Source organism: Callospermophilus lateralis, chromosome 4 (assembly GCF_048772815.1).
Source record: "Callospermophilus lateralis isolate mCalLat2 chromosome 4, mCalLat2.hap1, whole genome shotgun sequence".
Lineage (NCBI taxonomy): Eukaryota > Metazoa > Chordata > Mammalia > Rodentia > Sciuridae > Callospermophilus > Callospermophilus lateralis.
The window spans coordinates 89,434,781-89,578,959 of NC_135308.1; the positions used below are offsets into that span (position 1 = coordinate 89,434,781).

The following is a 144,179-nucleotide window of genomic DNA, read 5'->3' on the forward strand; positions in this document are numbered from 1 at the left end:
TAACTAAGGGAACCTAAAAAAGAAAAGATAGTCACATTATTCATAATCAAATTCAAGTATGGATATGGTAAGGGTTACCATAAACTGTGTGGATGAACAACAAATAACAGAGCTACCGCTGAGCCACAGCCCCGATATACACAATTTTTAAGCTGTTTTTTACCTTCTTCCTGGCTAGCTTTCGAATCCCATCACATACCTCCCCATTGCTGTTAATAACCTAGTATGTAGCCTCCAATGTTTCAAAACATCGGAGATATAGCATATATTCAGTAAAACTCATCTATTTTAAATGTATAGTTTGAAGCTTGACATTTTAATAGATTAAGCCATAGATGATTTATGTAGCACTTTCATCAAGAAAGTGTATGCATTAAGTTATTATAAATACATAAACTTTTGCCAATAGTCCAATACTGCAATCCAACACTGGCCTCAGTATTTCCAAAAGACTAAGTATGAACACATTCATTTCAGATGATTGTTTTTTCTTGGGGGTTCCACACAAGCAGTTTGTGGAGCCTAGGTAATATTCAGTCTTTCTGGAAAGACCCAACGGTGGTACAGATCAATTATGCCTCAAAGATATCCAACAATAAATGCCTCGGTGCAAGTCCAAGTGGTCAGGCTACAAGTCTGAGTAAAGAAACTCCAGCTTTGACAGAAATAGTCTGGGTCTATGATGAATAGCAAATTGGTCACACTAAAAACGGAGATGTCACTGTTTCTTTTGTGGTTTCCTTTAAATATTAGCAATTATGTGCACAGGACATGACACAAAGAAGTACTCAATTAGAGATAGCTGCATTATTTTTCCTTTGCCTAAATAGGACTCTGGAATATACGAGGCTATCACAAAATAGTTACTGTATAACAAATGGATGGATGAATGAAATTATGACCAGAGTCAACTGTTTCCTATGCACTGTTTCCTGACTGAACTTCTCTCAACTCTTCATTCCAAGCTGCATTCACATTTCTCACTTAGTGTCGGATATAGAGCCAGACTGACTGTGCTTGATTCTTGGCTCCATTATTCATTGTTTTTGGGAAACTCACACAAACTACTCAACTTTCTCAACTACAACATGGAGCTAACAGTAGGGCTTCTATAAGGACTAAAAAGTTAATACAAAAAAAAAAAAAAAATAGACTGGCTTCCATATAATAAGCTTTCAATAAACATTAGTAATTGCTTAATATAATATATAACACATTTTACAAATTATTTGGTTTTGCAGCCAAATTTGCAGTTCTATGAAAGCAAGAACTTATTTTTGTTCACCACCTAAAACTATGTTCTTGAATGAATGCCAGCTACTTGGTTGGTGAAAGATCAGGGCTTTGCATATAATAAGCACACAATGGATGTTTGTTGACAGAGGAATAAATGGAGATGATAAGATGGTTAAGTGATTCAGAAAACTCACAGTACTAAATTCAAAAGGCAAAAAAGAGATTTAGGAACATTTCAGTTTATTTTTATAAATTTATTTAAAAAATAAAATTATAAACAAAATACAGAAAAATATTGACACCTTAGATAACAAGGAAATAACTAAGCCGATGTAGGGCAGCTTGTTGGAGAACAAAATCATGAGTTTCATAAAGAAATTTTTATTGTGCAAAGAAGAAATATAATATCTAAGATTCATTTACAGTGGGCATTTGGCATTGACAAAAAAAGTATTTCTATGTATACATTCAACATTTTGCAGCATATTTACTTCAATTTACATTTCCAAATTCTATGCCAAATACACTCCAACTCACTACCAAAAATTTCTAAGATACTACTAAAATTTTGTATATTTGGTAGGAGTGCAATATTATTTTACTGGAAAATAATTTTTATGTTCTTACTAAATCAATTATATTTTTACTACTTCAATAAAATTCACCAATGTTTTCTTCCCACCTGAAGCCAAGCCTCTTCAGACAAATTAAATACTAACTCAAATGTGGCCAGTTATGAAATTATACTATAAATTTTCCTCCCTCGTTGGAGATATTAAAACTTTTCAATGAAAAGATATCAGTTTTAATAAATTACTTTTTCTTTTACAGTAGTTAGAGGTATTTCAGAATCAAGTTGCAGAATTTTAACTTCTTTCTAAAAGATGGCTGAAAGCACTTACCCACTGAGAGTTATTACCAAATTCCACATCAAAATAAAACACATTAAGAAATCCACACAGTAGTTTTCTGAAAACTCTTCTCCATTTTCCCCACATTTCTCAAATCTATTATTTATTCATTAACAATATGTGACTTTCTTGCTTTGTTTTTCTAAATTATATAAGGTAGCTATTCTAGTTTCCTGATAATCCTCCCATTTCATTTTTAAATTATGATTTTATTAAAATCAACATAAATTACAAGTAACTTTCATTTTTGCTACAGTTCACTTAAAAATTTATTTTAACTTATTGAAGGCAGAAGATTTCATGGGGCCTGTCTATCTAGACTAGGCAAACAAAACATTAAGATTAGAAATTCTCATGCCTCCAACAGATTCCAGACAAAAATCTACACATAATTTATCAATTCTTTCTTAACTATTTCAAATTAATTTCATTTCTTTTTGTCTAAGACGATAATGACAAAACAATGGAGATAGATAAATCTCAATGAGGTGAGCTCTTTCTTTCCTATTTTCTTCAGGTTGTAACATCTCCTCCAGTACATAATGGCTGGCAGTTGGCAGTAGGTTGCTGAGTTGATACCACTTCTAAGTCTGATTCACGAACAAAAATCACTGCATCACCACTTACATTTATAAGACACTGTGCCTATAAGAACAACAAACAGGACCAGTTCAGTTACACTCCAACAATACTCTCATAGGCTTCTGTTATACAGGGATAGTGTTGTACAGCCAAAACAAAACAAAACAAAATGCAGACTTACAAATCACTAGGAAAAACAACTAACTCAATAAACAAATAAAAAAAGAATGTGAGAACAATTCACAAGAAAAGAAATTCAAAAAGCCTAGAAACATATGAAAAAATACTTAGATCCATATGTTCGTTAAAAAAAGTAGCGTTTCATTATTACCACGTGTTGGCAAAGACATGGGGCAATATAAACACATTTAACATTTCTGGTGGGTGGGGGTGGTAAAACCACTTTGGAAAGGAGTTTGATGATATGAAGCAAAAAAAGTAGACACTTTGTGATCTGCCAGTCTTACTCTCATTTGTGTAAGATACAATACTGTATAGACATTTTTTTTTCATGCACTAGAAAAAAATCTTGGACATGTTACTAAAAAATTACTATGATTTTCACTGTAGTGTGTTTGTAATTAAAAAAATAGAAAACAGCCTAAATAAATAATGGAATATAAATGAACTAAAAGTTCTAAGAACTTAGGATAGAACTCATAAATGTCATGATGAATTAATGAAAATAAACAGAATGTGGAAAATATCCTCAAAGGAGGGAAACTTCTGCAATATCTAAGAAAACTACAAACAAAGGCCTATGTTTTGACCCACCAATTTCATTTTAAGGAATTTTTCCTACAGATACACTCAGACCTCTGCTAATCACTTCTGCTTCATATTCGTTACAGTGCTGTATGTATTAGCATAATATTTATTAGAAACACCCTAAAAGTTCATCAGTGGGGAACTAGTTAAAGAAATTCTGGTTGATCCATACCATGAAGCATTATGTGGCTATTATAAACAGTGAGGATAATCTTTTTGCCCTTAAATGGAACAATTGCCTAGAAAAATTCAGTGAAAGAACAAGCTGTGGAAAAGGGCATATCTTTGCTTGAATGTATCTAAAATCTCTCATGTTACATGCTATGAAGTGTTATAGCTCTAGAAGTGATATATTAAAAAAACATGAATAACTTTGGTTGTACAGGGGAAGAAACTGAGTGGATATAAGACAGGGAGAAATTTTCTGTTTATATTCTTTTAATACCCGTTCTGAATTTTGAATTATGTATTACCTATTTTAAAAATACATTAAAACATTTTAATACAAAATGAGACTATAGTTACATACATATATAATTTTTAAAATATAAAAGCCTACATAGAAATGACAACAAAATAAGGATGGTCCACTAGGTAGCAAAAAGAAATAGGTCCATAGAGGCTCCCACCACATTTTTAATATTTATTTCTGAAGCTGACTGTCAGGTTAAAAGTGTTTATGTTAGACAATTCTCTATACTTTTTTAAGGGTATGCAAGATATCAAAATAAATTAAAAGTGAATAAAAGCTAAATGACATGAAGTATAGCACCCGACATTTGAGCACCTAAGTGGCAAGCAGTAATTAACAGTTATCATTCAGGAAGACTGGCAGTGGGAAGGCCCAAAGCATTTGGAATGAAAGAAGTGGGAGTATACTCTAGCTTTTCTTTTAGAGCCTCGTACTGAGCAATGAAATTCTGCAAGCCTCAGTTTTCTCACCTACAGAAGGGAGTTAATAATACCAATATGTTACAAAGTGCTAGAAATGCAAAAAAAGCACGGTTCATTTGGTGGAAAACTACATAAATCAATACATAGGTTAAGGGCATTGGGAAGACGTAAAAGGTAAAAACATAAGTCTAAAAAAGTTGGAAGAGTCCAAATTTTGGAAGACCTTGTATGACATACTAATAACCTTAAGTTTTATCATGTACTCTCATTAAAGACTTTGTAATATTTAAAAGATAATAGTAACAACTTTTATGGTATTTACTATCCACCAGGCACTTTAGCATATTACATATATTTCCCCAGTTTTTGTCCCAATGTTACAGATGAGGAAACTAAGGCACAGAGAAAGATTTTGTTTTGGACAAGTTGATTTTGAAGTACTTGTCAAAGTGATAATTTTGACAAATTGAATAAATCTAATACCAGGAAAAACCTAAAATTACAAATCTCAATCTCAAATACAAAATAATTAAGCAAGAAAGGATCTTTTCAATAGAACTAGGGAAATCCTATTACACTAAATAAAATTATTATAAAGAAATGTTCAGTTGAACAAGGTTATTTTTAAGATCTGATAGATGCTTTCTTCATGATCAGATTATATCAGATTGTTTACAACAAATTATTAATCCTAATCAGGATGCACCTTCTCTGGTTTCTTCTCCTTACAGATGATCTGTCTTGAGGTGGTTCTTAGTGTCTTCTGATTTTTCTACCTCTCTTTCTTTCTACCTTTTTCTGCTCCACTACATACCCTTTTTACCTATTCTATACAATCTACTTGGCTCCAAATCTGATCAATAAACTGGTCCTGAATATACAACTTCAGTTAAGAAATCTCATTGAGCCCTAAATGCACACTGGCTATCTACCAAAAAATTTCCTAGGATGTTTGATAGGTCCCCTTCCTTCTCTCCCTTCTAACTTTCCTTAGCTATTGCTGAAATTTATCAGAACGTTGTTGTCTTCCAGTCTCACGGCATTACTTTTTCTTCAATATCTATTAATGAAATATGATATACTCCAATAAGAAAAAGATATAAATTGTTGAGAAAGTTAAGTAAATGAAGCACCCTTGAGAAGAAACTGATTGTGAAGAAACTGAAAATAAAGGTGAAATCACTTTCAATGGTCCCCCCTGCTGGGCCAGAAATGAGGAGCAATCACCAACAGCCATAAGGAATTTCATCCATCTACCACTGCATGTCATTCAAATAATATGATTTTTGATGTATGCCAAGAGGAGCACGTTGAGAAGTACTGCCTTTATCACAGCTCATATAGCCATTTACTTAAAAAATAAATATTTTACAATTTTAAGTGAGTTATCTTAACTCAAAACTGATAAAAGAGGGGCTGGGATTGTGGCTCAGCGGTAGAGCGCTCTGCCTAGCACGGGCAGGACCCGGTTCGATCCTCAGCACCACATAAAAATAAAGGCATTGTGTTGTGTCCATCTACACTTAAAAAATAAATATTTAAAAAAATGCAAAAAAAAAAAACTGATAAAAGAACCTTATTTTATAAATTTAACCTAGAAAGACCCTTTTTATTCCCCATGAACAGAACATTATTTAACAGAAATAAACTAGTATAAACAGAAATAAACTATTATGATATACCCTGCACTGTATGGCAGTTAAAACTGTTCAGCACCACAGGATAAACTAACCTGTACTTTTAGCTCTCTGCAGTCAGACATCACTGTACTCCAAACATCCACCAAGATGATGGTAGAAATAGTAGCTCAGGAGCAGAAGTTCCAAAAATGGTTAAGAATAACTTGTTTCCTGAGATGTGAGAATAGCACCTAAGCTATATATGACCATACTTATTAATAACTTCACTAAACTATGTTTTTAGCATCTAGAATCAAAGAAATCTGAAGAGCATTTTTATTCTGGGAGGGTGATGGAGATCGTTGGCTGGCCATGAGGGAAATTCTCAGGTTTCCCCTAAATCAGAGATTTCTAACTGTATCTCACCTGGTTTTTATTTGGATTCTCCATGAAGACACACTGCTTCATTATATAGGAGACGACAGCATTTCCTCCTAATGCAGCAACATGAGCCCTCACCATTGCAAACACTTCAGCAATAAAGGCATGGAGGAAACCACTGACTCCTCCTTCCTAAACAACAATGTGCAAAATAATCATATTATTTATATGTATCTAGGAATGTACATAAAATGTCAAAGAATATGTATTAAATCATCCCAAGTTATCCTAATAACAGGCAAAAATTCATAGGATTTACTGTATGGATGAACAAACAAAACTTTATTACAAATATGGCTGGATGAGGATTCACTATCCTTACTTTAAACTTAACTGAAGCTCAGAGAATTTGTAATCTGTCCATGATAAACTATAATCACATAAGTAGTACTGACTCAATCTGTTTTGCACATTATATACTTACACCAAACAGGTACACAAAATAAGTATTCCATAAATATTTGTTAGGGAGTAAAATCCATTAGTTCAGGGAATTTTTTCCATGTTCAAAAAACAAACAAAACAGAAATTAAAGGTCAATCAAAGTTTACAATGGACCGTACTACAGAGATACTGCCACATCGATGTTCATAGCAGCACAATTCACAATTGCTAGACTGTGTAACCAATCCAGATGCCCTTCAATAGATGAATGGATAAAAAAATGTGGCATTTATACACCATGGAGTATTACGCAGCACTAAAAAATGACAAAATCACGGAATTTGCAGGGAAATGGATGGCACTAGAGCAGACTATGCTTAGTGAAGCTAGCCAATCCCTAAAAAACAAATACCAAATGTCTTCTTTGATATAATGAGAGCAACTAAGAACAGAGCAGGGAGAAAGAGCAGGAAGAAATGATTAACATTAAACAGAGACATGAGGTGGGAGGGAAAGGGAGAGAAAAGGGAAATTGCATGGAAATGGAGGGAGACCCTCAATGTTATACAAAATTACATATAAGAGGTTGTGAGGGGAAGGGGAAAATAAACAAGGAAGGAAATGAATTACAGTAGATGGGGTAGAGAGAGAAGATGGGAGGGGAGGGGAGGGGAGGGAGGATAGTAGAGGATAGGAAAGGTAGCAGAATACAACAGTTACTAATAGGGCATTATGTAAAAATGTGGATGTGTAACCGATGTGATTCTGCAATCTGTATTTGGGGTAAAAATGGGAGTTCATAATCCACTTGAATCTAATGTATGAAATATGATATGTCAAGAGCTTTGTAATATTTTGAACAACCAATAAAAAAATACAAAAAAAAAAAGTTTACAATGTTTTGTCCACCTGTTTTCTAGAAATTCTCCTAGAAATCTAGGAGAAATCTAGAAGGAAATTTCCAATTTTAAATTGGAAGTAAGGGAAAAGCTGAGTACACTGTTAGAAAATCATTTTAATAAATCACATCTTTCTAAAAAGCCAGGGCATTCTACATAGTCCTATAAAGGTCTTGCTTTTTGCAATTAAGGAATTAAGTGAGTTGTTTCAGATTGCCTCCAACTTAATCATAGATCAGTACATTTTTCTGTTGGTCTTATTGGTTTCCTTCTGTCTATTAAGAAATTTTGAAGGTAGAGTACCTATAGAACTTTAATTTTAAAAAGTTTAATTGATGTAAGAAAATAATTTATCAGGCTGTGAATAGAACTGTAATACTGTGCTGTAAAGTCTCCATTAAAGAGAAATCTACTATGAAGCAACATTTTTGGGTACAGAAGCTTATGCAGTAGAGAAGATGTAGAAAATAAAGTCTTACAGATTTGCCAGGGGTCATGGTACATAATTGTATGTAATCCCAGTGACTCAGGACGCTGAGGCAGGAGGATTACAAGTTCAAGGCCAGCCTGGACAACTTAGCAAGACCCTGTCTCAAAATAAAATATAAAAAAGTCATGGATGGAGTTGCAGAATATAATGTTAAGTTAGCCAAGCCAAAAAATCCAAATGCCAAATGTTTTCTCTGATTTAAGGATGTGATTCATAATGTGTTTGGGTGGGTGGGGAGGGCATAGGAGGATTAGATGAACTCTAAATAGGGCAAAGGGAGGAGGCATGGGGGACGAAAGACAGTGGAATGAGATGGTCATCATTACCCTAAGTACATGTATAAAGACACGCATGGTGTGACTCTACTTTGTGTACAACGATATAAAAAAAATTGTGCTCTATATGTATAATATGAATTGAAATCCATTCTGCTATCATATATAACAAATTAAAAGTCTAGTCGTATAGCTCAGTGCCAAAGTACCCCTGCATTCAATCCCCAGCAAAGAAAAAAAATTTTTTTTTAATATTTAAAAAATAATTTATCTGGGGCTGGGCTGTACCTCAGTGGCAAAGCACTTGCCTAGCATGTGTAAAGCACTGGGTTCAATCCTCAGCACCACATAAAAATAAATAAAATAAAGGCATTCTGTCCATTTACAACTATAAAAAAAAATATATATATATATAATATATAAAGATTTTGAAAAAAATAATAATTTATCTCAAAATCTCCATCTAATTAATGAAACAATCTGTCAGAAATCATCATTCATTTACATAAAATGCATCATGTTACCCATGCCAAACACTGTGCTAGATGCAGGACAGGGAGCATGATATTGAAAACAGTATGCAAGCTTGATTTCTTTTAATATTTTTCTTTTTTAATTGTAGGTGGGCACAATACCTTTTATTTTATTTTCATATGGTGCCAGGGATTGAACCCAGTGCCTTACACATGGTAGGTAAGCACTCTGCCACTGAGCTACAACCCTGGCCCCTGCAAGCTTGATTTCTAAGAAGTTTTCTAGTAAAACTAAGGCGGGGTGGGGGGTGGGGGGTGGGAAGCACAACTAAGTCATTTCCATAACAAGCATACTTTATTAAGTACAAACTGCTACTAAAGTAAAATATAAAGCAATTACCTGCTTTCAAGCCTCAGTAATTAAAAATTATCCCTATAACACAGTATTAATTTGCTTATAACTTAAGATTCAATATAATTTTTTTTTTACTGAGTGAAAACGAACAGCTCCATTCTCTTTTCAGAGGGATGAAACAATTAAGCTAAATTACATAAAATATCTACATAAACATGTCTATAATATGGTCCTCCACTATTTCTAAAGGTGATCCCTTAAAAATTGCTATTTAAATGTATCTCAGTCAAATAACTACTGAAAAAACTAAGCTGTTCTTTCAGGACTATTATAAGAATCTAATGAAACATAGATAAATTTGTTTGATTTAATAAAGCTCTTGATAAAAATCTAGAATTTCTAACAACAAATGTGTTTAAATCTAACACAAACTCCTGGTAATAATACTAGCTACTGTATGAAATGCATTAGTTTGATCCAGAATCAATATATTTAAGTTATTAAAATACAAATAAATAAGTAAAATATGTATTTGTACTTACGTATATTTATTATTTTAGGGAAAAATAATAATTTGAGACTTGGTTTTGTTACTCAATAGTCAATCAAAGAAAATCCAAACACCAACAAAATAACCTCAGTAAAATTACCTCACGAAGAGAAGTAGTTTCCCGAATAAAAAACATGTTAATTATCCCAAGATATTTAGTTATTTTTGCTCCAGGAATGAAAGAAAGAGGTGTCATCTTAACAACCCCAACTGTGGAATTTGTACAAGGTGGAGCAGAACGGTTCCGGAAATTTCCTTCACCCATTGGACTTGCTTTTTCAACTGTCACAGCTAAAATTGAAGAAAAGAAGAGGTAACATTAAGAACAGATACTGGTAATGCATATCAGTCACTTATTCCCTAAGGTTTCCAAGTAAGTGGTGACAACATTCAGCTGTCTGTGAGGCTAAGCCATGTCATGAAAGAAAAGAAATCATCATGCACTGCATGCAATTAAAAGAGAGAGAAAGAAAAACACATGAGGAAATGCTGGAATGAATTCTTTTGGAAGAAAAATGGCATTCCTGCAAAAGAAAATGTTGATGCGGAGTAGCTACACACACAATGATCAGTTATGAAGTGAAGAAAAAGAAAAAGCGGCAGAGCATTAAATTATCTGCTGTAGAAACAAATTATTACAAAGAGAGTGTGAAAGTTGTTATATTTCCCAGTACAGTTATTTCCATCTTTTTCAGACGACTTCATCATTGTCAACTTGTAGATAAACCTTATGTTAACTAGTGGTATATATTTCCTTTCCAAACCTTTTGATTAAACAAACTCATAATTTAAAAAACTTAGCAAATGACCTTGGTCATCAAAAGGTTATTGTTTATAAAGTAACACAAAATAATTACCACTTGCCAAATAACTGCTATCAGCCAGACATATTATGTGTATGTGTATTGCTTACAACCCAGCAACATAGGTTATTATCATCCCCATTTTACAGATGAGGAAGCTGAAGCTAAGAGAAATTGAATAGCTTGCCCAAGGTCACACAGCAATTAAATTGGCACTTCCAGAATTCAAAACCAGACCTGGCTGGTTACGTAGCCTCTGTTATTTACTCTAAAAGGTAGTTCCTTCCCTTTTAATGTAGTTTGTTTTTTTTTCTCAAATATAGTTACTTTAAAATCTACCAAAACACATGGGGTATAGATAAAGAACATAAACATACTGAGTCTAGCAGTAAGATGAGAGTTAATTACTTTCTCTCCAGAAATACTTATTCTTTTAGCCCTCTGGATATCACTTAGTAAGCTGACAGATGCAATATACAAAATACGCTGGGTCCTAGAAGAGTTACCTCTTTGATGAGAGAGCTGGTGATTACCTTCCATCTAGAAGGAGATCATATCTATTTATATATTTTTAGTTATGCCTTCACAAAAAGTAATATTTAAAAAAAATTGTTTTGTTAAAATTAACAAATCTAAAGGCCCTTCATTTACTCTTCCTACATGACCATTAGAGTCTGCAGCTTTCACACTCCAACACACGACTGATTGGCAATGTTAATACTAGGTAGTAAGGTCTAGCCTTTATCACTGCGAAATCAGGGATATGCTTCTCAGATCATCATAATGTGGTAGAAACATCCGCCTACTTGTCTTAATTGATCCGCGCCTTATGGTCTGAGCTTTCAGTTTAATGAGCTCTATCCAGCTGCTGCATCTGTCTGCAAAGGAACTGTAATCAACTGACGTTGCTGAAAACACAGACAGAAAACAAAAGAAAAAACAAAGAAAAAATATGGATGACGTCTCTTACTCGTCATAACACTCCTTCTGATGATGTAATTTAACTGCAACTTAAAAAAAGAATGGTCTTTTAATGTCAGATAAGAGAGGTGGTAAAGAGTCAAGCTTTCGACACTGATTTGTCCAAAACCAAGTTCTTGATCATCTGGCTGAGCATTTTTGGTGATGTCACAGCTGTATGGTCTCTTGGGGAGAATGTTAGTGGGGTCAACAGCAATGAGAGGACCACACATAAATAACTTTATTTTCCATTCTATTTAACTATTTTAGTTATTCCTATTAGAATTTAATTTACAATTTCAACATTATAACTAATCCCCTTCTCTATTTTTATCCTAAAATAAAAAATAAAAAGAATCAAAATGTTGAAAACACTTGGAAAAAAAAATCCTTACTAGTTGACTTATCTTGAATGAAAATATCTTCTTTCTACTATCAGTAATAAAAGTTAAAGGATCATTTTTGTCAATATTCTGTTTCTATGCCTGATTTTTGGTAACAAAGCCTCTGATAAAGGGGGTGGGAAGTGGGTATGAGTCTAATAACTTCCCCCTTTTAAAAAAAAAATTCACTACTGCTAATTAAAAAAAAAAAGTCAGAGCTAAAATTTTATTTTTAGAAATTGAGAAACCATTAAAATGCTAAAAAAATAAATATTTAATGAATAAAAAATACAAATGCTAACTACAATAAAGTCACATTGTGGTGTCTATTCCATTGTCCAGTGCATTTCTTCAGTGTCTGAAATTTTATGCACCACCTAACTAGAATTCCACACCTTTGGTGACTATTTGCTTAATTAAACAAACTCACCTCTCAGTGCGGCTGGTATACCTGAGTTAGAACTTGCACTCTCCAGGTGTTCTAATAAGACAATATGAACAACATTAGCTTGAATGCTAAGTACAAGCCAGCATCTCTTCTTTGTTGTTTGTTAATATCTTCTATAAGCCAGAAGAATAGGAATAAATCTTTATGGCTTCATTATAAAAGCAAACCAAATAGAAATATTTAGGTTTAAAATGTAGTTTCTATTGACATGAAAGCTAGCTCAGTTAATAAATAACATGGTAAGGAAGACTGCTTGTTACTATAACACAAAATGAGTTTCAGAAACTTCATAGTCATAAGAAAATATAAACAGTAACAAATGTTAGTAGAATGACAGCAGAATGTAAGAAAACTAGACAAAGGGTCACTGTGTTGGGAGGAATATCTGACGTGAAACGTGGAAGAGACATGTTTGTAGGGAGTAAGAGCCAGTAAGATTAAAAATTACAAAGTAATGTGCTATGACTCACAGATCAACACATGCTGCCTCCTACCCCTACCCTTCCTTACCATGAACCTCTTTATTTGTCGGAACTATCAACAGCTCCCTCTAGTGGTAGCAAGACTTTGTGGAACTAAAACTGACTCATCTTTAGAGAAATAACTAACAATTCCAAACTAGAATCACTCCCTTTCCAGCACCTCAGGAAGTTAGCATCCAAGGTTTTCCCTGATATTTTATGTTTAGTAAAGATAATTAAGGTATCATGCAAATGTAAGTAGTACTATAAAAAAGTCATAATCCAATTTTAAGGCCCATGTTCTATCCACACTAGCATATTTGAATTTTTGTTTCAAAGTATGGAACAAATGAAAGAATAGTGTTGTCAATTTAGAAATGACACATGAAATATACTGAGAATAATTTGGGCCAGTCAGTTTTTTAAAAAAAATATAAATTAAATATATTTTTTAATTTCTACTTAATGTGTTGATCTTTGGTAATATTCTTAAATTTATAAAAGTTTATTTAAAAATGCCATTTGTACATAGCATTTCTCCAAATTGTAAGAAGCTCCCTTTCAACCCCACCACCCTTTTTTAAGCAAGTGACCAGTATCGAATACTAGAGAGTATACAGTGGTAGACAATCCTCTGGATAGATAGATAACAAATAAAAGGGAACACTAGGTAAGGTCCACAAAAGGTCTGCGAGGGTACCATGCTGTGCACATTCCCTGACCGTTGTGTCTGTAGCCTAGAAGTCTAGTTGGGGACAGTCCTGATACAGGATCTTGAGGAGCTCTGGAAGTCTGGGAGAAGATGGAGCCCATAGGAAGGCCAGCAGGAAGACTTATCACATATCTACAGAGAGTTCAGGACAAGAATGGACTCAATGCAGAAACTGGGACAGCAATGAACCTACCCCAGGCTTATATATTCTAGGAGAATTCAAAGGTTCTCCAGGGTTACTACCTTGGGCAGTACAGACTTGGTCAGTATAGAATTACAGAGAGTACAGTAATTCATAGTAATTCAATGAAAAAAAATTAATGCATAGGCAGAGGAATGACTAAAATAATTTTTGAAAAATTACTAAAATTAAATTCTCTGTTATAACTCAATACTATCTGGGTAATATAGAAATCTGCAGAAGCAATTATATACAATTTAATGACAAATACATAGACAGAACTTACTTAAACATGTAGTTATTTATTCCCACCTTTAAGTCACAAGTAGAAAAATCAAGGTACCCAATAATCTGTAAAATATGTGTTCCAATAAAGAATAAAAAGAGAATCTTTGTGAAGACCGATGAAACTGTTACAAGTAGTTGCCTCTTGGGAAGAGAAATAAAGGGAGAAGGGAGTTTTATTTTGGATTACATGATTTTGATGTTACTTAAACTTTTTAGTATGTATAATTCATACTTTTCCAAAACTAAATTTATAAGAGTAGGGAAGAGAGGGGACTCTGAGGAGGGGCAGGTATTTATTACCTGACTTCAAATATAAATGCATTTGAATTAAAACTAAAAAAAAAATGATGCTTTAAAACTAGAGACATTCTTCGGAGAAAGGATGAGAATTTCTTTAATCTCACTTAAAAAGAGATGTGTTACATTTTAACATACTGCCTATGATCTTAATTTTTCTCCTAACAGAAAAGACTCCAGGTGAGCAGATCCTGGCAGGAAATAGACTCTGATTGGCACCTCAGGCTAGTTTGAATACTTTAAATACCCAATGATTGTTCCTTCTCATTAAAATCAGAATTCCCAGTTAATAGGCCTTTCAAAAGAAAAGGCACCACAGTTATAAGAAATCTCACTTACTGAGAAACTAGTAACTCTAGTTAAAAAGAAATAAACTGAAGAACATGCAATCACTATCAATTCTAAATAAAAGACAGCAGACTTCATATTCAAGGGTAGAAATCTCATTTAAAGTCATTCAGGCTTTGTTGAGCATTAGTTAATGCTCAGTTGAGTGCCATTTGTATATCTATGTGGAAGAGCACTTTGTATGTTGGATCCCCATTCCCCTGCAAAGAGAGCCTCAATCCAACCATACAGCAGTCCATTCTCTCAAAATTTCTATTCCCATTTCATAAAAGACAAAGATTAAACCCCATCATTCTCAAATAACCCTAGAAACTTAGTAAGTAGGACAACAATTTAATTATTCTTAGCACACTCTGGGAAGCCCTACGTCTAGTGGTGTGCGTAGATAAATTAACCCAGATTAAAAGCATTTTAGTGGTAATGAGCATATTGATGACAAAAGAAAAAAATGTGGCAAGGATTATTCCTCCTTCAATTTTATACTCTCCAATGTTTCTAAGGTTTGAGACTTCTTCATTCTTCTAAATAATTTATTATAACCAATTCAAAACTATTGGCTAGCTGTTAATATGGTCTGAATGTTTATCTCTTCCAAAACTGTGGTTAAAATTTAATTGCCATCAAAATAGTATTAAGCTGGGTGCAGTGGCACACACCTGTAATACCAGTGCCTTGGGACACTGAGACAGGAGGATCAAGAGTTCAAAGCCAGCCTCAGGAACAGTGAATGTGCTAAGCAACTCAGTGAGACCCTGTCTCTAAATAAAATACAAAATAGGGCTGGCGATGTGCCTTAGGGGTTGAGTGCCCTTGAGTTCGAACCATAGTACAAAAAAAAAAAAAAAACAGAGCTAGAAACTTTTAAGAGAGGATGAGGCCATGAGGGCTCCATTCTTGTGGGAAGGATTGGTACCATTATAAAAGGGTGGTTCAGCCCCTCCTTGCTCTCTTTCTGTTCTTCCTTCCTGTGATGATGTAGCAAGAAGGTCCTTGCCAGATGCCAATACCTTGATATTGAACTTCTCAGCCTCCAGAACTACAAGTCAATAAATGTCTTTTTTTAAATAAAATACTCAGTCTTGGGTATTCTGTTACAGCAACACAAAGTAGACCAAGGCAGCTGTAATAAAGTTTCTACACAGATCACCCAATCTTTTGACGATTCATTTTATATCATTAAATATAAAGATCATCTTTGCTCTGAATAATTTTAAAAAGTATTTGAGACAATCTTACATACACATCTTTAAAAATTCCTAAAACTGAGAAAAATTCTAAAAACAAGAATCTCTGGCAGATTAAAATACACATAATCTGGAGTCTTTAAATTTTATACTTTATTTTCCCATTTTAACATTCTCAATTTTAAGCTATTATGATCAAAATTGGATTTTATGTTCCTTTAGGCAGTCCCATCAATCCATAAGACACTGATTGGCTATGCCTTATAACTATAAAATCTGGTTTAATGACTAAGTTAAAGCAAATGGTGTATCTGAACATTCAATATAAATTTACCCATAAGGGTACTTAAATATTGATGAATTGATAATGAAATTGCCATTCTGTAGTTATAAATTATTAAGGTATAAAGAAAGATGGAAATAGCTTCAATTTGGGTAGTTCAAAAGAGAAAAATTCAACATCAATATACATAGGCAATACATACATACATTAGATGACCAAAAAAAATTAACTTCTCTATTTGGGTAATTTATGTTTCCGATTAAAGGTGTACAAAGGTGTAAAACATCCTAAGCCACTTGTCTTTTTCAATCCCCTTCTTATGTGCTCCTGTTTCCATTTCTATACATCTACTTTTCATCTTACTACTACCCTTTATGGCTTCTCTTCCAAGTTATTTGGGTTTTCTGGCAGTTGCCCAATTCATTTTTTTCTTTGCTTTTTAATCCCTCTGCCTCTGAATTTCACTGTCCTCAAGGTACCTTACAGAAGCTAGAGAGGTAAAGACCCTGTATTCTATTTCTTCATCAACTCCCTTCCCAACCTATTTTTGGCTAAGTATTTGCATACATTTTCCTCATTTTGGCTTCTATTTTCCTTATTCTCTTCATCATCTCTCTCCTTTCAAAGCCTACCACTGATTGTTTTAGATATCCAATATAACATGGAGAACATCAGCTGTTATTTTTACTGTTGTTACCATTTGGTCATAATGACAAAATACACAGTACTTTAAAAACAAAAACAGAAACAGCAGACAAGCAATAGGTTATCAGTATATAAAGACATTTTTTAGTTAGTATAAAGAATTATATTTATTTGTTAACTATTAATTAGTAGGAAAAATGAAAGTTCTTATAGTTTTTAGAAATTTATATTTCTAATTGCTAGTTTAAAATAATCTTAGGCAGATCATTAAAATGAAACCATCTTTTTAAAATCAAATCTGGTTTAACAAAAACAAACTTGTCTATAATAAAAATAAGGATTAAAAAAACTATAGTGTGTAGACCTAATTATGGAAAGCAATGCATTGCAGGTACAAATCAATTTGGGTTTTTTTGTTTTTGTTTTTGTTTTTTACATCAAAAGCCAGACACTAATCAGTACTTGCTACACTCGTCAGGCTATAGTTACATCACTGTACACAAATAAATCATCCAGCATAAAACAAAATGAAAGCAAAAAACAAGATGAGTATTAAAAAAAATCCTCTTCTATATGGTTTCACTCATATATTTGTACATATAATACTAATTAAACCTTTTAAAATATTTAAACTATCAGTGTTTAATAAAAATTTATTTATGAGACATTATATTTATAAAGTACTTGAAATATATGGTACATGATTTATACATACTTGTGTAATCTAAGTTTATAAGCTCTGTAAAATGATAGTATAATTTAAGTCTTTAGACTTTTGAAGTGATATGCTAACCTTTTCTAAAAACTATATGCAGGGGATGAAGTTGTAGCTCAGTGGTAGAATGCATGTATGGCACGTGTAAAGCCCTGGGGTTCAATCCTCAGCAGTACATAAAAATAAATAAAAATAAAACAAAGGTATTATGCCCATCTACAACTTAAAAAAAAAAATTAAGACTATATGCATAAAATTCTTTAGCCAGACTGCAGTCTATGAGAAAAATCTACTAGTATTTTATGTATCTGTCAGACTGCATTTACTCAGACTCCCCATTCTTATTACATTTACTCTCTCATCTTTTTATATAATTTTTAAAGAATCTTGAAAATGACTTAGAGAAAAATTAAGGTATGAATAATAATGATGAGGGGAAAGTACTATAAAAATTTTGATAGTCATTTTTTTCTCATAATATAACCTCATATGAACATAAACAATTTATGTTGATACCACATCATGTATGTTCCTCATAGTATTCATATTCAGTAAGGAATTTTGATGACTTTATGGAATAATATCTTTTTGAAAATTACTGAAGCTCAGCACCATTTAATATTAAAAAAAAGATAACTAGGAAGGTAACACCAAATCAACATAAAATTTGAGACATACATAAAACTATTTTTTTACCTTGAGAAATAAAACCAAATATAATAAATGATGGAGGGAAAAAATTGAACATGGATGGACAATTCAGGCCCAGGCTTACTCAACACAATGAACCAAGATACATGTATCTACAGCATCATTTCTTCACAAAACATTTACTCATTTTCAATAATATAAAAAGATAATGGAAGGTTTATCTACAAGTGAAAAGACAGAAGTGCTAAAAAACATACTAAGCTTGGCTCTTGAAACTACTCTGTCAACACACCAGAAAATAAGAATTTTTTTCAATCCCCTACTTGTGTTAAGACATGAGATGTAAACTAGAATCCATTGTTATTAGAATTAAAAAAACAAAAAAAAACTTATCAGCTTAACTAACCAACTTAGTAAATTTATCTGTACAAGTAGCTGACTTTTAAGCTTTCTGGCTACATACAAGAAAGCAGACACATTGTTTATTGTTCACTCCTAAACACTCTTAACTTTCTCTTTCCTGCTTAATTCCTCTAAATTGCTAAGCTTAAATTTTCAACACTTTCTACCATGTCAAAGCACATAATTACTCCATTCATATTATGAGGCTCTATTACCACATTTTTCAGACCTTTTCAAAACCCATCTTACCCTTAATTCTTCCAAATTACTTTCAAATAACTTTTAAAGAACAAATTTAACTCATGTCATCCTGAAAAAACTCGAGGAAGCAAAGACAATAAATAAGCATGCATCACAAATCACAATTTAGAAACTACAAAACTATGAAGAGATACAGATACATTTTTAGGTGTTTACTAATAATTTTAAAATGTAATATTCAACAAAAGGTACATACGTTTTATAGTGAAGCACTCAGAGTAAAAAGTTTTACATGTATATTAGTATTAGATATTATGAAACTGATAATTACGATGATGATGATCATGATAAAGGTAGCATGATCTGACTCAGTGGTTTTCAAATCTTTGAAACCCTTTCTTCAAATAAAATATAGAAAACTAATGTGTAAAATTCACTGAATCAAAGCTGCTCTGGTTCAGGGGCAGGTCATCCAGAGATCTATCCTCTCAATCCTCACCCTTCTTTACAGACTGAGGCATCTCTGGAAAACCCTATGGTTTGGAGGAGCAGACTTTAAAACTTATTGGATTAACTGATTAGAAGTTTCTTGAAAACATTTAAAATAACAAGTATAGAAGATCAGTATGACTTTGGGCACTAATTCAGCTTTTGACTTTTCTTTATGTTTTTAACATGTTTATAGTAGAAGAACTATAAAACACAAACCCAAGTAATTGCAGAATTTTAAAGGCTGGAGAGAATCTTAACCCTCTCACACTTTACACAAGAGAAACTGAGGCTTAGAGAGGTTAAGTAATTAACCCAAATTCTTACACCTTGTCACAGATCGGCAAAGAGGGCCACATCTGTTGCTTTTTTACCTCATTCATGATCCTTCTCCATGCTCACTAAAATGATTTGCAAATGTTTTACCTTGTTCTTTAGTTCACAAAGTATCATCTTACACTAATGACTACATAAGCATTAGTTACAACTACCTTGGATAGCATTTTGAAAGCTATCAATACAAATAAGGCAAACTTACAATTTAATCTTCTGTAGGTATTAATAATATGGTAACATTGAGCTAATATGGCCTGACTCCCCAAATATCTGTTTCTAGAGATGAGCAATCAAATCTTTTTGTGTTGATTAGGCCTTGGAGGGTTTTTGCCACATTGTAGGGTAAGGATTAATGAAATGACACCTAAAAGTCATTTGGAATTAACCCTATGTAAAATACAAGTTCCTCTATAATGTATGTGTTTTAAAACAAACAAAACTTGCTATCTAATGACTCAAGGAAGAATCTTGACAATAATGTTTTGTTTGGGAAATTATTTTTAATTCAGAGATATGAACCTAGCATATTCATTAAATATGATTTTTCCTTTCTATTCTTTCAAGGAAATTGAGATATGCTAAAATTGTCATGGAGTTCTAAATTAGTATTTTAGGTGAGGACAAAAAGAAAATACGACCAAAGTTACTAGGTTAGAAAGCTCAGAATCTAATAATAATTTATATTTTCATCTTCAAAATGTAAGTCACAATCCATTTATCTACAGATAAACCTTGAATTGGTTTGTAAAGATTCTATTGATACATATGCAAAGTGAACATAAAACTATTTTACACATAATTTGATATCAGATAAAATAATTAACAAGTAGGAATCACAAAACAACTTCACTTGCATTACAGAATATAAAAATAGAATATATTTGACTTTAAATAAAGAATGCATCATTTCTCAGAATAAAGCATTTATAAAAAATGCAAACTACATTTATTAAGATTATATAGTGTAGAATTAGGTATGATAGTTTTGAAAAGTTTTAAAAATTACATTGAAATCAGAAAAACTCCCATTTTTCTCCAAAGATTATACAGATCAAAATAGATATACTGCTATTAAATTTACAGGTAATTGTTTTGCACTTAAAACAACTGCAGTATCTTAAAAATACATAATAATGTTCTTCAATTATAGCAAAAGTTTACATATGACAGGAAGTTCATCCCTGTCTCCCTTGTACTACCCTAAAACGTTTCCATTTATCCTCTGACGCATTCTGATGTCTGAAACTTTTGGTTATTTATGGACAAAAAACTTACCAAATATAATACAAATATCAAATACACTACATGTGAAAAGTTATACTATGAAATACAAATCTTTAAAAATAAAATGTTGTTATATTTGAGGTCTGAGAATGGAATTTCATATAAAAAATTACCTTAATAACTTATGGTGAAATTACTTGAGAAATTAAATGAGTATTACTTTCTCCTGTTAATGACCATGGAGAAACACATAATGAAGAAATGAAGGATAAATCTCAAGATTAAGAAAGATTGACTACAATAAGGAAAGTGAAAGCACTATAACTGGGATTCGAATTTGAATTTCTTACTTAACCAACCTTTAGATGGTGGGAAAGGATGTGAAGGAAGCGAATCTGAACAGAGTTCCAGTGGAAACTGCAGAAGTTCTTCATTATCTGTAGAAACTGGAGAGGAAAGAAAAACAACAGTTATTTAGCACTGATCTATTATGATTTTTTAAGAAATTAAGAACTTGCGATCGCAAATCTTCTCTGTGGGAGTGGGGGAGTGTGCATGCACACACATGCACGTGTGCGTGCATGTTATATTTCTCACCCCCACAAAATCTATACTGGCTATTTCATCCCTGGTTTCTTCCCTGGGTATCTTTCACCTGCATGATGTTGAAAGAGGTGCTGCTTTTCCTGATGGGAAGGTTGTCAAATTTTAAAAGATTAATTAATACCTATAAATCATTTAGCACACTGGCTTGTAAATACTAAGCATTCAATAATAATTATTGTTCTCTTGTATAGTGTAACTTACTAGTTTATATGATGCTTAAAACAGCCATTATTTAATTTATCCAATAAATATCTGAACACATAATCATTTAATACATCTATTTGAAATTAACTCAATGATCAAATCTTATCAATTTCATCTATGTGGGATTTAAATCTACTTTAATACATTCAGGTTAATCATGAATATTTTAGTTAGTCAATAAGTCATTTAAACTTTAGAAAGCATTATATTCTTCCCCAGATATTTCTTTTTTTATAATATCAATTTCTAATAATTCAGCTTCTTTGGAATATTTTAAGAATGGCACTTCTTAAATTTTACTGGATTAAGGACATGTCTGAGAATCTGTTTATAATTAAAAATTTCCTGAGAAAAACAGGGTCACAATTTTGCTTACTATATCAATTCTCAGGTGCCTTGAGGACCTCACCAGAGATCTTGGCATGGAACCCCTAAATTACTAGAATTCACATCCTATCATTCAAGTCTAAAAACAGCAGCATTCCCTATGTGAATACCAGTTAATCACTCAGTCATGTGTAAAAAAACGAATCAAGTCAGCCATGTTTATCCAGTTACCTCAGTAAAATGAGGTAAATATCTCTTCAATTAAAAAAGTCATTTAACCTACCTGCCCTTTATATTTATCACTGAATTGTAATGCAGACAATCATGAACTATACTTCCCATCCATTAAAGGTTTACCTCTTTGTAGTGACTTTTCAACATGTGGTTTTGTGGTCTGTAAAGCCTGATTTTTATCAAAAGTTATTGCAACTGCTGTGACTGTGACCTAAAATTGCAGAAACAATTATGATTAGCAAAATAATTGTTGCCAAAACTAAACTTCATAAAAATCGTTTTCCATATCATGAAAACAACCTATGTCAATTGGTTAATTTGCCTTTCCTGGTTAAGATCCAAAATGAGAATTATATATAAACTCAGATATTCTAACTACTATACTAAGCCCAATTTGTATAGCTAGATGTTCCAGAAAGAGCTCAGAAACTTCTCTAACAGATGGGGATTGGTGAAATCCCACAAAATAAGAACTCATGTATTATTCACATGCTGAAGCACATATATGAAGTCCACCTTCAGATAATTAGAGTTCAGAAAAACAAAACTGACATATTTTTTAAAAATATTTTGAGGTAAAACAGTATTGTTTACATTATTTAATTATGGCAAAATTATAATATTAAAATAAGGGGTAGGGAGGGGGAGCATGGGATCAATAGATGAACTCTAGATAGGGCAGAGGGATGGGAATGGAAGGGAGGGGACATGGGGTTAGAAATGATGGTGGAATGTAATGGACATAATTATCCAAAGTACATGTATGCAGACACAAATTGGTGTGAATATACTTTGTACACAACCAGAGATATGTGTACAAAAAATTGTACTCTTTATGTGTAATAAGAATTGTAATGCATTCCGTTTGTTGCCATATATAAATTAAAAAAAATAATTTAAAAAATATTAAAACAAATCTGATAAAAGCTAGAAATCTCCAATCTCTAGATTGAATGTTAATTACCTGAATTAATTCATCTTCAGGCAGAGATACTGTGAAATTTACATGGCAAAGGCAGCAGGGGATCATGGATCGTAGTTTAAAATACAGGCTCTACACAACAGAAAATATTAGTTATGTCACTTTGTTTTCATTTTTAAAAATTATAAAAGCTGATTTTGTCAATGTACACTACATTGTGGCAAATAAAAATATTTAAAAAGAGTAAAATAAAACTGTCTTACTTCTGCTTTGTGTAATATTAAGAATACTTTTTTTTCTTTTTTGATACTGGAACTTGAACCCAGGGGTGCTTTAAGCTGGCCACATTCCAAGGTCTTCTTACATTTTATTTTGAGACAGGTTCTCACTAAATTGCTGAGGGTCTTACTAAGTTGTGTAGGCTGGCCTCAAACTTGTAACCCTCCTGTCACAGCCTCTAGAATAGCTGGGATTATAGGCATGTGCTACTGTGCTGAGCAAAAATAAATTTTTAATGTTTAAATAAACAATAAAATTTAATAATAAAAAATAATGTGCTTTTCAAAATTTACAAATATATACCAGATTTTTTTTATGAGATTTAAGCCATTAATTAATTTAAACTGCTTTTAAGAAAAAGAAGACAACTTTAGCATCTCACCTGCTGACAGAGATATGATCTTTAGGTATATAAAAACAATGCAGCCTACAACTGTGTAACGTCAAGATTCTGAAGGCCTTTAAATAAAATTTTGTCAGAAGGTTCCTACCTTGAGTAAATTTTCACAGAGATCATTAAAGTTCTTATTGAGAGCTTGATTAGTCAGGTTAAGACTGCTTAATCTGATTACTCTTACTGATGTGAACATCTAAATGTGGAAAGACAGAACAGCATGTCATTTAATGATTTTTAACTACATACTATAACAATTGATAAAAGTGCCAAATAGCAAACAATAATAATTAATATGCTATGAAAAAGAATAGTCCTTTTAATGGCAAAGAAGGTCAAAAGCAATGTCAAAACCAAAATAGATATTTAGATGAACTTATTAAATAACTTACGTGCTATCTGCTTAAAATTAATAAAAGGTTTACCTGTATTTCTGATGTCCAATTATTTATACCAGGCATAATTTCTGTATTGCAACTGTAAAAGCCTGCCAAAATAAATTATAATTAAAACATAATATTACTGATTTTATGTTAAAGAATAACATTTTTTTAATTATATGAAATTCCAACTGTAAAACCTTTCATTCTTTTTTCTAAACTCTCTACCTACAACAAACCTTTTAACCATCCTAATAATTACACGGATTTTTTTCATATATAAACATAAAAGGATTTAAAATCAGTTGTACCTAAGTTCTAACACAAGTATTTTTAAGTTATGTGTTTTAAGCCTTGAAGAAGCAAAGTATATGACAGAATGTCACACTATGATAACACCTTTACAATAAAGTTAATACGCTTAACAATCATGAACTAAAACGCTGATACATAAAATTAGTTTTATCTCAAAGTCAATTTCTTCTGTTCACCTGAAGGAGGAGGAACATCAGTAAGGAGAGAATGCACATCTTCCATTGCATCAGTGTCATCAATCTGAAAACAGAAAGATTAAAACTGTTGGCATATTAGCAGTGAATGCATAATTATTCCAAAATTTTTAAATTAATGTTTTCTTTTTCTTTTATTTATTTGTTCTATAGAATGCAAGTTGGGGAGGGGAAGAATAGAAGATGTTCAGTGGAGTGACAAAGGGAAATAAAGGGAAGGGAAGGGAGTGGAAAAAGGAAAGACAGTAGAATGAATCTGACATAACTTTCCTATGTTCATATATGAATATATCACCAGTGAAACACCATGTACAACCACAACAATGGGATCCTAATTAGAATAAGTTTTTTTAACTCAGACTTTTCTCAAGCTTCTATAAGAATATGTTTCAAAAGACTTTCAAAAAAAAGTAATCAATCATTATCTCTCTGTAATTAAGAAGAATATTTTCATCAAATATAGAATTGCTTTTTAATGGAATTAAATAGGGATAAAATTTCAATGCATATCTAAAATAAGTATATCTAAATTAAATCAAAAGTGTTCTTCTTTCACAACCTTTGCATTGTGAATAATAGTGAAAATAACTACCTGGACACACTGACATTAACCTATATAATCCTGTCCCAAAGACCTTCCCCTCACATCAAACTTGGAATGCATCACTTTCAGTCCCACTGCCATACCTCAACCCACTGTTCCCTAAATGCTCCATTTGCAAGATCTCAGGCATTCTCCAACCATAATCTCTTTGTACTTCAGTCTCTTACTGAATCTTCCCCTTTTCTTTCAGTCCTCTGCCCACATCTGAAGCACTGTTCCCAACACAGACTCTCAATCTCCATTTCTACCCCAACATAATTCTACCACCAGCTTCCAGCTTCACTGAGATCAAAACATCTGACTTTTTCTCTCTCAGCTTGCACCCTCATTCAGTTTCCTTTCCTTTGGATTTCAGGGCACTTCAGATTTTTGGATTAGAAACATTCAATCTATATTTTCATATTATTTCAACCCATACACTAATTGTTTCAGGAGTAAATGCATTATTCCATCAGTCATTAAATTCTGTTATTTTCAGGTTTGTCCAATTTCTATAATAAAACTTTACTGATATTTATCATTTGTAATAACACAAAAGTATCACATCAATTTAGTATCTAATTGTAAAGTGTACAATCTCTGAAAGCTTTAAGAATTAAGCTAGAAGCAATATTACCTCCAAAACAAAAGCATCTTTTTTCCCATGTGAAAGATCTAATTCCATAACTTCATCAGAACTTTCTGACTGAGATCTTAAAAGTCGTGAGCGTTGTCTAGGTTCTGGGATGGGTGATCCTATAATCTCTTCAGATATCTCCTAAAGGAAATATAATTGCTTTGTATCACATGAGGCTATATTTTTCAGTCTGATTTTAAACTTTCACACTAATACACAACTTCCAAGCAGAGGAAAAAAAAATATGCTAAATATATTTAATTAACTCTATATTTAAGTATACCCTTCTTAGCTATTTATAGGGGATATAGTTATTTCTTTTTATCCATAATTATAGCCTTATAGATGAACCAACCTAGAAATATATAACTGTCACAGAGACAAGCAAAACTGACAGAGAAGACTTTAAAATAAGCTCAGAAATCCATCACTCCTGACTATGTACATTTTCTACTTAGCATTTTAAAGTCTTAATTATCCATAAATATTCAAAGAAATATTTCCCAAAATAGTTACTCACCTTTTATATCCTTTTTTGCTCAGAGGTAATTTTCAAAGGTGTTAAGTATCAGAAACATCAATATGTGAACAGATACATATATACACATGTACTTATGCATATATTTGCTGTGCAACTTATTAAGCTAAATAAACTCTAATAGCTATAATAATGATAATAAATAAGTATATAGTGAAATCTCACATGGATTAGTAAGATTTTCCCTATTACTCAGTCAATGATCTTACAAAAGATTCTAAATCACTATTGGCTACAAAGATTTAACAGAAAAATGAGGACATGTGAGCACAGGCCTATCATTGGTATACCAGAGCTATCTTACAAAATCAAGGAAATTATAAGTAAAAGTTTTTCAAAAATAGAATTTTAAATGTTCATTTCTAGTACACATCTTAAACAAAAGATGACCACTGCAGTTTCATAACATAATAATCTATGGAGTACTTTCACATCCATTTATTTTATTTGCATTTCAAATTAACCTGTTCTATATAAATTTGATAAGATGCACAATATAATGACCTCAAAATGAGAAAGAGCCAGACCTGGTGGCATATGCCCTGGCAATTTAGTGAAGCCCTGTCTCGAAATAAAAAGTAAAAAGGCTGGAGGTATTGCTTAGAGGTAGAGTACCCCTAGGTTCAATCCCCAGAACCACACACAATAAAAGAAATCACTGCAATTCAGGGTAAAGATATTTGCCTGTCTGAAGACTAGGTAAAGACCCTGTTTAAAATAGTTCTTTTTTTTTCTTAGTGCAATGTTCTTCTCACTAGATGCATTTCTTTTTATGATTTCATAGTAGTTGAGAATTATACCTCTGATCACTACATCATTAATCTAATAAATACAACTGTCTAGTACTTAATATATTTAAGATTCATATTGAGGTTTCATCACTAATACTAGTATTCTAAAAGTTTGTATCTTATTCTAATACCTTATCTTAAAGTTTGATTACGTGGTACTACATCTCAACATTATAAACATTTTTCAGTGTATTAAGAAAAAAAATCAAATGATCATCACATCTGGGGTTATCATCCTAAAAAGGGGCACACTGATCCATATTTTCAGGATGGGCATATATTGACTGTTGTACACAATTAAAAAGACAAAACTATAATGTATACGGTGGCCTGGTAATTAATTTTGTTTATTAAGTTTGTCATACAACTGAGATGTTACTCTAAAGGATTATAATGCAATTAGTATCTGAAATAAGGACATATTAGCAGATTCATAAATTGATGAACACTTTATGCAAATATAGTCCATCCTCAATACACAAAATCCATATATGCTGATTTTTTTAAATTATGATAGACTCACTCCCTTCTCAAAATATCAGCTGTGTGACATGTAATAACAATTCAATAAGTACTTACTGAATAAAGTAACTTAATTCACACTCAATTAATTACATCTCTGTCTTCAAGGAGCTTATATTGTCATCCTCAGTATCTTTAGGGAGTTAGTTCTAGGACTCCTCAAAGATTAATTAAAATCTGTGGATGTTCAAGCCCCTATATAAAATGGCACAGTATTTACATATAACCTACAATATCCTTCTGTGTTCATTCTTTCACATTCTCTCTCTCTCTCTCTCTCTCTCTCCCTCTCTCTGTCTCTCCTTTGCAGCACTGGTGATCGAACCTAGGGCCTTGTGCATGGTAGGCAGATGCTCTATCTCTGAGCAACAACCCCAGTACCTTCTATATACTTTAAATTATTTCTAAATTATTTATAATAACTAATATAATGTAAATGATATGCAAATAGTTGTTATATTGTGTTGTTTAGGGAATAAGAAGAAGATAAAAGATATATATTTTCAGTACAGCTATAATTTTTTTAAAAAATATTTTTAATTCAAGGTTGGCTGATTCCACAGATGTTTGAACCATGGATATAGAAGGCTGACTCTATTATATTAAAAGAAGATAGACAATAACATGTAATAGGCAATTTACTAGCAGACATTATAGTATAACAGGAACACAATGGAGGAAGAGTTATTATTTTGTGGCAGGTCAGAATGGATTTAAAAAAATGATAAGCACTGTTTAGTAAAAGAATTCAACTTATTAGAACTAATAAATACAAAACAAATGGGGCTCTAAGATTTAACTTACAAGGCTTTCTCCCCCACTGGCATAAACACTACAAATAGATGTTCAAATATCAAAATGCTATTACAAAAGAAAAATGTATAGCTAACAATCATTCATTATGATGGAGTAAGAGGACTCGAGTCTGGGTAGAGTGGTAGCTCAGCGGGAGAGAGTGCTTTTCTGGCAATGTGTGAGGCACTGGATTCAATTCTCAGCACCACATATAAATAAATAAAAAATAAAGGTCCATTGAAAACTAAAATATATATGTGTGAAAACTTTGTTTGAGTTTTTACAAAGATTATTTTTCAAGTATTAGTATATTAACACATCAACATTTTGATTCAACTTAGAGAAGCTCTAAGTTGGTGTTGGCCAACAGAAATATAAAGCAAGTCACACAGTAAAGGGAACAAATTTTTACCCCTCACACATCAGATAGAGCTCTAATCTCTGGGGTATATAAAGAGCTCAACAAGAATCAAACAAACAAATAATCCAATCAATAAATGGGCCAAAGACCTGAACAGATACTTCTCAAACATACGGAAAAAATGCTCATCATCTCTAACAATCAGAGAAATGCAAATCAAAACTACTCTAAGATACCATCTCACCCCAGTAAGAATGGCAGCCATTATGAAGACATACAACAACAAGTGTTGGCGAGGATGTGGGGAAAAAGATACATTCATACACTGCTGGTGGGACTGCAAATTAGTGCAGCCAATATGGAAAGCAGTCTGGAGATTCTTTGGAAAGCTGGGAATGGAACCACCATTTGACCCAGCTATTCCTCTTCTCAGACTATACCCAAAGGACCTAAAAATAGCATACTACAGGGACACTGCCACATCAATGTTTACAGCAGTATAATTCACAATAGGTAAACTGTGGAGCCAAACTAGATGTCCTTCAGTGAATGAATGGATAAAAAAATGTGGCATTTATATACAATGGAATATTACTCAGCACTAAAAAATAATAAGATCATGGCATTTGCAGAGAAATGGATGGCATTAGAGAAGATTATGCTAAGTGAAGTTAGCCAGTCCCCCCAAAAAAAACAAATGCCGAATATCTTCTCTAATATAAGGGTGGTGACTCAAAGTGGGGTAGGGAGGGAGAGCATGGGTGGAAAATTACCTCTAGATAGGGAATAGAGGTGGGAGGGAAAGGGAGGAAGAATGGGAATAGCAAAGATAGTGGAAGGAGTCGGTTATCATTATACAAAATTAATGTACGAAGATGTGAATTTGGTGTCAACACACCTTATATATAGAGATTTGATAAATTGTGGTATTAAGGTGTATTAAGAATTGTAATGCAAAAAAAATTATGAATGTAATGCACTCCTCTATTGTGATGTATAATAAAAAAAGATGAAATCAATTTAATAAAAGATTTTAACTTAATATATCCAAAATATTAAATTTTCAACATGTAATGAATACAAAAATATTCATGAGATGTTTTATGTTCATATTTAAATTAAGTCTACAAAATTCATTGGAACAGATCTCAGTCAGACTCATCACACAACAAGTGCCCCAGTGGCTACTACACTGAACAGCACAGCTCAAGGCATTAGCCTTAGAATTCCTCTCAACTTCACAATTTTGCTAATCTGACAAAAGCTATCCGTCTGAAGTTAGAATTCAGATGTACTATTGTAGAAGACCACAAAAAATATGTGGTCCATTTTTCTATCCAAAATATTCCCTTTGTGGAAGTATTTCATATCAGAGACTCATAAAAACAGTTGCATTCTAACTCCAAAACAGCTTTCTTTCAATTCACACTAATGAAAAGACACCTGTAGAGGAGGAAGCACTGTGATACTTACTGCAAACTTAGCAAGAAAACTGACTATGGAAATGACTGACAAGCAAATTGTAAAAAAGCAGCTGTAATGAAATATCTCCTTTTCCACTTTTACCATAAACACTTTTTTTTTATTAAAATAAAGACCATTTAGAATCTTAAGCAAAAAAATATATTTATTAAGAAGCTACTACAAGGAACTTAGAAATTCTAAGTATCAGAAATACAGCCCTGATGGAGCTTCATTCCACTGGTTTTCACAGGCAACAGACAAAATTAAAAACTTGCCTGCATGTGAGTGTGTGTCAAAAACTCACATACCCACACAGAAAAGAGTTACAGAAAACAACAAAACATAGAAGGATGAGAGAAAGCACCAAAAATGGTTTGCAGAATTGCATTTTAAATACAGTGATCAGTGTAGGACTTCTCAAAAAGGAAACATTTGTGTAAAGATGTTAAGGGAAGTGAAAGAAAAAGTAAAAAAGAGAGCAAATCTAAATCAAGCACAGTAGCACACACCTATAGTCCCAGCTGCACAGGAATTTGAGGTAGGAAGATCACTTGAGCTCAGGAGTTGAAAACCAGCCAGGGCAATGTAGTGAGACCTCAAACTCCCCTCCACCAAAAAAAAATCCAAAATAAGAAGACCTACTCATAAGCAGTGTATTTACAATGTAGAATTGTTTTACTTACTGGAGGATTGATTTCATATAATTCCTTGTTCTTAGCAATTGTATCATTTATCTTCTTTTGCATATGAGAGATATGCTGTTCATATGAACCATCATTAGGAGTCTTCCCAGCAATCTGAATACCACCAGGCATTGGTAAAGCCGCTAAATATACACCTGTGGCAGACTTGAAAAAAAGAGAAATAATCAGATAAAATATGTAAAGAATTATGGTCTTTAAGTTTTCATATTTAGGGCTGGAGTTGTGGCTCAGTGGTACAGCACTCGCCTAGCACGAGTGAGGCACTGGGTTCAATCCTTAGCACCACATAAAAAAATAAAATAAAGATATTGTGTCCATCTACCACTAAAATATATATATATATATATATATATATATATATATATATATTTGAAAAAGGTTTCATATTTAGGAATGTGATCTGTGTTCTGTAAGAAAACACAATAAAGCATCAGTATACACACAGGCCATCTCTAGAAGGGCATGCTAAAGCCTAACTCGTAACAGGAGGTGCTTTCCTCTGAGAAGGATCCTGGGTAGATGAGACACATACAGTGTGAAAGAGGAAATTTACTTTTCAGTGCATACACCACAGTATTTTTTTAAGTTTTTACTCTGTAAGTATAAAAAATAAGCTGCATTAAAAAGGACAATAGTAATAAATAACTAAAAAGTTGCTACAAATTTTTTTTGATGAATGAGTACAATATCAACTTTTAAAAAAAAAATTTTTGTAGTTGCAGATGGACAGAATGCCTTTACTTTATTTATTTTTATTCAGTGCTGAAGATTAAACCCAGTGCCTCACACATGCTAGGCAAGCACACTGCCTCTGAGCTACAGCCCCAAGCCAGACAATTAACTTTTTTTTTTTTTTAGTTATTGACAAACCTTTATCTTATTTATTTATTTATATGCAGTGCTGAGAATGGAACCCAGTGCCTCACACATGCTAGGCAAGTGCTTTACCTCTGAGCCACAATCCCAGACCTGACAATCAACTTTTAACAGTGGCAAAGTAAAAGGAAAAGTTTTGCAAGTTAAAAAATTTAAAAAACCCTGAAGTCCAGGACATTGCACTTAGTCAAGATCACATTCAATAAATATGAAGAAATTTAATCCAAGTATTTCTCACTGAGAAACTCCAGAAAATTTCACTATATAACCATAATTGCCACAATTTTTTTATTTAATGTAGATTTATTTAAAATATTTAATTAAGTAACTATTAATTTCAGACTCTTAAAATAGTTACCACAAACTATCAGTACTGGAAAACTACTATGGAAAATAATAACAAGATGAAATTTACATATATGTTTATGTTTATGCTACTATATACAGAGCAACAAAATAAGAAGTATAAACAGCAAATTGTTAAAATCGAAGAGGCAGAATGGAAAAGAGAAGATAATTCTTTTGACTTTGAATATTTATATATTTTGAATTTTTAATTAATTTTTAACTAATCAATTGACAATTCTGTCAAAATCCACCCTAAAAGGGGCATGGCAGCCTACAATGAAGTCTGAGCAGACCAAACTGATCTCAGGAGTGCTCTTTATTGATTTGTTCACTGGCATCCATCACCACACCCATAACCCAGTGTCTGATGCTCAACTGCAGAACCTCTGCTATGCTACATGAAGCTGTAGCACAGCAACTTTCTTAGCTCTATTCATTAATGAGGCAATGGCCTTGAATGGTTGAGTACTGGGCTGTTTGCAGTCCAGTTCCAGCACACATAATCATAACACTTTGTAGTCTCAACCTATAATAACATTTGTACTTTTCTCTCATAAAATGAAGACAGTATTACATTCCTTCTAGTCTAGCACAGGCAGGACCAGACACCTAGCAGACACTCATGACAGTATTAGCTATTATAGAAGCTACTCTTGAGATCTTGAGATTTAAGTAGAGAAAATATAAAATGGCACAAATAACAAAATATCAAATAGCTGTAATGTCACTTAGTGATCAAGAAGGAAAACTTGAGTATGAAACCAGAAAATCAGTATTTGAGTCAAACTTAAAATTATACCAGGGACATAAACTGGTTCCGTAGGACTCAACCATCAGAAATGTTTGGTTTAGTTAGTAAATTAGTCTTTAAACCTTCAAATTTGATTCCAGTTCTTAGTTCCCATAGGTATTCATCAATTGCTAGTCTTGTATTCAGCCCAAATTACTTATTTATGTTACAGTCTTGCCAAGCATGCAAATTTTTAGACCTCTGAATTAAACATTTTTCTCTAGTTACTCTAAACATCAAGTATCTTAATGTAAACCAGATTAGCTTCATTATTACAAATTTCTATTGCTAAAAAAATTATGATACCTAATAAGTACATTTATTATAAAACAATTATATATTATAAAACAATTCTCCCCTACATACAAAAATTTATATATTTGCTCTTATAGAAAAGACACATGAAATAGTAAGCAATTTGGCATTTTATCTACAAAATAAAAAAAGATATACTAAAAAAAATTCCAAGTTCCATAAATTTCTTAAAATTAAACATCTACACATGTCTTAGAAAGATGCCAAGAGAATTCAAATTTGAAAATTGCCAGTGACACAGACAAAAATCCTGACTAGCAAAGTATCTAGAAAACAAAAGAATTTCCAAAAATACTGATTAGATTCCTATGATCATTATGTTTTGCAAACACCTACTTCTCTGGGTCCTTTGCTATTTACGAAAGTAGCACTAACTTTCTCCATTGATATCTTTCCAGACAGAACTCATTTTCTCACAAAACAAGGGGAACATGAAGTGGAAACAGAGTTTTAACCAGTCTCACATTTTACTGGCACTTAAGAACACACATTTTGCCAGGCATGATGGTGCACGCCTGTAGCCTTAGCTACTTGGAAAGTGAGGCAGGAAGATCACAAGTTTGAGACCAGCCTGGGCAACTTATCAAAACTCTATCCCAAAATAAAAAGTTAAAAGGCTGGAGCATAGTTCAGTGGTACAGAGTTTGCCTAGAATATGCAAGGCCCTGAGTTCAATCCCCTGCATGGAGAAAAAAAGATACACATACAAATATTTTATTACACATTCCACTGTTAGCCATAGGTACAAGTTTATGATAAAGCTTACTTCTCTAACAGTAGGCAGGAAAACATTTAGCAATGTCTGCAAACATGTTTGGTTATCAGAACTAGAAGGGTGCATTAGTATACAGTGGGTATGGTGCTTAACATCTACAATAAAGAAGACAGCACCCAGAAACAAGGAGTCACCCTGCACAAATGTCAACAGTGCCAAGAGGTAAAAACCCTGTTTCAGTAATTTGTAAACAATAATAAAATCTGGATCCATAGTGGTCAACTTACTAATAAGTTAAAAATGATAAATTTTAGATATTTAACTACTATGGTTATGGTTACAGTCCCTTTAAAATATGTGAAAACCTACAACCAGAGTCTTCCCTACCTAAAAACACCCCAACCATTGCAGGTCTTGATGTTAGTTTCTTCAACTAAGTCTTTTTAAAAGACTGACTCCCATAAAACAGAATCTACTACAACAATAGAAATCATAAAACCAAAAGTTTCTAAACTTACTGCTAAGCCCATCAACATATTTTCACCCACTGTGATCTGGATTCTTAGTCCAAACAAAGCATTCATTCCTTTGAGTTTTAGTTTATTCATTAGCTGAGTATGTACTTCATATTCCATAAATGGCAAGAGATTACTGATAGCTGTAGCATTTGCTTCTGCTTGTGCTTTCTTTTTTAAGCGACATAACCTGTAAAGAAGAATAATTCAGTCGGTGGACAGTATTCTTGATATTATCTTAAGAAATGTCAAAAAGTTGAAAAACTTTCTAAAAGTGTACTTAATAAAACATTTATTTGTTACAAATTGGCTTATTAAGTTACATCAATAATATTTTCTGCCATTTTTATTACTATGTAAACTCACTGTAAGTCTTATTTCAGGATGGGTTTTAGCTCAGTGGTAGAGCACCTGCCTAGCATGTGTGAAGCAGTGGGTTCGCTCCTCATCACACTTAAAAATAAACAAACAAAATAAAGGCATTTTGTCCATCTACAACTGTAAAATTTACCTTAAGTCTTATTTCAATAAACAGAAATAAAAATATTCAGTCTGAGGACATAGCTCAGTTGGTAGAGTGCTTGCCTCACATGCACAGGTCTTGGGTTCAATCCCCAGCATCACCAAGAAAACAAAAATAAAAAATTTCAAAATGTTTAAATGAAATAATATTGATCAAATCACTAGACACTATAATTTAAAATCTAACATTCCAAACTGCCAATGATCATACGACAAATGACAAGCAAAGGGAAAAAAATTATTTTACTCATTAAAAGAACACAAAAGTAGATAAAGAAAATGTGGTAGGTATATACACAATGGGATATTACTCAGCATTAAAAATAAATAAAATCATGGCAACTTCAGATAAATCGATGGAGTTGGAGAATATAATGCTAAGTGAAGTAAGCGAATCCAAAAAAACAAATGCCGAATGTCTTCTCTGATATAAGGATGCTGATTCATAATGGGGATGGAGCGGGGGAGCATGGGAAGAACAAACGACCTTTAGATAGGGCAGAGGGGAAGGCAGGGCATGGGGGTAGAAAAGACAGTGGAATGAGACTGATATCATTACCCTAAGTACATGTATGAAAACACGAATGGTGTGACTCTACTTTGTGTTCAACCAGAGACATGAAAAATTATGCTCTATTTGTGTAACATGGATTTAACTGCATTCTGCTGTCATATATAATTCAAAAACATTTTAAAATTTTTTTTAAAATATAAAAGCATCTATTTTAGACCAGAAAGTCTACCTTCAAAAGGACAACAGACTAATATATTATTTCTCAACAGTAGCAATAAAAGCTAAAAGGCAGTAATAAAAAGCTATCTTCAGGGCTGGGATTATGGCTCAGTGGTAAAGCACTTGTCTCACATGTGTGAGGCACTGGGTTCAATTCTCAGCACCACATATAAATAAATTAATTAAAGGCCCATCAACAACTAAAAATTATATTTTTTTAAAAAACTAACTTTAATGAACTGAAAGGAAATAACTGTCAACCCCAAATATGTTTTAAATATAAAAGTAAACACATTTTTCAGACAAATAAAAGAGATGGTTCATCACCAATAGATGCATTAAAAGAATTACTTAGAAATATATTTCAGAAGAAAATTCAACATGACTTTGTAATGAATTTGATAGAGAGAGGTTGAGAAAGAGGACAATATCAAAGACCAAATTTGGCATGAAGAATTGGGTAGAGAAAGGTAGTCATTTTTGTTTTGTTTTGTTTTGTTTTTATTCAAAAAGAAAAGACCAATCTGGGCTGGGGTTGTGGCTCAGCAATAGAGCTCTCGCCTAGCACTAGGTTAAATCCTCAGTACCACATAAAAATAAATAAATAAAATAAAGGTATTTTGTCCAACTACAACTAAAAAATAAACATTTTTTTTAAAAAAAGAAAAGAAACAATGTGAAAGATGATAAGAAAATCAGCAGTTCTACTTGAAACAAGCACGAGATGTCTGTGATATATCAAAACAGGATGTGAAGTAGACAGGTATATGAATCTGAAGAACAGAAGTATGTTATTTAGAGTTATAAATTTAGGAGTCATGGACATATAGATAGCATATAGATTTACAAATTGACAGAGGGTCCAAACCCATCGCTTCCAAAAATCACAAAATGAGGAGTAATCAAAGACACTAAAGGCCACATAGAGAGGTAGGAAAAAACAGAAGGTGTGACATTGTTAAGTAAGAGAAATTTCAAAAAGGAGAAAATGACCAACTGTGTCACTAACTGGTGAGATGTCAAACAAGATGAGGAAGAAATGTCCAAAGGACTTGGTAACCTTGCAGTTGGTGAGAACCTAGACAGTTACAGCTGTTTGCTGTGTGTCACAATTTAGAATGTCCTACTCTAGTGCATTTTTTGAAGAAACTCTCAACAGTTAAGTGAAGCAGTAAAAGAAACACCACATAGTACTGTTTTTTGAAAGAAAAGGTCAATTTTCACAATATACATTGTTATGGTTTAGATATAAGGTATCCCCCAAATGCTCAAGAATTAGACAATGCAAGAATTTTCAGAGGTGAAACCATTAGGTCATGAGAGCTAAACCTAATCAGTGAAATTAATTCACTGATTGGATTAATGGGGCGGTGGCTATAGGCAGGTAGGATGTTGCTGGAGGAGATTGGTCACTGGGGGCCTGTCTTTGGATTTTTGTTTTGTTTTGTTTTTTGTGGTGCTGGGGATTGAAGCCAGGGCCTTGTGCATGCAAGGAAAGCACTCTACCAACTAAGCCATATCCCCAGTCCCTGTCTTTGGGTTTATATTTTGTCCCAGTTCTCCATGCTTCCTGGTTGTCATGTCCTGAGTTGTTTTCCTCCTTCATGCACTTCCACCAGGATGTCCAACTTCATCTTGGTTCAAGAATAGTAAAGTCAGCCTTCTATGGACTAAAATCTCTGAAAATATGAGCCCCAAATACACTTTTCCTCCTCTAAAATTGTTTTTGACAGGTCTTTTGGTCACTATGGCAAAAAAGCTAACTAAAACATATATATATAATGTCATTTAAGCAATCTATGCTAGTAATATCCCTAGCCTATAAAGAGGTTAATAATAACCATGATGAACATTTGTACAGCATTTAAATATTTAAAAACTCTTTCTGCACATAAACTTATTTGAGTTTTATACAGATATATTTTTCCACCTAAAGTACATGGAATAAAATACAAGGTTCCAGTAGAACTTCACAGCCTATCCAGGATCAAATAGGTAGGAAACAATAAATATTTATAACTCCATGCCTGATAATTTTTTTAGGGAACACAAATACTGTATTTACAAACACACCTTGCTTGAATAAGACAACCTTTTCCAATAACTATTGCATCTATTGGGAGGTCTATAGTTGTAAAGAGAACATCAGGAACTTTTTGTTTCCTGCAACTATAGCAGTATGTGAGATGAGCTGGAAATGGCATATTCAGTTCATCATATGGTATATGGCAAAATCCACAGCCTGCAGGCAAATTTTCTTCAAGCCTATATAAATACATTAAGAAAAATGAAGAAAGAAAGAAAGAAAGAATTTTTCAGTTCTCAGCACACACACCAAAAATAAACAAGACATTCTTGAAAACCTATGATATTTTTTCAGAAACAAATATTACATACTTAGTACTTCTATACAAACTATATAACTTTTACCACAGGAGTAAGAGTACCACTTTGACTGGTAAGAATTACAAACAACCATAAAATCAGATCTGTACATTGTTTCTATGAGAGTAGCTTTAAAATAAAAAACCATCTTGTACCAACTTTGATGACTCATCAGCTTACCATTGTTCCAAAGATACTATATAAAAACAGATGGATGGACACTAAAGGTGACATTTTCCTACTAACTGACAAAAGTAAGCACAAAAAAATTTCTTAGGGAAAAAGAACATTTTACAATTAACTTACTTATTAATTAAGTTGTTTTAAAAAAATACCTGTTTTTATTTGTAAATGCATTTATTTTATATTAATGTTTTTATGTAGTAGTTAATTCGAAAACATTAACATAAAAACAAATACATTTACAAAATGCAGGTAAGTTAAAAATAGGTATACTCCCTAAGACTTCTAATTTCCAATGACCAAATTCTAACACTGACAAACCAAATGCCAATGTCATAAATGACATACATATTATAAAAAGCCACAAGCAAACCATCTACTCCTCCCCATTCACTGTAAAATGCCTATTTGTGAATTCATTTTAAAATAATGATACATGTTTTCAGTCACTAAATTTGAGAAAATCAAGACAAGAACTGAAACAGTGTGAAGCTCCTCAGAGAACCCCAAACTTTCCAACAGCCATATCTTCTAGAGCTCTGGAAAGATGTGTCTAGATCTCTCTAACCTAAGGCAGCCTACTAGATTAAATATGGCAAGCAGACAAATTTAAAAAGGGGAGAAGGAAAACTCACACTATATAAACTAGAAGACAGGCAATCTATAGATTTCTTATATACATTTTTTCATTGAATTTTCATAATAACCCTGTAAATCACATTACATTACTCCTAGTTGTTATTATTATTCTACTGTAGAAACAGCATTTCATATGTTAGAAATATGAGGGAAGTCAAGACAGATCTGAGTGAACTGTATGACCTTGAATAAGTTACTTAACGTCTCAGAGCCTCCTCTATGAAAATGTAATACCTACCTAGAAATGTTTGTGGGTGTTTTTGACAAATAAGAAAACTACAGCTAAACATATATCCCAAACTCAATGTAATACCTAGCAAACAGCAGCAAATACTAGTTCCTAACTATACTAATAATAGTATAAAAATAATACTAAAAATAATACTAATAATAACTAACTATGCTAATAATAACTAATACTAGTTCTTAATTTGAAATCAACCCAGAAAATTAACTTGCTAAGTCACACTTAACACAAAGTAGCAGACCTCATATTTGAATTTCAGCGTGAACCCAAAGTCCATGTTAGGAAGGGGTAAACCATAACAAGGTTTAACTAAACACTTCACACAAATTTGAACATAAGTGATATATCATTATAAGGGATAAGAATAAAAGCATGAAAATTTCCGAAAGCATTTGAAATTTGCCTTTTATTCTACATTCTTTGAAAAAAAAATTTTTAGAAAGCACTGATGATTTTTTTTTACTTGTTGATAGACCTTTATTTATTTATTTTATGTGGTGCTAAGAATCAAACTCAGCGAAAGCACTGATAATTTTATAGCAGGAAAAAAGATAAGTTTTTTTGTTCACAACTAGGGATGGCATCTGTTGTCCTGGACTAACATATTAGAAAATTTACTACACATACCTAAGCCACAAAACAGAAAAATCCAAAAATGGGAAAAATAATTTATTAAAATAGGCTTCTACCTACTTAAGAATTAAATCTAGCGGGGTGGGTATGTAACTCAGTGGTAGCTGAATGTAGTTTGCCTAGCATATTTTAGACCCCGAGTTCAATCCCCAGCATGAATCACATACAAATCTGGGCTGGGGCTTGGGCTCATTGTTAGCACACTTGCCTGGCATGAATGAGGCACTGGGTTCGATTCTCAGCACCACATGTTAATAAATAAAATAAAGGTCTATCAACAACTAAAAAGAATATTAAAAAAAAAAAGGAATTAAATCTACTGAAGCGTTAAGAACCATATTTCAGGAGTGAGAAAATTAACAGAATTATAATATTCAACAGAATATTATAATTGTTTAACACACTTTAAAATTGACCTATTTATAACTTTTGAGGTTCTGAAATACAGAATAGCCAACATCCATTTAAATATTGACAAAAGAAGAACTTACCAAGGTTCTCTTTTGACTAGAGCTAAAATATATTTGTAATATTCAGATTTGCCAATTTATACTAAATTTGACCAAATATAGAATTATTTTAATTTCCTTACTTAATTTATAACTAATATATTAATACTGGGGAAGAAAGCAAGCATGCAACATTGTATCATAAAGCATAATTAAAATAAATTTTATTCAGGTAGACTCTGATATCAAACCAATGGCTTATGTGCATGTATATGCTTAAAAAAAAGAATGTTTATATATACAATTGATGGTTTTGTCTGTTTATGAATAACATTTTCACATTTACAGTAACAAAAGTTCAAAGGGACTAAATAATTAAGTCAGTCACAAAGTTTATTTTACCTAATACTTTTACTTTCTGTTTTATAAATACTACAGTCACTTTCCATGAAGTTTTTATCTGTAATTTTATATAGTATAGTGATTTGATTATTTTTGTGAAATAAGAACTTTTTTTTTGAATCTTATTTCATGGCCTCTTTTTTGTTTTTGAAGGAGGCATAAGGGGGAACGAAAGGCAAAGTCAAATAAAATAATCTGTATATTATAACAAAGTCAAAAAATTCCTCAATTGGTAGTTGCTATGGTTTAGATATGTCCTATCCTCCAAAAGCTCATGTATGAGACAATGCAAGAATGCTCAGAGGTGAAACAATTAGATTTGAGAGTTATAAACTAATCGATTAGTGGATTATTCCACTGATATGGATTAACAAGGTGGTATCTGTAGACAGGCAGGGTATGAAAGTAAGTCACTGGAGACATGCCTTTGGGGTTTCGAATTTGTCCTTGATGAGTGCAGTTCTCTGTCTGCTTTCTGATATTAACATGTTCTATACCGCTTTCCTCTGCCACTCCCCTCCAACTCTGAGGTATGGACTCTGCCAACCATGGACTGAATCTCTGAAACCCTGAGTCAAAATAAACTTTTCCTCCTCTACACTGTTCTCATCAGGTGTACTGGTCACAGCAAAGCAAGAGTGGACTAAAACTATAGTCACACGTGTTACTTATTGTGACAGAAATAATGTGTGTAATATAGTGCTGAACCCCATACTTACCTGTTACCAAAGATTAGTTAAACATCAGTAAAGTGCCACGTCCCAATTTCTATACTGTACCACTGTAAACCACCCTAATAGACAACTATTCTGGTTCTGAGGGGAAAAAAAGGAGACAACTTCTCCCTTCTCTGCCATTACAGAAAATAAGGCAGGCTGCCATGACAACCTCTGTTCCAAACAGCCCTCCACGGTGCCATCCTGCAGAAATCGAGGGTTCAGAACAGCCGCTGTGCCAGATGCTGATAAAATACAGACCTCTTCACTGTAAAACAGGAAAAATACAAACAAGTGAATATTTTCAGGCAATATAACTTTGGAAAATGCTAAATAGCAAAATTATTACAAGAGTGATAAATTCAAGTTAGACTTTACTAAATATTGAATAATACCACAGGATTTACCTTCTAAATCTGGGATATAAAATGGAAGTAACTTTATTAAAATGGAGAGGGCAAGAATTCTCTACAAATTAAAAATTGAAAAAAAAGGTAAAGCATAATATTAATAACAATAGCTACCTGGAAGATTTAAATGTTTCAAACTGTAAGCAGTAACATACAACATTGTTGGATCCAATAATAATCCACTACATTATATTACTTTCTTAATGCATATAAAGTTTTATTAAAACTATTCTAAAAGTATAACTATGTAAATACCTATATTGCCATAGCTTACTCTGAATCTGAACGATTATAAAGGTGCCTAAGATATTATTCAAAATATACTAAATGGAGCTTAATATAGACCAAAATATATGATAGAAAATTGATTTTAAAATAATTTTTAAAATTCTTTATATATCATCTGTTTTGAAAGCTAAAATAATAAAACAAATCAACATAACTACTGAAGGCTATCACCCAAAACAAATAAGACAAGTAGCAGCCCAGGGACAAAATGTAGAAACAAGGAGTAAATGGAACAGAAGCATAGAAACATACAAAAGAAATAGTCATGTGAAACATGAGTGAGTACAAGAATGCAAGGCACAAAAGGTACAAGGGCACTGGCAATTTCAGAACGAATAACCTGAGCTTGCAAAGGTTCTGAGTCAAGAGGTTCCAAAGCAGAGTGCACCTCAAAGAGTTTAATATAGAACACTAAACAGGATGGGTTAGAACAGAAAAAAATAGTCAAGATAGTATATAAATACAAAGATTTTTTGTTTTTAAGGTCTAGGGGGGAAAAAAGGGAATTTCTGGCAGATGAATTTGAACTTCTAAGTAAATTCACTAGACTGATATATAAAAGACTCTTGCACCTGTGATACCTCCTTAATTCAATGGCCTAATACTTAGATTCAGGCACCTGTGACCTATCTTCAGCCATGCCATACCCTTTGGCATTCTTCATTTGCTATATCTTTAGCTTTGAACATGCCCTGTGACTTTTCTCTTTATTTACATAATGCATATTCATCTCTCAAGATTAAGTTCAAGCAATAGTTACATCATTAATACTTTATGTCTATCCTCCTTTTGATTTTCAGCCCTCTGGGATCTTGAAGTGTACTGGTAAATCTCAAATCATAAAATGGATTATACATGTCACAATTCTCCAGGAGGAAATGTAAATCTGATGGTAAGAACTATGTCTTTTAAAATCATATCACTTGATATCACTTGAACCTGAAAGCCCATGAATGAGGTAAGACCATCTGTCAGAGATTAAAGCAAAACAAGCATTACAAAGCTAGTAATTACCTAGAGTAGAATAGCTACAACAGGAATAGAATAGTTCAAATATATAATACATAGTCTGCTACAGAAAAGAAAAGGATCACCAAAGAGTGAATAGCATGGCCCCATAGTACTCACATTTACTACATTTATTTTTCTCTAAAATAATGATAGCCACAAGAGCAGAGAATCTGGCATTAAGAATTATCCAAGAGGGCCCGGGTTTGTAGCTCAGGAGTAAAGTGCTTGCCTAGCATGAGTGAGACCCTGGGTTTGATTCTCAGCACCACGTAAAAACAATAAAATAAAGGTTAAATTCTTAAAAAAAAAAAAGATGAAAGAAAAAAGAAAAAGAATTATCCAAGAATAGAAGATGGAAAATAGGAAAGTAAAACAGCTTCTAGCTGACATAATCATAAATTTTTCATAAATTTTAGGGAACATTGATAAACTCCTCTGAGAGCTTCAACTTATTCATTAAAATGGAGAAAACAAAACCTATCCAATAAAAGTCCTTCAGGGAGTAAATGAGAGTATTATACTGGCACATAGCAAGTATACAGTTCATGACTTTGCAGACTCCTTACACTGAAATATTTAGAACTCTTGATCTTTTATAAATGAATTACCAAGTGTCTTCAAAGTTTGTAAACTTATTCTACCTCCGTTTACTAACTGGAATGTAACTTTATTCTGCTAACAAATCATCCTTTGATGATTTAGCAGAATAAATTTTAATCATAAATTTTGAAGAGGCTAAAAATAAGGTTCAAGGATGGCAAAAACAGCAAATCAAGTTAGAACTGAGGAAAGAAAATGAGAAAATACTTAATACAGGTAAAAAGAAATGAGGTATAAATGAGCAAATGAGTTGGTGGGAAAATATTATTATCTGAGAGTAAAATTTTAGAATTTCAAATTTTTTTAATGAAATAGTTTTAAGAGGCAATAACCCAACCACTCAGAAGATTGAGGCAAGAGGATAGCAAGTTTGAGGCCAGCCTGGACAACTTATTTGAAATCCTATTTCAAAATAAAAAATTAAAAGGATTGGGGATGTAGCCCAATGGTAGTGCCCCTGCATTCTATCCCCAGCACTGGGGTAGGGGAGAGAGATAATGAGGTCTGAAGTACGGTTGAAAGTCAAATGGCAATAAAGGACTCTGGCATGAGAAGCTTCAATCCAGGCAACTAGAAAGAATATGTAACTGGAAGAAATAGAAGACAAGTAATGAAAAGCAGAAGAATGTTTGGAGGTAGGGCTGTGAACAGTAAAATGGCTCTGATTTTAAAAGAGGGCAAGCTGTTCAAATGAAAGAGAAAAAGGAGCTGAGAACTGAGGATATGGAAGCCCCTTCCTACCTTGGAAGAGTTAGAAAGGATGATTTGTTAGCAGAATAAAGTTATATTCCAGTTAGTTAATGGAGGTAGAATAAGTTTACAAACTTTTAAGACACTTGCTAATTCATTTATAAAAGATCAAGAGTTCCAAATATTTCAGTGTAAGGAAAAAGTCTACAAACTCATGAACTGTAGTAAAATAGTGTTTATACTTGCTATATGCCAGTATAATATTCTCATTTACTCCCTGAAGGACTTTAATTGGACAGGTTTTGTTTTCTCCATTTTAATGAATAAACTGAAGCTCTCAGAGGAGTTGAGCAATGTTCCCTAAGCTTCACAGTGATTAAGTGGGAAAGATAGCACATTAAATGTGGCCCAAAGCATCCCAAGGCCCAAGCTCTTGACCCTCCTATTCTTTGCTTTACATCTGCATAAAGCTTTTTCTCCATTCACATGACAAACTAGATTCCAGTGTCTAAAAAGCCAAGTTGTTGTCATCATTTACCAGATGCTGGTTGACTCACTGTAGCCCACTACAGCATGACAGCCTAAGGCTTTAGCATGTGATTTTATTTCTTGTCTGATTTCTGCCCACCATGCGTCTCGAGTTTCTGGTTCATCTGAAAAATAAATTTTAAATCAGTTCACTACTCAACAGCACATTGTCTTTATGAATAAGCAATGTTGAAAATAAACATACTATTTGAGATAAAGAAGTACTGCTCTACAACATTTTTAAACTTAACATCTTTAAAATGCTACTTCTCAAAAAGCATAAGATTTAATATTTTTAAATTGGTTGCTAGAAAGCAAACCACTCAGCTGTTTGCTTTATTACTTTAAGGGACACCTATAGGCATGTATTTTATTAGATACAACTTAAAATGTAGATCTAGAGTTTCCAGATTCTAACCTTCACCAAGATAATACCCTATGTCTCACCTGTGTGACTTATGTGTCACATCCATAAAGTTAATAAAAATTCTGATTTCATTTCTTTTTTTTTTTTTATAATCCACTATAGTCTGGGTTTTTTCAAATACAAAGACTTGTCAATGTTTAAAGAAAAAAAGTTGTGCTGGGTCTGTAGCTCAGTGGTAGAGCGCCCGACTCGCACATGTGAGGCACTAGTTTCGATCCTCAGCACCACATAAAAATAAAGTTATTGTGTCCATCTACAACTAAAATAATATTTTTAAAAAAAGGGGGAGAGAGAGAGAAAGCTATGTGCAGCCATCCTTCTACAGAGATGTGGGTGCTAGATCAAGTGACATGAAATAAGGGGATAGGTCAATAAAAAAAGAAAGCAAATACATCTAAAAGATTATATATATATTTGGCTAATGTATAGAAGGACAAATTTCAAATTGAACATAATAAACTTTTATATGGCTCTTTACGTCTGAGGCTGTATGCTCAGTGGTAAAGTGCTTGCCTAGCATGCGGAAGGCCTGGGTTCAATTCCTGGCACTGGAAAAAAAAAAAAAAAAAAGACAAGAAAAGCTTAGACTAGCAGAATTATATTTTATTGCCACAGGGAAGTCCAATATTGCTTGCAATGGAGCATTTTAAAAGTAATAGCTGTCACACATACTTCCTAATCACTTGCATTTAGCTGCAAACTACTGGTGAACAGCAGCTGCAAATTAGAGTTAAGTTTTTACCAGCAAAGATGTTAAAAACAGAACTCAACAGTCTATAATTAGCATATCCTGATTTGTTTCTTTTTGTAGCCTATTCCCATCTGGGAACAATTTGAAAACTTAATCAACTTTAAATAGGGTGCTAAGCTCTTATTGTAAAGTTTCCATAGAAAAAGAACTATTAAAACCGAAAACCAAACAATCCAACACCACTTTCTATTTTTAAATTGCAGTATATATCCATTTCAAAATAAGTAGAGTAAGTGGAATTATACTCACTATTAAAATAGTGAAGACAGCAAAGTAAAAAAGATTAGGAAGCTTGTTATAGGTCACATTCCTATGAAGTGATTGTTTCCTCCACAGGGAGGAGAGCAGCAAAAGGTAGAAATGAGGAGATAAAAGCCAGAACTAAAAATTATGCCAGCCAGTTCTTGAATTTAAGTTTTGGATCCAAGACAGAGCTACTCTAAAACTTTCTTTCAGAAGAAAAGAAAGAATACAGACTTCAGGAAACTGAGGAAAGATCAAAGTACAAGATAAAATAAAGAAGGAAGAGAAATAGAAAAGACTACAATCTGTTAGCACTCAATACTATGAAATTAAGAAATGTGTGAAACAATTAGGAGGCCCTATTTTGCACAAATACTACATGTCAAAGTTTTTCTTCACATTCGTAACTGAAATGTGTACATAAACAGCACAGATAAGACTTTCAAGCTCAAACTTGCTTTTTCTTCTAAGATATACGTGCTTGTGTACCACTCTGAACATCCATTTAACATCCTTTCCTAAAAGAGAATCTTTTATAAGACAAACAATTACTCAAGTTGTTGTACTCATCTATCAAATTATTTCTGATGCTGAGAAAACATCACAAATAACAATAGAGTATAATTCAGTTTAGAAAATAACTGTTTTCCTAAAAGACTACATGAAATAAAAAGCCCAACTTCCTTAAACTCACTATTAGAATCTGCTACTTACTTTTTAAAGCACTTGGAACGTTTAAAATATTATTTCCTAAAGCCAATAATTGTATACTGTATTTTTTAAAAGAATAGATTTTCTTACATTAGGTTTGCCTACATCTATACCATAAGTAACATGCAGTAGCTTCTCTGGTTTAAAAACAAATTTTACAGGAAATAATCCACATTACTTTAAAAATTAATTTTAAAAATGGAGAAAGCTACTTATTATTGTAAGTTAAAAAAATATTTATTTAGAAATGGCCAACAATTTAAATGGAAAAATATGTAATAATTCCTATGAAATACATGTAACCACATAGAATACAGAAGTTACCTTACATCAAACTTACCTTGGTATAACACATATAATAACCAGGTAATTAAACCAAACACCATGAAAGAGTAAGTGGTTGATTAAAAAAAAAAAAAAAAAAAACACAGAAAAGCTGAATGCAGCGCACGCAAGTGGAGCATTCATATTCTTCTGACAAATTCACAAGCAGCCTTTATTTTGACACATGAGCCACACAACTGCACATGGGAATGCCATTATTGTATTTAATAAAGTATTTACAAGTTTAATAAAAAGCTAGAGAGTTACACAGCATGGGAGCTAAGGAAGCAAATGGTATATGTCCATATCCAGATATTTTGTTAACTTTGGTTTTTGGCTAAAGCAAAAGCTCAAGGAACGAAGGGTTTGCAAAGCAGATTCAGCATACAGGAGCCAGGAACAGTGATATTTTGGCGCATGCTTGGATCAGGTGACAGTACAGACTGAAAACTATGGCAGCTCACTGAAATGGTTACAGAAAGTAATGGCCCTAGATTCTAGGTGAAAGCAAGGCAAGCATACAGTAGGGAGCACTTAATCACAAATTAGTAATTGTATTAACAATAATAATCTATAACAAGGAACCAAAGGATGAATTTTGTGTCTATTAAATTTAGGGGTTATTTAATTATAATAAAATTAAGATTAATCAATTTATTTAATATTAAAAAAAAGTGAAATTGATCTTAAAGCCTTTATTACACTCAGGCCAGAGAGAATCCAGAGAATCCTCAAGAGTAATTATGATTAAGACTAATTTATTAACAATAAGAATTGAGATACATCACAGTATTTAATTACTATAATAGAATTTTTAAATTTAAAAACTGCTAACTATATTTTTATAGGAAACACACTATTGAATCTGAATTGTTTTAATTTTCACCCTACAAAGTTAGAAAATTGAGAATCTACCATAGTAATATAAAGGCAAAACAGAGTTTGGCTCAAAAATTTATGGCAACTATACCTGCCACATATGAAACTGGATACAATTTGGTTATTTGAAGGATATACAGCTGAGATGTGAGCTCATCTTAAATAGACATTTCAAAGATATTTTAAAAAAATAATATATATACACATCTTCACTTTAAATACCATGCTCCTCCCAATAAACTATAGAATTGTTTATAAGATACCTTTTAAGAAAAATTAAAATTTAGTTATTATATAAATTATATTTCACACTATGTTAAGTTTTTTTCTATGGGTCTAAACTCTTCATAGATAATATCACAAATCTTTTAATATATCCTTTTAATTGCAGGATGAGCTGAGCTCTAAATCAGTATCTCCTTGATGTCTCTTTTAGGGATAATGTTAGCACATGCGGGCCAACATCAGAATTAATTCATTTATACTACTATTACTTTCTACAGCCCGATCACAGCTTAATATTTTGCCATCTTTTTATTATTTTATATTATTTTTGAAGTGTAGATGAAACAGGTAAAGATTCTTAACAGTTTGTATATCAGAAGGTAAAAAACTGGTAAACTCAACATAATGTGCCTTTATTAAACTCAATCCCTTTGAGATTTTAGGTTGGATCAAGTAAAGGTTTTTTAATACAACGATAATCTATCTCATTAAGGATAGCATGAAAAGCTATATTCCCAAATACCTGAAAGTAATATTCCAATCAATAACCTTAAGAAAGATACATTTCTTCTAATGAAAGAGAAATAAGAGAGTTTAGGTTAAAAGAGGGTATAACCTCAAACGAGGTGGGGATTAGTAATAGACTAAGAAAAGGAGTCTCATTATGGAAAATGTCATGTGCAAATACAGAGCAATCAAGACCTAGTTAGAAATTTGGGATGTTAGGATGGTAGCTGGCATATAACCCATGTTGGACTATACTGGAGTCTTTGTTACTTGTTTGAAAAAAAAAAATTCTGATATGTAATCTACTCAACTGTGGAATTTCACTGTTTCTATATATAGTGCAACTACATATTCGTTATTCCAAAATTACGGGTAATATAGAAAAGCTCATATATTATATCGGTACATTTATGCATTCTTGAACTCTACGTACTTCCTGAAAACTTTTTAAAATACTGACAATCAAAAGTTGCTCAACTACGTTAGGTTTAGTTTTTACACATCTGCTCATAAGTACCTCTAATATAAAATAAAAAGAATAATTGCTGAGATTATCAGATGAATTCAAGTTGCAAGAGAACCTACCACCCATCTCCATTTATCTAGCACATATGTGTGTACATACACACACACACACACACACACACATACACACACAAGCACACACCAGAAAATAGTATAAGAATTAGCCAAGACCAGGTGTGTGAAGAGGACATCTGCCTTGCAGTGTGCCTTCCCCAGCACCAAACACAGTGCTCCCTCACCTTGCAGGCACTCCACAAATATTCACTAAATAAAAAGATTTTACTAAAAATTAAAAAACAAGAAAAAAAATTTAGATAAGCAGACTGACATACATATTCTATAAATATTGTTAAAATTAAACGTTTTGTGAAAATATTCATACTTTTTTTAGTTTTTAACTAAATTTTTGCTTCCAAAATATGATGAATTTTCTAAACAAATATTTCAATAGCTAACAAAAAATTTTCTAATTTCAAACAACTATTATAAAGTTTTGCCTTATCACTAGTAAAAATTTATTGTATAGTAAAATAAACTTAGGTATAATATGTCCTAAAATCTATGATTCGTCAAATACATACTTTAAAATTATTTAAATATTCTCCAAAACAAAAGTTATTTAGTTTTTCATAAAATCCAACTTGTTTTTACCAATTCAGGACTTAAATGCTTAAAAGCATTTCAAATATATAATTTCATTTTCAAGCCAGATTATATAACTATTATGTATTTCTCTCTTGCCACTTCTCAGCTGACATACATCCCATACAGAAAAAGAATATAGCATATTTTCCACAACTACACTGAGACCATCACTCATTAAAAAATTTTATGTATGACTATCTGGAAATAGTCTTTATCAAGAGTTAAAGCAAAAAAGATCATGCCCATTTGAAAAAAAAATGGGCTGGGACTATTAATATTTACTCTACTTTTTATAGTTCAACTTTCCAATAAACTTGTGTTTCCAAGGACAGAGTCAATGGCTAACTGAAAGCTTATAATTAATTATAGGATAATCTCTCTCTCTCTCTCAGCTGAAAACTGACATTAGCTTGCTTCACTTGCCACATTCCATTCATTACCTGTCCTGTTGATTTTATATTCTCAATATTTCATTAATTTGTGAGTATAGGTTTTGAGGCCAGGATGCTCAGGTTCACATTACAGTTCAAGTCACTTTCTAGCTGTCCATACCTTGAGGAAACTGTTCTGCTTCATTTTGATCATCTTTAAAATGGGATTAGTGTCTCCCTTAGAGATTCATTTTGAAAATTAAACAACCTGCTATTATAAAGCACTTAGAAGTGTGTCTGGCACATAGTAAATTCTCAATAAAGTTAGCTCTCCTTTAAGTCTCCTTTTGTGAATCACCTGTCTCCTTATCTCTAGTCTTATTGACTATAGTCAATGATCTAATGCAAATATAACCATGGATACCTGTTTGTGTTTTGAGGATTTAACCCAGGGCTCTCTACCACTGACCTACATTCCCAGTCTTTTTTGTTTTTATTTTGAGACAGGGTATCACTAAGTTGTCCAGGCTGGCCTTGAACTTGTAATCCTTCTACCTCAGCCTCCCAATTCTCTGGCATGTCACAAACAACATCTGTAAATATGCCAAAAGTCAGGGCACCTGCCTATAATCCTAATTACCCCAAAGGTTAAGGTAGGGGGTTAGCAAGTTCAAGGCCAGCTTTGGCAACTCAGTGAGGCCATTTCAAAATAAAAACTTAAAAAGGCTGAGGATGTAGCTGTGTGGTAGAACACCTCTGGATTCAATCCTTAGTACTGAGGAAGGAAGGAAGGAAGGAAGGAAAGAAGGAAAGAAAGAAAGAAGGAAAGAAGGAAAGAAAGAAGGAAAGAAGGAAGGAAAGAAGGAAAAAAAGAAGGAAAGAAGGAAGGAAAGAAGGAAAAAAAGAAGGAAAGAAGGAAGGAAAGAAGGAAAAAAAGAAGGAAAGAAGGAAAGAAGGAAGGAAAGAAGAAAAGAAGGAAAGAAAGAAAGAAAGAAAAAAAGAAAGAAGGAAAGAATTGTAAATACAGTGTATTCCTTCCTAACAGCAAGATTTACCATTCCTTTCTCAAAAACATAAGAACCACCAGGTGTGGTTGGCATGCCGGCAATCCCAGTGACTTGGGAGGCTGAAACAGGAGGATTGCAAGTTCAAGGCCAGCCTCAGAGACTTAGCGAGACCCTCAGCAACTTAGTGAGACTCCATCTGAAAATAAAAAATAAAAAGAGCTGGGGATGTGGCTCAGTGGTTAAGCATCCTGGTTCAATCCCCAGTACCCAAATAAATAAATAAAAGAAGGGGTCAATTCTTCCTGCTCTATAAACATATTTTCTTTTACTGTAGTTAACACAAACTTAAGATAGCAAAGCAGGAAAAAAAGCAGACAGGGGAATAAGCTAAACTACAGAAGATATTTTTAACTCAGTGGCAAACAACTTAGTTAAGGATGATGTAACTACATAAACATCATCAAAGAAGTACTGGCTGAAATGCTGAATGCTGGAAGTTTTAGAACCACATACAACGTATATATTTTTTCCCTTCTGGTACTGGGGACTGAATCCAGGGGCACTTCAACACTGAACTACACCCAGCCCTTTTCATTTTTGATTTTGAGATGGATCTTGCTAAATTGCATAGGGCCTCACTAAATTGCTAAGGCTGGCCTCAAACTTAGAATCCTCCTGCCTCAGCCTCCTGAGCTGAGGCAAGCACCACCATGCCTTGCACAAAGTATGCATTAACTGAATATGCTGCCTTCGATATAAATCTATGAGAGTCTCCTATATATCTTTCCAATCTGAACTCATGAATTGCCACCTCTGTAAGCCCCCTGACACCCAGTTAATCATGTCTTCTTCATCTAGTATAACACCATACTACACAATATATCATTTAATGATTTTATACCTCCCAAGAATATGAGTTTTGTGAAAGTAGGGGGATTGGCATCCTTTGCCTTCTAGTATCTAGCAAATTATATGGCATAAAATAGTCATATGTCACTCAAAAATAAGGATACATATGTTCTGAGAAATGCCTTGATGGATTTTTATCATTGTACAAACATCACTACATGTACTTACACAACTAAGCTACATCATCAATTGGGCAATAATATATTTATGGACCACCATCATATACGGCCAAAAATTTATTATGCAGTGCATGACTGTATATGCTTATGTGACATATCTACCATATTTATGAAACAGTATTGTGTGGCATAACATGCTTTCCTATATCTTTCTACATTTTAATGTTTCTGAAATGAGAATGTCTAATAATTAATAAGTATACTTAATGTAGTATCATTTCTTTTTCCTTTCTCTTGGAAGGCTACAATGTATCGCATGATACTTGATGTCAGAGAATCCTGGAAATTCAGTATGAAGGAACAATTCTAGCAATAACAAAAACAATACTAACAATTACTTTTCTAACTAACAAGTTCAATTTTGATTTTCTATTGTAATATAAAACAGCAACAGCTAAACAGTCCCAAATTACATAGGATACATAAATGATTTGAATATATATTTACCAAAAACATCATATTTTCTTCAGAATTATCAAGTGCTTTTTCCTGAACTAATATCAAAACCAACCTTATTTATGAAGATGTACCAGCTATTACAGGCAAATCCTAATGCCTCATCAATGAGATGAGAACAACTAACTGAAAATATCATTGGTATGTTCTTTTAACATTCATTAATATATCTAGATTTTTTCTTCATATACTTCTCACCTGGCATTATTTTAAATGATGGCAAGATATATTCCTTCCTCAACCATGTTTCTCTTTGTCAAACTCTGTAATTCTGCTTACATGAAATAATGTCCCCATGTCTATAAGATTTAATTTTGCCTTTTCCACTTTTTAAGACTGTTCTATCATCTGACCAATATATATCTCACCCTGAACACCTTTGACCTTCCTTAAACTATTAAAGATCAATGCACTAAATGTATTTTTTAAACACAACCTTGTTCTCTACCCACTGTACTAAACTGACCATATTTTTAAAATGTATAGCTTCTATGAAATAAATCCAACAAGACATTTCTAAGTTTCTCATTAAAAGTTAATTATAGAATACTACACTAAAAATGGTAATTTTAATTAAAATCAATGACAGCATGATGATAAAAACATGAATAGAAAATACAGGCAATTTCCCTAAAGATTTACCAATTGACACCAGTCTACTTACTGTAAAGGTTGGATCTAATCAGATTGTTTAGCAGATTGAATTATGATAAATCTACATGATGAATATGACTTGCTTCAGAGTCAAACATGCATTACTTACATTAGAGTTTATCTCTTGGACTCCTACAAACTCAAAAGGTTTATAATATTGAAAAGATTATGGGATATTATCTAAAATACTGAGCCCTTTGGTGTTTCTGATTTTCTGTAAGATATACTTTTGGACCCAAAGAACTGAAATTTTTCTTTAGGCAAAATATCAGCTTTGATACAGAATTAAAATAGTTCTATAATTAAATTTAATTCTAAGATAGTAATATAAAGTTTAGATGTTTATATTAGTAAAAGAATATGCTTTTTTCAAAAAGAATTGACTGGTTCTGACTCTAAACCACATCATCAGCTGTAAAGTTCTCTTAGTTTGATTTCTTGAAAAGCTATAAACTATATCAATATTTAAATGGCTCAAAAAGAAAAATTATATTCTCATATGGAAGGAGAAGGAGGAAATGTTATAGAAGCTGTTAATCTCCAAAGAAATCTGCTCTTGAATTGCCAAATTTTGAAACAGTTCTAGAATTATAAATAAAAATGCTAACAATTACATTTTTTAGAACTTTAGAAAACACTAAGTATATTCCATTCATATCTAAATATGCAGTTTAAGTCTACCTTTTAAAAGATTTATCAAATTAGTCATATATAGTTATTACTTAACAAATATTTGCTTAATCGTAAAATTAATGCCTGTATCATCTCCCTGATATGAAAATTGTCCAAAATATATAATTTAATTCTCATTTGAAAGTTAGTCACAAAAGAAAAGTCATTCATAATTTATGGTATTTCTATGGTTTTAATTAATTCATTTTAGTTAACACATTTTTATATCTGCATTCCCATGGAAATTACAAGTTATTACATATGTATTGCAGAATGTATCTTTGTAACTGAATTGATATTAAACCTATTTAATCTAGAACACTTCTAAAAACTTCACTGAGCTGCCATAATTTTTGTCAGCATATGTAGTACTGAATGACCATTAAAATACCTGAATTGAAACTATTCCAGTCTAGTAGTTTGTAAGATCTTGTGTTACCCATAATTCCGACAAAGGCTGAGTTCAAAACAGCAAATTAGTAGATCAGTTTTAGGTGGAGAATAGTAGGATAAAACAAAAAAAACTATAAACAAAAACACAATTGACAATACCACTCGACAGGAACTGGAAAGACAGACAGCAGAGTTAATAAGAAGTAGAAATAGAAAGGAAAGAAGAAGCATGATATAGTAAACTAACATTAACTAGTCTAATTGTTTAAGTTAATTACCTTGATTTTTTTTAAACCACCCCATTCTTCACCTTTATGCTCCTGTTTACTTAATAGTTAGCAAAGAAGAAAGTTCAAAAACAGAAAATCGCCAAATAATCCAAAGAGTTTGGTAGGTGGTAGTGCTTCTAAAATATTATTTTTTTCCTTGTATACTGAGAATGAAATAAAAATTTCCAATATTCACTAGTCAAAAAATAGCTAAAAGATTAACTTGAGGGTGAAAACAGTATTTTCAACATTGACACATGTATATCACTACCCAAGTTTCTATTAGCAGAATGACTTAGTGTTACAAAATTACTACATCGTCATTATAGTAGATGCTAATCCAGAGTTTAATTTTCTCAACAAATTAACATTTTTTCATAAAAAAAAATTTAAGCAGTTTAGAGATTAACAAATGATCTTAAGTAAATGTTCCTTTTTAGTGTATAATACATACATAAAACAATCCAATGAATGATATTTTAAATCAAAGTAAGATACTATTGAAATCATTAGAATATATAACTGACATGTATTTAACTAAAAGGAAAAAAATGAAAATGTAACTCATACACCATTGAAAGCATTTATATGTATATGCCCATAGTCTTTTGGGAATAGTCCATTAATAACTGAAGAATTTCTATACCTGAACTGAAAAACTATTCTGAAAGTGGGGAGAAAGGAGGAAACTAGTGACTGCTAATTACGACAAAAAAAAAATTCTATAACAGGATTCTCATGTTCTTCACTGGACCTAGATTCTTACAGTTGTAACAAAGCTATAATAAATTGCCAGGTATGGTAACCCCCCCAAAAAAAACCGTCTTTTGTTTAAAAAAAATAAATAAATAAGTGGCATTTAAAACACACCTCTACATGTAGGTTTATTAAAGTAACCTTTGTTCTCCCAGACTCTACCATTTATTCAGAGTACATGGAAGCAACAAAATAAAATAAAAATGTTTTCATTTTAGAAGATATTGCCAATGATTGAAAATAACCTTGAAGCTGTTTTTGGAATCTCATTAGTAGACACCATCTATTAAAATATTGGAGTCAAAAGTCCATAGAAATATAAGTGACTAGTATTGTGTCACCCAATTAATGTCACGTACCTTAGCTAGTATTTCCTTAAACTTTCCAAAAAATTCAAAGTCCTAAACACAAAGATATAGAACTTGACAGTCCCCAATATCTTACTACCATAAAGTGGCATTAGTCTTAATTTTTCTTTAAGAAACAAAGAATACACAAATACTACAAAGAAGAAAAGTTCTTAAATTAACCAAAAAAAATAAGAAAAGGGGAAAAAATAAACCAAAGAAGAAAAAAAAAACACTGGTGCTTAAAGACGTATTTGCTAAGCTTCTGAATTAAGTAGACCCAGCTGCACTTCTTCTCTGAATTGTATTCAGGGTCCTGAATAATTGCATTCTCTCTGAAATTAACTCACACAAAATGAAAGCACACAACATGGATTAAATATTGAAAAAGCTGAAAGAATGGTAATGCTATAAATCCTCAAAATCATTATCTGCAATGTTTTCCACCCAATAATTTTAAAGGATTCTACTTTTTTTCATAGTTCTCAGTATAAGCATCACAAAGATATTACTTCCCAGAGTGACAAATTAAAACTTTCAAAAATATGTATGTACAGATGCCAAATAAGAATACTAATATAACTTCAGGTTTAAGATATGTCATCAAAATTAGTGACTTGAGCAAATGATTGAGCATCTAGATAATGAGAGATGCAAAAATACATTCCATATGTAAAGTTCCTACCATTTGTCATGCTTATTTTAGATTTAGAAAAATGACCAGAGTATTTCTAATCTAAGGGCCTGAAATTACTGGGGCTTTGATGACTATCTTCTTTTATAATTATGGTCCCATGTTTTAAAGTGAGCTACTATTCTCATTTGTTCATTTACATAGAACAAATAGCTACAAAAAAAGAAACCAAAAAACCAAATATTAGTTTGTTCTTGTTCTTTTTAATTTTTAGATACTGTACACAATATTCACTATTTAAAAGGATACCTCTTTTTAGAAACAAAGTAATTAATGATAAAAACGTATTGCTAGTAAAAAGAATTAACATCTTAAATTAATGACCATAATGGTCAAATTGTAAAAATTTTCTATCTTCCCCTGTCAAAGAAAATTGCTGATTCAAAAATCATCTAGGAATTTCCTTAGCCAAAAATAAATCAAGATGTGCTTGTTTTCCATAGAAAAGTAACTAACATATATTTTTACTGAGTTTGATCATTTTTTAATGAAGATTACTACAAATATTTTAAAGTAACATGTGCCAGTTTATACTTTCTTTTCATTTTTTCTTTTCAGATAGATTTGGTTCATAAAACATAAAAATCAGTTTTAATAAACAGAATTTAAATAAAGGAAAGCAGTAAAAGCAAGAACATACCAGGATTGTGGATACGATCCAAAAGCTTCACAGAACGTGCACTAACAACACCTCCAACGTGCACAAGGAATCCAGGAGGAAATGCAGTCAGGGTAAAAAATGGAAATTCCTAGTAGAAAGAAAGGGAAAAAATATAACTGTCCACGTGTGAAGTATAAAAAATTTGTTTATTAAATACATTCTATACATGAAAATAAAAAGCTATCCATTATACATTATAAAAATTTTGTAATTAAAATTTTCCACATATACAATATTAGACAGACTCCAAAGACCCTTTTTTATCAAATCTCATTGTGAAAAAATGTTTTTAAGAGTTCAAACATGAGACATCTGGAAAGCACATTTCCTACTCTAGTACAATTTTACAATGAGATGAGAGAATAAGCCAACCCCTCTATTCCATTATCTATTTCCTGCCCTCTCAAGCACATCCACAATATAAGATACTGGTAAGGATTCCAAAGGCTTGGGGAAAGAGACCTGAAAGAAAGTGGGATGAATGGAGGGGGAGTAAGAGGATGAGCAGTGTGGATTAAGAGGAATGAGAAAGGAAAAAAAACAAATTCCAAGTCAAGGTGTGCAAAGCATCACAGTGTGGAAATATTTACTATCCTCACTCTGTCAGCAGCAGTAACAACTGCGAGTACTTAAACATATATTAAGAAAAGAGGAGGACTGACATTGTGGCTCGGTGGTGGAACAAGTACTTGCCTGGACCGTGTGAGGTCCTGGGTCTGATCCCTAGCACCATAAGCAGGGGTAGGGGGAAGGGCAAAAAGCAGAGGTATGGAGAATATGTAGTAAAAATATGTAGTAAGAGTTAAGGAGGCAATACCATTCTACAAGGTCTTCCAAACTTTATTCTCCCCTTTTCTCTTAAGGACAGAAAACCTCTCAACTTGAGAGACAAGGAGAAAAAACTCAAAAGAGAAATGAAAAAGTAGGGAAAGAACATTTATAGGCAAGTACCCAGAGCAGGTGCAGTGTACATGCCTATAATCCCAGCAACTCTGGAGGCTGAGAAAGGGTTGCAAATTAGAGGCCAGTCTGGGCAACATAATGAGACTCTCAGCTATTTAGAGAAACCCTATCTCAAAACAAAAAATACAAAGGACTGGGGATGTAGCTCAGTGATAAGGTACCCCTGGGTTTAATCCCCAGTACCAAAGAAAGGAAAGGAAAGAAATTACACCCAGGAATTAGTTGGCTGCTCAAACATACAGGCCCCCTTCACATTATACAAAATGGAGGCAAGTAATGGGAATTTGTTATCTGACCTGTCTGGCTAGAAAATAGATGAATGTAGCTCCCTCAACCAAAAGTCACTTACCAGTAGCCTCAACTATTTTGAATGTAACAGATCTGGAAATATGCAAAACAAAGCTCTTAATAGTCAAAAGAACTATCAGAGCTGCAAGTATTAAAGTTCATGCGTTTTATTCATAGGCGATCTCTTCACAGATGGTATTCACTGTTATATATAGTAGTTACATAGTTATATATGTTAGGAATGTATAATTCTAAAATTTATATTATTTTCTAGACCATGGCAGATTAAATACAAAAAATAAAAGCAGGGACAGAAAAAGATACAAAATACTGCTACAAGCAGGCACGTAAAAAAGCAGCAAGATTTCTGACTGGCTGCTTAAAAGCATAGAGAATACAAACTCACAAAAGCATAATTCACAAAACATAGCAATCCGGAATCATTTAACATAAAGGCAAACAGTCCTGCACACATCAGTAATCCATGAAAGTAAAGTATAAAAAATGTATATGTGTATATATTTTTTTAAAAGTTGGTCAAAATTTAGAGGAAATTATTAATATAAGAACAACAAGTAATACATTCCACTATTGTCATGTATGTAAGAAATAAATTAAAAAAAAAAAAAAGAAGAAGAGGAGGAGCAAGAAAAGACAACCTTATGTAAGAGAAGAGTAAAAAACAAGGTTATGGAATTGCTTAGGTTTGGTCCAAATAACAGAGGGAAAGAAGGAAAGAGGATAGAGGGGGCATATATCACTTGAATATATCATAAACTATTTAATTGGAATACACATCATCATCATCAATTTTTTAAAGTTTATATATATATTAGTTGTCGGTGGACACCCAATATCTTTATTTTATTTTTATGTGGTGCTGAAGATCAAACCCAGTGCCTCATAAATGTTAGGCGAGCACTCAACCACTGAGCCACAACCCTAGCCCAATGAGCTATGATGCCAGCTCATTAATGTAAGTTTTAAATGACATGTATAGGTGAGCTTATGTTATTAAAAATGTTAGTATTTTCTATAATAAGTTGGGTCTTTAGGTTTGTCCCCTCTCTGTGCACCACCCCCTCCCCCAATTAGGAAAATTTAGATTCTAAAGGTACCTCAAAATACATGAGGTATGTGATGGTCCCAAAGAACAAAAAAAAAAATACTTTACACTTAATCTTTATACTTAAGTCTTTTACATATCTAAATGACAGACACTGAAAATAATTTTTTTGAAACTAAATAGAAAACTGCTTTCTTCTAAAGCTAAAAAGTAAATTAGGTAAATTTACACACATTGGAAAACATATGCATATAAGATTTTAGATAAGTACTAAAAGTATGAACTTAAATGATTTCTCTATTCAGGACTTTTTAGTCTTCTTCCCAAATTTTGGGAGATTAGATAAAGGAATGAGAGGGAAAGCAACACTCTAGAGCAGAAGGATAGTAGTAGTGGCTGCCCTCCAAAACATGAGGGCTCACTGCCAACTTAAGCTCTAACATGTGTCACTCAATCAGCAAACCAATTCACCTTAAAATATAGAACTTAACCTACTGGAAGCAAAAATGTCACTGTTGAGGCTGGAGTTGTGGCTAACAGGTAGAGCACTCGCCTAGCACGTATGAGGCACTGAGTTCAATCCTCGGCACCACACAAAAATAAACAAAATAAAGGTATTGTGTCCATCTACAACTAAAAAAAAAAAAAAAATTTAAGTCAGTTAATCAAAAGTCCATCTTCAGACTATTCTCTAATTAGAAAAGTTACTCTAAGTACCTATCATCTCCATTACATCAGCACAGACTGCTGTTGCACATTTACACTTCCTCATTGGGAAGGATGTCAAAACTATGCTTTATAATCTCTCCCATTCCCTGAGAGAAGGGTCTATTGTTTCCAGGTTTAGATGAAAAACTGAGGTCATGAGGACCTTTGATTGATATACTGTTTCTGAACAACAAACCTCATCATCTGGTTCCCCTGTTATTTCTGGTTAAAACATTGAGTGAAAGACTTGATTTGAATCTATAGTTTATTCATTCCACTCAACAAATTTATAGATTTTTTTCTTCCACTGAAAGGACAGTTTCCTTAAATGAGCCAAGCACACCCTGCTTTCAAAGCCTAAATGTGAATTTTAGCAATCACAGAAAATATTTTCTCTAGAAGTCTTTATATTTAAAGGATCTTTCCCTGTGGTCCCGACATGGATTTTACTTGATGATTTGGCATAAGCCATATGTATGAAGCATAAAAATATTTAACAGTGTATGATTAAAGATAGGCTGGTTGAAAAATCAATAAAACATGATTATTTTCAAAAGATTTAAATGGAATTTTTCAAAAAGATATCCAAATAGTTTTTAAAATCATATACTCTTTTTATTACCAAGAGAATTTTTCTAGATATAAAACTCCATGCCAGAATCCTACAATAATTTATTGTACAATTTTAACCTACTTTTAAAAGATTATAAATCAGGGGCTGGGGTTGTGACTCAGTAGTAGAGCACTTGCCTAAAATGGGCAAAACCCTGGGTTCGATCCTCAGCACCACAAAAAAATAAATAAGTAAAATAAAGGTATTGTATCCAACTACAACTAAAAAATAAATATTAAAAAAAAAAGATTACTAATCACCAGAAGACAGTGTTTTATATCAATGTTTCTCAAAGTATGTTCCCCATGAATAGGTATTTTAGAAGAAGATTCCATGATAAAATATATTTGGGAAATACTAAGTTAACTAGGTTTTTATACTATAGAAAAATACACACCCCAGAACCTAAAAAGTAACTTGGTTTTTTTTTCCCTCAACTTAAATATAAATAAAACTTTTACTTTAATTTTTCATCTCCCAATAACCTGGCATCTATTGCCAAGATCTCTTAATGTTTGTATAAGAAAACAATATTTTTATTTTTAAATAAATTAACCCATTAAATGAGGTTGGGCAATGAAGTACCTCTTTAAATAAAATTTAAAACAGAGATTTAGCGAAAAATAGAAATGAGTATTTTTAAAAAACAATATTCAAAATCATATAAGACACGTGGGAAGATTCTTCATACTTCTGTACAAATTTTTCCCAAAACAAAAGCCATTCTATACGAAGCTCTGGGTTTGATCCCCAAAACTGCAAAAGCCAAAAACTATACTGATGGCAGCACAGGTGAAAAGTAAAGTCAACAACCATGAAGTTTTGTTATTTATTATTCATAAAGGGCAGAGAAGTAGTCTCGTAAACTTAAGTACCACTGCATAACAAATGATATAGATGTACTACCACAGCAGTTACACACCCAGCTTTTACAAAGTCATAAATGAAAACTAGAGTTCTCAACACCTTTCCTTTTAATTACATGAAGATTGTTCAGTAATGTATGCCCAATGTGTTAATGTGCCAAGATTCTAAGAATGTTTAAAAGCACATTTAAAAAGAGATTCATGCTAATTAAATCCAAAATGATTTTCATTAATTTTTCCCCTTCAAGTGAAAATGGACAAGGAATATGATACAGACAAAATTCATTATATCCAAATTTAAGGCAACCTAAGTTTTTCTGTTGATGTGAATTCTAGAATGGTAATTTGATTACAAGAAATCATATACCAATATGAAGGACTCTGTAGAGAACACAAAAACAGGAAGAGGCAGACATAAGTATATTCTGGTCTAAAAAATGACCTGCTTCTCTTCCATGTTTTAGTGTTTTGCTTTTTTTGGTTTTAACATGTGATTTAAATGTATGGATGAACCTTTTGGTGGTAGCAGGTGGTTTGCTTCTGAGATGTGAGAGTGGCTGAAAGGTGCTGCTCAACGGGGTATAAAGCAAAGAACTGGATACAGCTCATTGTATGGGTCTGCTCAATTCAGCTCTGTCGTTCCTGTCCTTGTCTAAAAGGTAAACTGTGCACACATGGATACCTTCAGTATGAGGAAAAATAGCCTAGAAAAATATCTCTTATTATTGTAATAAGAGAATCTGAAAAACATTGTTCTCAACAGTCAAAGTGTAGGAAAAAAATAAAACTTTTGTTTTATAAAACGCATTCTTTCACAAGTTATTTACTATGCTTCACCTTTATTTCTCCCAAATGTTGGCATAAAATATAATAAAGAAAATTCTATAAATGTTTATAGCTTCCAAATCAAACATAATAAAAGCTATGAAATTGTGTCTTAAAATAATTGACATAACACATAAAATCATGCACTGTATTAGTACAAAAAAAGAACATGAGCCTAATGGAGCTATTAAATTAAAAAAAAAAAAAGTTGCATTATGGAAAAGAAAAAAGCTGGCAACATTTGTTAAAAGCTTAAACGAAACTTAAATGACTGAGATTAAAACTGGAAAAGCTTCTAATACAAGAAATAGGCTCTCACACGTTTGGAAACATACCCGCCTTCTACAGAACCTATGAGGCGATCCTCCCTTAGCAATGAAGTTTATAAAAAAGAGAGAGAGAAAAATCATCCAAAAACTATAACTACTCATTTTCCCACTCAACCAATGCAAGTAAACATTAAACATAACAATCAAAATAGATGTATTATATTAATGAAACACTATATTAATCTGTAAAATTATGTAGAAAATATACATTTCTTATCTCTCAGAGATTGACCAGTGATAAAAAATAATTTTGTTAAGTAAAAATATTACTAAAGAATTGTTTTTAATAAATGCTACTGATATATTGTTTCTTCAAAAATGTTATTTCTTTATAATTTTAATGACAAAATTAAAAATGACTTCAGTATTCAATGGATATTTCTTTAAAATATTTCTAATAAATAATTAGAGGAAAACATAAAATAGTTACAGAATTACTCCAAGTCAAAAGTAAATATTCATACACAAGTTGGATTTCAAAACTATAATATTTTCAGATATGACCAAAAACAGTTTGGTTTTGGAAAGTAAATATGTACACAGAAGCATAAGATCATAAATTCATATTAACAGTGTAAGAATAAGAATATCTGGTAAATCTTACCCTCTGCTCCAATGCTGACTGTGTCTGTTGTCTTAAAAGAGCTTTAAATGGCCCCCCTTCTTTTCCAGCACTACCACTGCCCATTCCTACAGAACATTAGCACATAAATAACAACCAAAAAATCCAACTATAGAAACAGAAAGTATAATTGCATTCAACTTCATAAATCTCATGAGTCAAAATATAAAATGATCCACACATTTAAAGTATTCAAGATGGCAACTAAAGCATATGTTTTACTCTAATAGACTAGCAAAATTTTCTTTGGAAGCAAGATGTCAAAGTTCTGATCATGGTTAGCTTTAGACTCAATGTGTTTTAAGAATTATGAAAAGAAATTATGTTAAAGATGATAAATACTTGTACAAATAAAATAAAAATCATCAAAATGATAATTATTATTATGCTAACAATTTAAGAACACTAAAAAAAAAACAGAGAAATATTAAGCGTTTGACTAAGAATAAATACAGAAAAGAAAAACGCTGAGATCACTAAAAATATCCCAAAATTCTCTAAAGAGCATGAAATCTAGGTAATTTTTAAATTTAGTATATTTATTTTCTGATAACTTCCCATTTCTAAACATAACATCATATAAAATGGTATTATTTTGATATATGTCAACATTCATTCAAAAAAACAAAAAGAAATTTTTTGGGGAAAAAAAACAAACTCAAAGTCACAGAAATGTAATAGACACATTACAAATGTACATAATTATGGATGTAAGAATTATATTTCCCAAGCTCGTATCTGTATTTTTTAAAACTTAATTTTAAATTTCTTTTCCTATCTTATTTTATTGTCTTGAAAGAACCACTGGATAAACTATGATCCATGAAAGCAGGAGATGGGTGAGAACCCAGGATTCTACAGATTGGAATTCATCCCACCCATTTCAAACTGAAAATGCATACCTTCAAATTTACTACAAAAACTTAAAAAGGAGCTAATTTAATTTTACATTTTTAGCTGTTCTTGGATAAGGAAACAAAGATTAGCATGTGTATAGTCCCATTCTGTTCTTTAAAGGTAAAAAGTAAATTCAATTTTCTTAGATTAACCTAAACATTTTTAAGAGACTATACAACGCTAAACAGAAATTAAACTAAGATCTTTATATGAAGCATATTAAAAGCCATAAAATAAAATGTAAATTGTAGTGACAAGGAAAACATCAAAAAATATAGAATAATTTGATTAATGCAATGATCAGAAAAAAATGGATAATTAAAGAATATCACCAAAATGAGACTTAAACTGATTCAAACAGAATAATTTACTAATGTAACCACATGGTTTAGCAATGAGATGATACAGGTCCAACGTGAACAGAATTGGTATGTAGGGAAGAAAGTAAAGCATCTAAAACAGAAATGCTAGTACTAAGAACTTAAATAATTATTGTGAACAGCCAGATCTATGTCATTAGACATAAACTTTTTTTAATGTATAAAATAATTTACCAAATATTCATAATTATCCATCAAGTAATGCTCAATTATATCCTATGATAAATCTAATTGTTCAACTCTTTATCAGTAAAAAAATAATAGAAATACATCCTGTAAAAATATGCAATAATTCTTTATAGTATGAAATAATTAAACTTTTTCAAAACTGATTTAAAGTAAAGGGATTAAAAAGCTGACATAATGTGATCCTACCAGAAGCAGCCAGGAACAGCTCTTCACTGAAAGAAACACTTTTCCTCAGAACTGGGCTGACAAGGCTAGAATGATGAGGGGTAAGGCTAGATTCCGAGAGGAGGAGACAGGACTTTTTAAGATGAAGGGAACCACAAGAGAGAGAGGGGGAGCTGGGACACAGGTAAATCCTAGGTCCCTGTGGGTAAGGTGCTGTGGAGGAAAGTAGCAGAGAAAAGATGCAGATTCAGAAGATGATCAGGAAACGCAGGATAAGGAAAGCAATGATGAAGCAGCAAACATAACAGTAAAAATGAATTTTAAAATGTATAGACAAGATATACTAAGCATATGAAAAGTCACTAGCAAAACTGTCTATCCAATATAATACAAATAAAAGGTATATTCTAAAACTTAATGAAAACCTTTCAAACTCTACATTCTTTAAAAAAAATTTTAATGACTGAGGATTTAATGCCATTTTAATCATTTTTGTCTTACTTTTAACTGACTTCTTCAAAATATTTAAATTACCTACCCTTTTCTTGTTTATGAATTCAAAGGGTTAAAATGTACCACATTTCAAAGTGTTAAAGCCTGAAACTTGTTGCTTCAACTATAAACACTTATTTAAAGTGGTAAAGTACAGTATTTTTAAATTTTACTAGCTAAAATAAAAGATAGCACTGTGGGTATTTGAATTGAATATCTACTTTAAAAAACAAATCAAATGGCACCACATTAGGTGTAGGCAATTGTCATTATTAATCTAAAATAAATACCAACTTTCTTCTGTCCAGCTTTGAGATATATTAATACTTTTTTCTTTTTTCTCTAAAATTGTTCACACTTTAATCTGATCACAGTACTGTGTGAAGTACAGATATTTGAGCCTCAACAGGGTCCGATAACCTCTGGATCACAGAAACTATACATAGCTAGCTACCTGATTAAAAAGGAAAAATTTAGTTCAAGTCAGGTGTCGAATTAGTATTCTAACACTAGCATTTGAAAATCCCACTCTTATTAGTTGACTACTTGGGGAAAAAAATAAAGCCTCATAAAATATCATAAGTTAAAATTTACAGAAATAGTTAATTTTTTTAAAAAAAGAGGAGACCTACCAGAAAAAAACAAACAAGAGCATTAATTATAAACAACAACAAAAAACAACTTTTTCTATCTAAGCTTTATTACTTTTGTTCTACTTTTGTCTGCCCAGTTAGTAATGATAAATCAATTATAATCAGATTATCTCATTCCAATATTTCTCAAGATACTTATTCTACATATGGATAAATTAGAAGGCAGAAAAGCATGACAAACATGCTGAATTATAGTTCTAGGAATTTTAAAACAATTTTAATTTTACCAAATTACTTCTCTATGAGAAACAGGAATGCTCCTCAGAACTATTCAGATATCTAAGGGCTCATGCTAAGGCCAAAAAACTAAAAATTGCTAATATTTTATAAATAAGTTATTGAGGTAGTAAATATTTATGGGCAAACAAACTGTATTTAGTAGAGCAAGCTTACACATGAAAATTAATACTTCATTTGTAAATAAATTTTTAAGTACTAATAATACAAAAAGGTTGTCATTGCTAATACTGTTAATTGCCTATCAGTTAAGAGAAGTGTGGTTCAACTGATTTATATATTAACAATCTACTTTAGTAGGCACAGACTTTAGAAACAAAAAGCCAAGGAAATACTCTCAAAACTTTATGTGGTATGGCAAAGGAAAATAATAGATAAGAGTATTGAAAAGTGGCCTGGAATACAAAGTTAGTGAAAAAAAGCTTCAAAAAAGTATCCTTTAAATACTATCCTAAGTCTGTCTAATTCTGATTGTCATGAATATGAAGGCCAAACTCTCCTATTCTTTATTTAAAAAACATTTTTTACTGTACTTTGAGTGATTCAAATTTCATAGCATAAATATGGTTAAAATGCCACATTCCAAAGCATCCATTACAATCAAATACTATCTTATTTTTAGATGTTTGTTCATAATTAAAGTCAGTCATCTCTTAGCTCTGCAACAGACTGATCCAGGATAAGCACCACCACCACACCCAATACCAAAATCCACAAATGCTCCAGTCCCTTACATAAAATGCAATCGTATTTGAATATAGCCTGTGTACATACTATGCATTTTAAATCATCTTTGATTACTTTATAATACCTAATGCAATGTAATGTAAATAGCTGTTAGAATATTGCTTAGAGAAAAATGACAATTTTTAAATCTGTACATGTTTAGCATAGATCCAATTATTTTTTCAAATATTTTCAATCTATGGTTGGTTGAATTCAGAGGTGGAACTCAGGAAAATGAAGAGCTTAATGTATATGTAAAAATAAAGTTATTATCAAAAGAAGTAAGTCTATAATTATCTTTATGTTTTAATGACATTTATAAAAAATAGAAATTAAAGCTATGAGCTTTAAAAAAAAAAAAAGTCCTTTCTCTATAAGTAGCACTGGTTTGGAATTAGCTTTCTTTTCATTGTTTTCACAAAATCTGGAATCATTTTATAAATTTCTTTTCTAACACAAAAGTAAGTCTATTAAAGATGGTAAGTTTAAAAGTAATAGAAATAAGAACTATACTTTAATCAATCTGATGGGAAAACTGCCAGACAAAAATACTATTTACAAAAATTATAAACTGTTAAATGTTTTAACTTATTTTTAATTTTCCTTAGAAATAACAATAATTTAATGCTTTATATAAGTTAATTCTATTTTAGGGAGTAAGATACTAACTTAATCTGTATGAACTTTTTATCATAAACATATGCATAAAAACCCACAAAGATTACTCGTAAAAATACAAATAGGAGAGGGAAAAAATTATAAGTTTAATAAATTGAGAAATATTCAAGTATAACTAAAAATAACATTTTCTAAGCTAGAGAATAAAACTAGCAAACCCAAACATTTTAAATAACAAATTAATAAATAGATGAATAGCTATGTACTCCAATGTAATCATTTCAGTTCTGAAAATTATTTTTATAATCAAATCTCAGAATTAAATTCAGAGAGGCACAAACAATGAATTTAAAAATGCTAATACTTCAAGAAGTTTGATTGCAAGCCACTAGTGTTACTTTCTATTCAAATGCTTTAAGATGTTATTCCTCCTGAGTATGAAATGAAAAAGTCTACACACAAAAATGAATTTCGGACTTTATGGCTACACTCTGATTAAATTAACAAAATGTTGATCTTTAAACAAGATAATTTCTGAACTAAAAAAAAAAAAACCTTAATATTTTAATTGTAATAACTGAAAATAATCAAGTCACATTATTTTTTAACTTAAATGCCAAAAACAGAGGAAATATTTGGATGGAAAGCTAGTAAGAAACAGAAACAAATTTTTTTAAAAAAAGAAAAAACAAAAGGTGGGTGGAAGCGCCTTACCAGTTTTGGGTGTCAAACTCAAATCTGTGTCAGAAGAAGAGGACTGTCGACTGTAGGACTTGGAAGGTGAAAAGGAATAAGTTTGGTTTTTCAGAGGGGTTGAGGGTCCTGATGAGTGAGTATTGGGATTGGGATCTTCATTGAAGGGAATCCTGCCAGAAGAAGGTGGAAAAAAATAAGTAATCATGTGCCAAAGGGCTTGACGGTTGGCAGCATGATCCAAACACCAGGAAAGTATTGGGGCAGGGCCAGCAGTCATTTCTTAAATGTGGAGCTGGGAATGAGGCCAAAGACAACCAATTGCTGTTTAACCATTCATCATTCTCCAGATAAATATTATCTGCATTGAAACAGTTAATAAGCCAAGTGATAAAGCAAAAAAAGCATGAAATGACAGACTTAGGGGCTAAAACATATTAAAAGGAGAAATTAAAAAAATGACAAAATATTTTAAAATGATTTTTTAAGTTACAAAAGAAAAAATGATGGCTACAAATGGTGTGTGGAAATATTCATAATTGTTTTCATATTTGCACACACACAGGTATCTTCAAAAGAAAAAAATGTTTCCTTATCCTATAGCATCAAGAGTGCCACAGCTAAAAACACATCAAAGAGGAAAATGAATATAGCTACACAGAAACATCACATTTAATGCAGAATACTTGCTTACCTGTTTTCCAATAGCTCTCTTCCACAGAATGAAACAGACCCTACCGTTAACAGGTTTAGTACATAAAGAAAACGAGCAAACTGGAAGGTTTGGTATCTATTTCATTTAGAATCTTATTAATAATTTCATTTCTAAAAAATTACAGAAATAATCACAAAACACATTTTGAGAGATTCTCCTCAAAACTCACAGTACACTTATATAAGATAAGGTTCTGAGAGGATCTGTGGAAGAGACTTTGGAAGCTGGAAGAACACTTTCACTTCCATAGAGTGTGAGCCTCTGCGGCAACTAAATTCAGAAGTTCTTCACTGCAGCTGGACTTCCAGTAAGAAAATGAAGAAGCAAAGACTTGTGGTACCTGCCTACGCTACCTGCCTGCCTGCCTCTGCAGCCACTCTGCCCGTGGCCTGCATCTCCCCAGCTCTGGAGTCTGAGCAGTCTCGTACCAGTATAGATGAGAGTGGGAACAGACACAGAGAAGTTCTGAGTAAGTCGTGAGCCAGTAGCAGTGTGAATTGGGCTGTTGTGAGTCGAGCGGCATCCAAGGCTTGGAGGATGGACCAGCGGAGACCTGAGGGAATTTGTGGTCAAAGTGGAAGAAAAGAAAACAATACATACAACAGATTGCAAAGTTATGTTAAATAATTTTGAAGGAGCTTTAGTTCAAGGAGAGAACTTATTTTTAAATCCCTCGCATGCAAAAAAATAAGATGAAATTCAAAAAGAACATCTAAATATTAATTTGTTAGGATATGGTTGTAGTTTGAAAGGTTCAGATTAATAAATTATGATTGTAAATAAGAAAAAATACTAAGATTTGGATTTCAAGTTGCTTTAATATATTAATTTCATCAAAATGGAACTTACTATGCAATATTTATGGGAAGAAACACCCATAAAAATGAGAAGTCAAATATAAAGTTCTCATATTACCTTTGAAACTGAGATATAAACCACAAATATATTTATATTTTTCTATGAAGAAAGCTTAACTAACAACTGTTTCTCTCTAGAATCTCATGACAAGAATATTTAAGAATGTGAAAAGTGACACATAAAGAGAAATGAGTGAACTGAATGAATATAAATATACACATTCTAGTACATAAATAGATATGTACATTCTAGTATTTCAACGTATCAAATATATAGCTTATAACCAGGCTACACTGAACACAAAACAAAACAAAGGGACATTGCTTTTACAAGCATACTAATAAAGCAATGTAAATAATGTTGTCTAGTTCTCATACTGAATATACTACATAAACAACATTCTGAATTGAAATTCGTAAGATACTAACTTATATCCTCTAATAGAATACATCTTTGTGTATATAGAAATAAACTTAGATTAAATATATAAATGTAAATTCATATAAAAAAAATTAAATTTCTCAAGAGGAATCTGGCTAAAAAAGTTATACTGAATGTAGTAAATAGGTATATTACATAAAAAAGAATCGTGGACTTCATGTTAACAACTATTTCACTGTACAATATCTTTGTTTTTGTACAACGGGGGGAAGAAACCTATATAAATAAACTATCATATCTCCTATTTTTTAGAAGTCAAATTAAAAACAGGCAAGAGTTCCACTTTTCCTGGCCTTTCCTTAATGAGTGTACTAACTGCTCAGGGAAAAATCCCACCAATCATAATCTGTCAAGGATCAAACATGAGCTGTCATTACTGGCCACAAAGGTTTTTACCAGCTTCCACAGGCTACCTTTTGAAAAGATTATTGATTTACAATGGGAAAAGTGTTTCTGCTTTTGTTGCTAATATAAATTTTAAAATGTGTTTTATATAACTGATGAAAATCAAACACCTGATTGGCAATCAATTTTTATAGAAACAACTAAGTGAGATTTTGTTTGTTTGTTTTGTTTTGTATTTTGTTGCGGAAGCATGAAAAAAATCCGAGAATTCTTACACTGAAAAAATCTAGTCAAAGAATCAGAGCTGTACATAGGAAAAGTTATGGCTGAAGTCTCTTAGAAAGCATTTTTAGAAAAGTGATACATTAGACTTAACACTTTTTACCACCAAGAGTTCAGCAAGAAAAAGGGTATTATATTTTGCATTATGTTAAACATCTAAAAGGAAAAAACTCATGAAGTAGAACATACCATTAAAATGTTCAAATTATGACATCAAATTATAATTCAAATACACTGAAGCATACCATAATGTATTCTTGGAGTTCTGACTCTATCAGTCTCTTTGCATGAAAGGCTGCCTCACAATAACAACCTATGGTATTTCTAATATTAAGTCCATTCTATACATTATAATATCTAATTCACTCAGGTAATTCATTTAATCCATTAAATCCAATCTACACTACCTTTTATCAAATTCCTACCTAGACTCAGCAATGTTATATGATAATTAAATACTAGAATAATTATAATCAGCCAAGACATAAAATAAGTTTGGAAATAGCACTCAAACTATCAAGAATACAATGAAGCTGGCTCAAATAAAGTTGCCTGAATACAGAGGGTTTTTCTAAATAACATGAACTAGGTAGTAAGATGCTGTTCAGAAAATCCTAATAAAACAACTTAAATTCTTCACTGTGTGAATGTTTGATAATTTAAAGAAAATGGCTACGACAAATTAGAAGAGGAGAATATCTATACAATCCCAGAAGGTTTACCTCAATGGATCTCTTCCTGAAAGCATGTGAAACATATTCCCCTGCTATTCATATCTCATCCTAAGACACCAACAGATAATACAGCTTTTTCTTTCCACTAAATATCAGAGTGGAAAAAGATCTTCAGATATCACACTGCAAAAGCCAAGTCCCTTAAATCAGTGTAGGTAAAACTAGAGAGTGTCAAGTGGAGAGAAGGAGGTCTTCACTTAAATTTGCTATGAAAAGAAGGGGGAAAATTCTAAATCCCTCAAAAAGTTACATCTGCAATCTGATTCTCCCTCTAGCAGCTGACAGTTCATGTTCTTCCATACCTATTTTAGCAACTTCACTCTTCAGTTTATTTTTTTTAACTACTTCACTTGTCAATGTGTTTTCAAATAAAATTATGCAATTCCATGCTTCCTCTTATGAATAAAATTTAATCCAAAAGACTAAAGGCCAGAAAAAAGGAAATGGCTAACCAAAAAGAATATGCTTAAGATAAAATGTCATTTTAAAAAGGGTCAGATTTTAGAACACTCTTTTTCAAGACTGTGATTGTTTTCCATTCAACCTCCCTTAAATATGGCTGAACTGGGAAATGGTTTAAGTTTTCTGACTACAGAATGCTGACTCCCTGACAATCAAGAACAGGAGTCAGTAAATTCCAGCCTGCAAGCCAAATCCACCTGCCATCTGTTTTGTAAATATAGTTTTACTGGAACTCAGCCATACCAATTAGTTTGCATATTGTCTATGACTGCTACGGTGCTGTAACAGTGGAGTCATATAGTTGCACTAGCAAAAACTAAAATTATTTACCTGTCCTATGGGGGCATTTATCAAAAAAGTTTACCAATCCTCAATCTAGACATATCTCTAAATCAGTGCTCCTCAATGAAAATACTATTGGCATTTAGGATGAAACAAGTTTTTGTAGTTACAAGTTGTTCCTTGCTGTGTTAGTATCTCTGGCCCACAAAAGAACCTACTAACCTAATCACTATGACAGGAAAGTCCTTTTTCAAATCACTTATTCAAAATGCTTGAGAACAAGAGTTCAGATTTCAGATTTTTTTTCAGATTTTGAATATTTACAGACTTTACTCAATGAGCATCCTATTCTGAAAATCCAAAATCCAAAATGTTCCAAAATCTGAAACATTTGAGTGCCAAAACTAAAAAACATTTGAATTTTGGAGCACTTTGGATTTCCAATTTTTTAATTATCGATGTTCAACATATAACATCACCAAACTAGAATCTCTACCTTTGACACAAATAAGGACACATAGACCAAATCCAACCAAAGGAACTATCACACATAGTTTCTAGAAATAAAAATTTATGATTCTAACCTCTTAGATAGGGGATGGACAAACTCATGGGTTTTTCTGTTTTGTTTCTGATAAATAAAGATAAAGACTCTATTGTCATTGCCTGAACTATTTAGCATCTCTCCTTTAAAAGAAAAGTTTGCCAAGCCAAGCACAGTGGAATGCACCTATAATCCCAGCTCCTCAGGAGGCTAAGGCAAGAGGATAGCTTTGAGTACAGGAGTTCAAGGTCAGCCTAGGCAACATAGTGAGACCCCCTCATCACAAAAACAAAAGTTGGGGGAGGACAAGGAAATGTAGAGGAAGACAAGGGGTGGAGGGAAGGGAGGAAGCAAAGAAGCAGAAAGAAAAGAAAGAGGGAGGATTTGCCAACTTCAGCCTTACACAGACCCCAGTACTCCTATTCAATTATTTTATTTTAATAAACTGCCTGGCCTCTGTAGACATTTGAGTTTGAGACTCCTGCACAAGCCAATCCTTGTTCCTCTCTATACTATGTTGCCAATAACAAACATAATTGCATTATAATTCAGGGTTTCAAATATTCCCTAAAAAATAAATAAAATTCCACACATTGCATGAATATTCATTTTATGTTTTAGATACATAATGTCTAAAGATGTAGAATAGGAGCTGGGGATGTGGCTCAAGCGGTAGCGCGCTCGCCTGGCATGCGTGCGGCCCGGGTTCGATCCTCAGCACCACATACAAACAAAGATGTTGTGTCCGCCAAAAACTAAAAAATAAATATTAAAAAATTCTCTCTCTCTCTCTAAAAAAATAAAATAAAATAAAATAAAGATGTAGAATAGTTTAAGTTTATACTACTTCACATTTTATATTATAAATAAAATACTAGGATTATGTAAATATTTTTAAGTTAAAGTTTGACAGTCATCTCTGATAAGAAAAATCACAGAAGAAAATGAAATACACATCAAACGATGCTACTAAAAAGTTGTAAAGCAAATGAAAATGTATAGGTAAGAGATAAAAATCTCCATAAGAACAATTTCATTAATTCATACTTACTCCTTCATTTCTTTAGATGGAGAATTGCATGCAGGAAGGAATGCTGCTGGGCTACTTAATTTATCCAGAGTACACGCTGTTCCTATGGCTCGTACCACTAACCCAGACTCGCCCTCCAGATCAAAACACTGTAAGTAGCCAACAACTGCATTTCCTCTCATTTCAAGTACTTTTAAGCCAATCTTCCTTTGTAGTTCACCTACCACAAAAGAAAGAAAAAAACTCATGCTTTGTTTCATTTCCCAACAATACATACTATAAAGCTAGATAAGGTAGTGACAAAAAAACAAGTTTAAAAACATCATAGAATTTTAGAACTTGATGGGAACTTAAAAGATTATCTGGTCTAACTTCCTACTTTCAGGGAAATGAGACTCATTCATGCACCTCATTTACCAAACCTTTTTTTGGTTCTGTGCTATGTGCTTGGCATTCTTCCCTTCCTCAAAGTGCTAGAGATGCTTGGGTGAACAGTAAAGGTAAAGTTCCAAATCTAGTGAAGTTTAACATTGGTGGGATAAAAAGATAATTAAATAAGTAAACAAAAATAGATATTATAGAGAATATATAAGTATAAACATAATACATAGAACATAATTTTATTATAATACAGTATGATTATGTCACAGCACAAATATACAGAATACAAATATAATACATTTATTAAATATAACATTTATTCTTGTTTGTGTCTTTTGTGAATATATATTGTATACACACACACACGCGCGCACACACAAAAATAAATACAAATTTCAGGTAGTAAATGAGTTCTCCAAAGAAGAATAAAGAAAGGTAATGAGATAAGAGTGGCAAAGGAAGTGCAAGGAGGGGTAGAGGAAGCTAAACAACAAATTCTCAGGAAAAGACTATGAAAAGTCTTGAACAGAGAGTATCATCTGAACAGAGAGTATCAGAGACAGGGATAAAAGATTTACTTAAGTTATGACTATAAACCAATGCTAGAGGAAAGAAAACTAAAATCCAGTTTCCTGCTCAGGACTCCTTTCTGAACCTCCTAACTCAGGGCTCTTTCCACCCACTACCCCACTTCAATAACACAATTTCCTTTCATTACCTAATTTACTACAAACTTCTGATTCAGATTTCCACTTGTTAAAAATGTTCAGTAGGATGGGGCCAAGAGTAGGGAATCAGTCACCTAAAATCTTAGCCTTCATTACAAAAGGAAAGCAAAAACTCAGTATTAATCAAAATAAAATTATTTTATTTATACCTGACATTAAAGAAATGAGTCTCTGTCTGGCCTCATTTGATGCCCTTGGTGTACGAATTCGATCGATCCATTGATATTCTGGGTCTTCATTGACTACAAGTTCTTCTACAAATCCATGAATTATCACAGCTCTATAGCACTTTGGAATAGACGTTGCTGTTAAAACAAACTATCTATTAGAGCTTCTGTTTATCACAAGGTAAAAATGAATTTTAAAAAATGCATGTCAAAGTTCTTACCTTTTGGATATACAAAAACATCTTTTATATTATGATGGTCTCAATGTAATTATGTAATTACCAGTGTAATTATAATACTCCCAATTAAAAAGTCTTCTAAGACACATTTTAATCTTACAAATAACTTTTCTCTCATGACACACCTCACTTTTTCATGTAAGCCTGATAAATATGAATTGTACTTTTACAATTAAGAAAATACCTACAGACTGAGGCCTGGTAGTGCATGCCTGTTGTCCCAGCCACTTGTGGAGCTGAGGTAAGAAGATTGCCAAGTTCAAGGCAACTTTGGGCAAATTAGTGAGACCCTGTCTCAAACTTCAAAAAAAAAAAAAAAGGAGGACTGAGGATGTAGCTCAGTGGTAGAGTGCCTCACTATGAATCTCTGGGTTTGATTCCCCAGTACTACTGAAAAATAAGAGAAGAAGAAGAAGAAGAAGAAAAACAAAAGAAAACAGCTAGAGACCTTAAGTAACACTCCATATCATATAAAGTTTTGAAAATCAAAATTAATCAAAATATCATGGTATTCCAAAAACCTGTACAATTTATACATTTTATGTATCAGTTAAAAATAAATTTAAGTTTTAAAATCAAAATTAAATAAATGGATGGAGTCAGAGAAGATAATGCTAAGTGAAGTTAGCCAATCCCAAAAACCCAAATGCCGAATGTTTTCTCTGATATAAAGAGGCTGATTCATAGTGGAGTAAGGAGGGGGAGCATGGGAGGAATAGACAAACTCTAAATAGGGTAAACGGGTGGGAGGGGAAGAGAAGGGGCATGGGCATAGAAATTATGGTGGAATGAGATGGACATCATTATCCAAAGTACATGTTAAAACAAACTATCTATTAGAGCTTCTGTTTATCACAAGGTAAAAGACATGAAGGATGTGAAGGTACTTTGTATACAACCAGAGATATGAAAATTGTGCTCTATGTGTAATATGAAATATAATGCATTCCGCTGTTGTATATAACAAATTTAGAATTTTAAAATTTTTTAAAAATTAAAATTATTTAAAAAATAAAAATAAAAAACATACACAGGAAGGGAATCACAAAATGTGATGAATCTAATATTGAATTAAAAGTACAGTGACATGGCAAAAAAAAAAAAAAAATCAAAATTAAAGTTAAATAGTTTATTATTAAGACAAATTATTCAGAGTCCCTGGCAGAAGTTCATCTGTATACCACATAATGCAGTTTCAAGAATTAGACCACTACATTTCTGATATAACCAAAGGAGTCAAATAGCCCTGCAGTTTCTAATAACCCATGGTCATATAGTCAACTGGTCCAACAGTCATTGCTCTATATAATAGACTTGTTTAATATGTGCTCACTTAAGACTCATTAAATAAAATGTCAGGGCTGGGATTGTGGCTCAGCGGTAGAGCACTCGCTTAGCACGGGCGGGACCCAGGTTCGATTCTCAGCACCACATAAAAAATAAATAAATAAAGGCATTGTGTTGGAAAAAAAAAAGATATATATATATTTTTAAATAAAATGTCATTGAATTTATCTTAAGGGATAGAATCTTAGAACATCTACGCCAAACTAGTATATTAAAACAGCATTCATGTATCAAAGATAATCAACTACCTAGTGGTTCTCAACCCTACTAATAAGGATTGGCTAGAAGATGCCCAAATTTGTACAGGCCAGACTCATATATTTCAAGGAGTTCTTGGGGCTTCATACTCGCAAAAGCCTATGTGATATGGGTTTGTACCACAGTGCTTGGCTAAAATGTTCTGCTCCTATCCTTCAGTGACCTATACTACAATAAAACATTACTGAATTTTTCAAAAAAAAATTTCAATAAACTTGTAAAAATTAGATAACATTTACTCTTAAATCAAATAAATAGCCAGAGAGCTACAGTAATTGTTTCTGGAAAATTAACAATTTTTTCTTTGGTATTAAAATCAAAGTATACCATTTTTATTAGCCTTCTAAAATATTAACTGAATTTTTCTACATTTAAAAATCATTAAATTTCCTGTTAAATAAGACAATATATTTACTTACTGCAAAAGAATTTGACTCCACACGATGACTGTCTAAATCGATTTAAATCATTGAAGAGGTCTACTTTGACAACTACATTGATTTCTCCACGGATACCTACATATTCAAAAGGAAAATCAATATACCTTAAGAAAATAGTGTACAATAAATAATGAAGCAAATAGATGCAAGTAATGGTTTCAAAATAATGTATAAATTATAATAATAATGTTAACTTTGTATCTTAATTACTTTCATTATCAGTGGTTTTCTTGAATTTTCTGAAGCAGAACACCTATGCACAAGAATGAATAATTTTCACTATTACCAAAAGTCTGCATTTATTTGAACTAAGACTGAATGGAGCAGAATCCCATTTAAACTGATGACAATGACAACGATGATGATAACTATGGTGGTGATAACATTTGCTGAGTACTGACAGATGACATATTAAATGTTTTTCATATAGTATCTCACTGTATTCACATCAACCCAAAAAGGTAATTTCTGTCATAGTACCATACCCATTTTACAGAGAAAGAAACATGTAATTAATAAAAATTAAATAATGTATTCAGTGTCATTAGCTAGTTAATGAAAGATTCCAGGATTTAAGTAAGATCTTTATGATTTCAGAGTATATACTCTTAACACTTAATGCAAGATTATGATTCAACAGAAGTTGTATTCACGTCAATGAATAAAATTTCAAATAAGCTAACTAAAATATTTTGAGAATATGATATTGATCAAATTATTCTATGTGCGTGTACAATATGGCATAATGAATCCCACTATTGTAAATAATTAAAATACACCAATTTTAAAATTCCAAAAATAAGGGTTTTCAGAACACAGACTAATAAAAAAGAATGATCCAGCTCTTAACTCTAAATATTTACTAAATATTTTCACTTGACTGTTTGACTTCAAATTCACTTATGGCAGAGGGCCTTCTAAGTCATTTATTAATTTATCTATTGAAATCATAAGATTGTATTTCTAACAAAGAGCCCATAAACATATTTAACTCCCTATAAACAATATTTAATATTAAATGGTAGGGAAATTTATTCATTTATATAGCTATTTACTGCCTTTAATCCAAGTCCAAATTAGTATTTCTGCCTCTTTTTTTAAAAATTTATTCATTTAATTTTGACCACAGGGTCTTCCTGTTTTGCCTAGGCTGGTCTCATACTCCTAGGTTCAAGGAGTATGAACTTCTGCCTCAAATTCCTGAGAAGCTGAAACTAAAGGCTCATAAGGCCATAACTGGCAGTATATCAGTATATTTTCTTAATTGGTAACATAAAAGATGACTAGATTTCTTTAAGGAAATATGTGTGTGTGTGTGTGTCTGTGTATTACATATGTATGTTATAGAAAATAGGGGAAAATTAAAAAAAAAAAAAAAAAGCGGGCGGGAGGCAAACAAGAAAAATAATCCAGAAAAGTAATTATCTAGGATAAACATTTGATAATGTATTCTGCAAATTTCTCCAATGATATCACATAAATATAATTCTTTGGGTTCTAAACAACATTGAGATCATCAAATAATGAATGCTTTATAACATGAATTCTGTAATCCATAATATATCATGCACATTTGTTGCACTGTATTCTGAAAACGTGTTCTTTTTTTTCTGACTGTATAACTCAGGTTCTATATTTGTCCTTACTTATTTACTCATTCATTCATTTATTTTGCAACGCTGGGGATCACTTAATACTAAAAAAATTTAGTATTAAGAGAAGCATTGTTACATTTTTCAAATACCTATAATTTACTTAATGATAACACAGATTCTCATTTCTGCTCCGCATTCAGTTGGTGGTAACATCAAATGTCAGAAAAACTTCCAGAAAATTCCACTGTATTCTTGGAATAGAGTGAGAATAAATGTAGTGAATACATATAAATATTATGCTAAAAATAGTTCTCAATTCACAGACCCTATGAAAGCATTTTTTGGAGAACCTTAATTATTCTTACAGTATACTTTGAAAACCCTGCTTTAACAATAAAAAAACTTTTAAGATTTTATAAGCAAATATTATCAGTTTGAAAACGTGTTTTAGAAACACAGAGTACCCGCAAAATTAGTTTTCTTTTTTGAGGTGTTAGGAATCAAACCCAGGCCCTCATGCATACTAGACATTCTACCACTGAGTTACATCCCAGTACTTCAAGATAATTTTAAATAATGCATTTACTTACTATGTTGCACAAATTTTGCAGGCATAATTTTAATTTCCGATAAGAGGAGTAAAAATTCTATGAACAATATTTTACTATTACTTTTCTACCTGTCTATTTTTAAAAAGGCATGTAAGAAATACATTTTAAAACCATGTAGCAGTAAAGTCTTTAAGAATAAATATAAAACCTTAATTTTATGATATTTCTTAAATTATTACTCCTTACCATGTATAGTGTCATAAATTGGAAACCATCCTGAGATGACTGTTGCAGCCTCACTGTACAGTAAAGGATCAATATCAATGTACACTTTACCAATGGCATCATTTGCACTGTAAGTATCATGGTCAAGAACTGTGATCTGTAAAGGTTCATCTTGTAAATCTTCATCATCCACCTAAAAGTATACCTTGAAATTAAATCTAATTTTAAAATCTTAACTATCACAAATGAATACATATACCAAATGAAAATAATGACTTTTTAAAATTTTTTTAGCACTGAGGAATGAACTCGGGGGCTCTCTAATCCTGGGTGAGTCATTTTTCAAAATGTTCTGAGACAAGGCTGGCTTTGAACTTGATATCCTCCTGCCTCAACCTCTTGAGTTGCTGAGATTACAAACGTGCGCCACTCTGCCTGGCTAAAAATGACTTATTTCTGTAAAAGAATAGATATCTAAGCACAAAGATAAAAAGAGATGAGTACACACATAAAAACAGTATGATGTCAAGGATTAGGAATTAGAGATTAGGGCTATAGCTCAGTGGTAGAGCACTTGCATATCATGTGCTAGGCCCTGGGTTCAATCCCTAGTACCAAAACAAAACAAACAAACAAAGGGTTTGCTCAGCTCAAAGTGCATGTTAATTCACTGGTCCCTCTAATACTCCCCATTTCTCTACCTCCTTCTGCCAGCCTAGAACACTAGGAAGATGCCTGGAACTCCAGCTGCTAACTTGGAACCTGAAGTGACTCTGAGTCACTTTGAAGACAAGCCAAAGTACGCATACACAATGGCGTTCTATTCACCCAAAGGAAGAATGAAATCATGTCATTTGCAGAAAAATGGATGGAACTTGAGAGAGCATTATGTGAGGTGAAATAAGCCAAACTCAGAAAGTCTATGGTCATATGTTTTCTCTCATATGTGGAAGCTAAAGAGGAAAAAGGTGGGGAAAAGCACAGCGAACTCTCATAAAAAGATAAGGGAGACCAGTAGAGGAAAGGGGGACAAGAGGGAGGGAAAGTAGAGGTACTAGGGAGTGAAACTGCCCAAATTATACTGTTATATTGTGTGCATAGACAAATATGTAACAACAAATCCCACTTTTATGTTCAATTATAATGTACCAATAAAAAATACAAAAAAATAATTAATGTCACGATTCTCATGAATGGATGATGAAGAAAAGACAGAAAGGATCTTGAATCTAAAATGTCTGCATGAAGCTATATACTGACTGTCTCAACATTTCTTTTATATGAGAGAAAACATCTACTTTAAGATATTTGAGTGTTCAAAACATACACAAATAAACAACAGTTAAAAAAAAGAACTTTATAACATCAACTATAAACACAAAGTTTATGCATATTCTTGATATCATATATGCTATTAACTAGAAGCACTAGTCAAAATAGTAATTTAAATTATAAAGAAAATGGCTGGTGACTATAGTTTCTGAAACCATTAATATTTTAAAAATCTCTTACTTCAGAAAAACTACAAATAAACACACACACACTTTTTTTTTTTTTTTTAAGACAGGGTCTTGCTATGTTACCCAGAATAGTAGCTTCATTCACACAATCCTCCCATCTCAGCTCATTAGTAGCTGAGATTATAGGAAATACCATAGAACCTATATTGTTTAAAATAAGCTGCTGAAGTATTCCTTAGCCTTAAAAATTAACAGTATTGAATCATCAACAAAATGAAATGGTATTTTCTAAAATGATAATTTCTTAGCATCATAAAAACTAACACATGAAGCCTTCCTCCTCCTAGCTTTCCAATAACAATGTAATTAATTAATATTTGTTTTTAACTTTTTCTAGGTTATAAGAAAAGAGGAAGTCTCAAAGAAGGAAGTCTCAAAATAAACCTATGTAAGTATTCAAATGTTTTTCTAGGACAAGAAAGATGCACTTCATAATTTTATAAATCTGAAATCATGTAAGCAAGTTTCTCTGCTCACTTTCTCTGACTTACATAGTCCACATTTTATCCTAATAATGTAGTTGAAAATGGTACAGATTGAATGTGTGCAATAATGCATTTTTCAAAATATAAAATGGCATTTTGTAAACAGCTAAAAAGAAAATCTGTACATATCCACAAGAGAAAATGCAGAGACAAAACAGTTCATGACAAAAAAAAAAAAAATCAACTAAACATGAAAAGAAAAGTTGGAGGCTCACTTCCTGATTTAAAAACTTAATTACAAAGCTCCAGTAATCAAAACAATATGGTAATGACATAGGGACAGACATTTAGATCAATGGAATAGCTCCCATACTTCTATGAACAACTAATTTGTTTTAATTTATCTCAAAGGTAAAGTTGAAAATAGTTTACAATATTTTACTGACTTCCAAACCAATGTTATCCAAACAATATGGAACTCCATTTTTAAAAGAGTTGGAGTTAATGGGAACTAGAAATTTTCCTCCTTAGAAAGATCCATCTGGCTGTAAACCTTTGGATAAAAGCCATTGGGAGATTAGGAATAATAGTTTCTACAACTGCATCCTTTTGGTATACAGTTGGGATAGCCAAGTTACCCCTCACCAACTCACAGCCACTCTACCAAAAAGTGTGGTCTGTACCTCACATGCGCCCTTTAAATTGATTTCTGAGAAGGATGGGAAAAGAACAGTTTCTTCAACAAATGATGTTGAAACAACTGGACTTCTTTGTATGAAAGAATAAAGTTGGCCTCTTACCTCAAGTTATTATAAAAATGAACTCAAAATGGATCAACAACCTATGTATAAGAGTTGAAACCATAAAACTCTCAGGAAAAAACATAGGGAATGGATCAGGGAAGCACCAGCAACAACAACAAAAAATACCTCAAATTTCAACAAAATAAAAAACTTTTATACAAATGGTAGTGTCCATAAAGTAAAAAGAAAACCTATTAAATGGGAGAAAAAATTCACAAGTTATTTACCTGATAAGGAGTTGATATTTAGTATAGTGAACTTCTACATATCAACAACAAAAATATAAATAACTCCATTAAAAAAATAAACTGGGAGAGGGGGCAGTGGTATCATGGCATACACCTGTAATTCCAGTGACCTGAGAGGCTAACGCAAGAGGATCCCAAGTTCAAGGCCAGCCTATACAACTTAATGAGATTCTGTCTCAAAATAAAAGGGCTGGGGATATAGCTCAAGGATACAGTAGCACTTGGTATACAGAAGGTCCTGGGTCCAATCCCCAGCACTGCAAAAAAATTAATAAACAAAATTCACAAATACAGTGAAATATTAGCTTAAAAAAAAAATAAGATTCTGCTACCTGCCACAATGTGAATGATCCTTGAAAACATAAGGAAATGAAAGAACCAAATAAAAAGGGACAAATATTATGATTCCACTTAAATGAAGAGTATAACATAAGCTAATTCAAAAATATAGAATATAGATAAGTTACTAAAGTCTGAGGAAAAGGAACTAGTGAGTTACTGCTTAGTAGGCACAGAATTCCTATTCAGGGTATAAAAGTATTTTGGAAATAGTGGTGGTGGTTGTACAATACTGGGCACGTAATTAATGCTACTGAATTGTATACTTTAAAATGGCTAAAATGGCACAAAAAATATATTGTGTATGTTGTTCTTAAGTACTTCTTTATATATGCTAAAATCCAAAAATAATAATAATAATAATAAAATAATACACTTTAAGGCTTTTTTTTTTTTCATCTGCATTACCATATACTATATTTTCTTAAGGTAAAAACTCAGTGTTCTTTTAAAAACTCAGTGTTCCTAGTGAGGCAGAAATAGAAATAATCTTACACTGTAAAAAATCTACTATGCCTGAAATGAAAGATACTCTTATCATTCCTAAAGGAAAAGAGTCACTTAAGAAAATATATACTCAAAAAACATGGGCATTTAAGAACTTACCTCAAACTTAAACCATTCTGAGTTCCACTGTGGATTGAGTGACTTGAGGTATACATCTGTTTTAAAGGTGGTATTACCAAATTTTACCTAAATACAAATAAGAAACCATTCAGAAATGTGAATAGACATCAGAAATGTGGAAAAAAGTAAATGTCAGCCAAGCAAGGGGAGAAAAATTAAGCATGGAGAGAAAAAAAGCCAACTATCCCCTAAGCCAAGAGGAAAAAGGTATGCTCTGACAAGGTGCTTGCAGATTCACCTAATTTCCATTGCTCTGCTTGACCAGCTAGCTGCACAGGAAAATTTAAAACATAGATCATAGATCATTTTATTGGCATGGAGGAAGGGGTCAGTGCAGTCACTAAATATGCTGAGATGAAAGAGGACAGTCCTGGGCTGGAGAATTAGCTCAGTTGTGATTGTGCATGCATGCACAAGACCCTGTGTTCAATTCCCAGCACCACAAAAAAAAAAAAAAAAAGAAAGAGGAAAGTCCTAGACTGACTGCTCAGTAGTAAAGCAGTTTCCTTGCATAAATAAGGTCCTCACCCACTAACAGGAGAAAAATCTTAAGGAGAGATGACATGCTAAAATAAAATCAAGAGGTAAAGACCAGCTCACTATCCTCTTTTCTCAGCAAGAGAATCCAGAAGCACAGCCCGTGATTAGAAAAATTTAGTAATATTTCTTTCTATTTTCTAACTTACCCATATTTGTTATTTTCTTAACCCCTTATCTGTACTCACACAATATGATAGGCAATAAACTATTATGTTTTATGTTCCTATCTTCAGGGAAAATGAAAGGGGTTGAGTAAGGAGACTTATCGTATTTCATAGACAATCTTGACAAGCACTGAATCCCAAAGACCCAAATATAAGTAAATAAGGAAATAAAGAAGGAATAAAAGTAAGCTAAAATCCCTGGGATTTGTTTCCATCAAAGAATGGTGATTGGGCTGGGGATGTGGCTCAAGCGGTAGCGCGCTCGCCTGGCATGCGTGCGGTCCAGGTTCGATCCTTAGCACCACATACAAAGATGTTGTGTCTGCCGAAAACTAAAAATAAATATTAAAATTCTCTCTCTCTCTCTTAAAAAAAAAAAAAAAAAAAAGAATGGTGACTGTGAAACCTCAGACCAGATTTGGAAGTGGTCAAGAAGCTGAAGAGCAAAACAGTTAGACAATTACTTCTTCAATTGCCTCCCTTTTCTACATTTGATCTCTTCAAACTCTTTCCCTGATTCCTTCAGTTATCATCATCAATTATTTTTCCTAATCTCAAAATACACTAAGGATTATTCACTTTGGTCACAGCAGTTTGGCACAGTGTATATGCTTTGTAAATGCTGGTTCAATCAGGCAAAAGTTATAATTGCTGATATTAATTGGTCCAAAAAGTTTCCAAAAGCAAAATATCTAAAACTCCAATTATTTTTCTTCTCTGAATATTTCTATTATTTTATCATTTAGTTTGACTTATCATGATATAAACCATTTGGCACATAAGCAGTTTGATTAGGGGTATAAAAGAATTAAAAAGAGCACATAAAAGTAGCAGTTTCTTGCATGGTAAAGAATATCATGAAGCCAGGGCCAGGGATATAGTTCATTTGGTAGAATACTTGCCTCACATGCCCAAGGCCCTAGATTCAATCCCCAGCACCACAAAAAAAAAAAAGAATCATGAAGCCAAAGACAAATAAGAGCAGGTTGTGGTGGCTCAACCTATATTCCCAGCATGTTGAGGCTAGGGCACGAGGATCACAAATTTGAGAACAGTCTGGGCAACTTAGCCAGGCCCTGTCTCCAAAATAAAAAATAAAAAGAATTGAGGGCTAGGGATGTAGCTCAGTGGTAAAGTGCCCCTGGGTTCAGTTCCCAGGAACCACCCTCAACTCCCACCTCCTGCCACAAATAAGATAACCAACCTCATTGTAGAGATATGGAAATTAAAACATTTTTACTTAGGCTGGCAAAGATCAAATGGTTTGAAAACAATGTTGATGAGGCACTCTCATAATTTTCTGATGCAAGTATAATTTAGAAGTCTGTACAGAGAACAGTTTAACATATACCAAAATTTTAAATATCCACGTCTTTTAAGCTCCCAACTCTATTTTTTGAGAGCTTAAGAGGTGCATAATACATATCAGCATTATAGTAGCAAAATATTGGAAACAATCTAAATATTCATTAATTTGGAAATGACTGAGTTAACCACAGCCTGGCCACAAAATGAAGTACTAAATAGAAGAATAAAACAGCTCCCTATATACTGATAAGAAACAGAGGTCAAAATAAAATAGAGCTGGGGATGTAGCTAGCTCAATGGTAGGCTGCTTCTCTAGCATGCCAAAAGCCCTCAGTTCAATAAACAATCAAACAAAAACTTTATACTGCAGAATGGTGCATATAGCATTCTTTGGGGAGAGAAAAATGAAAAACATTAAAGTATACAGATTATTTCTAGAAGGACTTACAAGAAAATTTAACGATGACATAAGAAAGAGAATAATAGGTTGGTTAAAGTAAAGGCAGTAAAAATGAAAGTTGACCCATTTTGTATCTTTTGAATTATGAACCATAAATATGTATTACCTATTTTTTTTTCATGTCCTTAAAGAATTTTTATTTATTTATTTATTTATTTATTTTTTCATCTTCCATACATTTGATTCAAATGAGTTATGCATTTCCATTTTTACCCCAAATACAGATTGCAGAATCACATCAGTTACACATTCACAATGTTTACATAATACCATATTAGTGACTGTTGTATTCTGCTGACTTTCCTATCCCCTACTATCCCCCCTCCCCTCCCCTCTCATCTTCCCTCTCTACCTCATCTGTTGTTGTTCCATTCTCTCCCTTCCCCCCCTTTCCCCTCACAACCTTGTATATGTGATTTCCTATAAAAATGAGGGTGTCCTTCCGTTTCCATGCACTTTCCCTTCTCTCTCCCTTTCCCTCCTATCACTCGTCTCAGTTTAATGTTAATATTTTCCTCATGCTCTTTCCCTCTGTTCAGTTCTTAGTTGCTCTCCTTAAATCAAAGAAGACATTTGGCATTTGTTTTTTAAGGATTGGCTAGCTTCTGTATTACCTATTTTTAATGTATCATTTTAAAATCCAAAATATTGGAAATTAAAAACTCAAATGGCAATAACATTATTCTAATCAAATTATATAATTCCAGATCCAATTCCAGGAATTTAACTTAGAGAAGTACTTCCACAGAAATTGCCCTCCCCCAAAATATAAAAACTTAGTCATTCAAAAAGAAAGTAATTAAATAAATCATATGCATCCCCACTAAAAAATGGAGTTGATTATATATACTGTCATAGTAAAATATAAATGACAGAAAAAGGGATAAAACAAGCAGACAAATATGTAAAGTTTAATTACATCTCTTTCTAAAAAGGTGATATGCATATAAAAGTAATTTTTTTAAAGAAGAGGAAGGGCCGGGTGCAGTGGTGCAAGCCTGTAATCCTAGCGGCTTAGGAGGCTAAATCAGGAAGATCTTGAGTTCAAGTCAGCCTCAGACCTTAGTAAGTCCCTAAGCAGATCAGCGTGACCCTATCTCAAAATAAAAAATAAAAAGGATTGGAGATGTGGCTCAGGGGCTGAGTGCCCCTGGGTTCAATTCCTGGCACTAAATAAATAAATAAATAAATGAGAAGAGGGAGGGTATACAAACACAAGCCAAAGAAAAAACAGCAATTCTCCCTGAAGAAAGGACTGATACAGTATAAGGAATATAGTATATGTAGTGAGAAAGAAATAAGAATTTCCAAATTATATTTCTGAGTGTTCAAATGCTTTTTAATGGGAAGTATTCATGTACTACATAATTTTTTTCTTTCCAAATCACAATGTTAAAGAAATGAAACTCAACAGGGGAAAAGAAACTTAGGGAGAGGTTTTTGCTTACTCACTAATCTAATTTTCATTATATTTCAATACTCAAGGCATGAAGGAAATACAGCCAGTCTCCAAACTTAGAATATTCCACTGTTTTTAATCTCAATTTAGAATTTTTCAACTTCACAATGGTGCAAAAGCATACCCATACAGCCACTCTGCTTTTCACTTTCAGTACAGCATTCAATATATTAAATGAGATATCCAACATTTTACCATAAAATAGGCTTTTTGTTAGATGATTTTGCCCAACTATAGGCTAATATAAGTGTTCTGAACACATTTAAGGTAAGCTAGACTAAGATACAATGGTTGGTCGTTGGGTTTTTTTTGTTGTTTTGTTTTATGGTGCTGAGGATTAAACCAGGGTCTGGCATGTGTGACCCACTACTGAGCTGCATCCCCAACCCTGATATTTAGTAGTTTAAGTGTATTAAATGCACACTTTTAATTTGCAATACTGTCAATTTACCATGGGTTTTTTGAAATAAGATCCCATCATAAATTAAGGAACATCTTACATATTTTATTGGGATAAATTATTGTTTAATTTACCTAAAACTTTTGAAGTAAAATGTTGTTAGGATTATAAAAACATTAAAATGCTAAATAAATACACTTAAGGGTTTGATTCACCAAAAAAGCAAATCATATTTTAAGTTCAGCACCCTCTTTTGTTCCTCACCATAGCTCTGCTATATTGAACTTTTTTTACAACAGTGCATTCTAGATAAAGATCTGATAGTTCCCAAACTACATCAAACAAACAAAAAACAAGATTTCAGAAAAAGTCTAGAGTATGCATTCTGCCAAAATGTAATGATTTTTTCCTACTAGTAAAGGAGAATCACAGTTCATTTAGCCTTATTCAATTCAAAGGATATTTTATTACTCAGTAATTAAATGTCTTCCAACTTTGTTAAAGAACATCAGGAATTTTAATGCGGATTCCACCAGTAAAGTAAGGCATTCTCTTTTCCCACTTATTAGCTAAATTACCTTGAGAAAGTTATTTAACCTGCTATTTAAATCTACTTTCTCCTCTGAAAATCAGGGTTGCTGGGAGCATTATATGAGATAATGCATGTAGAGACCTAGCAAAATGTTTGATACAGAGAAAATATTCATTAAATATTAATTTCTTTTCCTCTGAGTATTCCTTCAAAACCTCCTAGATAAACACAAAATAACAACATAGTTTAGCCAGTTTGTAACATGCACATTAATAGAGATACATTTCATTAACTATTCCCTCATTCAGAACCCCATTTTACTCTTCCTAGAGATTCCTGCAAGAATCATCTTTAAGTACTACTGGTCTTCACTGGCTCCCCAAACTCCTCACATTCATAAAGAGTAAAAATTCTCAATCAACCAGTACCAGAACTTAACCAGTTACTCAAGCAACTTGATTAAACCAGAGAATCATTAAAAAACAATACAAGCCAGGCACAGTGGCACACATCTGTAATCCAGTGGCTTGGGAGGCTGAGGTAGGAGGATAGCAAGTTCAAAGCCAGTCTCAGCAACCCAGCAAGACCCTGTATCAAAATGAAAAATTAAAAAAGGGCAGGGAGTCTGGGGCTACAGCTCAGTGGTAGAGCACTTGCCTTACATGTGTGATCCTTAGCACCGCATAAAAATAAAACAAATAAAGTAAAGGCATTCGATTCATCTATAACTACAAAAAAATTTTTAAAAATAAAAAAGGGGGGCTGAGGTTCTGGCTCAGCGGTAGAGCACTTGCGTAGCACATTCGAGGCCCTGGGTTCAATCCTGAGCACCACATAAAAATAAATACAATAAAGATATTGTGTCCAACTACAACTAAAAAATATTTTTTAAAAAAATAAATAAAAAAGGGAGCTAGGGTTGTGGCTCAGTGGTAGAGCACTCGCCTAGCTTGTGCAAGGCCCTCGATTTGATCCTCAGCACCACACAAATAAATAAATAAATAAATAAAGGTATTGTGTCCAACTACAACTAATAAATAAATAAATAAGGGCTAGGGATGTGGCTCAGTGGTTAAGCGCCCTGGGTTCAATCCTCAGTACCAAATAGTAATATAATAAAATTGTAATACAAGCTGAAACATGTTAACATAAAATATGTAAACATTCATTCCTGCCTTTTAACACAAGCAAAGGCCTCTTCTTTGAGTACAGGTCCACTGTAGATTTCTATATCTTTTTTTTGCATAAATCACATTCATGTCATCTGTGCTTTCTGGTTTGGGTTTGTAAAGTGACAGAATTTTAAATCACTTATAAAAAAAATAATAATAAAGTATCCTATAGTGGGGACCGCCCTGGATGAACACAACTTTAAGGACTGTAAGTCAGAAGTAACTTGGGCAATTACCCCAGATCAGATAACAAGGCATGGGTCCAGGTGTAGGCGTCACCCCTGAGTTGAGTTACACTCACCTGTTTCTTTGTAATCCTACCCCTTCTGCCTTTTTTGGATAGAATGTTCTAAGAAACAGCATCCACCCCCCCACCCCAGCCAAATAAAAGCCCCCTTGCAAACATGCGTGCCCTCGTGCTCGCTCGCTCGCGCGCGCTCTCTCTCTCTCTCTCTCAGCCTCTGGTGACTTTCTCTTGCCCCATTTTGGGGAGCCTGAGCCCGGGAGACAAGGAAGACATCCTGAAGCTCATATAAAAGGTATTTTGTGTCTGTATGGTATTTTGTGTCACCCCAAGTTCACACGAGTGACTTTAGTTCAGCCTCCCACGCTAGATGGGGGTGGCATCCTATATTTTTCATAATCTTTTCTCCACCTAGTTCAACATCAATTTTTATAGACTATTTCTATAAGTCTTTACATAGCCTTATTAACTGAATTCTACCAATTTATATAAGGTTTAAATTAATTACAATAACAACAGTTGACATAAACAGATTTGGGAACAAGTGACATAAACAGATTTGGGAATAAACACAACCACCTCTGGGTAAAGTATATCAGCCAACTTATGGGGGCACACTCTCTTTAGAGTAGTCTAATGATATGGGGGGATCTAAGAATATGCTTGATGAAAGACATGCAGAGCACTGGAGACTGCAATGAGTCAGTCAATGGAAGTTGGCTAAGAAAGCTTCTATTACACAATCTTCTTACTCTGATTATCAGACTACTCAGCACTCTGTATCCCCTTTAACTGCTTTTATTTCCACTTCTATTTGACAGAACCCTTCTTTCAATTACATGTGCTCTCTCCCTCCTTTTGCTTTTACCAGGCTCATCCTATTCACCTGAAAATGCTCCTTTTTCTCTCTGCCTATGGAAATTTTACCATCCTACAGTCCCAGATAAAGATTTCTTTTAACTAGCCAGGCCTGGTGGCATGTACCTGTAGCCTGGAAGACTGAGGAGGGAGAATCACTTAAGCCCAGGAGTTTAGGGCAGCCTAGGCAACACAGGAAGATTCCCTCTTCAGAAAAAAAAAAGAGAGAGAGAGAAAGAGAGAGCCTAGGATTCATTATCTCCCTTTCCTATGAGCTTATATTACTTATAGCCTATATTACAAAATTTATCCCCTTATTATGTGGTAATCCTTTTTATCCCCTTTTTCCTGCTTTAATTTCCCCCTTTCTGCTGGATTATTCCTATTATAACACAAATATGTTCTAGTATTTTCTAACATGTTTTAAAATATCTAAAACCTACATACTTAGGTACCACAGTATTTTTTTATTTCTCCCTTCATACCCATATTTTTTGAAACAGTTGCCTACTCCTGTTATTTCTATTTCCTCATTTCTTACATACTGTAGTTCTAACTCATTACAGTGTGGGCTTCATCCTCATCAAGTCTTTCATCAAGATCAATAACAACCTCTATATGGTCCAATCCAATGATTTCTATGTTCTCTTATTTGATTTCTCAGTGCCATCTGACAGATGAGTGTTTCTTCTTTCTAGAAACTTCCTCTGGCCTTTTAGGACTTACTTCCTTATTTTTCTCCCCCCACCTTGCCCCCTGCCCACCCACTGCCTGACAATCTCAGCTTCCTTTCTCTAGTCATCCTCTAATATACCTCTTGATATTTTTTTCAAGGATCCATCTCACTTTTCTCTTCCCTAAGAGTTAGAAGTTTGCCAAAAGGAAAAGAATCAACTACTAAAAAAGCTTTAGAAATTCTAGTAGTGTTTTGGGGGAAACAATAGTAGTAGTTAATGAGAAAGGACTAGAGATAGTAGGAGTCCTACAAGGCAAAAGTCACAACAATGAAGATTTGTCCCATGTCATGACATTTAAATGTCCCACCAGATACGCACATGACTAAGAAATCTACCTAGAACTTAACTCAGTTTTACAGATCAAAGTATTGTTTTAGAAACTAAAGCCATCATATAATCAAGAGACAACTCGGGTTCTTCTCCATGAGTTGAGTATTCTGGAAAATCAGATAACCAGTAGCAATAAAGATCTATGAGATGCCAGAACTACACCTCTGCCTTACTCCACGAAGGGCAGTCATTTGATTTTACACATACGTAAGGCAATCTCCATTGAATGTTCCAGCTCTATTTTCTCCAGGGCACACTCTTACCATCTAGCATACTGCATCTTTTACTTATATTTTTTATGCACTTCCCCCTCTCACAAAAAGGTAAGTTCTGTGAGCAAAGTAGTTTTCACTTTATTTACTGCCCACTACAGTGTCTGATGCATACAAGGGTTCAATAAATATCCACTGACTCAATCTGATTACTTCCTGTTTTCTATTATGCTTATGGACAAATATTTCAATATTGAAATCATTAAAAAATACCTTTATTTCTCTGTCATACTATGATCGAAGCACTGCATTGATTTTTTATTATGAGCACAGATAAATTATATTAGCTATGAAAATCATGCCAGAATATTAAGAGTAGACATCAAAATATCTATTATATTAAGGGGGTACTAAGTCTCAAAGGTTGAGAAACACTTTTAACCAGGACCTCTCTTTAGAATACCAGAGTAACAAATCCAATTGCCTCCTTTACAATTACAAAGAAAGGTCCTAAAGACAATCCCACTCTAACATGCCAAATGGAAACTGATTATCTCCAATATGTCTCTATCATCCCTGTAGCATCTTAAAATATTACCCCACTGACTCCAGAAAGCTAGGAATCATATTTCAATCTTCCTTTCCTTCCTCCATGACTCCAATCTATCAACAAATTCCCTAGTCTACTTTCAAAATATATCTGGAATTTATCCACTTCTCTCCACTACCAAAACATTACCTTGGCCCTCACTACTTGTTATTTGAACTATTTCAAAATCTCACAGCAAGGTGCCTGCCTCCACTGTTTTCCCTTCAATCCATTCCCTACATAGCAAAAAAAGGCTCGCTTGACTGCTTCTGATTGAAATTAGAATAAAATTCCAAGCCTGGTGTGTGGCATAGGCCTGTAATTTCAGCAACTCTGAAGCTAGGCAGAAGGATCACAAGTTCAAGGCTAGCCTCTGCAACTTAGTGAGATTCTATCAAAATAAAAAATAAAAGGGCTAGAAATGTGGTAGAGTGCCCCTGGTTCACTTCCCAGTACCACAAAAGAACATAAAATAAAATTCCAAATCCTAATCATGGCTACTTGACCAACTTTCCAACTTTATCTTATACCATTCTCCCCTTTACTCACAACATGACTGCCATAAACAAGCTCCTTCACTTCCTACAACACACCAGTCTCCTCAGCGTCCTCCCTCTACTGAGACTCTTTTTTCCTCCTTTTCCAGCTTCTCTTCTGTCCCCTTGCCTTATGCTTATGCTTACACACACGCACTCCCTGAGCCGTTGGCTCCTTTTCATTCAATCTGTCTTTGCTTGCCTGACACTCAGACTGATTTTATTCAACCTAAGGTAAATGTTCTCTATTATTCCCTTTTTATTGTTTTCTTTACGGTACTCACCACAGTTTATAATCATATATTTAATAATTTCTTTGCTTTTTAAATGTCTGTCTCAGTCACAAAAATAAGTCCCTTAAAAGCAAGAACAAAGTCTGTCTTGTTCACTGTCATATATCAGCTAGACCAGTAAGGATCACAGGAACTAGCAAATTGCTGACACTCAACAACTATTTAATGAACAATGAAATTAATGAGTCACCCTTGAACCTGATCCCCCGCCTCACCAGCAAAATCCAGTTTTCAAGGCCTAAGAATTTTAATCTCAAAAATATTCTCAAATCTTTACTAATCTATTCCCATTTCCACATATTGCCTTGACAATTTTACCATCTTCTTAACTGCTTTTCCTGCTTCACATCGGTCCAGTACATCAAGGACCTATCAGGCTAGGGATAGAGCTCTGTGACATAGCACTTGCCTAGCATGCACGAGGCCCTGGGTTTCATCCCCAGCACCATAAATAATAAATCAATAAATTCAGGTAATCCCCAAAAGAAACAACCTAATACAAATATAATCTTTTATTTCCACTGAAAAAGCTCCCCTGGCTTACCACTGCCTATTTATAAAGGAAAAACACATTAGAAATTAGATTTGACTCAAATCTACCAGCCCAGCCCCAAACCCTCAAACTCATATACCCCTTTTAATCCAGACACATCTCAAATTAAGATGGTTCCCTGAATATACCAGGTATCACATTCTTGTCTTTGTATTCCTTCTGTACAGTAAAAATTCTGGGTGTCCCTCAAGGCCCAATTCAAGTGTCACTTCAAATGTCAGTTCCTTACAAGTTTTCCTAAACCTTCAGAGACAGAATTCAGTTGCCATATTTGAATTTAACACTCTTCATCTTGCCTGGAGAGGCAGTAATAGCGTAGTGGTTAGGAGAAATGATTGCCAGGCTATGGAGATTTACAAGCTAAGTAATCTTATGCAATATATTATCATCCCTGGGCCTCAGTTACCTCATCTGTAATATGGGATAATAATTAAAAAGTACTTAGCACAGATATGGCAATAATGAAATACAATTCATGTTACCTATAGTTACTAAAATGTGTGGAAAAAGTATGCTTTGGTTATCTATGTATCCCTATTTCCTAACATGTAGCCAAAAGCATACAGAATTTTTTCAAATGAATATGAAGTTGGGATTAAGAATTACCATGACAAGTAGAGGTAAACTACAGTGGTGAGAGAACATTTAAGGAATACAAAATATATTTTATATTGAGATGAAATCAGGCTGTATATTATCATGTATCTATTAACTTTAAGCATTAATAGCCTAAACGATTATTGCTGTAATCCTTTGGCTCATCATGTCGACTTTTATTGCAATATTTTCTTGGCTTCTTTCAGCCTCTGGTTTATTACTTTCCAGGCTGTACGCCTGCACTAATTTGCATGACTTTTAAACTAATCATTAGATTTAAAAAGCAATTTTGTAATTTAAATCCATAGCACTTAATGACTTCCTACCTCAAGGCACTAAATTTACACTTGAAACAGCTCGTCAGACCTACCAGTCTATACAAGAGAGAAAGTGTTCCAGTTGTGTTTGGAACTTACACTGATGGTTCGGAAAATGTCAGGCTAAAGGTGGATATCCTACGATGTAGGACTCGGAATGCCCATAAAGGGCTGTACGTACATTCTCACGCAGAGGTCCATCACCCAGGCGCCAAAAGTCATCTTTCCCCTAAAGAAGGACCTGCTTGTGTTTCCGTGGCCGCGCGGCCACGCCTCGGGATCTGTGCTGAGTGGCAGGTGGCCTGTTGTGGATCTAGACATTAGGGTCACCCGCATGCAGAGCAGTAAGAACCTCTCCGCGCGGCGGGGTGTACCGCGGAGTGCGGCCAGCCATGCACCCATCACATGGGCTTCGGCCTCGGCGGACATCTCTCTTGGGAGGTCTGGACAAGCACGACAGACAGCAGGGCAGTGGAAAGGGAATGGGCTGAGGGGTTGGGAGCAGGTGGCTAGATCCTTCACTGGGCTTGGCGTTCTCTGGATTTTGAGGGGCAAGACCTTGCACCAACCTCCACGAAGGCATCAGTCAGGTCACTAGCACGGTCCATCACTGGCAAATGGCGCCCGGCCACGATTTTCACCTTCAGCTTCCCAGGCATCGTCTCGGCTTCGGCCTCTCCTTGGGCTCCTGCAGAAACAAACAAGCGAGCCTGCGCCGAGAGCCCGGCGGGCGGGGGAGGGGCGCGGGCGTGTGGGGAGCGGCGCGCGCGCCGGCGGGAACGCGCGGGGCAACGGACAGCAGAGGGCGCGCGGGGGCGCGCACGGGTACCGCGCCGCCGCGCTGCACTCACTGTGGGACAGAAAACGGGGTTGTGTCGCACGGGCACTGAGGCCTCATTCCGGAGAGGTAGTCAGAGAGAAGGCCTTGGTGGATTCTGCCGGTGTGGTCCAACAGTGCTGGGAAAAGAAGAAGCTAAACCCAGTCAGCATCCCGTTGAGTCTGTGCGGCACCTACATGTATTTCTCCTTCCATTCCCCCTCCCCCGCCCCCCAAAAAAAGATGGCGGCTCTCGGGGCGTGGAGGCAACATCGATCTTTCGGCGCTCTGCCCGCTTGGCGGAGGAGAAATTAAAATTCGCCAGGAAAAGATTAAGGGGGCGGGACTGACGTGGAGGAAGCAGGAGGGCAGGGAAATGGGTCGAGTCCTGCATCATCCACCGAATCGCGCGTCGCGTTGTGTGGGGTGCCGCGCTGCTATCCCGCAGAGAACCCCGCGTCCTCCAGTGAGCGGCGGCTTGGCAAGCCACAAGCGCCGCTTTCTGGAAGGGCTGTGACAGACTTAGCTGCAATAAAGATTGCTTGAGGAGCCTGCCATTAAACACCCGTTAGTGGTTCGTAAAACCAATCTAGCTGGTTCCTACGAGGAAGGCGTACAGGTGCGTGTGATTAGATTCAGTTTTCTGTGAAATAAAGAAATATCAGGTAGTATTATTTCCCGAAACGTTTGGTTCAGCCATCCGCGCTTGTACTGTGTACTGGATCGTAGATGTTACCTTGGGCGAGGAATGGGAAGGGAACACTCTAAAACCCTGAAAAGACCCCTGCACGCATAGATCATCTCTGTGTAGTTATCAAGAACCTACGAGCCGAAAGGGAAGACCTGCCTTGGGAAAGTACATGAGAAATGAACCCGAAGAGCCATTACATCTTTCAGAATTGACCCAATTACATATACGTGAACGTACTAAAGTGACGTATTATTTATAAGTCCAGATGATCAGAAAACGATAAGGGAAATTGAGGCACAGGAACCAGACAATAAAATAACATCATACCAAATAACAAAACCAGCATTAACAATATACTTCATATCAAATGCCCAAATCAGTGTTAAAAATGCCAGTGGAAAGATGTATAACAGGAATCATCAGGAACGAACATTTTCTAAATGAAGATATCAGCAGCATTTTTTTTTTTTTTTTTTTTTTTTTTGCCTCTCAGGTCCCCCTACGCTGGGGTTGAGTCCAGGTCCGTGCAAGTGCTAAACAGCTAGGTAAGCATTCTATCACTGAACTATACCCCCAATCCCAGCATGATCTTTTTAACTTCAAAAATACTCAACTGGCTTGGTGGCGAGCTTATGTAATCTTAGCGACTCAGGAGCCTGAGGCAAGAGGATCACAAGTTCGAGGCCAGCCATAGCAACTTGGTGAGGCTGTACTCAACTTAGTGAGACCCTGACTCAAAAAATAAAAAGGGCTGGGGATGTGGTTCAGTGGTAAAGTGCCTCTGGGTTCTATCCTCAGTACCAAAAAAGAAAGAAAAATGTTCTATATATAGAGTTCTGCACTCCAAGCAGTAGTAACCCAGAAATGTTTTCAAGGCAGAAATTCCTCCTACAGAAGGAATACTGTTAACATGAGTGAGAAGTTGAACTCTCTCAAAGAGAAAAAGAAACAACTTGCTCAAAATTAAAATCTAAAGGATAGGGCTGGGGTTGTGGCTCAGCGGTGGAGCGCTCGCCTTGCACATGGGAGACCCTGAGTTCCATCCTCAGCACTACATAAAAATTAGTAAGTAAAAATAAAGGTATTGTGTCCAACTACAACTAAAAAAATAAATATTTTTTTAAAAAAACCTAAAGGATAAATTATTGATTTTATAGTACTGAAACCTTTGTCCATTCAAACTATGGCAAAAAGATAAGAGGCCACAATTTTCTTATAAATTTCCCTAGATCCACCTGTAGCTTTTGCTGGAGTCTGACTACCCTTAAAATGCCTCTGCCAAATGCTAAAGATTGGCCTGCCCTATGTGATCAGTGTTTGTTGTTTTTGTGGTAGGGTACAATTTTTTTTTCCCTTGAAATTCGGGGTGGAATGAACCCAGGGCCTCACACATGCTAGGCTACACCACTACATCCCTAACCCATGAACTAGCTTTTTCTAATATAATGAAATCATAGAATCATCATGTTACTAGTTCATTTTTAAAAAACATAGGGAAAAATATAAGAAAACTGAAGTTTAGCAATAATCTTATGGAAAATAATGTACTGTATTACAAGATGTTGTAATGTAAAATATATTTGCAAATTGCACAATGAAAGGTTAGCAACCTTGGCCTCCTAATTAGTAGACTATAAGGTACATACCTGTTGCCTTAGGCTTCATCAACAGAAGATTATAATTAAGAAACTTCCTGGATACTGTTTTTTAATGGAATTAAGCCTGACTTTAGTTTAACTGTTTCCTAATAATTGCACTAGTTTGTTTTAATTAATGCTGGGAACAGTGCTGTCCTTCCTGACAAATCTATCATGATCTGACCTCTGATTACCTTCTTTAGCTTCAGACCCTGCCCTTATTCTTGTATTTTAGATCCTATAATAATGAGTTATTGCATATTGAATGTTTTCTATATGCCGGATATTTAATTCAGAGCTCTCAGCAGCTTTGTAGCCACTCTAAAATCCTATGAGTTAGGAATTATCAGCCTTCCTTCTTTTCTTTTTGTTTTTTAACTCAGGGATTCAGTCTTAATTTTATAGATGAGTAAACTGCAGCTTTGCAAAGATGTGATTTCCCAAGGCCCCAGAGCTGATAATGAGGGAGGCAAGATTTAAATCTAGGCAATAATTCCAAGAATCCATGCTCTTTAAAGGCTGCATATAGTTTTCCAGTAAACTATGCTTTTCCCTCTGCCTGGAATATCTTCCTCAAAGTCATTTTACTAATGCATGTGAACTCAAAACTCAGTTCAAACATCACTTCTACATCTTCTGATTTCCTTCCTAATAAAGATACTCCATTCCTGCCTATGCTGCTACTTAATCTAAAGCATCTTCCCTTGTAGTAATTATCTGCCGCAGTCTGGCTGGGCACAAAATCACAAGCCACTCACAGCTTTGTAGATTCAAACAGCAATTCTTTATTCCCGAACTCACACCGACCCTCTATAAACACGTTCTGGGGAAATCCACGTTCTGGGCCAAATCCACCAGGCTCAAAATCCCAAATACTCTCTGAATCCCACGAGAACTCAACGGGAACTCCAGGAGCGGGCACGCCTGAGGCAGCAGGATACGCCCTATTCCCAGCAGGGTACACCTTAAACCTGGAACCGCCCTAAACCCAAGGAGAGCCCTAAACCCTGATCCACCCTAAGCCCGGATCTGCCCTGAGCAAGGTAACCTTACATGCAATGTCACTGCAAATGACCTGGGTCCAATATGGAGAGTCCTTCCTCCAAGCAACATTGGGTAGGCTGACAAAGAAATTGCCATGTGTCATTCCTACTTGGCAATGGCTTTCAGCAATTATCCATCTATAACCTGCCCCTACTAATTTTTGACCACCTTGAGGGAAAGGATTGCTTCTTACTCATCTCTCAATTTTCAGTTCTTTGCCCAGTGCCCTTTGTGCAGTGAACAAATGCTTGTCCATTAAATTGAGTAGAAATTAACCAACTATTACTACTTTGCTCTCTCCTGTTTTCTGTCTTCCTAAAATGTTGCTTTTAAACTCTCTTCATCACTTTAAAGTTAAATTTCTCAAGGATTGTCTGTATTTAGTGCCCTCTCTTCACCTCCCAGACAGACCTGAAACAACTATTTATATTCAGAGTTAACCACCACCACTGTACCAAAACAGCTCAGACTAATGCCATCAATAACCTCTGTTGCTAAATCCAGTGGACACTTTCAGTTTTCATTTTACATGACTCTCAGTAGCATTTCACACTCTTGACCATGTTCCACTTAAAATAGTCTTCCTCCTGTTATTGAGACACCATGCTTCTCTTACTATTCTGGTATATACTTCTGTCTTTTCAGTATCCTTAAGTATTTAATATGTTTTTCTCAGGTTCATTTCCTGGACATATTCTCTTACAACTATACTTTCTCCCTAGGTGATCTCATCCATGCCATTGATTACAATTTTGAAATATTTAGCTTAGAACTCTCAATTTTTATGTTTAATCCATGAATCTCTTGTGGGATTTTGATCCTATTTCTATTTGAATTATCAAAGAAACCTCAAAGACAGAATGTCCAAAATTGAACTTCACCATCTACATAGTCAATTGCTCAAACCAGAAACTCACTGATTTAAGGTTAAGAGTAGATACATACAAACAACAAGCTAAACTCAATTCAGTATTTTTGTTTTGTTTCGTTTTTGTTTTGTTTTGTTTTGTTTTTGTTTTTTTGTTTTTTTGTTTTTTTTTGGCAGCACTAGGCATCAAAACCAGCACAATTGTACATGCTAGGCAAGCACTGTACCACTGAGCCACATCCATAACCCCCAGTTCAGTTACATTTGCTTTGATTTATTGCTAAAGTAAGAAATCAGCTGTGTAAAAATTAAAATTGAGATAAGTAGGCAGCTAGGTAGACTTATCTTCTATTGGTTTTCTTATGTCTAATTGGTTCTCTTGTGGCATGCCTAATGTATGATGGGCATAAGAACCACATCTAATAAAATACTTTCCAGATTGGAAGATAATATTAAGGCAGAACACATTACCTTACATCAGTACCTATCAATGCACTCAGTGAGCCATAGTACCCAGATGTAATGGGCAGGCACTTTCTCATTTTTCCAGCACAAGGATAAGATCCCCTTATTAGTGGCCGTTATGGTTTAGATATTAGATATCTCCCAAAAGCTCATGTGTGAGACAATGCAAGAAAGCTTAAAGGTGAAATGATTATGAGAGGTTATGAGAGCCTTAATCTAATCAGTGCATTAACCCACTTGAATGGATTAACTAGATGGTAACTCTAGGTAGGTAGGGTGTGGCTGAAGGAAGTGGGCTGATGGGGGTGTGCCTTTAAGGTTTAAATATAAACCATTAAGGTTTATATTTTGTTGGAAGGAGAGCTCTATCTCTGCTTCCTGGTGCCTGGTTCCTAGCTGCTTTCCTCCATCACACTCTTCTACCATGATTTTATGCCTCACCTCAGGCCCCAAAGAATACAGTTGGCTATCTATGGACTGAGAACTCTCAAACTGTAAGCCAAAATAAACTTTTCCTCCTTAAAATTGTTCTTGTCAGGTCTTTTGGTCATAGTAATGAAAAAGCAAAATAAATCAGTGACTATACTACAAAGCCTAGAATTTTCCATTTATGACTACTTAAAGGCTATTGTGGTTTTGATATGAGTTGTTCCCTAAAAGCTCTTGTGTTAATGTAGGAATATTCAGAAGTGAAATGATTAGATTATGAGAGCTGTAACCTAATCAGTCCATCTTAGTTTGAACAGACCGACTATAACTATGTGGTAACTATAGGCAGGTTGGGTATAGCTGGAGCAGCTGGTCACTGGTTGGTGTACCTTGGAAGGCTTCAACTTCCCTGAGGTTCCCCACACACACAGCCATCACGAGCAGAGTTTTCCTCCACCATACCCTTCTGCCATGATGTTCTGCCCCAACTTGGAGTCAGCTGACCACACACTGGACCTCTGAAACCATGAGCCAAAATAAACTTTTCATTCTCTAAGTTGTTCTTGTCATGTATTTTTGTCACCGCAATGAAAAGCTAACTGACTAACAGAAGGGCTTTGTGGAAAACATAGGCACAATTGACTGTTATCTTTGACTATTCCTTTTCCTCACCCCTGACACCCATTAATCACCAAATTCTCTTGTTTATAATTCCTAAAGATCTTTCAAATTCATCTATTATCCACCGTTTTCTATTACCTAGAAGTGGTATCCCACTACCACTTTTGCCCTCTAATCCATTCACCACAAAGTAGTCCAAGGAATCTTTATAAATAGATAATGTATATTGCTTTCTTTAGGATTTTTTTCCCCAAAGATCAGGGATATTCCCTTTTCTTTTCAGAACTTTCTTTATAAGAAAATGTAAAAAATGTTCAAAACTTCAGAAGACAAATATCAGTCAAAAGTAAGATTAATTATTTCGCTTTGCTTTTTGGGATCGTTTAAAGTCATATTCTGTGGATTCTCCAACTTGTCACCTAGGGTTATATTCTTCTATTTGATTTTAACATTATCTGCAAAAAAAAAAAAAATTGAACAGGTTCTATTCACTTCAGCTCATGGATCTGAGTTAAACTCCTGACTTCAAAATTTTAACCCAATAATGTTTCTCATGTTATACAGACCATTTTTCCTTTGCCTATTAGCTGACACTAATGGTTTTAGAGTTTTATAGTTCTATGGGCCATTATCTTCACAGAGGCACTAGCTGTAATATTAATTAGATTAATTAAATTGACACATAATTTCTCAACTCATTTGTTAACTTCCAGCATTTTCCTATTGTTAGAAGAATGGACCGATAATATATCAAATGTATCTTGGAAAGCAAAGCTAGATATATTTGCTAAATTTGTAATGAGCAGTTTATTATGGCTCCCAGGCTAACATTATTTAAAGACATTATCTGCCTACAAGTGGACAGTTACAAATTGCTACAATCGATGGAAAGAACAAAAGTGAGCTGAGTCCATGGCCAGTCTGCCTATACAGACCAGGTGATGCGGTATCCACTAAGTCTTTCCAGAGAACTGCATAAGAGGTTTCTAACCTTGCTTGAGATTGTGTTGCTTCCCAGAGGAGAAAGTAGATTCACATATTATGTACCATACAGGTAGGCAGCTACTGAACTTCAGATAAGGAAAAGCTGAAATGTTAGCTTTAAGTAGGAATATTTATAGGAACCATGTTAGAATCAGAAAGACAATTACATGTCTTTTAATATTAAAAATGTTGAGACTGAATAAGTATCCCAAGTATAAATTCCGCCACATACCCCAGTACTTCAGTCACTTCTTTGTGTCTTGCACCTTATTTGAACCAAGAAACCCAGTATTGTTACCTTCAGCTAGGGGAGATTTCCTCAAATATCCCTTTAGGTATATTTCCCGTTTTAAACTTTTCTGTGTCTACTGCTATTAAGATAAAACTAGCTAGAGTATAGCTCAATGGTAGAGTGATTGCCTAGCATGTGTGAGGCCGTGGTTTTAATCTCTAGAACTACATAAAGAAAAAAATAAATAAACTTTTAAAAAGCCAGGCATGATGGCATATGCCTATATTTCCAGCTACTTAGGAGGCTGAGGCAGGAGTATCTTTTTGAGTCCAAGAGTTTGAAGCCAACCTGGGCAATGATATGTGAGAAGACCCTGTCTCAAATAAACAAAACAAACAAACAAAAACAGCAAAAATAAAACTAAAATTTCTAATGTAGACCTTAGGATTCTACATGATCTGGCACCTGCCTTTTTTTAACTAGCTTTATTTCTCATGACTCTCCTACCATTCCAGATATTTTGGTGGTAACAGCAAAAAAAAAAAAAAAAAAAAAAAAACACCATGTACCTTTCCTTAATAATGAAAACCAGAGCCAGGTGTGATGGCACACACCTGTAATCGCAGCAGCAAGGGAGGCTAAGGCAGGAGGATCACAAGTGCAAAGCCAGCCTCAGCTATTTAGCAAGGCATTAAGTAATTCAGTGAGACCCTGTCTCTAAATAAAATATAAAAAAAGGCTGGAGATGTTGCTCAATGGTTAAGTGCTCTCAGGTTCAATCCCTGAGATTGAATAAATAAATACCAGGATAACTGGAACGCCATAGGGAAAAAGAAAAAATTTAATGTGTTCCTTGCATTGTCACGCTTGGAATTTCTATTTCAAAGAAGTAATAGTCCGGATACATAAAGAGATTCTAAAGTAGTTACAATCCTTTTAAAAATATACGAGATAGAGTTGGGGTGTTGCTGAGTGGTAGAACATTTGCTTAGCTCTGGGTTCAGTCCCTAGCAGAAAGAGGAGAGAGAAAGAAAAGGAAATATAAATAAATGGTTCATAGAAAAGAAAGTCAAATGTTCTTTGCCATATGTAGAGATGCATAATAAGAAAGATGCAAAATGATGCCATAATGACTTGTCATTTCTTTCATATCATGTGAAAATCCAAAAGTTTGACAGTATACTCAGTTGACAAAGCTATGGGGACATAAATACCCTCAAATATTTCTGCTGGGAAGGCAAAATAATACATCCCTTATTAAGGAGAATTTGATAACATCTAGCACAATTGGAAATGGATTTGTGCAATATTCCTGAAAAAAAAATTGAACCTGAATCTGATCAAACCTCTATCCCTCATTATCAGTTTTATAGAAAAGACAATGTTCAATAAGAATGGGGATGCAATCAGGAAAATCTAAAATAGGGTCACTTGTAAGGAACAAATGACTGTTTCTCAAACATATTACAAGAAAAATGAAGCGGAGAAATGTCATACATTTGAAAGATTTAAGACGTGATTCAACCAAATGTATTGAATGAGTCTGATTGGATCCTTATGTTAACAAACAGAGCATTTCTGAAACAATCAGGGTTTTTTTGTTTGTTTCTTTCTTTGTTTCTTTGTTTCTTTGTTTTGGTGATGCCATGGGTGGAAGCCAGGGCTTTACACATTCCAGGCAAGTAATCTATCACCGAGATATACCCCTAGATAATGAAATTTTAATCTTGACTAGATATTTGATATTTATTGTTAAGCTTCTTAGGCATAAAAGTAGTATAGTTACTTCTAATATGTTAAGATACATAATAAAAGTTTTCTTTAAAATTTTCTTCTTTTCAGCTATTTAGGCTATTTTTTTGCCTAAAGTACACACCACTAGTGCTAATATAGCTACATCAGCTTTCTTTGGGACAGTATTACTATGATATATAGATTTTTTCTTATTCTTATTTTGCAACTTTTGTGTTTGTAATTTTGTTCATTTAGTATAAGGAATGTTGTCAAATACATGAACTTGTTGAATGAAGGCAAAGGTTGGTAAAGAAAGTAAAGTTTTCACCTAAATAATTTCTCAGTGCTTTACTTGACCAATTTTTGGACCTTTTAATTATAGTCACTCCTTTTTTTTTTAAAGAGAGAGTGAGAAAGGAGAGAGAGAGAATTTTTTAATATTTATTTTTTAGTTATTGGAGGACACAACATCTTTTTGTTTGTACGTGGTGCTGAGAATCAAACCCGGGCCGCACGCATGCCAGGCGAGCGCGCTACCACTTGAGCCACATCCCCAGCCCCTGTAGTCACTCCTTTTGTGAACCTTTTAGGAACTTTTGACAAAGGGTTCACCCTTCTCCCACTCCTCTTGGCATTCTGAAGCATTTCCTTCCCTCTAACCATAAGGCAACTCTAGCAGGAGGGTCTTAGATATAAAATAGATCCTATTATTTTGTTACAGAACTGAATTAAGGTGATAATTTTCCTGTTTTGTGGACACTCCTCTCTCTTCCTGTAATATGTAAACAAAGTCTAATTTAAAATTTTATTTCAGTGATCATATCTGCTACAAGTGTAAAAAGTTCTGAGACAAAAATGAGGTTTGTTGTGGGCTCAGGTTGTGACTTCGTGGTAGAGCACTTACCTGGCATATGTGGGACACTGAGTTCAATTCTCAGCACCACAAAAATAAATAAAATAAAAGTATTGTGTTCACCTACAACTAAAAATTAAAAAAATAATGAAGCTTATTGTAACTTGGAGAAAAATAAGCAAGAGGAAGAATGATAGCTGAGTGCTTCTTGTTCTTGAGTCCTTGTTAAGGAGATAAATTGACTTATTATTAAATTTTATCTTTCTCATCTCTGAATCAAACCAGACATTTTCTCATTGTTGCTCTTTTTCTCCTAGTTTAGAGTGCCCCTTTTCTCACCACTTCCTCAAATCCTACCAAAATCTTACGGCCCTTTCCAATATAATTACATTTACTAACAATATTTTACACATTATACAAGGTATAAAATGTACACTTACTCTCAAGATGTTTGCAACTTAAGTGCATGAGTAAAACATCTACACATAAAAAAAGGAAGTATAAAAAATGAGTTAACATTTAGTGTTAACTGAATGATTTATAAATACTAAATCAATTCAAAAAATACCCTGGGAATAATCAGGGTAAAAGCCTCAGATGGGAGTTATCATTTGAGGGCTGAAAGAGTAGCTCACTTGCCTAGCATAGAGGTGGTCCTGGGTTTTATCCCTACAACTGGAAGAAAACAACAACAACAAAAAAAAAAAACAGGAAAAAATAAATTTGAAAAAATAGGTGTGATGGTACACACCTGTGATCCCAACTACTTGGGAGGCAAAAGTAGGAGACTGGCAAGTTTGATGCCAGCCTCACCAATTTAGCCAGACCCTGTCTCAAAATACAAATTCAAAAAGAAAAGTGCTGGGGATGTGGCTCAATGGTAGACCACTTACCATCACTCCCAGGTTCTATCCCCTGAGAGAGAGACATACACACACACACACACACACACACACAGGGACACAAAAGATAGAATTTGAATTAGACATTTTTAGATTTCCAAGATCTAGCCAGTGAGAATTCTGCTGTGAAAAAATTAAGACCAAAAATATTTTTTTAAAAATGCTTTTACTGGGGCTGGAATTGTGGCTCAGTGGAAGAGCACTTGCCTTGCATGTATGAGGCACTGGGTTTGACCTACAGCACCACATAAAAATAAATAACCAAAATAAGGGTATTGTGTCCATCTACAACTAAAAAAAAAAAAAAATTAAAATAATGCTTTTATTGCCAGGGGTGGCTCATGCCTGTAATCCTAGAGGCTTAGGAGACTAAGGCAGGAGGATTGAGAGTTTGAAGCCAGCCTCAGTAAAAGCAAGGCCCTAAAACAACTTAGAGAGATCCTGTCTCTAAATAAAATATAAAAAATGGCTGGGGATGTAGCTCAGTGGCTGAGTGCCCCTGAGTTCAATCCCCAGTACCTGCCTCCCCCCAAAAAATAAATACTTGTATGGCACAGTCTAGAAAAAACTGACAATACTAATTTGACTGGAGTTTGGGTTTGTGGAAAAAAACTTTGAAGAAAGCTAGCTTATGCCTGGAAATATACAAGACAGACTAAATTAGGAGGGAGGTGATTCAATAGATTAGGCTGAGGAAGCCATTTAAGGATTTTGCATGGAAAGAAGCCTAATTAGAACAATATTTTACTATGATGATAGTTACATGAGAATTCAAGATGGAAAGCAGAGAATCATTGTTGTAGTTTAGTTAGTTATTAAATTAACAGAAATGTGGCAACAGTATAAATGGAAGGAAAAATTGCTGAGATTTGGATACTGAAGAGAGGAGAAAATAAAGATGATTAAGAAGAAAACATGCCTCTGTTTCGAAAGAGAATAAAGAAGACATGGTGATTGTATTTCTAGAAACAAGTAAAACCTGAAAATCAAGAAAAATGAGTCCAGTTTTGTACATATTGAGTTCCATGAAATCCTCCCCAACTATTCTGACTTCTTTTGACCACATTAAAACTTGGTGACCTAACAGTATTTATTGCACTCACATTTCTGTGGGTTGGTGACAGTTGCTCTGTCAGCTTTACCTATTCATGTATCAGCAAATACATAGAGGGTTGACTAGGCTGGGATATGGTCTTACCTGTCTGGTGTTTTGGCTACACTGGACAAGTAGGGGTTTCAAGTCTCCTCTGCATGGCCTGTCATCCTGTGGTGGGATAGATTTGCTCTTACATGATGTTCTCAGGCAGCATTCCAATAGAGCAAAGACAGTCTGCTGGTGAAATTTCTTGCCTTAATTATTTCCAAAGTTTGAGAATTTCATCTATGGTGAGGATCCAGAGTCATGACCTAGTCATGTCTTTCCTTGCAATGTTACCTCCCTCTGTTTGGGTGCCAAAAATGAAATAAAATTAAGTTTTAAAAATTTTATTTAGGGCCTTAAGAGGTGGGCTTTCTTTAATTCCTAATAGAAATGTTAAATGCATTCAAAAATTTCATGGCATAGAATAAGATAAAAAACAAAATACTCTTCATCCTTTCCTCCTAGACTTTGTTATCATTGTTCTTTTATTTTGGGGTTTTTTTGTTTGTTTGTTTGTTTGAGATGTAGTCTCACAATGTTGGCCAAACTAGTCTTGAACTCATAGGCCCAATTTATCCTCCTGCCTCAGCCTCCCATCTGGGACTACAGAGATGTGCCACCATACCCAGCTAGCCTTGTTATTATTTTTAAAAATTATGTTTTTCAAATCAGATTATCCTAGCTTGGGGGTACTTTCCAGATAAATGAGAGATTGTCACATGGCACATGAATGCTCCAAGGGCCCTTGTCATTCACAATTTGCTCTGCCTTTTGTTCTTCTGGCTCATACATGATGGCTCGAAATGTTCCCTGAGGATTTTATGAAATTTTATGGAAAAAAAAGGAGGAATTAGCAGAGTGAGGACACCTTTGTCAATGATCTTAATTATTATAGTCTTAGACTAACCAAATATGAGTGTTTAATAACTAAGAAGGAAAAAAGAGCTGGCAGGTGGCATCTGGAACTTGCCTGGAAAGTTTTGACTTGGTGTCAAATGAAGCAAGCTTATTTGTATTTGGGAACTTCGAGGTTGTTTGAAATTTAGTAATTAGAGCATCAAGACCTCATGGACAGATGAAGTGTTGTAAATTAAGAAACATAACTTGTATTGGGCCATTTTAGGCCCCTTTAACAGCCATTTATCATTCCCTCTGTGTCGGATCTATCATTTTTGTGAACACTGGATAAATGTATACCAAGCTTGATTGGCCTCTGGCCCCTCCCAATCTTAAGGCTGGGATGAGACAGCACCAGAATCCTATAGGAAATTACCCTGCTTTTTTGAAAACAACATCTGAATGTGGTCCATTTCCCCCACTTTTTTGTAGTTCACCTGCTGACCCCACCTATTTTCTTGAGACTGTAAAAGTCTCTTGTAATCTCTTCATGGAAGAACCAGGTCTTTGGGAAACCATGTCCTTTGGAAGCTTATGTTGTTAACTTGAGTTTGTGTTCCCAGGGGATGGGTCATTTGTGTTGGCTCCAAATGAACCATTTTCTTAGAGTTGTTATTTTCTGTCCACACAAGTTAGGAATTGAAGCTAATCAGAGAATATGATACTTTTATTTTGTTGTTCCACTATGTATCAAGCTAAAATATAATACTTAAAATAAGTAGTTTTTCTTTAGGACAGTGCTGGTAATTGAACCCAGGGCCTTATGCATGCTTGACAAGTGTTATATCCCCATCCCTAAATACTTTTTATGGGATAAATCATAATTAACTGAACCAAGGGCTTGTTACAGTACTATTCTCACCTTACCCGGATCTAGCCTATCTTTAAAGAACACATTGATGGGCTTTTGTAGTCACATGGTGATGACAGCAATCATAAAAATGGTGTCTAAGAAAAAATAAATATCTTGCTCCTCAGGATCTTTTTTAAAAATCATTCCCTAAGTGATTATAAAAGCACAATGTTTTTGATTAAAATATCTAGTTTCTATATAATATTATGGAAATTTTGGATTTCTAATATTCTAAATGAGGCACAGATTCCAAAATATGCATAGCCAAAACACCAATAAGGTGAAATCTAAAAACTGCCAAATCAACCAAAGAAGAGCCTCTCTAGAGATTTTTTATTTGTTTGTCCTTTATGGTACCAGGATTGAACCCATGGCCTTGGAAATGCTAGGTCAGCGTTCTGCCAATGAACTACATCTCCAGATTTTTTATTTTATTTTGAGACAGGGTATTACTAAGTTGCCAGTCTGGCCTGAAACCTTGATCCTCCTGCCTCAGCTTTGCAAGTAGCTGGGGTTTCAGGTGTGTGCCACTATACCTGGCCTATCTAGTTTTTACTCACCTTTTATTGAGCTCTTATTGGATTCCTTGCTTAGGTTACTAAGGCTTTCAATTCTATACTGCCTCCACTCATGGTGTTCTTGGTTTGTTTTTTGATGCTGGGGATCAAACCTAGGGCCTTATGATTGCTAAGTACTCCTGCCATTGAGCTACACCTCAAGCCCCCGTCCCATGCTTCTAGCTTTAAACTTTGTGGTGCTGGGAATTGAACCCAGGGCTTCAAGCATGCTAGACTAGTCAAGCACTCTACCACCGAGCCACATCCTCACCTTTCCCATGCTTCCATTTTTTTAAAAGCAAGGCCTAATTTCTAGACACCTGACGTGGCATCTATATGTAATATGTCATCAACAAATGGATATTTTAAAATTAAATTTTAATTGTGAGGTGAAATTATTAAACCCATATGCAGTTATGAGAAATAATAGAGAAAGAAAAACAAATACCACATGTTCACAGTAGGGTAACTATAGTTGACAATAATTAATTGAATATTTCAAAATAGCTATTAGAAAAGGTTTTGAATGTACCAATGCAAAGAAATGATAAATGTCTGAGGCAATAGATATGCCTGTTACCCTGATCTGATCAATATACATTGCATAATGTATTGAAATGTTACACTGCATCCCATAAATATGTATAATTATTATGTGTCACTTAAAAATAGAAACATATTTGGGGGCTGGAAATGTAACTCAATGGTAGAGTACTTGCCTAATATTTGAGTCCTTGGATTTGATCCTCAGCACTTCAAAGATTAATTACTTAAAAAAAAAAAAAAAATATATATATATGTATATATATATATATATATATATATATATATATATATATATATATATTTTAAGTAAAATGAACTTTATTTGGGGTTTTAGGAATTGCAGTTCAAGAGACACAGATCTCAGACATCAGTGGTCTGAGAAAGGCAAGAGAAGTAGGAATTACTTGTTGAAAAGGAACAAGAGCTACATGAACCCTAAAAGATAAAAACAATGTTTAAAAAAATGTAAATGTTCATAATACAAGAGTCTCATAACCTCTTGATATGTACCTTGAGCCTTTGGGCACAATATAGGTCCTTCCAGATGCCTGCAGCCAAAGGGTAGAGAGGCTTTCATTGTAATTTTCTTTTATTTTTATATCTCTAAGGTTATGAAAGGTTGCATCTTGCAAAACTTTAGTTTAATAATGCAATCGTTACTTGATATTTTTAGCTCTTCAAAAAATGTTTTTATTATTACTATTTTATTAATTAGCTAACCAACCACGTGAATTCATCCATCAGCAGGGGTGGCCTGCATGGGCTCATTACCTGCTCCCATCATTGTGTAACCAAGTGAAGACTCATGCTGAAAGAATTGAATTAATCATTTTAATCACACTCATTGGAACTAATTATATAATTGTAAGTTGTTGAAATTTAATTCCATTAAAAGATGGTTCTCTGGGCTGGGTTTGTGACTCAGTGGTAGAGTGCTAACCTAGCACATGTGAGGTCCTGGGTTCAATCCTCAGCACCACATAAAAATAAATAAATAAAATAAAGGTATTGTTTCCAACTACAACTAAAAAAATAAATATTTTTTTAAAAAGGTGGTTCTCTATGGGTATGCAGGGGGAAAATGCTAAGAGAAATCTCAGGTTTTTCAATTTTATTTGTTTTCAAAATACATACCCCTATTTCAAATACTACTTCATGAGTATTGGTGAAGTAGGCAGAATTCTAAAGTGGATCCCAATACTTTCCACTCACATTTTGAGACTGTGGGATCCTTAGGACTATGTATATGATGAATTTAACTCTTAAGATTATGTTATATGGCAGAGTTGAATTTGAGGTAGGGAGTTTATCCAACTGGTCCTGACCTCATCATCTGAACTCTTTAAAAAAGAGTTTTCTCTGATTGGTCACTGAAGTAAAAGCTTAAGAACAGGGCTTCAGGGATTAGAATATACTCAGCGGTCCAATGCCTGCATAGCATGTATGAGGCCCTGGGTCAGATTCCCAGCATCACACACACAACTGGGCTCCACCTGGCCTAGATGAAAACAGATATCCATTTGTGAAGTAAGTATGGTGGCCACAGGGATAGAACTTAAAAGCAACCTCTAGTTACTGAGAGCAACTCCTGGTCAGCAAAGCATGGGAGTCCTCAGTCCTACAACCCCCAAATTGTACTCTTCCAACTACATCAATGGACTTAGAAGCTAATTTTTTTCCAGAGCCCACCCAAACAAAATGTCTGTCTAACTTACTGGTTTCAGCCTTGTGATACCAAATATATCCATACCATAATAGACATCTGAATAGTTGATGGTGTAGAGGATGAGAAAGAAACTCAGGTGATTCTAAAAAGACCTCCCCCTTTGAGAATCAGCATACTGAAATTACATTTTGAAACTAGGGTAAATGTTTCTGTCCTCCAAGTTTCATATGTTGAATTTCCAATGTGATAGTATTAAAAGGTTGGGCCTTGGGAGTGCTTATGTTGTGAGGGTAGAGACTTCATGAGAGGAATTGGTAGTTCTATAAAAGAGACCCTAGAGAGCTGCTTGCCTATCTTCCCTCTGAGGACACAATGAAAAGAGGCCATTGTACTGAAACCTGAGTTTGAGATAAAACCGAATTCTCCACTTCTGTGGAGTCAGCTCACAGGGGGTCACAGCTGCAAAGCCTGATTCTTCTCCATTGCTCTGGAGTTATGTGTTGAAACTCTCAGTGTTGTAGCTCTATAGGTGGGCTACCCCTCCAGTATTACAAGAGACACCAGCAGCTTGCCACCAACTTCCTTCAGAATTCTTGTCTTGCAAATCCAAAAAATGAAATTCACAGGACAACAGAAGGCAAGAGTGAAAGGAGTAGGATTTATTCAAATGTGAAAAATAGAAACAACTCTTGCAGGGGCAAGAGGTGCGTGCTAGACTAGGGGTTAATACAGTACTTGGGTCAATACTGTTCTTCTAAATTTATGCTAATCAGGGTTTGGAAAAGTACTAACACTATTGGTTAACCCTTGAACTTCTATTCCACTTTTGTTTTCTCACCATTCACCTGCAATCCCATCTTCCTAGGAGGTTGAAATCAGCAGATTGTGGATTCTCTGGGGTTCAGAGCAGAGGTGATTTGTGGAGCAGGCATCCACACTGGACTTGGCCAGGCCACAGGGGTTGGTGGGGAGTGACAGTTTGGTGCACCCTGGCTTACTATGCCTTAGGCCTGTGCTGGCATGGTGGGCTCTGTGGCAGGCCTGAGCTCACCACCCACACTCCAGCCCACCTAGACCATTGCTCGTAAGCTCCAGGACAAGGACTTGACTTCCGTGTGAACCAGGAAGTAGGCCCTCACCAGATACCAGATCTGCCCTGTACTTTGACTTTGGACTTCCCAACCTCCAGAATAGTAAAAAGCATATGTTTGTTGTTTTTAAGTCACACAGTTTATGATATTTTTACAATGGCAGCCAAGTGAACTAAAACATAGAGTATTACAAAAATTTATGACAAAAGGAAAATAGAAATAGATAAAGTGTCATGTGGCCCTGACTCATGTTTGAATCATATTTTGTAGCAGCAAGCATAACACAGTAATCAATTCCCCATTGTCATGAATAAAAAGAAGAAAAAAAGCTTCTTGTAACTGGCACATAAGTCATTTCTAAGTATGTATCCAACTATTTAAAAAACTTAAGATACTTTTGTTAAAGTTTTAAATTTTCTAATTATTTTACCCTCTCTGGCTTTATTGCTTCATTTATTTGTTTCTCAGAAGAGAGCAAACTTCTCATTAATTTGCTCAATGAAACTGCTTCCCACTTTTGTGTTTATGGCATGTTTAGCAAAAAACCCATTTTATGTTTTTTTTTAAATATTTTGGTTGGCACAAAGACAAATTCAGTTGTATTTTAAACTTAATTGTCACTAGTTTACACATAAATTTAATATAAACACTTAATCATGACCCTCTTGGATTGAGAAATCACATTCATTCACTTAACAAATATCTATTGAGCTCCAGCTGTATATCTTTAAGTTCTAGGACTCCAATAACACAACATGACCCCATCCTAGGAACTCACAGACTAGATATGGAGAAGGGCTCAGAACCAGAAAATACAAATCATCAAAGCAAGTGCTATGAGAGAAGTGAGGACCAGAAGTTGTGGGAACATTTGGAAAGAGTACATAACCCAGCTTGGGAGATCAGGAAAAAAGCTGTAGATACAAGAGGAAGTGTATTCATTTCCCATGGCTGCTATAACAAACTACGACAAATATAATGGTTTAATATAAACACAATTGTTATCTTGCAGTTCTGGACTCAGAGTCCAAAATCAAGGTGTCATCAGGGTTGGATACTTTTAGGGATAACCAGTTCCTTGCCTTTCCAGACTTCCAGAGGCAACATACATTCCTCAAGATTACATTCAGCAGTAGAATCACTTGACCATTGTATTCCCCCCATCACTTCTTCTCTCTCACTCTGATCCTCTTGCCTCCCTTGGAAAAGCCCTTTTTAATTACACTGAGTCTGCCTAGTAATACTAGACAATCCCCCCATCTCAAGATTCTTAGCCTAATCACATTTGCAAAGTCCCTTTTACTATGTAAAGTAACTGGATCCAAGAACTGGGATATGGACATTTTTGTGGGTTCAGGGGAGCATTCTTCCTCCTAACCACAGGAAGTAACCAAGGAAGGAAGTACTGGAGAGTCTTCCAGGCAATAGAAACATAGAGAAACCTAAAAGATACCTACAGGAAGAGAGTTGTAGAACTTCATAGCTTAGTGTTGTGGCTATAAAATAATACAAGCAGGAAATGTAGCTCAGTAGTAGAGTATTTGCCTAGTTTGTGCAAGGCCCTGGATTCAATCCCAGCACACCACACACACACACACACACACACACACACACACACAATTGTGGAATTAAAATAATGGTATCTATATTTCCTCATCATTACTTGGATAAAGTAATACATATAAAGCTCTAAGAACATAATGTGTGCATTTGTGCTATGTAACATTAGCCCTGGCAATGAAGAATAGAGGAGGAGGAGCAAAGTTTGTAAAGAAGCTAAAGTAGTAAGCAGGAACCAGAGAAAGATTGAGCTTATTGCAATCTTGTTGAATGAACCTCAGGGGGATACACCAGTGAATTTTAAGCAAGAATGTAGCATGATCATGTTTGTATTTTAGTTGACTATCTATCTGTCCTTGCTGAGTGGAAAACAGAGGGAGATGAGACTTGAGGTAGGGAGCAGCGCTGGGACAAGCATGAAGTGAGGGAAGGACTTGCTTAGTGTACACAACTTAAAGAGATACTAAAGATTCAGTAATAAAGATAAATGATATTTAATATAATATTTTAGAAAATCAAATTAATGTCAGGGAAATTTATGATGGGTAACTTTGTGAAAATTTGAAAGACATGGTTATTAGGGAATTTATTGAAAATATGTTAAAATGATCCAAATGAGAGATGATGAGTGCCTGAAGCAGAGGAGTTGCACTGGATAAAAAGATAGTCCAATGGATTAAAGAAAACTATGAAGGGATGCAGACGTAGGCTGCTGCTGATCACTTTTACTGAGAGAATACAAAAGTAGACAAGCTTACAGAGGGAGAGGTGGCAAAATGTATCATGGGAGGAAATGAAGTTCTGTTTCAGAAATACTGAGCTTAGGAGGTCTAATCCAGTGGGCAGCTGAAATACATGAAGCAAAATTCATTACCTTATGCACAGTCTCAGCTTTTCTATTCTTTATCTTTAAACCTCTAAATTTCTTCACTATTTTTTTTCCTTTCTTATTCTTTAGGAATAAGGGAAAGCATCTTAATGGACCTAACACCTTGCTGTGTAAGAATAAAAATTGAGAACTAATTTTTGGAAGAGAGATGACCAAAGATAACAAATGTCGACCATCTGTTAGAGCAATTGTGCATCTTCCTTTTGCTCCTGAACCATTTCCAGATCATTGCATTTTCATTCTCATTATTCTTTTATGGTTCATGTCACCAGCTGTCCCAACCTCTGATCCCGTTACTGTCACATACTGACAACCTGGTCATTTCCTCTTTCTCACCAAAGACTTTGACCCATGTATAAACCACATAGTACATCAAGTTATTGCCTGGAATTCTTTCACTCTAAGATCTTGAATTCAAACACACCACTCTAGGACTTTAACCTTCCATCTCTTTTCTCAGTCACTTCTATTACAACAGTTTCCTTGAATTCATCAATACTTAATGGCCCTTGACCCCTTCAGTAGGATATCTATTAACGTCATTCCACCTTCCTTTCCATTTTCATCCAGATAATACCATAGAAACATCATTTCAGCCACATCCTCCAGTATTCTCCCCATCCATGGTTTGTTTCCTGGTGTCATACCAACTGATAGACCCCTAACTCTGCCATAACCATCTCTGCCATAACTCTGCCATAACTATCGCATAGGGACTGATTGTGCACTACATAAGAATACCCTGCAAAGGGGACAAATGGAAACAAACTCGAGTTTGCTTAGAGTCTTGGGATAGTTCTGCCCTAAAGATGTGCCTTTTTCTAATATGCCACATAATCTAGAACAGAGATTCACAAACCTATGGGCCCCACAAACCAAATCTACCTGCGGTCTGTGTTTGTATGGCTCAAAACCTAAGAATGGTATTTATATGTTTAAGCAATTTTAAAAATCAAAGGAAGATTTATTTTGTGGAATATGAAAATTGTATTAAATTCAAATTTTATGTCCATAAATAAAGTTTTACTATAATACAGCAACTCTCATTTGTTTTCTTATCATCTACTACTGCTCTTACCCAAACTATAGAGTTGAATAGCTGATTTGCAAAGCAAATCAAAGGGCCAAGCCTCAAGTCAAAGTGGGAAGAGACCATACTAAGGTGTGGATGTGTGATATGCTGAGAGTGGAAAGAAGGAGCTCTGAACCCTACTACGTGGCCTGTAAATCCTAAAATATGAACTATATGATTTATTTCAGAAAAAAATTGCCTGCCCCTGGTCTAACAGGTATTTTATCTGCCTTCAGTGTACCAACCCCCTGGACTGTTAAATATTTGCTAGAGAAAAATCTATCAATTGTGTAGTTGGTGCCACAAGGCCTATGATCTCTAACCCCACCTGAAAAGTCAACATCACTTGGAAACGCTCTGATCTTCCTAATTGGCTGTCTGTCTTTCCTCATCCTTTCACATTTTCTACCCTTAAGCCCCCAAACACCATCTCAACAGATGCCTCACTCCTACTTCAAATAGAAAATAGAAGTAGAAGCCATCAGATTGACACTCCCTCAGTTTGTTGCTACTCCATCTACAAACTTGCCTATAGTTGCCTTGCCTTCCGTGTTTACCACATATGGTTTCAGTAGGAGTGGGGACTTTTTACTCATTTAAAGCAAATCTTCTTCAACTAGTGCTATGATGATTAAATTTTATGTATCAATTTGACAAGGTCAAGGGAAGCCCAAATAGCAAATAAATATTATTATCTGGGTGTGTCTATTAGAGTGTTTCTGGAAGAGATTAATATTGGAATCAGTGAACTGAGCAAAGGAGATCCGCCCTCATTATTGTGGGTGGCCACCATCCAATCCTTTGAAGGTCAGATTAGAACCAAAAGGTAGAGAAAAGGCAAATTGACTCTCTCTTCCCACATTAGACATTCATCTTTTCCTTCGTTTGGATGTCGAGATCTAGGTTCTTAGGCCTTCACACTACACCCGTCTGAATCCCTGTCCTATAGATGGGTATTTCAAAGTTAACATTCTCAAACAGAATTCATGTTACTGCCCTACCTCAATTCACTATTTTTACATTCCTCCCCATCCATTTAATGATCCCATCATCTATCCAGTTGCTCAGTTAAAATTAAAAAAAAAAATTGAGCCATTCTCATTTACTTCTTTCTTTTATGTTTCCCATTCAATATATCAACAAAACTTTCTTGTACATCCGGAACCCAGATTCTGACCATTTCTCATTATTCACACTACTACTACTTAAGTGGTCCAATCCCCCATCATATTTTATCCAGTTTCGTGTATTACCTTGCAAAGTGGTCTCCCTATTTCTTTCCTTGACTACCTTATTATCTTTTTTTTTTCAGTATAGCAACCAGAGTAATGTTTTTGAAATATCATATTATGTCCCTTCTTGGCTCATAACCTTCTTTCTCTTTTTCTTTTGTTTCCTTTCTTTTTCAACCTTCTAATGTCTTCCCATCTCAGAATAAAAGCCAAAATTTATACTATGTGTATTAATTATCTATAGCTATATAAAAATCAAACTCACAAATTAGGGCCTTAAAACAACATCTATTTTATTTGCTCATAATTTCATGAATCAGGGCAAGTTGGCTGGACACCTGTGAGAGATTCATTTCCTGGTCTTTCCTGTAACTACTCATGTGACTGAAGTCAGATGGTGGCTTGAATGGGGTTAGACTGTCTAAGAAGAATTCACTTGTCTGGTGGTTAGTGCTGTAGCTGCTTGGGCCACAGGAGTACAGCATGTTGCCAACTAGCTCAAATTTCTTTACATGACATTCTTAAGACTGCAAGACAGAGCAAAGCAAAATCACAGGCCAAGCTTCAAATCAATGTGGGAAGAGACCATACTAAGGTGTGGATGTGTGGTACGCTGAGAGTAGAAAGAAGGAGCTCTGTACCCTACTTAGCAGGCACTGAGGGGATACATCACTTATTGAGAATTTTGAGATAATACTAAAACCTAATGAAATTTGATCTGATTTCTTTTTAGCACCATGAACATTAATTCTTTTTTTTTTTTTTTTTTTTTTTTGATACTGGGGATTGAACCCAGGGGTACTTTACCACTGAATTATACCCACCAGCCCCACAGTAAGTACTGATTTTTAAAAGACTCAAAGACAAAAATTTAACATGTACAAATATACAGAGTTCATTTACTTATCACTTTGTGAAGCCTAACTGTGGATTAGGTGAAATGGTGTTTCAATTAATTTTATTAATTTTTTTAAAAAATATTCTTTTAGTTATAGATGGATACAATATCTTTATTTTATTTATTTATTTTTATGTGGTTCTGAGGATCCAATCCAGTGTCTCACATGTGCAAGGCAGGTGCTCTGCCACTGAGCCACAACCCCAGCCCCCTAATTTTATTAATTTTAATTAAAATTCTCATTGTGCACTTATGAAAAGGAGAACAATAGCTGTTAAAATGTTGGCACCATTAGCAGAAGAGGCTTTGCAAACAGTTAAAAGATCATAGTTTTTATGTCAGTGTTAAAAGATACTTAAAATAGAAAAAATCAGTTAAATTTATTTATAGAGTTTTGGCTGGGGATATATTTCAATAGTAGAACAGTTACCTCTGAGTTCAGTTCCCATCACTTAAAAAAAAGGGGGGCATGCTGGGGTTGTGGCTTGGAGGTAGAGTACTCACCTAGCATGTGTGAGGCACTGGGTTTGATTCTCAGCACTATATAAAAATAAAATAAAGGTATTGTGTCCACCTATAACTAAAAAATAAATATTTAAAATAGAAAAACAAAAACCTGGTTTCCTCATCTTAGTGAGTTATAAGTTTGGGTTATAAAATCTTTATTAGATGTATGTGTTACAATTATTTTTATATTATTATTTGCCTTTCATTTCCTCAATTATATTTTTAGAGCAAAAGTTTTATTCTATTTGTCAATTTTCTTTATTATATTTTATGATTTTTTTTATGTCCCATCTAAGAAATTTTTATCTATCTCAAGTTCACAAAGATTTTCTTCTATTTCTTCTTCTAAATGTTTTACAGTTTTAACATTTACATTTATTTCTCTGGCCTATATCAAGTTATGTTCTGTGCAATATAAATTAAGGATTAAGCTTTATTTCTTTCCCTCTGAGTAATCAGTTCTTTAAGTAAAATTTTGTCAAAAAAGACTATTATTCTCCCCATTGAAAAATCTTCACATCTATGTTAAAATCAATTGGCTGGTCAGGAGCCAAGATGCATGCCTATAATCCCAGCAACTCAGAAGGATGAGTTCATAAATCCAAGACCAGTCTGAGCAACTTAGACCCTGTCTCAAAATAGAAAATAAAAAAGAGTTGAGGATGTAGCCCAATGGTAATGCACTCTTAAATTCAATCTCCATTATGTGTGTGGTTCTGTTTCTGCCTTTCTATTCTGTTTCACATCCATATTCCACAACCATACACACATCAACAACATGGGGAGGGACATATTAAGTAGGGCCTTATAAGGAAGGCAACTCTATAATTTGTTGTCCAAATGTGGCTACTTTTTATAGAAGAAAAGCTAAAAATAAGTGAAATGAAAATAAATCAACTTTAAAAATAAGCCAAATGATTGTTTTAGTCAGCTGTTTGTTGCTGTGACCAAAATACCCAACAAAGAATAATTCAGAAGAAGAAAAGTTTATTTGGGGTCATGGTTTCAGAGATCTCAGTCCATAGATGGATAACTCCATTGTTCTGGGCCCAAGGTCAGGCAACACATCAATCTAGCAAAATTCTGTCTGTAATAAATAAATAAATAGGGCTGTGGATGTAGCTGAGGGAGAAAGGACTCCTGGGTCAATCTGTCTTATAATAGTGTGAACTTTTTACAAATACTCTAAATCTGCAGTTCATTTTGTTCAAAATCAGTTACAAGGGCTGGGGTTGTGGCTCAGTGGTAGAGTGCTCGCCTCGCATGTGTGAGACCCTAGGTTCCATCCTTAGCACTACATAAAAATAAATAAACAAAATAAAGATATTGTGCCCATGTATAACTAAAAATTTTTTTAAAAAATCAGTTGCAAAATTTAACCAAAACTTTGGAACATCAAAAAACTTCAACTTTTGTGCTGGGGTTCATAGCACATGTCTGTAATTCAAATGAGTAGGGAGGCTGGGGCAGGAGGATGGCAAGTTCAAGGCCAGCATGGGCAATTTAAAGAGACCCTGTAAAATGCCCCTAGGGTCAATTCCTAGTTTAAAAAAAAACAGATTTAACTTTTGAAGCTCAGGAAATTCTGATTATTAAAAATAACACTTTCACTATGAATTGAAATGCATTCTGATGATATATAAAACAAATTAGAATAAATAAATAAATCTTAAAAAATAATACTTTCAAATCAGAGGACATTAAAATCATCTCTGTGGAAGCAAGGAAGGAACAAAACATTAAATATTGAGAACTAAAAGTTATAAAAAGTTAAATTTTGATATAATACAATCATATTTTGATATATTTATATATTTTATAATGGAGTAGAATGAAAATGAGAAGCCCAGTAATTTAGTTGCTGTGAATCTTATAAAATATTCTTACAAACCCTAGAGACAAATTACCTAAAAATTTTCTCTTAAAAAACAAAACAAGAGATCAGGCCCAGCGACCCTTGGAGCGGCAGAGCCACCCCCCGCGCCTGCAAGGTAGGTGATCTGCCACCCACCGGCAGGTCAGGCCCAGCAACCCTTGTAGGGGCACAGCTGCTCCACGCGCCTGCAAGGTAGGCGGAACCGTGACCACCGACAAAACAGGCCCAGTGGCCCGCCAGACACATCGCCCCGGTTGGGGGAGGGGCAGAGCCGCCGGCGCCTGCAAAGTAGGCGGACCCGCGACCCACCAGCAGAACAGGCACAGCAATCCACAGAGCGGCAGAGCCACCCCCCGCGCCTGCAAGGTAGGTGATCTGCCACCCACCAGCAGGTCAGCCCCAGCAACCTGCGGAGGGGCACAGCTGCCCCACGCGCCTGCAAGGTAGGCGGAACCGTGACCACCGACAAAACAGGCCCAGTGGCCCGCCAGACACAACGCCCCGGTTGGGGGAGGGGCAGAGCCGCCACCAGCGCCTGCTAGGTAGACAGACCTGCAACCGACAGCAGAACAGGCCTAGTGGCCAGCAAAGGGGCAGAGCCGCTGCTCGTGCCTGCAAGGTAGGCGGACCTGCGACCCATCGGATAGTGAAGATAGTGAAGGCATCGATAAATTTCTTAAGTCATATGATCTGCCCAGATTGAGTCAGGAGGATATTGACAACCTAAACAGACCAATATCAATTGAGGAAATAGAAGAAAACATCAAAAGACTACCAACTAAGAAAAGCCCAGGACCGGATGGGTATACAGCAGAGTTTTACAAAACCTTTAAAGAGGAACTAATACCAATACTTTTCAAGCTATTTAAGGAAATAGAAAAAGAGGGAGAACTTCCAAATTCATTCTATGAGGCCAACATCACCCTGATTCCTAAACCAGACAAAGACACTTCAAAGAAAGAAAACTACAGACCAATATCTCTAATGAACCTAGATGCAAAAATCCTCAATAAAATTCTGGCGAACCAGATACAAAAACATATCAAAAAAATTGTGCACCATGATCAGGTAGGATTTATCCCTGGGATGCAAGGTTGGTTCAATATATGGAAATCAGTAAATGTTATTCACCACATCAATAGGCTTAAAAATAAGAACCATATGATCATCTCAATAGATGCGGAAAAAGCATTCGACAAAGTACAGCATCCCTTTATGTTCAAAACTCTAGAAAAACTAGGGATAACAGAAACATACCTCAATATTGTAAAAGCAATCTATGCTAAGCCTCAGGCTAGCATTATTCTGAATGGAGAAAAACTGAAGGCATTCCCTCTAAAATCTGGAACAAGACAGGGATGCCCTCTCTCACCACTTCTGTTCAACATAGTTCTCGAATCACTGGCCAGAACAATTAGACAGACGAAAGAAATTAAAGGCATAAAAATAGGAAAAGAAGAACTTAAATTATCACTATTTGCAGATGACATGATTCTATACCTAGCAGACCCAAAAGGGTCTACAAAGAAACTATTAGAGCTAATACATGAATTCAGCAAAGTGGCAGGATATAAAATCAACACGCATAAATCAAAGGCATTCCTGTATATCAGTGACAAATCCTCTAAAATGGAAATGAGGACAACCACTCCATTCACAATATCCTCAAAAAAAATAAAATACTTGGGAATCAACCTAATAAAAGAGGTGAAAGAATTATACAATGAAAACTACAGAACCCTAAAGAGAGAAATAGAAGAAGATCTTAGAAGATGGAAAAATATACCCTGTTCATGGATAGGCAGAACTAACATCATCAAAATGGCGATATTACCAAAAGTTCTCTATAGGTTTAATGCAATGCCAATCAAAATCCCAATGGCATTTCTTGTAGAAATAGAGAAAGCAATCATGAAATTCATATGGAAAAATAAAAGACCCAGAATAGCAAAAACAATGCTAAGCAGGAAGTGTGAATCAGGCGGTATAGCTATACCAGACTTCAAACTATACTACAGAGCAATAGTAACAAAAACAGCATGGTATTGGTACCAAAACAGGCGGGTGGACCAATGGTACAGAATAGAGGACACAGAAACCAATCCACAAAATTACAACTATCTTATATTTGATAAAGGGGTTAAAAGCATGCAATGGAGGAAGGATAGCATCTTCAACAAATGGTGTTGGGAAAACTGGAAATCCATATGCAACAAAATGAAACTGAATCCCTTTCTCTCGCCATGCACAAAAGTTAACTCAAAATGGATCAGGGAACTTGATATCAAATCAGAGACATGGCGTCTGATAGAAGAAAAAGTTGGCTATGATCTACATACTGTGGGGTCGGGCTCCAAATTCCTCAATAGGACACCCATAGCACAAGAGTTAATAACTAGAATTAACAAATGGGACTTACTCAAACTAAAAAGTTTTTTCTCAGCAAAAGAAACAATAAGAGAGGTAAATAGGGAGCCTACATCCTGGGAACAAATCTTTAGTCCTCACACTTCAGACAGAGCCCTAATATCCAGAATATACAAAGAACTAAAAAAATTAGACAATAAGATAACAAATAACCCAATCAACAAATGGGCCAAGGACCTGAACAGACATTTCTCAGAGGAGGACATACAATCAATCAACAAGTACATGAAAAAATGCTCACCATCTCTAGCAGTCAGAGAAATGCAAATCAAAACCACCCTAAGATACCATCTCACTCCAGTAAGATTGGCAGCCATTAGGAAGGCAAATAACAACAAGTGCTGGCGAGGATGTGGGGAAAAGGGTACACTTGTACATTGCTGGTGGGACTGCAAATTGGTGCGGCCAATATGGAAAGCAGTATGGAGATTCCTGGGAAAGCTGGGAATGGAACCACCATTTGACCCAGCTATCGCCCTCCTCGGACTATTCCCGGAGGACCTTAGAAGAGCATACTATAGGGATACTGCCATATCAATGATCATAGCAGCACAATTCACAATAGCAAGACTGTGGAACCAACCTAGATGCCCTTCAATAGACGAATGGATAAAAAAAATGTGGCATTTATATACAATGGAGTATTACTCTGCATTAAGAAATGACAAAATCATAGAATTTGGAGGGAAATGGATGGCATTAGAGCAGATTATGCTAAGTGAAGCTAGCCAATCCCTTAAAAACAAATGCCAAATGTCTTCTTTGATATAAGGAGAGTAACTAAGAACAGAGTAGGGACGAAGAGCATGAGAAGAAGATTAACATTAAACAGGGATGAGAGGTGGGAGGGAAAGGGAGAGAGAAGGGAAATTGCATGTAAATGGAAGGAAACCCTCAAGGGTATACAAAATTACATACAAGAGGAAGTGAGGGGAAAGGAGGAAAAATATAAGGGGGAGAAATGAATTACAGTAGAGGGGGTAGAGAGAGAAGAGGGGAGGGGAGGGGGCAGGGGAGATAGTAGAGGATAGGAAAGGCAGCAGAATACAACAGACACTAGTATGGCAATATGTAAATCAATGGTTGTGCAACTGATGTGATTCTGCAATCTGTACATGGGGTAAAAATGGGAGTTCATATCCCACTTGAATCAAAGTGTGAAATATGATATATCAAGAACTATGTAATGTTTTGAACAACCAACAATAAAAATTAATTTAAAAAATAATAATAAAAAATAAAGATATTGTATCCAACTAAAAAATAAATAAATAAATAATATTTTTTAAAAATTAAGGAAAAAAAAAAAAACCTTTTTGGGGCTATGGATTAGCTCAATGGTAGGGCATGGTAAATTCCCAGCAACAAAACATTGCTTAAGAAGAAATGAAGGTTGGGCTGGGGATGTGGCTCAAGTGGTAGTCTGCTTTCCTGGCATGCATGTGGCCGGGGTTCCATCCTCATCACCACTTACAAACAAAGATGTTGTGTCCCCCGAAAACTAAAAAATAAATATTAAAATTCTCTCTCTCTCTCTCTCTCTCTTAAAAAAAAAAAAGAAGAAGAAGAAGAAGAAAGGAGGGCTAGGGCACTGGGTTGATCCTCAGCACCACATAAAAATAAACAAATAAAATAAAGGCATTCTGTCCATCTACTAATACAAAAAATAAGAAAGGATATATGATTGGAAATAAATTTTAAAAATAGAATGGAAAAAAGCTCTGAAAATATTTGTACTGAAATTATTTTGCATATCAATACAAAAAAATAAAATATTGAGACTATCTCAGCTCAAGATAGGTTTGCTGTTGAATATCTTGTATTCAATCATAAAAGCAAGTTAATGATATAAATGAAAGGGGGTTAGTGTAAAAACGTATAATTTGCAGCAATGACCACACTTATTAGATTTTTCAAATCTGTCAAAATTTGATGATGTGGGGCTGGGGATGTGGCTCAAGCAGTAGTGCGCTCGTCTGGCATGCGTGCAGCCAGGGTTGGATCCTCAGCACCACATACAAACAAAGATGTTGTGTCCACTGAAAACTAAAAAATATATATTAAAAAATTCTCTCTCTCTCTCTCCCTCTCTCTGTCTCTCTCTCTCTCTCTCTCTTTAAAAAAAATTGATGATGGGAATGACAATTTCTGATTTAAAAACTGCAAGTATCCTAAGCTTTTTTATTTTTTATATTTTTATTGTGCTGGGACCCATGGCCTCACACATTCTAGACAAACTACCATTGAGCCATACCCACCAGCCTCTTTCTAACCTTTCTAAATTCCTTTACACATAATTGTGACTGCAGGACTATAGTTTACATTTACATTGCATTTGATCAGGAAAAAAATTCTATTTAATTTCCTCCATAACTACATGTTAAAAACATAGATAAAGTAATAGCACTGATTAAACATACAAATAGTAGCGCTAAGATGAAGAGGGTAAAGGTTAATTTCACCATGTCTCAAAATAGAGAATGATTCATCTGAGAAACAAAAATCAAGGATAAATATGAAGAGATGTATAAACTTCAGGCCCCACAAAAATTTAGATCCACACCTTCCTAGAGACCATGGCACCCATGGAAAATTGTAAGCCTCCTGCCAAGGAATAAGATCGGTGAAGATCTGAGTTCACTCGCAGTCCCACCCACTCAGAAAGGAAGCAAGTTAATGTCTGGGAAACCTACAGTGAGTTCTCTGGGCAACTCTTGGATAATTTTGCTCCTTGTAGTAGAAAGCAAAACAAAAAATAAACTCTCTCAGCAATATTACTTAAAATAATTAAAGATTCAAATTAAATTTTAGAAATGTAAATTTCAGCTACTTAACTAGATAGAATATAAGGAAAAAGCACATACACATACATGGTAGCATTATATTCCTGTGAGGCCCTGGGTTCTATCCTCAGCACCACATAAAAAATAAAGAAAGAGGGCTGGGGATATAGCTCAGTAGGTAAAGTGCTTGCCTTGTATGCACAAGGCTCTGGGTTCAATCTCCAGCACTACAAAAGAACAACAAGTAAATAAAATTTAAATTCTTTTAAAAAATGATGCTTCTTAAAAAAAAAAAAGCTATTATTTAGCATTTTGAGAATACTTGATTCATTTATTGACATAAAAAGAGTAGTTTGGGGGCTGGGGATGTGGCTCAAGTGGTAGCACGCTCGCCTGGCATGCGTGCGGCCCGGTTTGATCCTCAGCACCACATACAAACAAAGATGTTGTGTCTGCCGAAAACTAAAAAATAAATATTAAAAAAATTAAAAAAAAAAAAAAGAGTAGTTTGGGTGTCCTTGAGAATGACTAGGAAAATATTACTTGAGATTATTAAAATTAATGTGTGACTTATTTAAGTTATATAATTAAAGACCTATTTTTTCTTAAGCTTTTAACTTCACTTTATAAAGCAAGTTGTTACTTTATAAATCTGAAAGATTTTAATCATTAATTTAAAGAGGACTTTAATATTTGGTATCATTTATAATTTTCATCAAATATTTTGATTGTTTGATAAAATTTCCAAAATATTTAGTTTATATCACACTTACAAATCTAAAAAATTAAATATATATCTACACATATGTATCTATATTGAATCCCAAGTTATTTTAAAAGTTAAAATATTATTCATAAAACTAATAGCATTATCTTTTATTTTTGAATTTAAAATTGCAGACCTGAATCAATGATACATTTTATATTGGAATCATAAAGATTATAAGATTAAATATGCCATATGTCTTAAAACATAAAACATTAAATTATGCCAATTACAAACAACTTATTTCCAAACGTACTGCCAAAATATTAACACTGTGATTTTTGTTTGCTTTATCATCTTACCATGTATTTCTTCCCCAACCCCCAATATTTGAGATTGAACCCAAGCCTTTACAAGTGCTTTTATTTTATTTATTTTATTCTACACAAGTGCTCTAACACTGAGCTGCATCCTTGTCCTGTTTTATTTTATTCTGAGATATGGTCTTGATAAATTGGTCAGGTTGACCTTGAACTTTTGATCCTCCTGCCTTAGCCTCCTTAGTAGCTAGGATTAATTATGTATATTTTAAAAATGCTCTGAAAATTACTAATTGGTAAAATTAACTTAAGTCAACTTGCAACACATACATGGTCTCTCAGTCCCTAGCATAGTATCTGGCACATACAGATTTTCAATAAATATATGTTGGGTAAATTAGTGCTTAAAATGTGATGTAAATGGATGCCCCTGTTTTACTCTTCTCTAAGGTACTGATAAAGAAAGAATTCTGAGATGTTCAAAATTAAGTTACAGGCCAAAGAATGGAGGGAGGAAAAGAGATAAATTCATTGTAACTCACAGTTTCAAGCTAAATCAACAGGAAAAAACTGCTCCACATTCCTTTTCATGTTGAAAATTAGCCATCAAGTCCACATTGCATTCTGCTTTTAGACTCAACCAACTGAGAATCAGTAAAAACTTCTCTGTATTGACTAACCTCTTCATAGAGGACTTTATAGTCCCTCTCCCAGAAGTTTACCCACTTCTCATTGTCCTGAACTTCTTATCTATAGCCTATATAGGTTCAGTGTAAACAATATATGCTGCTTCTCCCCCAAATTTCATTATAAAACACCCCAGAAAGCTGAAGATGTAGCTCAATGGTAGAGTACTTACCTAGTAGGTGTGAGGCCCTGATTTCCATCTCTAGCACCCAAAATACATACATGCATACATTCATAAAATAAACATCCTGGCTCCTTAGGTCTGATTGATATTTTTCCAGCTGCTATCTGGCAACGGTGCTGATAGCTGAGAAATTTGTCCCAGGAACATCTGTAAACAGCATCTGTAAACAGCTCAATAAACCTCAGAGGCCTCTTCATCTCAAAAGTTTAAAAGTATTGTAAATTTGACAGCAGAACATTTCTGTCTACCACTAACCCAAAAGCCCACTCTGATCTGAAATTGAACATATTTGAATCCCCAGTTACTATGAAATCATTGTCTAAGGACTGGAGATGTAGCTTAGTGATAGAATGCTTGCCTAAGATGGACACAATTATACTGTTTTGGTTATTTATTGCTGTGTAATAAACCAACCCAACAATATAGTGGCCTTTAAAGATATTTGTTCTGCAGTGTGGGTAGGGTTTAGTGGTAATGGCTTATGTCTGCTTCGTATAGTGTCAGCTGAAGTCGCTGGTACATCTAGGAGCTAAACTGGGGTTGAACTACCTAAAATGGATTCCCCTACATGTCTGGGGCCTTGGCGGAGAGAGATGAAAGGAAAGAATTTTCTCTTAAAATCCTGGTCTCTCACTATTCAGTGAGACTGACCCAAGCAAATTTATTTGGCAGCTCATTCCCCCCAAAGCAGAAGCTTCATAGGACCTGTGCTTGGTATTTCAAAGTGATACTTCAAATATATTCTATAGATTATAGGAAGTCACTCTTGAGCCCAAACTGTTGGGGAATTAGTTTCTATTCTTTGAGAGGCAGAGGGACGCTCACCGGCAGGGGTGGGAGAAATTGTTGGCAGGTATCTTTAGAACTAATCTATCATAGTCTACCCTCTGGTAACAACTTTTTTTTTTTTTTTTTTTTTTTTTTTAAGAAAGACTCACTCTATTGCCCAGGCTGAGCTTGAACTTGGGATCCTCCAAGTGGGACTGTGAGCATGAGCCTTTCTCTCACATGCAAGATACATGCACCTCTCTACCCAAATCTCATCCCATTCTTTGCTAGCTAGAAGTCTAGAAACTTTTCATCTGTGTTAGGTCTAGATGTAGATTGCCGCAGTCTAGCTGGGCACAATTCAGGAGCCACTTGTCAAAAGAAACTAACTTTATTTTTAGAACCACACAAGATAAACAAAACAGCTCCTCAGGAAAAAACCCTCAGAGCCCAACTGCCACCACCAGCTTCCCACAAGCCACACACCCCAACAACCTCTTCCTCCCACCATCCTCTTGCTCTTGAGGCCGATTGGCTGGGTCGCATGGGCGGAGCCAAAAAAGTCCCCCAATGAGCAGCTCCGTGGTCTGAAAGGGCAGGGAAACAGCCCAATGAGCATCACCGCAGAGGAGCCAATCAGCTAGATGTTGCTGGGGCCGCTGTGAGCCAATCATCAGCTGGCAGTCTGAAAGTTTGCTGGGGCCCCTTCAGCTCATCAGCTGGCAGTCTGAAAGTTTGCTGGGGCCCCTTCAGCTGTGGCTCTCAACAGTAGATAAGATTATCAGGTTCAATTCATTTTGATCTGAAGAAGTGTGAATTAAAAACATTTCCACCTGGGCTGGGGATATGGGTCAAGCCGTAGCGCGCTCGCCTGGCATGCGTGCGGCCCAGGTTCGAGCCTCAGCACCACATACAAACAAAGATGTTGTGTCCGTCAAAAACTGAAAAATAAATGCTAAAATTCTCTCTCTCTTTAAAAAAACAAAAAACAACATTTCCACCTTCATCCCTCCTCCCCTCTGGTCATACACAAAATACATTGGTGAGAAAAGAATAACCATAATACAAATTCATGTTCTAAAAGCAAAATGAAAGACACTTAGTTGTCACTGATGCTTACTTAACAATCTGACATCTGGCCACTTCCTATAGCACATTTCCCCAATTCCAAGGACATATCCCAGTTCTCTTCTCTAGGATTTTTCCAAATTCATTGTTCTGTTGATTTCTTGGCATTAGCTACTGTGAGATCTTTGTTACACCTAAATTTTCATTCCTTTTCTATAAATCATTCTCTGTGGTTAGTAATTGGGCCCAGAGACTTCTTTGAATGCCTCAGTATGAGATGATGGTGCTTTTAATGGTGATTTTAGGGCAATTCTCTTAGGGGGTGATAGGGTTTTGCTATGTTGCCCAGGCTGGCCTTAAATTTGAGGTTGTCCAACCACAGCCTCCTGGATAACTGGGATTATAGGTGAGCACCATGAATCCTGGCTGGAAGTTTTATGTAAACCTTTTTCACTTCATGCCTTGAAAGCAAGTTTGATAATTTTTTTCAATATAGACCTCTCTTTATTTGGAGCCTATTGGTTGCCCCATGATAATGGTTTTACAATTCTAAAAATCCCTTCTATATATCTTTAAGGATCTACAAGTCACCAGAGGGTCTTATAGTATGCTCTTATCTTCACATATTTACTGGCAGAACTCTGGACTTGAACTGTTCCCTGGAGACTTTTCTTGTTTTTAGAATTTTTTTTCCCCACTAGAAAAATAGCCCGGGATCCTTTATGTCCTCTAAATTTTGTTTTAAATCTGAACAATCCTTTTTTTTTTTCCTCTCTCACCTTTCTATTAATATATTATCATATGCTGTTGCTAAAAGAAACCAATTGGAATCAACATCCTGCCTGGAAATCTCCATAAACAGATCAATATGTTCAATGGGATATAACTGATATCAAAGGGAAGGGTGGGGTGTGTGTAGAGAAATAGCCCTACCACCTTTAATTGCTAGAAGATACCAATACTTTCAGGATTATTCAGAAAACTGTTAAACTTGTCATCTTGTAACACTTACTTATCCCCTAATCCCTAGCCTACTGTCCAGAACATAATAGATCATCATTAGATCTCTGTTGGATAATTCAGCTCTTAAGTCAGTTGTTACAGATGACCAGCTTACTGATTGTTCTGTTAGTACATACTTGAGGTTTCTCTTTCCTAATCTCCAATAATAATAATTTCCCTTGGTGCCTCTCTGGCTTCCACTAATGTTACTTTTGTTCTTTCTAGTGCTTATCAACTGCTTCCTCGCTGCCTTACCAGTCCACTTCCACAGTCTTCTCACATTCTATTCTCTGTCCACCACTTAGCCCAAAAGTCATTGCTATGTATTTTAAGGTTATTGTTATGGCTGACTTCCACACCCAATGCCAGTTTCTGTCTATTGAAGAAGACCAAACCATCCCAAAATGTATTAGCTTGAAATAACACTGTACTTTTTCATGATTCTGTGTGTTGTCTAGACTCAGTTGAATGGTAACTGCCAACATGGCATTAGCTAGGGTTACCGTTATGATTACATTCTGCTGAGAGTTCCCCTGAAGCTGAAATATTTAACATGATTCCTTAAAAGAAAGGCCCACAATTGTACCATATAAATTTTGCCATATTTCACTGGTCAAAATAAATCACAAAGGGCTGGTGATATAGCAAAACGGTAAAGTGCTACCATAGCATATGTGAGGCCCTGGGTTTGATACCCAGCACTGCAAACAAAACAAAACAAAAAAGACATCCAAAAGTATATCAGATTTAAGGAGAGAGAAAATATACTTCTCCTCTGGATGGGAAGAACAGCAGGTTTGTATAGGATAGAAAGGAATTGCTGGTAGCCATCTTTGGAGACCATCTCTCAGACACTATGTTAGTTAGCTTTCCATCACAATAACAAAATTCCTGAGATAACTACCTTAAAAAGAGAAAAGATTTATTTTGGCTCAGTTTTATTTTTGCCATGCTGGGAATCTAACACAGGACCTTGTACATTCTAGGCAAGCTCATCCCACCGAGCTACCCCCCTAACCAGTTTGGTTCAGTTTTAGAGGTTACAGTCTATGACTGGTTGATCTTGTTTCTTTGGGACTATGACAAGGACTATGATCTTGTTTCTTTGGGACATATGACAAAATGGCAAGATCACATGGTGGGAATATGTGAGGGAGTAAAACTGCTCATTTTATCACCAAGAAGAAAAAGGAAAAGAGGAAGAGAGTAGGGCTTCATGATCCCCTTTAAGGTCATATCCCCCAATGACAAACCAACCTCCCACTAGGCCTCATATCTTTTTTTGGGTGGGGTACTGGGGATTGAACTCGGAGGCACTCAACCACTGAGTCACATCCCCAGCCCTATTTTGTATTTTATTTAGAGACAGGGTCTTACTGAGATACTTAGCATCTTGCCATTGTCGAGGCTGAACTTTGAACTTGTGATCCTCCTGCCTCAGCTTCCCAAGCTGCTGGGATTACAGATGTGTGCCACGGTGCCTGGCTAGGCCTCCCTCACATCTTAAAGTTTCTACCACCTCTCAATAGCACCACCCTGGGAACCAAGCCTTTTAACACATGAGCCTTTGGGGGATATTCTAGGTCCCAACCATAGCAAACCCCTTAACATTTACTTGCTTTTGTTGACTGTACAATTCAAGAAGTTATGTGGACTTGTATATGATAATATCTTGGATTCAAACATATTCTTTAAGCCCATATCCTATTATTTCCTATCTTCCCTTAGTAATTTCTATAAACATCAGGCACTGTGGTACATACCTACAATCCCAGTTACTTAAGGGACAGAGGCAGAAGGATTTTTACAAATTCAAGACCTGGCAATATAGCAAGAACTCCTCTGAAAAAAAAACAGAAGAGAGATGGGGGTGGGGGTTGGGAGGATAAATAACTTCTGCAAAACACCTTTAAATGTATTCTTTTATTTCTATTCCCTTTGCTTTTACCCTAAGAGCAGATCATGCATCTCTCTAATTATCAGCAAAAAATCAGATTACATGACAAAAATCTGTGGATACTTGGCTTATAAATTTTATGCTATAATTTAAATAACACAATTTGATATATTTGATGATTACTTAGGTACCTAAAGAATGTGATTCATAGGAGAGAACTTACACAAATAGCTATTATTCATCATATACAATCAAATAAAATTTTAATTTTCCTCTTATTTGTTGATGAATTTTCTCACCAGCATCAATGTATGTATATATGATATCTTGTTGCATTTCATCACTATCCTTGTCACACATAGTGCTCCTCTATATTGTTTTTTGATGATGTTTTAAGAGGCCTATTCCTCCTCTTTTATCTCTAACCATAAACAAAATTAAACTTTTCTCCTACCCCTTGGGAGCTTTTTTTTTTTTTTTTGCAGTACTGGTGATTGAACCCAGGATGTTCCCTACCACTGAGCTACAACCCCAGCCCTTTTAATTTTTTAGAGATAAGGTCCCATTAAGTTGTCCAGGCTGGCCTCAAACTTCAGATCCTCCTACCTCAGCCTCCCAAATCACTAGGTTTACAAGTGTGCATCCCTGTACCTGGTTGGAGCTTATACTTTTTTCTTCCTTTTGTGCTCTTCTTCCTGGAAGTCTTACGTAATAGATTAAACTGATGTCAGCAGATATTCACTGCACTTGCCTTCCAACTGACAATGTGCTCTATTTTACTACTCCATTGACTTGGGGCTTGGCTATATCATTTGCTTTATCCAATAAAATATGAATGGAAACAAGCATGGGCTCTAAGTTTGTCTTGCTTTGTGCTTCAGTGAAGTAACCCAGGTAGTTACTGTGGAAACACACAGAACACACCTCAACTCAACTAGCAATCTGGAACCTGGAACCCAGAGGCCCGAGGTAAGCTTCTTGTCTGACATGACCAAGGAGTAACCAACTAATTCACAGACCTGTAGGGGGAAGGTAAATGCTTGTAGATCTAAGCCGCTGAGTTTGGGGATGATTTAGTCTGTAGCATTATTGCAGCAATAAGTACACTGAGCCATTGCATGGTAGGAGTTCAATAAATGTGATTATTTTCTTATAATTAAAATATTAATTATTGGGCTGGGGATGTAGCTCAGTGGCAGAGGGCTTGCTAATCTCCAGCACTACAAACAAACAAACAAAACAATAAATCTTGGGGCTGAGGTTGTGGCTCAGTGGTAGAGCACTTGCTTAGCATGTGCAAGGCGCTAGGTTCAATCCTCAGCAGCACATAAAAATAAACAAATAAAAATAAAGGTATTGTGTCCAATTACAAAAAAATAAATAAATAAAAATAAATCTTATTTCTCCCTTTCTTTGTCTAAATTGTATACAGTGTTCCACAAGTAAAAATAAAAGTTCTAGAAAAAAGGAAGATAATACTTTGGTGCAAAAGGAGTTTCATTTAAAATTGTCAAGACTGGGGAATGGGGTGTAGCCCAGTGGTGAACTGCTTGCCTAACATTCAAGAAACCCTGGTTTTGATCCTCAGTACTGAAAAAAGAAAAAGAAAAAAAAAAACAAAACAGGAACTAAATAAAATATAGGATCAATTATCAAACTGAAAGAAGCATATTGAAACAAAAACTACTATAGAAAACATTTTTTTTAATTTGGGAAATTTTAAATATTGAATGGATATTAGAGATATGGAGTTATTGTTAATTTCCTGAAAAGTGATAACATTGTAGTTATGTGGGGGAATGTCCTTATTCTTAGAAGATTCATGATGAAGTATCTAGGAATAAACTTTCATATTACCTTTAATTTACTTTTGAATTGTTTAGAAAATTATATAATGTGTGTACATATAACCAAAGTTATTAGTCTTGTTACTATATGGCTATGTTCTGATAAACGTTTCATTAGGTAATTTTGTTATTGTGCAAACATCACAGAATATTCTTACACAAACCAAGATAATCACAATGTCACTAGATAATATACTCTTATGAGACCCTGTGGTATTGTGTTCTGCCATTGACAAAAACATTATGCAATATATGATTGCATATATATTATGTACATGTTCAATGTCCCTTACCTGAAATGCTTGAGACCAGCATTTTGGAATCCAAATCCACGTTTTGGATTTCAGATTTTTGAATACTTGTAATATAATATCTTTTTAAAATATATATATTTATTTTTTAGGTATAGATGGACAGAACACAATACCTTTATTTTTATGTGGTGCTGAGGATCGAACCCAGGTCCTGCCCGTGCTAGGTGAGTGCACTACCACTGAGCCACAATCCCAGCCCCAAGATATCTTGATATGGGACATAAATCCAGACATGAAACTCATTTATGTTTCATACACAGTTTATATACAAATACTGAAGGTAATTTTGTACAAAAATTTTATTGCGCCTTCATTTTGACTATGACCTATCATATGAGGTCAGGTGTCAAATTTTTCCATTTGAAGTATCATGTTGGTATTCAAAAGTTTCAGAATTTGGAGTATTTTGAATTTCAGATTAGAAATGTTCAACTTGTGTGTGTGTGGGGGGGGGTGTTTGAGAGAGACAGAGAGAGAGAGAGAGAGAGAGCTCACATGTGGCAAAATATCAACAATTAACAATTATTTAACCTAGATGAAAAGTTTACATGGTATTCATTACACTGTTTTTTCAACTTTTTTGTATGTTTGAAATTTTTCAAAATAAAACATTGGAAATAGACAAAGGCTTAAAGATCCAAATCTACAAAATGGGAAAAAAAGAGAGAGGATGTTTTAAAAATTGAATATGAATGAGAATGTTGTAAAGATTGAAATAAACCTTACTTAATTCACAGCTTTGTGGCAATTCCAAGATTCTAACCTAGTTAAGTTATTTGCTTTAGGCTTACAACTTAGAAGTATATTTTATGTTATTAAGATCTATCAGCATGTTTAAAATGCACATGAATGATGATTATATGTCAAAGAAATTCTTAAGGAAATCTACCCTCTTGTTTATCTGTTCTATCAATCAAATTTGCTAAAATATTTTTTTCATATGGAGCATGGAGAATGCTGCTAATTGCTTACCAAAATTCATATAACACAATTATATTTAAAAACTGGGTTTATGCTGTAGCTAGATGTGGCATTGCCTAAGTCCTTATGAAGGAATAATCCACTACACTTTAAGAACAGAGATTCAAAATACTGAGTATGCACTTTATGCCCTTCTTTCTGTAAGTAGGAACACCAAGCTACTTGTGACTCAGCTTTAAGCCATAGAGACACCCTACGCAGAGATTCTTAACTTTAGGTTCATGAACTTGGGTGGGAAAATATTACTTCCTTATATTCAAAAGTGTTTAGCTAAAATCAATGTTTTTTCAATTATGATGTAGACAACAAACCACATTGGAGTATTAGCAACATCTATGAATTTGCCACCCAAAATACTGTCTTCATATCACATTATGATTTTTTCAAATGTCATTTATGACTCAAATCCTTCTTCAAAATTATGGAAGTTATTAGACCCATTGCCTAGATTGTATTGTTTAATGAGTTAAGAAGTATATTTATTATCGTATGACAATTTAAAAAACTATTTTGATAACCAGAATCCATTATAATTAGTTTCCCTTGAAACCATTTTATTCATTAAGTTATTCTGAGAGTCCAAATACTTGAATAAAGTACCAAAGAAATCCATGCAGGAAAATGGTTAAGAATGCTTGCTCCAGGCAATGGTAGAGACAGAGGATGGGAGGAATCTTGACAATTTGATGATTGTATAGAAAAGCCAGCCAGAAAACTTAGCCTAATATGAGAACACTAAAGAACTACATTTTTAAGCAACTTTATATTGAAGTATCTTTTCTTTTCTTTTTTTTTTTTTTTAGTTTTATTGATTTTATTTTTTTAAATACACAACAGCAAAATGCATTACAATTCTTACTACTAGAGTACAATTTTTCATATCTTTGTATATAGAGTATGTTCATGCCAACTCATGCCTTTATATATGTACTTTGTTTTTTTTGTGTGTGTTTTGTTTTGTTTGTTTGTTTGGCATTACAATTCTTATTACACATACACAGCACAATTTTTCATATATGTTTATATATAAATAATGTTGACACCCAATTTGAGTCTTCATACATGTACTTTGTATAATGATGTCCATCACATCCCACCATCCTTGCCAATCCCCTGCCCCCTCCCTTTTCCTCCCACTCTTCTTCCCTAACTAGAATTCATCTAATCCTCCCACGCTCTCCTTCCCTATCCCACTATGAGTCAGCCTCCTTATATCAGAGAAAACATTTGGCATTTGTTCTTTGGGGATTGGCTAACTTCACTTTGCATTATCTTTTCTTTCTTTCTCTCTTTCTTTCTTTCTTTGTTTCTTTCCATTTTTTTTTTCTTCTTTAGAGGGTGGGAGTTACTGAGGATTGATCCCATAGACACTCTACCACGAGCTATATCCCCAGCCCTTTGTATTTTTTATAATAAAGAAGAGTCTCACTAAATTGCTGAGGCTGGTCTCAGACTTGTGATGCTCCTACCTCAGCCTCCTGAGTTGCAGGGATTACAGGTATGCACTACCAGCTGAAGTATCTTTTCTACCAGTGGTTTACCCTCAGAAATAAACAGGGTGGGGCATGGTGGCACACACACAGGGATGGATGGTAAGTTCATGGCCAGTCTCAGCAAACTAGCGAGACCCTATCTCAAAATAAAAAATAAAAAGAACTGGGAAAGTAGCTCAATGATAAACTCCTTCTGGTTCAATTCCCAGTACCAGGAAAAAAAAGAAGGATGAAAAAAGAAAAGAAAGAAACAAGGTATAGTTTCTGTTACTAAACCTAAAATAATATATTTGCAAATATCATATAGAGGAGCTGGGATTGTGGCTCAGTGGTAGAGCGCTCGCCTAGCACAGGCGGGACCCGGGTTCGATCCTCAGCACCACATAAAAATAAAGGCATTGTGTTGTGTCTATCTACACCTAAAAAATAAATATTAAAAAATATCATATAGATATTTGTGAAGTAAGCAATTGTAGGACTTCAGAAAACAAAGTTATCTTGGAAATTGTTCTATATCAATATATAGAGAAAAATCTTTTTTTCAGCTGCATTTAATTCCTTTTTTACTTTTGAAAGAATTGAAAGGATCCTTTTCCTTTACTATGACCATAGATTATTTTGGGACTTTGCAGTACACTATGATTTTCAAGACTTATGACTCCATTTAATTCTGAAATATTTATTATATCTTCAAATACTGGTTTCCACCAAACCACCTCTTTTCTTTTATAATAAAGGTGACAAATGAATAGCTAGATGAAGAGATAATAAAGTGAGGTCTGAAAGGGTCCCAAGTATAGGAGCCTCAGTCTTGTGAAGATAGAGTATGCTGTTCTCCTAGCACATTGGAAGCTCCCTGAATGATGCCACCTTTCTTTTATTTATTTATTTATTTATTTATTTATTTATTTTAATTGCAGATGGACACAATACCTTTATTTTATTTATTTATTTTTATGTGGTGCTGAGGATCCAACCCGGTGCCTCACATGTGCTAGGCAAGCACTCTGCCACCGAGCTACAGCCCCAGCCCTCTGAATGCTATCTTTAAAGTTGTTTAGGGAGGTTTAATTGCAAAGGTACGATTGTGGACATTGGTGACTAACTAAATTTCCAGCCCTTCTCCCCTCCCAGAAGGTTGGAGATAATACAAAAAGTTTCAAGCTTCTAACAAAAGTTTGGTCTTTCTGGCAACCATCCTGAGACTGTCTAGGGGCCTGCCAAGAGTTGTCTCCTTAGAACAAAAGACACTCCTTCACTCAGGAAATTCTAAGTGTTTGGGGAGTTTTATATATAATTATTATTATTATACTACAGATGGAGAAGAGAAAGCTCTTCTTTACCATACAAGTCCAATAAATCAATGTAAAAGGTACGGTGCAAATAGAAAATAACCATTGACAAATACCATAGTAATAACTGTTTCAGACAAGTATTGTCAATGAATGTTAAGATTAGCAACAGACCTATGCTATAAAGTTGTATATTTACATAGTAAAAGTATCTCCAAGTAAAATACTTATTGACAACTATATCACCAATAAGTTATCATTATAAACTCAGTGGGATGCACTGAGAAGGACAAAATATCACTTATGTTTTAATCTTGTCAAACATGCACAACCTGGGCCAGGGTTGTAACTCAGTGGTAGAGTGCTTGCCTAGCATGTGTGAGGCACAGGGTTCAATTCTCAGCACCACATAAAAATGAATGAATAAAATAAAGGTATTGTGTCCATCTGCAACTAAAAAGAAAAATTAAAAAATAATGCACAACCTGGCCGTGTGTGGTGGCGCAAGCCTGTAATCCCAGCGGCATGGGAGACCAAGGCAGGAGGATTATGAGTTTAAAGCCAGCCTCAGCAATTTAGCGAAGAACTTAGCAACTCAGCAAGACCCTGTCTCTAAGTAACATAATTAAAAAGGGCTGGGGATGTGGCTCAGTTGTTAAACACCTCTGGGTTCAATCCCTGTTACAAAAAAAGAACACAACCTGAATATCATCATGAGGAAAAATCAGATAAATCAAAATTGAGGACATTCTATAAAAGAGCTATACACAACTTTTCAAAAGTGTCAGTGTCATGAAATTCAAAGAAAGCCTCGAAAATTGTCAAGATTAAAGAAGAAGCAGGAGACATGACAACTAAATGAAATGTATGACCCAGATTGAATCCTGGAGTTAAAAAAAATAACATTAATGGGGAATTGACGAAATTTAAATGAGTCTGTCAGTTAATAGCATCATATCATTGTTACTTTCCTGATTTTGATAATTATATTTTGGTTATATAAAATGTAAATTCTTGGGGAAGCCTTGTGAAAGTTATATGTCTTTCTACTATTTTCGAAAATTTGCAAATCTAAAATAATTTATTATTTCAAATAATTTCAAAATAGAAATTCATAAAAATACAACTAAATGCTGCTTATAAGAGATATATCCCCAAACAGAATAGTATTAAAACAGAACAAAATGATGGAACTAGCTAAACAAGAAAATATTAACCAAGAAAAAAATACTAAACAAAGGAAAAACAGTGGTAGAGCATGTACTTAGCATGTGTGAGGCTCTGAATTTGATCCCAGCACTACCCCCTGCCACACACACACACACACACACACACACACAGAGAGAGAAAGGGAAGGAAGCAAGAAAAAAAAAGGAAATATCAACTACATATAATAAAAGTTAAGGCACTGCTGGGGATATAGCTCAGTTGGTAGAGTGCTTACTTTGCATGCACAAGGCCCTGGGTTCAATCCCTAACACCACACACACACACACACACACACACACACACAAAAAAAAGTTAAGGCAGTAAATTGATAGCATTAAAAATGAATGCTTGGGCTGGAGATGTGGCTCAAGCGGTAGCGTGCCTGCCTGGCATGCGTGAGGCCCGGGTTCGATCGTCAGCACCACATACAAAGATGTTGTGTCCGCCGAAAACTAAAAATAAATAAATTAAAAAAAAAAAAAAATGAATGCTGTGGGCTAGGGTTGTGGCCCAGTGGTAGAGTGCTCACCTAGCACTTGTGAGGCCCTGGGTTCGATTCTCACCACCACATAAAAATAAACAAATAAATAAATAAGATAAAGATATTGTGTCCAACTACAACTAAAAAGGATAAATAAAAAAATTAATGCTGCATAATGAGGAAAGATTACATATTAAAAGTTATAATAATGTTAAATTAGTATATCCCTAGTAATATAGTTTCAAGAATACAAGAAAAACTTGTTAGGTCTCCAATAGCTCTATCAGAAACACAACTCCAACAGACTAATACTTCAAAAGGATGTAGAATATTTGAGTAATCCAATTTAACAAGGTTGAGCCATGTTTTATACACCTATACACAACAATTAAAGAATATGTATATTTTTTCAAGCACACATGGAATATTTTTTTAAAAAAGAAATAATACAGCAAAGCTAAAGAAAGTAGGCAAAAATAACAAGAAGTGTAAGAAAATAATAAAATAGGAGCAAAAGATAGAAAATAAAAAATTGAGAAGCTGGGGCTGGAGTTGCAGCTCAGAGATAGAGTGCCTCACATGTGAGGCACTGGGTTTGATTCTCAGCACTGCATATAAATAAGTAAATAAACTAAAGATCCATCAACAACTAAAAAAAATTGAGAAGCTGATTTGATTTTTAATGAACTTTTAATTTTTAATGAAAAAGTAGTTTGCAGAATATATTTCTGAAGATTCCGAATGATACTGAAAAACCAGCCTCTACCTCAGAACAAAGCCTGTCCAAGGAAGGGATACCACCTTTGTCCTTGGAAAGACCCACAGAGCACTCCCAGGCACATTCCCACGCTGCTAAGTTGTTTATCTACAAATAACAGGAGAGATCTGCTGCTCCAGGTGTCCCTGACTCAGTCAGGCTAAGTGGGGATCCATAGCAACCCCCTAGCAGCCACCAATCACCATGAGACAGGGAAATACCTGGGATGCCAGATGACCCTCCCAATAGTTTATGGTGGTTGATAACATGTTGGGAAACCATGTAGTTCAGCACGTACACCCCTCTTGGCTTAAACCAATCAGTTCAAATAAATCCCCCTCTTGTAGTAACCAATCACCCCTACCCAACTTGTTCCTGCCAGTGAATGTGCTAATCATGTTTTAGAGTTGTTATTCGATTTTCCCGCGGTGTGTGATGATTTGCTAAGAGATGCTATGATGTATGTGAAGTCCCTGCCTTCCCAAAGAATGTATAAAACTGCTGCAAACCCTGGGCTCAGGGCCTCTCAGAGTCACCAGTTGCTGTGTGTGCCCGCGGAGGACGGAGCTAGCTCGCAATAAACACCTCTTTGCTGTTTATGGATCTTGGTCTCTGGTGGTCTTTTGGGGGTCCCGAACTCGAGCATAACAATACTAGATAGCATTAATGGATATAAATATGTATGATAAAAAATATAAACCATTGATAGATATAGTATATGTATCAGCCTTAGGATAATAGTTCTTCCAGGGAAGGAAGAGGAAAATACAGTCAGAAGGCTTAAATCTTGTCATGTTTTATTTCTTAAAATAAAGGACTAAATATTAACATTCATTAAATCTGGCCTATGTGTATGTGGTTAGTTGCTATATTATTCTTGGTATATTATTAGTTGCTATGTTATTCTATATCTGACCTCATTACTTAATTTTTAAAATTTAGAGATGTTTGTTTCCAGTGACTAAAGCAAAATGTTTGATTAGAAAAGGCAATAATGGCTCCTTCTGAGAACATAAAGCCACAGGTAGTAGTTCTAATATTGACATATGATTTCAGTTTATATGAGGGCGTGTCTGCAGAGGCTGTATTATCCTGGTTGCTAGGTAAAGCAACAATAGCCCCAAGATTCATGTCCAGTTGCCCGTGACTGTTACTAAGCTAAAAAGAGCCACCCAAGGGAAGAACTCAAATGTTCGAATCAAATTAGAGTTTCAGTCTAAAATACAGCCTACATGTAAAACACGACATTAACCCCTTTATAAAGTCCAGAGAGGTTTAAAAGGCAATCACTTCTCTCAAATTAAGTTCCATTTTAGCTTACATACTTAAAATACATTCACAAGAGTATGAAAATAAGTGGTAAATATGATAGGAATTCAGATGAAGAAAATATCTCTATGGAGTGAGATGCTTGGTGAGGTTTCAAGAGGAAAATGGGACATGAGATGGGAAATCAATGGTGAGTCGTATTCTGATTTGGAGGTAAGGGGAAAAAGACTTAGGATGACCCAGTCTGGGGCCATGGAGCAAATCTTATGTGATTTGAATGCCTCTTACTTCACTTTAATTGACTCCAAATTATTTTCCTTGAAATGCAGGCAACAGTATTTAAAACATAATTTTCCTAAGTAGAGGTATGGTATAAAAAAAACTAATTTAGATCAAAATTTCATTTTAAGGTAGAGGAACATTCAATGTGGCACAGAAGTTCAGTCTTATTCAGGAGAAGTATGTAAATACCAATTAATTTTTTTTTAACAGTGCCAGAGCCAACCCAGGGCCTTGCATATTGCTAGACAAGTGCTCTACCATTGAGCTATTTTCCTAGCTCTGAACTAATTCCCTTTCTCCCTCCCTTCCCTCTTTCTTTCTTTGTGTATGTGGTGTGTAACAGTGGTCCCTTCACCTTCTGAATAGAGCCCTCTTTACTCTAAGGTCTATCTTTA

General features: G+C 34.3%; 1 protein-coding gene across 11 annotated transcripts; it reads right to left on the minus strand.

Annotated features, from left to right (window-relative positions):
- Positions 1 to 1,538: 1,538 nt before the first annotated feature.
- Positions 1,539 to 96,975, minus strand: C2cd5 (C2 calcium dependent domain containing 5). 11 transcript variants are annotated; one of them, XM_076854189.1, is made up of 28 exons: positions 96,807 to 96,975; positions 96,525 to 96,643; positions 84,634 to 84,720; positions 80,714 to 80,885; positions 78,301 to 78,396; positions 76,020 to 76,175; positions 74,783 to 74,981; positions 69,090 to 69,241; positions 65,671 to 65,862; positions 64,001 to 64,086; positions 57,718 to 57,826; positions 45,144 to 45,258; positions 41,779 to 41,874; positions 38,026 to 38,217; positions 34,701 to 34,887; positions 31,118 to 31,282; positions 25,964 to 26,104; positions 24,726 to 24,789; positions 24,280 to 24,341; positions 23,952 to 24,050; positions 23,224 to 23,313; positions 22,383 to 22,470; positions 21,248 to 21,334; positions 12,454 to 12,504; positions 11,487 to 11,588; positions 9,978 to 10,168; positions 6,437 to 6,583; positions 1,539 to 2,792 (listed from the first exon to the last, which is right to left on the minus strand). In XM_076854189.1, exons 2-28 carry the CDS (start codon positions 96,612 to 96,614, stop codon positions 2,661 to 2,663), a joined length of 3,348 nt encoding a protein of 1,115 aa, XP_076710304.1. In that variant the 5' UTR covers positions 96,615 to 96,643; positions 96,807 to 96,975; the 3' UTR covers positions 1,539 to 2,660. The 11 variants fall into 11 exon arrangements, with proteins under 11 accessions (XP_076710304.1, XP_076710305.1, XP_076710303.1 ...); XM_076854190.1 differs by lacking the exons at positions 65,671 to 65,862; positions 96,807 to 96,975 and adding an exon at positions 63,403 to 63,435 and having other exon boundaries at positions 96,525 to 96,658; XM_076854188.1 differs by lacking the exon at positions 96,807 to 96,975 and having other exon boundaries at positions 96,525 to 96,658.
- Positions 96,976 to 144,179: the final 47,204 nt, after the last annotated feature.

What these genes read in the sequence shown, in the direction of transcription:
- C2cd5 (XM_076854189.1), bottom strand. Translation starts at nt 96,614, where the DNA reads ATGCCTGGGAAGCTGAAGGTGAAAATCGTGGCCGGGCGCCATTTGCCA. An exon ending in AATTTATGACACTATACATG is followed by an intron (nt 78,397 to 80,713) that starts GTAAGGAGTAAT and finishes TTGAATATGTAG; the next exon opens with GTATCCGTGGAGAAATCAAT. An exon ending in CTGAAGATGAATTAATTCAG is followed by an intron (nt 22,471 to 23,223) that starts GTAATTAACATT and finishes CTGCAATTTTAG; the next exon opens with GTCACAGTCACAGCAGTTGC.